General features: G+C 49.7%; 1 protein-coding gene and 1 non-coding gene across 4 annotated transcripts; both read left to right on the top strand.

Moving 5' to 3' along the window:
* The first annotated feature begins 28832 nt into the window (after positions 1–28832).
* On the top strand, positions 28833–86638 carry FAM53A (family with sequence similarity 53 member A). Of its 3 annotated transcripts, none has more exons than XM_049886589.1 (5): positions 28833–28922; positions 59108–59350; positions 66554–66608; positions 69824–70566; positions 85958–86638. In XM_049886589.1, the coding sequence occupies exons 2-5, from the start codon at positions 59273–59275 to the stop codon at positions 86276–86278; spliced, it is 1197 nt and encodes a 398-aa protein (XP_049742546.1). In that variant the 5' UTR covers positions 28833–28922; positions 59108–59272; the 3' UTR covers positions 86279–86638. The 3 variants fall into 3 exon arrangements, with proteins under 3 accessions (XP_049742546.1, XP_049742543.1, XP_049742545.1); XM_049886586.1 differs by having other exon boundaries at positions 69821–70566; positions 85958–86636; XM_049886588.1 differs by lacking the exon at positions 28833–28922 and adding an exon at positions 29101–30020 and having other exon boundaries at positions 69821–70566; positions 85958–86636.
* A 2600-nt stretch (positions 86639–89238) lies between these two features.
* On the top strand, positions 89239–89312 carry TRNAG-GCC (transfer RNA glycine (anticodon GCC)). The gene has a single exon. It is a non-coding gene; the product is annotated as a tRNA-Gly (tRNA).
* The last annotated feature ends 36176 nt before the right edge of the window (positions 89313–125488 follow it).

The raw sequence follows: 125488 nt of genomic DNA, 5'->3' as shown, positions 1-125488 counted from the left end.
AGAAGTTAGAAAATGTGCTTAATGAACTGGAAGATTTCTAAACAGGTTGAGGGTAGCTTCTGGCTTCCTGTTTATACCAAGAGTAGAGAGGGAAAAGCCAAACAAAGGACAATTAAACATGAAGGAGCTGTAACTATGGTTTTGAATAGTCTCAGCCTCTCTTGATGGCAACAGGTCCCTGGATGGTAAACATGGTTTGCACTTGACTACTAACCTAAAAGGGTGATGGTTCAGACTCACACAGCAGCTCCACAGAAGAAAGGCCTGGTGATGTGCCAGCGTAGAGATGACGGCTGAGGAGATCCTCTGGAGCCGCTCTGCTCTGAAGTGCGTGGGGTTGCCGTCAGTCAGAATTGACTCGATAGCAATGTATTGTTTTATTTATTTTTTTTCCTCTTGATGGCAGGCAATGCCAAAATCAAGGAATGGCTTCCAAGCATAGATCACATCCAGAGGATAGTCAGGAAAACATGATCTATAGATGAAGCTGAGGGGGGTGGTGTAAAATTCTTTGTAAAATTTTAAACAACAGGGCTTCTGGGAAGTTTAAGAGGGCAGCGGAAGCCCAAGATAGAGAAGGAATTATTTTGAAGAGATCTGTGGGTATGACTTTTGTCTAATAAATTGAATCCAAATAACATTTACGGGAGACTCACAAAGTTTTTAAAAGAATTATATTAGCAGAAACACTGCCAAGTTCAACAGACAGGAAAGACAATATAAAGTGAAAAGAGACCTTTAGACCCTCAAAATTCTACTGGCAGGAAACAGGATGAGAAAATTACACAGCTGCAGACGGAGGCTGCCTTAACATGGAAAAGGAAGGATAATTCAGGGAGTGGAATGCAGAGGACAGAGCAAAGAGCCACGAAGAGTCATGGGTGAGGTAGGAATGAGCCTTAGTCCAGGAACCACCAACATGCTCCTGGCTGGATTTCAGAACTGTCATGGACCAGTGACTCCTGTGTGACCACCCCTGTCTATAGCAGGACTGTCTACAACAGCTATCCTATGCCTGTCCCACTGTTGTATGTTGGGTGTGTACTGGCGTGGGTGTGGGGTGGCAGCAGAGGACTTGCCTCCATTCACAGGCCTTCAGATCAGGAGAAAGTGTATACCAGGAGCTGTACTTAGGAGTGACATGTGAGGAGCTTCTCGGCACCAGACTTGACTTAGATGACCAGATTCTGGACTTGAGCCTGATACTGTAGTGGGAGGGAACTTTGAGGCCTTGGGAGGGAATAAGTATATTTTGTATTTGGAAGAACTATAAATAATTTGTGGCCAGCAAGTGAACTGTGGTGGTATAAAAAGGGAGGAGTAGCACTAGTGTTGCCAGAACCTGTCTAACTTCAGGGGAGACAGTGTGAAACAAGATCACCCCAAGGCTGGTCCCTATGAGGTGGAGGTCCGGCATACCTCCTCTCTCCAACCTTTTTACCAATTCTGACACCAGCCACCCCTCCCACAGCACTCTACTTCTCTGCGGGGCTCGATAATCTGTTGCAGTGGCCACACAATTCACGGACCATTCTTAAGTGGGTTATTAAGGAACAGGGTACAACTTGGGATCAAGATCAACAGGCTACAACTCAGGATCAGGAAACATACACAAAGTCTCCCTTCAGTGCACAACAGCTCTCTCAGCTCCTCTTGGCCGTGCAAGCTTCCTCTTGGCTGTGCAAGCCTCCTCTTGGCCCTGCTGTCTGTCACTGCCAGCTTTATTGCTGGATCCCACACGTTTAAATTCTTGGGCCCTTCATTATCTTCAGTATTACAGCCCTTGACTATGTTACAGGTGTTTTAGAAGGTTGTCTTTTCTCTTTCCGCTTTCTCCCTTTTGCCTCCCTCTCTGCTTCTTTCTGTCTCAGTAAACTTCTCTGGGAATGGTTGCTTAAATACACAAACTGCCTGCCAACTTCAAGGCATGGCAGTCCCACCAGGGCCATGAACTGACCAATTCTGTCTTGGTGTAGGCTACAGACATTTCATTTGCACAGTAGGGTACAACTCATCTCATTTGCATGGTCTATCGACCAGTCCATGTCAGGTGCATACCAATCACAGGGCAGGCTGCAGTCCAGGATCCCACAAGAAGTATTGAAACCAAGTTGCTTACCACTTAACCCAGGAAATGTCAATCAACCTGGACAAAAGTAACAAACCTAGGGTAGAAAACGTGGGCAAAGGTAACTCCTCAGGGCATAGGGGAAAAATCTCTCAAGCTGTTTTTCCAAAGAGCCAAGGGAAAAGGCCATGTAAAGAAATTCATTTCACCACAGGTGATTTTAAAATAGGGCAAGGATGGCTACCATCACTGAACATTTTGATCAAAGATTCTATAACAGAGCCCTGATCAAAAGGGGGATAAATTCGGAACAGAATTTCACACCCTCATGGAATCTAGACTTTTTGGAGCCATGGAGGCTGGAAGAAGCCTCGAAACTGTTGCCCTGAGATAATCTTTAAGAGTTTAAACCAAAAATATCCCCTGAAACCTTTAACTAAATAGTAGTTTAGCTAGTAAAGAGTCTGAGAGTTACATGGGATAAAACTGACAACAGCAACTTGAAAGATTAGATAGGGAGCTTTGGGGGCAGTGAGTTTATGTTAATGGGACAAAAGGAGGGTGAGAATGGTTGCAAACTAAAAAATGTAATCAATGTCACTGAATTGTACATGCAGCAATTGTTGAATTGATGTATCTTCTATGTATATTCTCAACAATCACAAAAAAATGAATGATTAAAAAAAATTAAATGGGACAAAGAGGCTGGATGGCTGGAGCAGGGAGGAGTGGTAGGTGTAGTTCGGGTGGGGGTGGGCTGCTGCAGCAAGATAGGCGGGCAGGGAGGCTTTGAGCAAGGGGCACACTCTCTGCCTGAGGTTTTAGAAATATCACTCTGGCTACTAGCTTCTGCCACACATTTAAATTCTTGGAATGCCCGTAAGCATCAAGGAAACCAATCTTAAGGCTTCCATTCTTGCCTTTTAATGCTGTTAACATCATCTCGTATTTGCTGTGCAAATAAACAATAGGATTGAGTCGTCTTCATTCTTGACTCTTGTACACGGAACCAAGGCTTGTCAGAACAGAATGAAGTTTGCCGAGCATGATTAATTCCTCACGGCCCCGGCTGATTGCTATCGTGTTTCCGTTGGCGATTCACTTTCCTGTCTTCCATGTATAGACGTGGCCAGCTTATCAGGGTTGTCATCCACATCCTCCAGCTGACTTTTTCATGTATTGTGAAGTCTTCCTTGTTCTCTGCTGCTCCATCAGGATCCTGGCGTCTCGGGGCTCTTCTTCAGCAAGTCTGCCGTCAACTGGCTGGCTTCTCCGCCCCTTCGATAGGAAGACATTGATTGAGCCTCCCAGGTGCCCACTGCCACTCTCCGAACCAAGAGGCCCTGCCCTTTTGGTTTTCTGGACCCATGTGGGTGGCTTTGCTGATTAACTGATAGGTTACAGGTTCTTTTTTTCTCACGTAGGCAAATTTTAAGGGTCTGCTAGGTAACGTTATGTTACAGTGCTTGGCACACTGGACCTACCTTAGCTGTCTACTGAGAGCCTGGGTTGGCTCTGGGCGGGGGGGGTAGTTTTTTGATCACATTTTGTGTGCTGTCAATTCTAACTCATAGCGACCCTAGAGGACGGAGTAGGACTGCCCCATAGGGTTTTCTAGGCTATAATCTTTATGGGAGCAGACTGGAAGGTCTTCCGTAGAGCTGCTGGGTGGGTTCAGACCACTGGCCTTTTGATTAGAAGCCGAGCGCTTATCTCTTGTGCCACCGGGGCTTCTTTTTGATCATTAGTCTGCATGTAATTTTATTTTTAAGAATCTCGATGGTTTTTTGGTTTTGTTTTGTTGCTGTTTTGTTCTGTATGCATTTTAATGTGCAGGCTTTAAATGGACCTAAGCCACTGTATAAAAAATCACACTTCAGAGATGCATGTGGAGTTTTTAGGGAACATCTACCTTCAGCGTAGGAGTGGAGGAAGCATAGGCTCCAAATACTGGCACTTAAGACTCAGTGGCTGAGTTTCTGACAAGGTTGCGCACAGGGTGCGGTATACCCAGCACCCCTGCTGGCCTGGCGTGCAGTGGGAACTTTACTGTGGTGCAGGGTGGAACTCTGCGGTGGCCCAATCCCAGCCCTGTCTCTTGGTAGCTGTGTGACTTGGCCTTTGTGTGCCCATCTATAAGATGGGGATCATAGTGTTTCCCTCCTCGGGTGCCACTAAGGATTCACGAGAGAACGAAGGTCAGACTCTTGTACCACCCAGGAGTCATGCTTGATCATGGCAGCTGTTGTAGCCAATGATCTTATTTAATGTCCTTCCTCCAACGATGGGTCCCTCTTGATGCCATGTCCAAAGTAAGTGGTGGACAAAGAAAGACCAGACTTGCTGGCCTGACAGAAACTGGAGAAACCCCCAGAGGATGGCCCCTGGACACCCTTTCAGCTCAGCAATGAGGTCACTCCTCAGGTTCACTAAAGTATAAAAAAAAAAAGTCAACCAAAACAAAAAACAAAAAGTAAGTGAGTCAAAGTCTTGGACAACATTCTGTGGCCCATAGGGTTTTCATTGGCTGATTTTTTGGAAGTAGATTGCCAGCCCTTTCTTCCTAACCTGTTATAGCAACTTGCAAGCCTCCACTGACAGACGAGTGGTGACTGCACTTGGGGTGCATCGGCCAGGAGTTGAACCCAGGTCTTCCACATCGAAGGTGAGAATTCTACTAGTCTCCCTTTTAAATTCACAAGTTCATAATGTTAAAACAGGAAAGAATTGGTCACCTTCAAGAAGATACTGAAGAGCCAACTCATTATCTTGAGGAGTTCTGGGTGGTACAAACGCTTAAGTGCTTGACTACCAACTGAAAGGTTGACAATTGAACACACCCAGAGGTGCCTCGGAAGAAAGGCCTGGCAATCTGCTTCTGAAAGGTCATAGCCATGAAAACCCTACGGAGCAGTTCTGCTCTGCATGTATGAGGTTGCTGTGAATCAGAATTCATTCGCTGGCAACAACATGCTTAGAATGAACACAGAGATGAGTTTCAATTCATTATCTTGAAAGCTGGTCAGTCAAGGGGATGAATTCTTAATGAGTGTACGATGGGGCCACCAAACAGGGCTGTCTGCATAAGGATGCTGTCTTAGTTATCTAGTGCTGCTATAACAGAAATACCACAAATGGATGGTTTTAACAGAGAAATATATTTTCTCATAGTCTGGGAGGCTAGAAGTCCAATTTCAGGTTGCTAACTCCAGGCAAATGACAGTGTTCCACTGCTATTCATAAGGTTTTCACTGGCTAATGCTTTTCAGAAGTAGACTGCCGGGTCCTTCTTCTAGTCTGTCTTAGTCTGGAAGCTCAGCTGAAACCTGTCCTCCATGGGTGACCCTGCTGGTCTCTGAATACCAGTGGCATAGCTTCCAGCATCACAGCAACACGCAAGCCCCCACGGTATGACAAAAAGAACGGTTCAAGATCTATCCTGAAGTACAACGCTGTCGTGATAGGATAATATCCATGCACCTACAAGGAAGACCAGTTAATACGACTATTATTCAAATTTACGTACCAACCACTAGGGCCGAAGATGAAGAAATAGAAGATTTTTGTCAGCTGCTGCAGTCTGAAATTGATCGAACATGCAATCAAGATGCATTGATAATTACTGGCGATTGGAATGCGAAAATTGGAATCAAAGACGAAGGATCCGTAGTTGGAAAATAAGGCCTTGGTGATAGAAACAATGCCAGAGATTGAGTAACAGAATTTTGCAAAACCAACGAGTTCTTCATTGCAAATACCTTCTTTCATCAACATAAATGGCGATTATACACATGGACCTCGCCAGATGGAACACACAGAAATCAAATTGACTACATCTGTGGAAGGAGACGATGGAAAAAATATCATCAGTCAGAACAAGGCCAGGGGACGACTGTGGAACAGACCATCAACTGCTCATATGCAAGTTCAAGCTGAAACTGAAGAAAATCAGAGCAAGTCCACGAGAGCCAAGATATGACCTTGAGTATATCCCACCTGAATTTAGAGACAATCTCAAGAATAGATCTGATGCGTTGAACACTAGAGACCGCACACCAGACGAATTGTGGAATGACATCAAGGACATCATCTATGAAGAAAGCAAGAGGTCACTGAAAAGACAGGAAAGAAAGAAAAGACCAAGATGGGTTGCAGAGGAGACTCTGAAACTTGCTCTTGAACATCGAGCAGCTAAAGTAAAAGGAAGAATTGATGAAGTAAAAGAACTGAACAGTTTTCAAAGGGTCTCTTGAGAAGACAAAGTAAAGTATTATAATGACATGTGCAAAGAGCTGGAGATGGAAAACCAAAAGGGAAGAACATGCTCGCCATTTCTCAAGCTGAAAGAACTGAAGAAAAAATTCAAGCCTCGAATTGCAATAGTGAAGGAGTCCATGGGGAAAATATTAAATGGCGCAGGAATCATCAAAAGAAGATGGAAGGAATACACAGAGTCATTATACCAAAAAGAATTAGTTGATGTTCAACCATTTCAAGAGGTGGCATATGATCAGGAACCGATGGTACTGAAGGAAGAAGTCCAAGCTGCTCTGAAGGCATTGGCGAAGAACAAGGCTCCAGGAATTGATGGAATATCAATTGAGATGTTTCAACAAACAGATGCAGTGCTGGTGGTGCTCACTCATCTATGCCAAGAAATATGGAAGACAACTTCCTGGCCAACTGACTGGAAGAGATCCATATTTATGCCTATTCCCAAGAAAGGTGATCCAACCGAATGTGGAAATTATAGAACGATATCATTAATATCACACGTAAGCAAAATTTTGCAGAAGATCATTCAAAAACGGCTGCAGCAGTATATCGACAGGGAACTGCCAGAAATTCAGGCCGGTTTCAAAAGAGGATGTGGAACCAGGGATATCGTTGCAGATATCAGATGGATCCTGGCTGAAAGCAGAGAATACCAGAAGGATGTTTCCCTGTGTTTTATTGACTATGCAAAGGCATTTGACTGTGTGGATCATAACAAAGTATGGATAACATTGCGAAGGATGGGAATTCCAGAACACTTAATTGTGCTCATGAGGAACCTTTACATAGATCAGGAGGCAGTTGTTCAGACAGAACAAGGGGATACTGATTGGTTTAAAATCAGGAAAGGTGTGCGTCAGGGTTGTATTCTTTCACCATACCTATTTAATCTGTATGCCAAACAAATAATCCGAGAAGCTGGACTATATAAAGAATGGGGCATCAGGATTGGAGGAAGACTCATTAACAATCTGCGTTACGCAGATGACACAACCTTGCTTGCTGAAAGTGAAGAGGACTTGAAGCACTTACTAATGAAGATCAGAGACCACAGCCTTCAGTATGGATTGCACCTCAACATAAAACAAAAATCCTCACGACTGGACCAGTGAGCAACATCAGGATAAACGGAGAAAAGACTGAGGTTGTCAAGGATTTCATTTTACTTGGATCCACAATCAACAGCCATGGAAGCAGCAGTCAAGAAATCAAAAGACGCATTGCATTGGGTAAATCTGCTGCAAAGGACCTCTTCTAAGTGTTGAAGAGCAAAGAGATCACCTTGAAGACTAAGGTGTGCCTGACCTAAGCCGTGGTATTTTCAATCGCATCATATCCATGTGAAAGCTGGGCAATGAATAAGGAAGACTGAAGAAGAGTTGACACCTTTGAATTGTGGTGTTGGCGAAGAATGTTGAATATACCATGGACTGTCAAAAGAACGAACAAATCTGTCTTGGAAGAAGTGTGGCCAGAATTTTCCTTAGAGGCAAGGATGGCGAGACTGTGTCTTACACACTTTGGACATGTTGTCATGAGGGATGAGTCCCTGGAGAAGGACATCATGCTTGGCAGAGTACAGGGTCAGCGGAAAAGAGGAAGACCCTCAGTGAGGTGGATTGACACAGTGGTCAAGCATAGCAACGATTGTAAGGATGGCTCAAGACAGGGCAATGCTTCGTTCTGTTATGCATTGGGTTGCTATGAGTTGGAACTGACTCTAAGGCACCTAACAACAACAACAACAACTCCAGGGAAGGCTTTCTGTCTCGCTTGGCTCTGGGGGAAGGTCCTTGTCATCAGTCTTCCCTGGTCGAGGAGCTTATCGGTGCAGGGACCCCGGGTCCAAAGGACGCACTGTTCTCCTGGCTGTTGTTTTTTGGTGGTATGAGGTCCCCATGTCTCTCTGCTCGCTTCTCTCTTTTGTACATAAAAGGTAACATCTTACAGATACTCTCGCAATTTTTTTTCAGCTTCCCCATGTTGCCTGGTATCACTCGCCATCATGCCATGGAGATTAATTAAATCTAGGGTGATGAAAAAGTTTTAGAACCACAGGGAGGCAACAAGTGCACAGCGCTGTTACTGTGTACTAGATGCCACTGAGTTGTACATTTTAAATGGTTAATTTTATGTTAGGTGAATTTCATCTCAACAAACAAAGAAACGTACAAGGGTCTGGAAGCCATCATAGCATAGGCCTGACAAAATGGGATGGGCACACGGGCTTTCGGTACATTATTTTCTATACTTTTCTGTACACGCCATATATTCCCAATAAAAAAATTGAAGGGAGAAATTCAGGAAAACTAGCAGGGACTACGGTAAGCTGGGCTAACCTAGGGTTCACCAGGCCCATTCCATATCTCATCTAGTCCTTGGCCAACTCTGTGAGCTGGGTGTCATTATTGCCCCCATGTACAGATGTGGAAACTGAGGTACGCAGAGATGCCTTGCGATCCTGCCCAGCCTGTTCCTCCACCATCAGCTCTGCTGGCGAGATATCTAGGTGGGCAGGTGGGAGGAGAGAAGAAAAATAAAGCAAAAATGAGTCAATGCAGCAAAGTCCAGAAAAAAAGACACAAAAAAGCTTTTAAAACAGGAAGCCTGGTAAGATAGCAGGACTGATCGCGGTGAACTCAGCCCACACAAAGCGCTTTACTTCTCGCATCAAAAGACAGATATTTTTGGAATATCACTCAGCTGTAAAGAGACATGAGGTTCTGACACGTCACACATGGATGAACCTTGAGAACAGGCTGAGCAAAGTCACTCACTCGCAAAAGGACACATACCATACAATGTCACTCAGGTGAAAAAGCAAAGAGAAACCAAAGCTTCTTAGCGGTTACCGGGGGTGGGAGGGGAGCCTTTGCTGGGGGTGTTGAGTTCGTGTTCACCATGGTGGAATTTTGGGATGAGAACAGTTACAACGGCGGCACAGCATGAAAAATGTAAGCAAAGGCCCTGAGCTGTAAATGGAGAAGTTGTGTTGGCTGATGTTTTGAAGTGGTTGTTTTCACCACTTTAAAAAGAGAGAGGAATAAATAGATGATCTGAGGGGGAAGCTCCGAGTGCAGCCACCTGCTGCAGGCAAGAGCCACACCCGTACAGGCCGCTGGGGAGCATGCTGCTGAGGGTGTCCCCCCAGCTGTGGCTGTGTCCCCCCTCCTCTGTGCTCGCTTCTCTCTTTTATACCTCAGAACGGGCTGACTGAAGACGCAGCCTCCTCTTGTAGTTGGAGTCCTGCCTCATCAACGAAACTGCTGCTAACCCTGTACTGTGGCAAGCGGAGGAGGGATACATGGCGTGTGCAGGGAACCAGGAAGCCACGTGCAGGAAACTGTAGGAAATAATGCCCGCATGCCCATCCCCAGTTTTGTCAGGCCTTTGCTGTGATGGCTTCCAGACCCTTGTATGTTTGTTTGTTGAGGTGAAACTCACGTAACATAAAATTAACCATTTTAAAGTGTACGACTTGGTGGCGTCTGGTACAGTCACAATGCTGTGTACCTGTCGCCTCCCTGTGGTTCTAAAACTTTTTCATCACTCCAGGAATACCCACCCCATGACCTTTAAATAATCACTTCCCACTGCCAATTCCCACCCCTGGTGTCTTAGTCTCCCAGCGCCGCTGTAACAGAAATACCGCAAGTGGGTGGCTTCAAAGGACAGAAATTTATTTTCTCACAGTTCGGAGTCTAGAAGTTTGAATTGAGGGACGCTGGCTGTATGGGAAGGCTTTCTCTCCGTCGGATCTGAGGGAAGGTCCTTGTCTGTTTTCAGCATCTGTTCCTTGGTTCTCTGGCCCATTCCGTGTGGCCTGTGTGTATCTTTCCCTAGGTTTGTGCTTGCTTCCCTCTGCCTCATCTGCTCTTTTTGTATCTCAGAGGTGATTGGCTTAAGACAGGCCCTATACTGATATGGTCCATTAACAAAGCAAAGCAAACCCTGTTCCCAAATGAGATTACATCCCCAGGTATAGGGGTTTAGGATTTATAATATGCCTCTTGGGGGACACAATCCCTAACACCTGGCAACCACCGATCTGCTTTCTGTCTCAATGGATTTTCCTATTCTGAGTATTTTGTATAAAAGGGGTCACATGATACGTGGTCTTTTGTGTTTGGTTTCTTTCACTCAGCGTAATATTTCCTAGGTTCACCCACATCGTAGCACGTATCAGCACTTCATTTCTTTTTATGGATGGAGGATTTTTTTTTTATGCTCTACCACATTTTGTTTTCCACTCATCCTTTGATGGGCATTCGGGTTGTTTCCACCTGGTGGTTATTGTGAATAAGGCTGCTATGAACATTGGCATATAAGCATTTGTTTGAGTCCCTGCTTTTAATTCTTTGGGGTATATACCTAGGAGTGTCATTGCTGGGTCACATGGTAACTCCATGTTCAACTTTTTTAGGAACCGCCAAACTTTTTCTCTTTTTTTTAAAAAATGAGAAGTAGAAACCATTCTGATATAGTTGAGGCCGCCAGGCTGCCCCACGGTCTATGCACCTACTTTCCCCTCCACAGACGGCATGTCTGTGCCCTCTTTCCCTGTTAGCGTGTCTAGTGTTGTTTTGTGCATTTTGCAGGTTTTACAGCCGTAAGGCCTGTCCCTGTCCTTCAGTAGTGAGGTGCCCCCTAGACTGGCCCATCCGTCACAGCTCTCCCGAGCGAGGATGAGCTTACCTGAGTCCATCCGTTGTCATGAGCAGGGACAGTCAGGGCGTGGCCACTGTTCGCCGTGACACCTGGGGCTCTGAAGACATTGTTGCACCTCAGCCCACATTTCCATGGCCAGGTTTCTCCAGGGAACTCACCTGGAGTGGCCTTGCTATGACCGTTTGGCTTCACTAGCCAGTACCAAGGGTTAGTTCCACGTAGATGGACAGCCTCCCTCAGGTGGATGGTGTCCTCATCGCACCCTGTCACACCCCTGACAGTCCCTGATCTGCGGGTGTGGTGTCAAATGGCCTCGTTTTCTTTGGCGTTTCCCGATCCCCATGGCTTGGTGTCCAATCATAGTTCCATCTCTCTGAACTGCCGTCCAGGCCCTTCGCCAGCTTCCCCGTGTGTCATAGCCTTTTCTTGGCAAGTAGGCACACGGGGTGTGGTTGTCAGCTGCTGCCATAGAGTCAACTCCAACTCACGGTGACCTCACGGACACAGTACGTGACGTTGCCTGGTCCTGTGACATCCTCATAATGGTAAGCTTGTTTGAGTCCGATTGGGTCTATTGTGCCGTCCATCTCAGCGCGGGTCCCTCGCCCTCGCTGGCTGTCTACCGTCCATCTCAGCGCGGGTCCCTCGCCCTCGCTGGCTGTCTACCGTCCATCTCAGCGCGGGTCCCTCGCCCTCGCTGGCTGTCTACCGTCCATCTCAGCGCGGGTCCCTCGCCCTCGCTGGCTGTCTACCGTCCATCTCAGCGCGGGTCCCTCGCCCTCGCTGGCTGTCTACCGTCCATCTCAGCGCGGGTCCCTCGCCCTCGCTGGCTGTCTACCGTCCATCTTACCGCGGGTCCCTCGCCCTCGCTGGCTGTCTACCGTCCATCTCAGCGCGGGTCCCTCGCCCTCGCTGGCTGTCTACCGTCCATCTTACCGCGGGTCCCTCGCCCTCGCTGGCTGTCTACCGTCCATCTTACCGCGGGTCCCTCGCCCTCGCTGGCTGTCTACCGTCCATCTCAGCGCGGGTCCCTCGCCCTCGCTGGCTGTCTACCGTCCATCTTACCGCGGGTCCCTCGCCCTCGCTGGCTGTCTACCGTCCATCTTACCGCGGGTCCCTCGCCCTCGCTGGCTGTCTACCGTCCATCCTACCACGGGTGCCTCACCCTCGCTGGCTGTCTACCGTCCATCTCAGCGCGGGTCCCTCGCCCTCGCTGGCTGTCTACCGTCCATCTCAGCGCGGGTCCCTTGCCCTCGCTGGCTGTCTACCGTCCATCTTACCGCGGGTCCCTCGCCCTCGCTGGCTGTCTACCGTCCATCTTACCGCGGGTCCCTCGCCCTCGCTGGCTGTCTACCGTCCATCTCAGCGCGGGTCCCTCGCCCTCGCTGGCTGTCTACCGTCCATCTTACCGCGGGTCCCTCGCCCTCGCTGGCTGTCTACCGTCCATCTTACCGCGGGTCCCTCGCCCTCGCTGGCTGTCTACCGTCCATCTCAGCGCGGGTCCCTCGCCCTCGCTGGCTGTCTACCGTCCATCTCAGCGCGGGTCCCTCGCCCTCGCTGGCTGTCTACCGTCCATCTCAGCGCGGGTCCCTCGCCCTCGCTGGCTGTCTACCGTCCATCTCAGCGCGGGTCCCTCGCCCTCGCTGGCTGTCTACCGTCCATCTCAGCGCGGGTCCCTCGCCCTCGCTGGCTGTCTACTGTCCATCTTACCGCGGGTCCCTCGCCCTCGCTGGCTGTCTACCGTCCATCTCAGCGCGGGTCCCTCGCCCTCGCTGGCTGTCTACCGTCCATCTCAGCGCGGGTCCCTCGCCCTCGCTGGCTGTCTACCGTCCATCTCAGCGCGGGTCCCTCGCCCTCGCTGGCTGTCTACCGTCCATCTCAGCGCGGGTCCCTCGCCCTCGCTGGCTGTCTACCGTCCATCTCAGCGCGGGTCCCTCGCCCTCGCTGGCTGTCTACCGTCCATCTCAGCGCGGGTCCCTCGCCCTCGCTGGCTGTCTACCGTCCATCTCAGCGCGGGTCCCTCGCCCTTGCTGGCTGTCTACCGTCCATCTTACCATGGGTCCCTCACCCTCGCTGGCTGTCTGTTCCACCAAACCTGATACCCTTCTCCAGCAATTGATCCCTCCTGATGAGTCGGAAAATGTTCTCTTGTGGTCCGTAAGATTTTCACTGGCTGGGTTTTGGAAGTAGGTTACCGGGTCTTTCTTCCTAATCTGCCTTAGTCTGAGAGCTCTGCTGAAAGCTCTCCACCCCGGGTGGCCCTGCTGCTGGTATTTGAAATACTGGTGGCATAGCTTCCAGCATCACAGCAACATGCCAGCCACCACAGTGCAGCCCAGTGACAGATGGGAGGTTAAGTGTTTTGGCTGCTAACCGAAAGGTTAGCATTTCTGACCCACCAGCCATTCTGTGGAGAAAGATGTGGCATTCTGCTTCCGTAAAGATGACAGCCGTGGAAATCCCAGGGGCAGTTCTGCTGTGTCCTGTGGTTTTGCTGTGAGCCTGAATTGACTCGACGGCTACAGATTTTATTCCTGTGTTATTAATAAGTAGCACAGCTTCTTTCCCAGCCCTTCTGCCATCAGTCATAGTATAGAAGTATTTGCTTTCTTCATTAAAATTAGTGTAATTATAAATAGGCAAGAGAAGGAAAAGCTGTAATTACCCACATCCTACCCTATAGATAATATATTAGTTTTACCCACATCCCTCCAGACATTTTCTTAGCAAACGTGGGTGTGTGCACACGCTTACACACACGTGCCTGCGCAGAAAATGGGACTGTGCTTTATAAGACCATCGTGGACCTGGTTCGTACATTAGCAGTCTACCCTCTTTCATGAATCCTGAGAGGCACCAGTTCCCTCATCTTAAAAACCAGGTGCCGTCAAATCGATTCCCACTCATGGCGACCCCCCGTGTGTCAGAGGAGAACTGTGTTCCATAGGGTTTTCAGTGGTTGATTTTTTGGGAAGTAGATTGCCAGGCCTTTCTTCCGAGGTACCTCTAGGTGGACTTGGATTTCCAACCTTGTGGTTAGTAGCCCCGCACATTATCCATTTGCACCACCAGGGACTCCTTCCCTCATTTGAATGTCTGTGAAATTGGAACGCATCTTACAGTCAGTGTCCACCAGGGGGCAGCCGTGCCCTGGTCATCTTAGAGTAAGCAAGAGCATCAGAGGTCTCAGTTCCGTGGGCCAAGGGGTATGTCCCTCATCCTGACATCTCCCCAGATGCCTGTGGCATTGTCCCCAGTTTTTGGCTAGTTTCAGAAGCATTTAGATTTACTGCAGACAAACTTATCAGATTTTTTTCCTTTATGATTCACACTTCTTTGTGTCATATTTTAAAATCTTTCTCACCCCCAAGGTGACAAAGATACTGTCCTATATATTTTTTGTGACGTTTTAAAGGTTTGCTTTGATTGGTTTGGAATTTATGTTTATGTTTGGCGTGAGGCGGTTATTGTTGTTATGTGCCATCAAGTGGATTCTGACCCGTGGACACCCTGTAGGACAGAGTAGAACTGCCCTGTAGGGTTTCCAAGGCTGTAATCCCTACCGGAACCGACTGCCACCTTCTGCGCAGCAGCTGGTGGGTTTGAGCTGCTGACCTTTCAGTTAGCAGCTGAGCAGTTAACCACTCTGCCACCAGGCTCCTTATCCCCACCGTTAAGTCCCATCAAATAACTCCCTTTTAGAATATGCTGCCAGGTATGTTCCCTTCCCTCACTGGATACACCGTGGATACAATTTGTGAGACAGCAGTCCAGGGAGAAGCATCACGTTTTGGTTTTTTGCCCTGACCACAAGGAGGCTCACAGGAAAATTTAGTGTCAGACATGGTCAATGTATAAAGCCCAGGTTTGTGGTGTATTTCTTCACCTTCCTTCTACTTTTTAGAAGAATAGTTTCTGTTTTCATGGCGTGAGGTAGGGATCTAATATTATCCATATGGATGGGCACTGGCAGTATTTACTGGCTAGTCAGTCCTTGCCCATGACTGGTGAGTCCCTTTCTGTGTGTGTCACGTTGCCACATAAAATTGACTTGTTTCTGAACTCTCCTGCTCAGCCCCATTGTTTGGACTGTCCCTTCAGCAGGACTGCTACACTGTCTTCTTTACTATAGCTTTGTAATAAGCCTCAATATCTGGTAGGCAAACCCTGCCCACCACCCCATTGTTAATTTTCAGAATTGAATTATTTTTGGCCCTGTGTTCTCCCTAGTGAATGCTGCCATCAGATGGACAAATTCTTCCAAAAGCTTTGAGTTTATAGCTGATTTGGGGGAGAACTGCAGTCTTTGTGGTATTGAGTCTTCCTCTGTGGCATTTAGCCTTGGTTCTTCGGAAAAACAGCTTGAGACACTTTTCCCCTAAACCCTGAGAAGTTCCCTTTGCCCTAGTTTTCTACCCCAGAGAGTTTGTTACCTTTGTCCAGGTTGATTGACAGTTCCTGGGTAAGCTGTGAACAACATGGTTTGATTCTTTTTGTCTGGTCCTGGCCTGCAGCCCACCCTGTGATTGGTATGCACTTCGTAGGAATTGGTCAATGGACTATGCAAATGAAGTGTCTGTGGCCTATGGAGGAGGACATTTGTCAGTTTGTGGCCCACTACGGGGTGGGGCCATGCCTTGAAATTGACAATAAGCTTGTGTATATATGCAGTCAGCCCCACAGAGGTTTTTCAGGTAGAAAGCAGACAGAAGCAGAAGGAAGAGAAAAGAAGCAGAGAGAGAAAGACAGGAGGCAAGGAACCTCCTTAAAGAGCTGTAACAGGGGGCTAGGGCTATACTACTGAAGGCTGTGAAAGGCCTGGAAGGGGCCCTGCGGCACAGCCAGCAGTGACAGGACCAGAAGGGGCTGGCCCTGCAGCAGAGCCAGTGGTGACAGACAGCAGGGCCAAGAGGAGCCTGTCCTGAGGGGCTTTGATTTCTACCCTCCCAGGCTACAGCAGCTTCCCCTGGTGGCATCTTTTAGAAGATCTAAAGGACAGATCCCTCCCCTCTCCCTTTTTTGAAGCCAGACATTTAAGGAAATCTTTGTCAGGTTCACCACAAAAACAAAGGAACAGAAACGTCAGTGACCACATACAACAAGGAATACATACTTTGCAAACAACAAGGAATAAGTACTTCACAAAAATAGTTTGGAAAAACCACAAAGGATGGTTTCGGCCCTCAACAAGTGATAATCAGCAATTCCTGAGGAGGGGATAGTCTGGTCTCCAGAGTTAGCAAATTACAATACTCAGAATGTCCAGTTCTCAACAAAAATCACAAAGTATACAAAGAAACGAAGTATGGCCCGTTCACAAGGAAAAAAAAAATTTGATAGAAACCATTGTGAGAAACCCCATATATTGGAGTTGCTGTTCAGAGACATTAAATCAACTGTCTTAAGTATTCTCAGTGAGCTCGAGGAGACTGTCTTACTGATCCAGTGCTGCTATAACAGAAATTTATTTTCTCAGTAGTTTAGGAGGCTAGAAGTCCTAATTCAGAGTGCTAGCCCCAGGGAAAGGCTTTATCTCTCTGTCCGCTCTGGAGGAAGGTCCTTGTCTCTTCAACTTCTGCTTCCCATGTGTCTTGGCATCTGTCCTACCCCATCTCTGCTTCTTAGTTTGCTTGTTTAATCTATTTTATGTGTCAAAGGTCAAAAGATATTGACTCAAAATATACCCTGTACTAATCCTGCCTCATTAACATAACAAAGACACCCCCCCTCAATTGGGATATGTTTTTGGGGGACACAATTTGATCCATAACAGAAACTATGGACATAGAACTAAAGGAAATCAGGAAAATGATCCATGAAAAAAATGATATCAATAAAGAGATGGAAATTATAAAAAACTAAACAGAAATTCTGGAGTGTTACAAAATTAACACAAAAATCAACTATATTTCTGTACACTAGTGGTGAACAACTTAAAAACAAAATTAAGAGAACAATTCCGTTTGTAATAACATCAAAAAGAATAAGAAACTTAGGAATAAATTTAACTATGAGCCAAAAGACTTGTACATTGCTGAAAGAAATTAAACAAGATGTAAATAAGTAGAAAGACACCCTGTGTTCATGGATTGTTGAGTTGGTTCTGACTCATACCTACTCTGTGTACAACAGAACAAAACACTGCCCAGTTGTGCATTATCCTCATGATCGTTGCTATGCTTGAGCCCATTGTTGCAGTCACTGTGTTAATCCATCTCCCTGAGGGTCTTCCTCTTTTTTGCTGACCCTCTACTTTACTAAGCATGATGTCCTTCTCCAGGGACTGGTCCCTCCTGATAACAGGTCCAAGGTACATGAGATGACGTCTCGTTATCCTTGCTTCTAAGGAGCATTCTGGCTGTATTTCTTCCAAGACAGATTTGTATGTTCTTCTGGCAGGCCATGGTATATTCAATATTCTTCACCAATGCCATAATTAAAAGGCGTCAGTTCTTCTTCAGTCTTACTTATTCATTGTCCAGCTTTCTCATGCATATGAAGCAACTGAAAATACCATGGCTTGAGTAAGGTGTACTTTAGTCCTCAAAGTGACATCTTTTTAACACTTTAAAGAGGTCTTTTGTTGCAGATGTGCCCGATGCAATGCCTCGTTTGATTTCTGGACTGGTGCTTCCATGGGTGTTGATTGTGGATCCAAGTAGAATGAAATCCTTGACAACTTCACTGTTTTCTCCATTTATCATGATGTTGCTCATTGATCCAGTTGTGAGAATTTTTCCTTTATGTTGAGGTGTAATCCATACTGAAGGCTATAGTCTTTGATTTTCATCAGTAAGTGCTTCCAGTCTTCAATTTTCAGCAAGCAAGATTATGCCATCGTCTCTTTCCACAGATGCAGTCCGTTTAATTTCTGTGTATTCCATCTGGCCAAGTCCATGTGTATAGTTGCCGTTCATATTGTCGAAAAAAGGTATTTTTAGTGAAGAAGTCATTGGTCTAGCAAAATTGTATCATGTAATCTCTGGCATCTTTCTATCACCAAGGCCATATTTTCCAACTACCAATCCTTCTTTGTTTCCAACTTTTGCATTCCAGTTTCCAGTAATTATCAATGCATCCTGATTGCATGTTTGATCAATTTCAGACTGTAAAAGTTGATAAATCTTCAATTTTTTCATCTTTGGCCTTAGTGGTTGGTACATAAATTTGAATAAGTCACATTAACTGGTCTTCCTTGTAGGCATGTAGATATTATCCTATCACTGACAGCATTTTACTTCAGGATAGATCTTGAAATGTTCTTTTTGATGATGAATGCAACACCATTCCTCTTTAATTTGTCATTCCTGGCATAGTAGACTATATGACTGTCTGATTCAGAAGGCCAATACCAGTCCACTTTAGCTCTCTAATGCCTAGGATAGCAATGTTTATATGTTCCATTTCATTTTTAACATTTCCAATTTTCCTAGATTCGTACTTTGTATGTTCCATGTTCTGATTGTTAATGGATGTTTATAGCTGTTTCTTCTCATTTTGAGTTGTGCCACATCATGGATTAGAAAACTTAATGTTGTTAAGATGAAAATACAACCCAAAGTGATCTACATACAGATTCAACACAATTCCCATCAAAATCCCAAAGTGTTTGTTTTTTGCAGAAGTAGAAAAACTCATCCTAAATTTCATATGTTATGGTAAGCTGAAAAATGGCCTCCCCAAAGATGCTCGTCTCAAATCCCTGGAGGCTTTGAACCTGGCTTTGGAATGTTGAAAAAGGGTCTTTGCAGATGTGACTGAATGCAGGACCTTGAGATGAAAAGATAATCCTGGGTTATCTGGGTGGGTTGTAAATCCAATGACAAATGTCCTCTGAGATTTAATACAGACAGAAGAGAAGGCGGCCATGTGAAGACAGATAGAGGCTGAAGTGATGCACCCACAAGCCAAGGAATGCTGGCTGCCATCAGAAACTCAAAGAGGCAAAGACCAGATTCTCCCTTAGAGCCCAGAGGCAGTGCAACCCTGCCAACACCTTGATTTCAGACTCCTGGCCTCCAGAACTGTGAGAGAATAAATTTATGTTGTTTTTAACCATTCGGTTTATGGTAATTTTTACGGTAGCCTCAGGAAACTCATACATGTGCTATGAAAGGTTTTTTGTCCAACTTTAAGAAATTTTTTGTTATTCCTGCTGCAGACAGCTAAAACGCTGGAGGGAAAACAGGTATCAAAAATCTGGAAAGTATCAGATTGCATTCATTAAGGTGCAGCATCCCCAGGTGGAGAGCTGGGAGAGGCTGAGAATACTTTCATCTGGCTGGTTGCTGATTCAGAAGAGGTGTGAGGGGCCAAGCTACCCTTTGGCAACTTGAGGGGCTGCAGGAGTGAGACTCTGATAAATTGCAGCCTGCTTGGGACTGAGACCCCAAAGGAGGCTTCAGGAGCAAGGGTGCCCTGAAGTAAACCAGCTCTCGCAAGCATGTAGCCTGTAGTCCTCCCAAAAAATCCTCCAGTGGCCTCCAAACCTCCTGATGATCCTGGGAAATGCAGCTGAAGAATCTCAGAAGGAAGATGAGATCATCCTTGGCCTCCAGTTATTTCTACATTTGATTTTTTTCCCAAATAAAAGGTCCAGGCCACAGTCAGAAATAATTGGGCTCGGATTAAGAACTCAGTGGCCGGATTTGACATAGATTAGATACAGGTGAAGAAGGAATCAAGCAGGAATTAGTGACTTGGAAGATGGGCCTGCAGTAGTCTGAGCCTTCTGTTTCTGTTAGGGTGGCTAGAATTAACCCCACCTTCAAGGTGATGTGAATGCTCATTGAATCACCCTCTCACGTAGAGCATCCTCTTTGGACAGAGGTCCTGCATGAGGTCTCCTTGGACCCCAAGGGCCACCTGCTGTGGCTCAGGTGTGGGGTCACGTGAGCTGAAGCAGGGGCTGAGAGCCAGTATGTGGAAGGTGGGTACTGGCCAGCAGGTTTGACCTACTGATGCCCGGATTTCTGGGTTGGAGGGACTGGTGCTGGGGCAGGTGCTGGGTAAGGCAGTGCTGTGCTGTAAACCCCGAATCAGGGGATGTCTGCCCTCTGCGTTTATAGAAAGCTGGCTTTTGGGCAAGTCTTCCTTCCTAGGAACATAGTTGTGAGGGCAGGACTTAACTTTCTTTACAGAAGACATCTGGTCTGGCCCTGCGGGAAGGCCCAGGTTGAGTCCCACCTGGAAGGGTCTTGTGGTCCATCCAATCTGACCAGCTTGCCCCGGGGGTCCTGTGTGAGCAGTAGTGTTGTCCCTGTCTGGTAGTGTTCTGCCTTCTCTCCAGCCACCTCTCCCATTATAAGTGTAGAAGGTGTCCAGAGGCTCCGGTGACACACCCAGGCCAAGCTCTGGAACTCAGGTGGGTGCTGAGCCTGGAGCTGGGCCTAGTATAGCCAGGGAGATGCACTTGGCAATCAGGCAGTAGGAGCCACGGGGCACAGGCCTTCATCTACTTCCAGACTTGCAGCAGGGCGGAGACACTCCTTCGTGATGCCTGGTGAAGCAGGGAGAGGCGAGGTCCGCTGTTCCATGGGGCACCCAGGGCAAGAGCTGTGGGTGTTGAAGTCGTTCACACAGTCCTTGACTCTACTGGCCCAGGACACAAGACTTTGCCAATGGGCACAGCTCAGCCAAGAATGCAGGAGGTGCCGGATGTTTAATGGACCAGCCGGCAGGTCACGGTTGATGCATGTGGCGTGTGTGGTGGAGAGGAGCCTGCCCTTTGCCTGGCTCTCCGAATGCCAGGCCCTGCTCACCGTTGGGCAGGAGGGGGCAGGGCAGGGTGGGAGGAGGTGAGCTGGGAGGTCTCTGGTCTTTGTACTCTCTGCATGGCTCCGGACAAATGACCACCCTGTCCCCAGCCCTCTTGGGCGTCGGGTTCCTCACCTGCAAAACCCGAAGTGCACCGTTCACTCTGCAGGGCTTCTCCCTGCCAGCCCATGGCCATCCTCAGACCCCCAGGCCATCCTCAGACCACCAGGCCCCAGACCAGTGTCTCCCGCCGTGGGAACCTCCGAGACGTGTCCGACCCCATGGCCATCCCCAGACCCCCAGGCCATCCTCAGTCCCCCAGGCCCCAGAAGAGTGTCTCCTGCCCTGGGAACCTCTGAGATGTGTCCAGCCCTCGTGTCATCCTCAAGCCTCACTTACTCCCAAGTCCTGATGACCAGCTTCTGGACAGCCCTGGGCTCCGGCCCTCTTCCCACAGCCTCTGCTGCCCCACTACCCTTGCTGCCCCCTACCGCCCTCCCTGTCCCCTCTTGCCCTGCCCCCTCTGCCCCCTGTCCTTGCTGTGGCACCTTGTCTCACAGTGGCTCCTCTCTGGCTCCAGCCCTGCCTTCTTGCCGCTAGCCACCAAGCCCTGGTCTGACCCTGTCCCCCCCATGGCTCCTGGTCTCCTTGCCTAGTGTTTCTGCCCAGGGTGCTGGCCCCACCTTCTGCCTGGTTCTTGCCCTGCCTGTCAGTACCCTGGGACTGGCCCCTGTGCTCCTGATTCCTGCTAGGATTTGGCCCGTGGACCCCATCCCTGTCCTCCTGGCCCAGAGGTTCAGCCCATCCAAGCCTGGCGATGTCCAGGCAACACAGGGCTGGTGCAGAGTGAGCGTGCTACGGAGAGCCTGGGCGGGCAGTAAACCTGGGACCCCAGCTCCCTGCTGTACCGTGCCCTTGGGCTGTGTGTCAGTCTCCCCATCTGTAGAATGGGCCTGCTGATATTTGCCATGAGGATAAAGTGAGGATGCGGCACTCTCAGCCCATTCCAGAGCATTGCAGGGGTATACCAAGTGGGTGCTCCCCACCCAGGCTGCTCGGGAAACGCCTTCCCCACCTATAGCAAGAAGGGAGTGTGGCCTCCAGCCTCTTGGAGCAGCCCCATCCTGGCTCAGGGCTTCACACACCAGGGGGTAGCACCAGGTTGGAGCAGCCTGTCCTGAACCTGGGGCAGGGGTGGAGGTCTGGGACATAGTGCAAGTTCTAGATACCCCTGCTCCAAAGTCCCATGTGGGTGGGGTCTGGGCAGGGCCCACCCTTCCCCTCTTCCCCACCCTTCCCCTCCCTTTCCCACCTTTCCTTCCCCTCCCTTCCCTACCCTTCCCCACCCCTCCCTTCCTCTCCTGTTTGTTTGCTCTTGGCCTAGCAACCTGGCCCTGCCCTTCCGCACCCTGTCCCTCCCTGTCCTGAGTCCAGCTGCTATCCTCCAACGAATGGAACGTCATACCTTGTTTCCAGAAGCATGCACCCCCTCCCCCCTCCCCCCCCCCGCCCCAGCCTGGCAGGGCAGGTGGGGACAGAACCCTGGTGGGCCTAGCTGAAGGACACCAACTCCCTTTCCCTGGCTGCAGGGACCCACCCGGCTGCAAACTACATCTTGGAGCCCCTCAAGGCCCCCCCACCCGGCTTCCTCTCTCAGCTGTTGAAGTGGAGGTGGGGGGAAGGGCACTGAGGAGAGGCCTATAACCACTCTCAGAGCCAAACATCCCAGGCCTGGCCTGGGCCCAGCTGCCAAACAGGGATGGGTGGGGCGGCTGGGCAGGGTGGGGCCCCCACGTTAGGAACTGCAGCCCCAAGCCCCAGACAGGCCCACCTCCAGGTGTGTGTGCGGCACCAGTGGCACTGTCCAGAGCAGGGGTGGGAGTGGAAGGGCTGCGTGCCTGCCACAGGCCGTAACTCTAGGGAGCCACCAGCCTTGCATCTGGCACTGTGGGCTGCTAACGTGGGCGCTGGGGACATCAGAGTGGGACGGACGGAGGACTGCAAACAGGCCAGATGGGGAGTTCTGTTCATGCTTGTGCCCTGAAAACCAGCAAGGTCATTCAAGGCCACAATGACGTTTCTAAAAGGCTTCCCCCAAAGGCTAGTCCCCAGAGCGGCTCTGTGCTCTGAAAACTTCCAAGGCCCTTCAAGGCCACAGTGACATTTCTAAAAGGCTTCCCCAAAGGCTAGTCCCCAGAAAGTGCTACATTCCACATTTCCTTAGGAACTTCCCATGACATCAGCCCATCAAAGGCTCTGAGAGCTCCTGCGACAAAGAAACTCATATAATATTAAATCATGCGTTTCCCACACTCATTTAATGAAAGAACCTTTTTAGGGAACACTTACACATGGCACACAGAATGAGTGGGCAGAGATACCATGTCACGGTTCCTTCTGGGGTGAGATGGGGGTAGGTCATCTCAAAGGCCACAGTGCCTGAAGTCCCCCACTTAGAGTGCACTCTTTTCCTTCTGGTCTGCCTGAGACCCATTCAGAGAAGAGGAGCTGAAGCCAACAACTAATAGGTTCTTGCCCAGCAGACTAGCGAATGGAAGTCAGCCAGACACGGGGTTGGAAGAACAGAAAGGTTTGCAAACTGTGAATATTAGCTGTTGGCTTCATAGCCCCAGAACTTATATAACACCGACTTGGTGCTTATTGGTGAGTCACGGCTTGGCAGTTTTGGAAGATGGCAGACTTAGGTGGTTATGGCATTCGGCAGGTCAGGGCATTTCTGGCTTTGCCTGACAAGGCTTCTGTTGGAGAGCTGCCTGCCGGGTCTCTGGGAGAGAGCTGGTCCCAGGACTTGGCAGCCAATGGGCTGAGAGGAGGGCAGGCCTGGACCAGGGGCTTGGACAGCTGGAGAGATGGCAGGAGTCGCCCAGTGGGAAGTGTGGGGGACAACTAGGAATAGGGGGCTGGAGCTGCCCCTCATGGGGGGTGGGTGGTAGGGGATGGAGGCTGAGCTGTAATAGCCGTTCTTCTGGCTCCACTTCTGTTGGGCTGCACTATTCCTGGGCTTCTTCCTCCATTAAAAAATATGAAAAATTATATTTTACAATTGTGTTGGTATAAAGACAGACATTGACATTATATATTAAAACATTTTCATTTTTTTCTTCTGATTTTAAAAGAAATTGCACCATTTTCATGGCTCCTGGGTGTCTGATGGCCCCAGGCACTGTGTCTCCAGTGGTAATGGAGCTGTGGGTCCCGCATCCCGGCCCCTAGGCCTGGAGTGGAAGCCACAGGGCTGCCCCCAGACCCGGAGGGTCCATGCCTGAGTAGACTTTGTATCCAGTGACTCCCCCTCCCATGCCCAGGGAAGTGGTTAAGGGTATGGCTGTGGTGTCTCTGGTCCTTCTAGCCTCCACCATTGGGCCACCGATGGCTGGGACTGGGTGTGGCAGCAGGCCACCAGGTGGGCACCACCTGTACACCATGGTCACGCCCAGGTGGGCACGGGGGTGTTATGGATTGAATTGTGTAAAAACGGCATGGGAGGGGCGCTGACCTCCTCTAACGTCACAAGAGGGAAGGAAAATCCAGGTCAACAGTCCAACACTGATTCCTGTGAGACGGAGGTTAGACGTGCCTCCTCTCTGTGCCACCTTCACGGATTCTGACAGCAGCCATCCCCTCCCACGGCACCCTCTACTTCTTTGCTGAGTTCGGAGAGTTCATTGCAGTGGCCACAGAGAACTCAGGACAGCGCTTCTGATGATGGGGTTTATTAGGGAAGTAACAGATTACAGCTGAAGTTCAGGAATGTTCAAGATAACAGTTTTTGCATCAGAACAGCCTCTTCCCAGCCGTGCCTGCAGGCACGCTTCTCTCTGGCTCCAGGCCTCTCCCCTGCTCAGGCAAATGTTACACAACTCTTTTAGCTCCCCCGATAAGTGCCCTGAGGCACCCCACTCCGCCAGTAAGCCTTGGCCCAAAGGTGCTCATCTCTAGCTCCACAAAGTGGTCAAAGGCACCCTCCTACTCCAGCAAGCCTCCTGCCCAAAGGCACTTAGCTTTCTTGCTCTGTGGGCCAGGAAGCCCAATGTGCGGTCTCTTGCTGGTCTCTTCTGCTGCCATTTCTCTGCCACTGCCGTCTTCCGTGTTACAGCTCTCTCTCTTTCGGTCTCCTCAGCACAGGGATCCTGGGTCCAAATGTTGCGCTCTGCTCTTGGGTCTTCTTCCTTGGTGGTGGTGAGATCCTCTCCTCTCACCTCTGGGATGGCTTATTTAAAGCCTAGTGGGGCGGCAAAACTCTGATCAAACCCCTCATTAGGGTTGTATATGCTTCCCTAGTATGGTCCCACCTGATCATTTGGTGGGAGTTACAAAGAATATGGCTAGAAGGGCCATGTTAAGTAGTTCATTGCACCACAAGTTGTGCCCCCCCCCCAAAAGGTATGTTGAAGTCCTAACACAGCTATGAATGTGACCTTGTTTGGAAATAGGGTCTCTGAAGATGTTAGGAGTTAACACGAGGTCACACCAGAGTAGGAAAAGAACCCATTGCTGCTGAGTCGATTCAGACTCATAAGGACCCTACAGGACAGAGTAGAACTGCCTCATAGGGTTTCCAAAACTGTAATCTTTACCAAAGCAGACTGCCACATCTGTCTTCCACAGAGCAGCTGGTGGGTTCGAACAGCTGACCTTTCAGTTAGCAGCCTGGTGGGAGAGCACTGCATCACCAAGACTCGCCCTCCCAGAGTGCTGACTTTATAAAAGAGAACAGAAACAGGGAGACGCCGTGGGAAGATGCACGTACAAGCCAAGGGATGCCTGGGGCTACCAGAAGCTAGAGGAGACTGGAAGGATCTTCCCCTAGAGCGGTCAGAGAAAGCATGGCATGGCCCTGGCTCACACCCTTATTTCGGATTCCAGCCTCCAGAACTGTGAGACGACAAATTTCTGTTTTTATCAGCCACCCAGTTTGTGGCATTTTGTAATGATGGGAAGGGCCTGGCCCTGCTGCTTTCTCCCACAGGCCCCCAGGTGTTCTAAGGCACACCTGAACCCTGGCTCTCCCAGTGAAAGCCCTACCAGCCCTTGCAGTCTCTTTCAGCCCGCCAGCAGAGGCGCTGCCCCTGTCGTGTGCGTCTTCTGCTTGGTTCCTGGCCCCTTTGCCTGCCCAGGGTTATGGGGGTGCTTGGGAGCAGGGGTCCTGGGAGCAGGGACGTATCTTCATAGGACCAGCTCACGGAGGACAGAGCACAGCACAGTGCCAAAGAGTGTGAATGCCACCAGCCACTCCTTATGTCACCTGGGTGGGACAAGTCCCTTCACTCTGAACCTCAGTTTCCACATCTGTGAAATGGGGACAATTCTAATACCTTCACACTGGCTAATCCACAGTTGTTAGGTGCCATCCTCACAACTTTTGCTATGTTTGAGCCCATTGTTGCAGCCACTGTGTCAGTCCTCTCGTTGAGAGTCTTCTTTCTCAACGACCCTCTACCAAGCATGATTTCCTTCTCCAGGGACTGGTCTCTTCTGATAACATGTCCAAAGTACACGAGACAAAGTCTTGCCATCCTTGCTTCTAAGGAGCATTTTGGCTGTACTGCTCAGTCCACAGTAAGGGCTCCATAAACAGCACTTTGATTGAGCCACCTGGCCACATGGGCTGAACTGCCATGTGACATGACACCCACAGTGTTTGCAACACAACCTCTGTGCAGCATGAGAAGTGACCCTGCTCTCACCTGCCCAGACATGAGCTTGTAGACTCACCCAGCCACTTCCAGTCTGCAACTCCGTCCCTACAATCTGATGGCCAGGGTGGGGTTTGGAAACACTTTTTGGTTTTATGTGAGATAATCAAACCAAATAAGAGACATTATTTTAAAGGACACAGGCTCTACTGAAAGCCTTCAATAATTATGCAAATAAAGTTGAGAAGGACAGGTGGATATAATTTAAATACCCATAAGGCTTTTGACAAACAGGAAGGTAATCTTGTTAACTGAAGGTAGAAGGGGCTGGTCATGGATCTAGATGCGTGAGGACAGCAAACCCAGCTGGGGGGGGGGTGGGGGCATCATGGGCAAAGCCCCTCCCTGGCTCAGGTGCCTCCCAGGAGTTGGGTCCTGGTCTGGCCTCTGCCTGCTCTGGTTCAGGCGGGGTGAGGCCTGGGTCCCAAAGCCGCTTGTCCTCAGATCACCTGGCCAGCCTCCCCTCACTGTGATGTGGGGATTAAAGGACAGCCAGGGCAGGTCCTCTGTGGCTTTTCAGGTCCCAACATGGAAACCATCCAGGCACCTGCATCCCAGCCACCTGGGAAGCCTGCCCCCAGCCCCCACTGCTGCTGGCCCTGCTTCCCCCACCAGCCACACTGGGGATTGTTGCATGTCTGGAATGGACGGAAGGTGACTCCTACTGGTTCTGGAGACCCCAACCCTGGACCCCAACCTTTACCCAGGGCCTTGACCTAGAGCCAAGAACCTGAACAGAGGTCCCAGCCTGACATCTGGAGCCCCATCCCCAGTGCCTCCACCACCCTTGTCCCCTTGGATGCCCTTGTGGCTCAAGCCCCACCCCCCTTTGGGACTCTCATGGAATGCCACTCTGAGTGACTCCGTTTCTATCTAAAATAGCCTCCCCCCTCCCCACAATGCTTATGCTGCCCAGCACCACCAGGCTAGCACCTGGCGCTCACCACGGGGTTGGTGTGTGACCCCTTCCCACCACCCGACCCAGAGCTCAGGGCTGGGGGACTGAATTGTGGGAACCCTGGACCACGCAGACTTTAAGCCTCTCAGCTCCAACTGCTTCTCTCCAGGGGCAGGGGGCATCTTCCTGCCTGTACCCTTTGAATAAACCAGCCACTCTGAAACTCCACGTCACTGATACACCAAACCCATGGATGAGCCCTCCTGGCCTGTGTGCTCCCCCTTTGCGGGGGGGTGGTAGTGAGTGTCTGCTGTGGAGGACAGGTGGAAGCTGGGGCTGGAGGGTGTCCGGCTGGGTCAGTCCGCCAGTCCTAGAAGGTGAGAGTCCAGGCCCCTCATCTCAACAGAGGGACACCCCCACCCCCAAGGATGGAAGGGTTGGGAGCGGGGGCAGGGACCCCTTCCTGGGAGTTTGTTAGAGACAGCCAAGGGGAACGCCTTTGCCTGGGAGTGTGGTCGGTAGCGTGGGCTGCCCACCCACGGACCTCGACCACGGCCATCACTGGAAGCCCAGTGAGAAGTCGGTCACGCTGCTCAGCTGTGCTCAGATGGAAAGTCCCGGCCCTGCCTTTGGCCACAGGGGCCTGTGTCGCTGTCCGCTCTGGGCCCCGCACGCCGTGCGCTTCTGGCACACCCCGCCTGCTGGTCTGCGTGAGACCCGACGGGGCAAGGGGCTGGCCAAGCTCACGCCGCGGGTCGGAGGCAGGGCTGGAGCCCTGGAGCCCGGCGGGCCAGGAGTCGGGAAGGGGAGGCGACGGCGGCGAGCCCCAGGGGCTCCGGGACCCGCGCCCCGCGCTCCCCAGCCTGGGCGCCCGCTCTGGCCCGAGAGCCGCGCTCCGGCCGCCACTGCCTAAGGCGGCAAGGACCTTCCGGGGACCTGGGGGCCGAGGTGTCCAAGGCAGTGGGGACCCTAAACGGCCCCGGGCGACAGCGGACAGACCCTGAGCGCCAGCCCGGAGAACACTAACCCTCTACACGCCGCCCCCGCCCCGCCCCCGCCCCCGTCCCCGCCCACGGCCGCCCACCCTCGCGGCCCCGCCTCCTTGGCGGGGGCGGGGCCACGTCCAGGGCACGCAAAGCGCGGTGGAGCGGCGGGGGCGGGGCCTGTCCGGGGGCGGGGCCCGACCTGGGGGCGGGGCCAGCTTCAGCGCACGCGCCGTTCGCCGTCTCCTGCCGCGGCCGCGCGCCGGGCTGGGCGGCAGAAGGCGGGGCGCGCGGTGGCCCCGCCCCCGGTCGGCGCGCGGGGCGGCTGAGGGGCAGCGGCAGGAGGTGGCTGCGGCCGCGCGGGGGCCGGCTGACGGGCGCGCGGCGGCGGCGGGGGCGTGGCGGCCAATGAGGGCGGCCGGAGGGGGCGGGGCGTCGCGCGGTTTTGTTCCGCCGGCCGAGGCGCCGCGCCTGTGCGGGAGGAGCGCGGCCTGCAGCGGCCGGGCCTCCTCGCTCCGCCGCGGTCGCGCCGCCATCGGCCGCCGCGCCGAGCTCAGGTACCGACCGCTGGCGGCCCCGCAAGGCGCGGGCTGCGCGCGTCCGTCTGTCCGTCTGTCCGCGCTCCCGGGAGGACGTGCGCGCGGCCGTGGGGTCCCGGGTGCACTTGGGCCGGACCCTGCCCTCCGCCGGCCCCGGACGCCCCCCCGGCGGTGCGGCGGCCTCGCCTGTCAGCGGCCCGGTTTGAGGCCGTCGGAGCGCACGGGGCCGCCCGGTGCTTCAGGCCGTGGGCGACCCGGAGAGCCTGGCGGCCGCGGGGCAACAAGGGTGCGGGCTCCTGGGTCGCGACTCGGGGTTGGGACCCAGCGCCGCGCGGACGACCCCACTGGACCGGCCCCGGCCCCACGCACCCCGGGTCCCCAGTGCCCCCGAAGTTCCCGCGACCCTCGCGCACTTAGTGGGGTCCGCGTATCCCGAGCCCTCCACGCCCCCCGGGTCCCCCGACGCCCTGGCGCACCTCGGGTCTCCTGCGCACTCCAGCAGCCCGAACCCCCCGACGTCCCCGAGTTCCCCGCGCACCTCGAGCTTCCTGCGTCCCGCGGGCACCGGCACCCTGGCCCCCCCCTCCCCGTGCTCTCTGCGCGTCCGACGCACCCTGACACTCCTAGGCCCCCGTGCACCCCGGGCCCCTGCGCATCCGGAGCCCCCTGATTCACCTGGGCCCCGCGCACCCCGGGCTCCCTGAGCACCCCGAGCCGCCTGCGCACCGCGAGCCCTCGGGCACCCGGCTGCGAAGGGCTGGCCGGCCGCGCCTAGGGCGCGCTGCCACTTGTTGAATCAACTCTCCGCGTCGGCCTTGGCGAGCCGCTGTCGCTGCAGCCGGCCGTGCGCGCCGCGGTGCCGAGCAGGACGGGCTGGAGCCGCCGCCGCCGCGGGTTCACGTGCTTGTCATTTCGTAGAGCTAGGAGGACGTTTGACGCGATCAAACGGCGCGCGGAGCCCAGGCGGGGACCGGGCGGCGTGCGGAGGGGCCCCGGCAGCCTGCGGCGGCCGCTGGGAGTGGACTCCGAAGCCGCCTTCCGTCCCCGCGTTAGCCTGGAGGCATAAGTCCGAACGACTTCCCGACTTCGCCCGGAACGGAGAAGGGAACGTGGGGTGTAGGTACCTCGTCTACTTTCCTTGATTTCTAGTTTGTTATTGCCTTACTTCGCAAACCCAAAGCCACTGCCTTGGAGTCAATTCTGACCCATAGCAGCCGGGTAGGACAGAGTAGGAATGCCCATAGGGTTTCCAAGGCTGTAATCTTTATGGAAGCCGACTGGCCACATCTTTCTCCGGCAGAGCGGCTGGTGGGTTGGAACGGCCCGCCTCTCGGTTAGCAGCCACGCGCTCAACCGCTAAGCCTTTTTAGTCAGCAGGTAGGAAGTAATTTTTATCTTAATGTAAGTGCAGCCATGGCTCTTAAGTTTATCCTTCAGTGTGTGAAGCCGGACTCTGGAGGCATCGTATTTCACCCCTGAGTACCTTTACTTTGACTCTAAGCTTTCATAACTTTAAAATGCTTCCTTTTTTTTTTTTTAATAACTCAAACTTGATTCATTGCTTAGTTGAGTTTCTGATGACCTCTCCTCACTGAGAACTTTCTAGAATAAGTCAGTTTGACTTCACAAATGTGCTCCAGTTTTAGAATATTGGAGTTAAGAAGTTTAACTTGGGCATGTTAATTCTGCTTCTTTAAAAAGCTCAGCTGTCCCCTCACTGTTGAGGGAGCGTGTCCACCATCCAAGTGGGTCGGCGGGCAGGGAAGCCTGGCCTCTCTGAGGATGGTGGAAGGGAGGGACGCTCTCTGAATGGCTTGATTTTGAAGCTTTTGACTCTGATCCCAAAATGGCCACTGGAATTATTTAGAAACAGTAGTGTTTCTTTTAACTGAGTTAGTAATCAATTCAGACACTTGTGCTTCAGGTCTTCATTTTATCCTCCCCGCCCCCAGCCCCGCAGGAGTTTCCCAGGTGACAATACCCCTGCCCCCTGCCCCCCTGCCCCCCTGCCCCCCAGATCCTTTGTGCTGTAGGCGGTGGGTGGTGGTGGCAGTTCTGGTCCCCTCCTGTGACTTGATAGACCATTCCCCTCACTGTCCTGTGAACTTAGAACTTGGTTCTGGAGCTTTTGTCCCTCTGGTGAGCTTCGCAATGCCACTCAGAGGGCTTATGTGACCGGGATGGCAGCATGCAGCATGTGGTGTGAACCTGAGATCCCTTTGAGCTGTGTGTATCAGTCAGTTCCACGGAGAGATGGTAACGGGCCTGCCTCCTAGGATGGACCCTTATATTTTCTTATGTTGGATTGAAGGAGCTCTAGTGGCTCAGTGGTTAAACGCTTAGCTGCTAATGGAAAGGTTGATGGTTCGAACCCAGCAGCTGCTCCTCAGGAGAATGATGTCGCAGTTTGCTTCCGTAAAGATTACAGCCTTGGATACTCTATGGGACAGTTCTATTCTGTCTTATAAGATTGGCTGTGAGCTGGAATTGACTCGACGGCAACAGGCTTTTCTTTTTTTTGATGTTGAATTGGGGGCCACAGGAAGAAGGGGAACAGTTCTCGTTGCTACTGGAAGTCTTTTAAAACAGAGAAAATGCCACAGTATCCTTTTTTTCAGTGGCTGCACTGGGGTATTTCCTGGGCGTAGAGGCATTTGCTCACAGGCACGTCTGTGCACAGGGAATAGCCGGATGAGGTGGTGCTCATGATGGGGGAGGGGGGCTTATTGGGAGGTAAAAGAACGAAGAGAACACCTGAGTACCTCTTCCTGACATTTCAGGCATTTAAGAACCATGACTTTTCTAGAAAGCAAATTAAAACCCTTATAGCTTGTTGTGTAGTAATAACTTCTTAAATGAAAATTGACTTTCATATTTCAAGTATTTGTTATAAATGGGCATACTTTAAAAATCTGTGTCAGGGACTGGACCTGGGCACTGTCCTACATCTTATTTAATTTGATACCTCACGGTCTGGTGAAGTGGGTGGTTCTTTCCCAGTTTCCATCAAGGAAACCCAGGCCCAGAGAGGTGAAGTCACTTGCCCAGGAATACACAGCTAGTACATGGGCAAGCTGGAGTTTGATCCTCCATCTTGTGTCCAAAGCTCGGCTTACATCCCTTATCTCATAACAAAATGATTTGATGAAATTTATCCCCTTAAATGTGGAGCACGCTATACTTATGAGTATAGAGGTAATGGTGGTTGTCTCCGTTTTAAAGACATAAAGCTCTTTCTCCATTTTAAGGCACACAGTTTGTTGGTTTGGAAAGATAACATTTCCAAAATAGTTTCTGTGCCCTTTTAAACTAAAGACTCTGCTGTTCAAACCCACTGGTTGTGGGTGTTAATATTAGATGCTTGTTATTTAGGAAAGGTGATTTTTCTTTTCTTTTTTTTTTACTTTTGTCCTATTTTTGCAAAGGTATTTCTTAGAGACTCTAGAAGTCTTGGAGCCCTGGTGGCACAGTGGTTTAAGAGCTCGGCTGCTGACCAAAAGGTCAGCAGTTGGGATCCACCAGCCGCTCCTTGGAAACCATATGGGGCAGTTCTGCTCTGTCCTATAGGGTCAGTATGAGCCGGAATGGACTTGACAACAGTGGGTCTGGGTTTTTTGGTTTTCTAAAAGTCTTGCACGTGTTTTATCAATACCACCAGCTTGTGGCACAGATAGAGGGCTTTGTTTTACACTTACCCAGGAATCGCTGATTCTAGCACCTCTATATCCCCTAGAGAAGGAGACGCTGGACCCCTGAAGTGGAGTTGTACCCTAGAGCTATTGATTTGTGGCTTCAGTGAAGGTGATCCAGCGCTGTCGGTGGTCTGAGTCAACTTCACTCATGTGGCTTGTCTTGCATATGGAGACTTCCTCCACGCCCCTTTTCTTCCTCGGCCTCCGTGTGGTGGAAGAGTCCTAGTTATGACTGGGCTACAGCAACGTCAGGCCATTTGGCTCCATTCTCTTTCTTAAGTGTGACTGTTGTGGTTACTATGGCAGCATAACAAATTACCTCTGAAATTGGTGGCTTGAAACAACAATAATCAATTATCATCTCATGGTTTCTGGGTTCCTGCAGTGTCTCAGCTGGGCAGGACTTGCTTGCTTGAGGTCTCGCGCAGGTTGTTTGGTTGGTGTCCGTGGCAGGAATGTCTCCTTGCAGACGTTCTCATACCTGTGCCTGGTGCCTGGGCTGGGAAGACGTGAACAGCAGGGATTCCTTGGGCCTCTGGTCTCTGTACATGTCTCTGCAGCATGGTGGCTTTGGGGCATGTCCCATAGGAGAGCCAGGCTGCAGTTGTGGAACCTGATTTCATCTTAGAAGTCCTCCAGAGTCCTGGACGTTCCTCTGGTGAGGAGCTAGTCACTAAGATCTGCCCACGTTGAAGGGAGGAAACGAGACACCACCTTTTCAGGGGAGGGAATGCTGCTGGCGCAGTGGCTAAGAGATTGGCTGCTGACCACAAGCTTGATAGTTTGAATCCACCAGCTGCTCCTTGGAAACCCAGCAGGACAGTTCTACTCTGTCCTGTAGGGTCACTATGAGTCAGAATTGACTCAACGGCAATGGATTTTTCAGGGGAACGATACCAAAGAATCCGCAGGCTTGTTTTAGAATCTCTCTCTACCTCATGAGTGCGTGTTAATAACTGATGTTCAGCCAGGCTGTCTTTGGGTTAAGCAGCATTGTTCAAGTGCCCTTTGAGAGAAAACTAAAAAGAATCTCGGAACCTGGAGTTTGGTGCCATTGTGTTAGCCATGTGGTTATAAATCAGTAGGCATCTCCTTGAATTTGGAGTGTTTACAGTTGAACAGCATTGGTGGACTTGATCGTTTTTGTCTTCTATCAAAACCCATTCCAGGATCCCGATGCCTTTGTGTGGGAAAAGGGAACCACTTTGGTCTTCTGACTGCTGTTTCTAGGACACATTTGTTGACAGCGTGCTCTGTGTGAGGCACCGGGCTGGCTGCCTCGCGCAGATCCTGATTTCATCCGCACAGCCACTTCTTCAGCAGGTACCGTTGTTACCTCCGGTTTCTGGCTTCAGGACCCAGAATCGATGGGGTTAGGGAATTGACCAGAGCCCAGATTTGAACTCAGGTGTCTGAGTCATAGTGAAGAGGGTCTGAGTTGAGTGCCTGGGCCAGTGTCTGCTGGGTACTCGGGAGTCAGAGGGAGCTGCTACTCAGAGGTGACTTTTCCCCTCCTCCCAGGCTGTGGTGCCCCAGAGGCTGGGCATCCATGTGAATTTATTTGTTCTACAAATACTCACTGACTTCCTCCCTGTGTTGGGTAGGCAGCCTGCTGGTGGAGATGCGGGGATGGGGGGATGAGTTCTGTGACTACCAAAGGAGCTGTCTGGGATGGGAGGCACGCTCTGTGTGACCAGTAGGTCACACTGCAACAAGGCCTGCACCAGGAGGCTCTAGGTGGTCTGGCTTGGGGTGATAGGACAGGCTGCGAGAGCTGGGTTTGAAAGGAAGCTTGCCAGGGTCCCAAGCAGGAGGAGGGTTTTCTGGTCATAGGCAGGGTCTGAGGTTGGCAGGCCAGTGAGATGGGGCTCTGGGCCAGGCCGGCTGGGTGTGGCCCTTTGGACTGAGGAGCCAGGTGAGGCTTTCAAACAGTGCGAAGTGGTCAGAGTCCCATCAAAAAACATTTCTATAGAAAGATTCAGCACACTCTTGTTCTGCTTATTGCCACCGAAATGGTCTTAAAAGGAATAAAAAAGAATAAACCCTCAAGGGCAAGAGACAGGAAAGGACAGCAAACCTGAAGGATGGAAAGCAAATACATAAGTGTGACTGTCTTAGAACGGAAACCAGTTGACATGGAGCTGACCCCGACTCCTGGCGCCCCCACGTATTAGAGTAGAACTGTGCTCCGTAGCGTTTTCAATGGCTGATTTATTGGAATTAGATTGGCAGGCCTTTCTTAGGAGGTGCCTCTGGGTGGACTCGAACTGCCAATCTTTTGGTTAGCAGCCGTGTGTGTTAACTGTTCGCACCACCCAGGGAGTAGAAAAGGCAGAAATGTAAGCACCAGTAGGAGAGAAGCAGCAAGAAGCCTCCCCCATCCTGGGATAGAGTCCCAAGTGGAGGTAGCAGGCACCTCGGAAAGTGAGGGCGGTAGCTGAAGGCAGAAGGATCGGCTGCTCCCTGATGGAGGTGCTCATCACTATCATCATCTTCATTATTGCCGTTCCCTGTTCCCCAGTGGAACTGGGAGGAGACCCCAGTCTGGGGGTCAGCAGGCAGAGACAGGGGCAGGGCAGGTGCCAGCAGGAAAACGGATCAGGAGGCTTCCCATGCGTCAAGCCCCCAGCAGGAGCGTGGTGGCCTCACCCGTGAAAGGCTGAGCTGCTGTGGGAAGCTGGTGTACGTCCACTGACACTGGGTGGCACCTCCCGCTGGGTCTGCCCAGCCATTCTGAGTGAGACCTGCCAGTCCACAAACCCTACCCCTGCCCACAGAGCTGCTCTGTGTCTCAGGTGTTGGAAATTTTATGATTTGACACACAAAGGTGTGTGTAAGTTAGGAAGCATGTTGAAAGAACATGAGTTCCCAGCCTCAGAACAGAAGCCCACAGTACTGTGACCAGTGTGGCCCTCCTTGACCCATTCCTCATCAGTCTTGTGTCCAACCAGTATGCTTGATTTTGTGGATTTCTGTCCCTTAAAAAAGAACAAAAATGCACAGGAACTTGAAATGCTTATAGACTCGTAAGATCCCTGGGTGGTGCAAACGATTTGTGCTCGACTACTAACCTAAAGGTTGGCGGTTCGAACCCACCCAGTGGTGCTGTGCAAGAAAGACCTGGTGATTTGCACCCATAAAGATTACAGCCAAGAAAATCCTGTGGAGCACAGTTCTACTCTGTAACATATGGGGTTGCCACCAGTTAGAATTGACAACAACAGTTTCTTTTTTTTTTGATAGATTCACAGGAAGTTGCAAAGAATAGTAGAGAGTCCCAGGTACCTTTCACCCAGCTTCCCACAATGGTGGTATTTTGCGTAGCTGTAGTACAGTCTCAAAAGTCAGGAAGTTGACTTTGGTATATTACTGTTAACTAGACACCAGACCTTACTCAGTTTCACTGTTTTTTTTACATGCATTCATTCCTCTCCGTGTGTGTGTATTTCCATGGAGATTTATCCCATGTTCAGATTCGTTTAACCACCTCCATAATCAGGACACAGAACTGTTCTATCACCTCAAAGAAACTCCCTCTTGCTACCTGTCTTAGTCATCTACTGCTGCTGTAGCAGAAATACCACAAATGGATGGCTTTAATAAAGAGTTTATTTCTTCACAGTAGAGTAGGCTAAAAGTCCAAATTCAGGGCGTCAGCTCCAGGGGAAGACTTTCTCTCTATACCGTCTCGTCAGTCTTCTCCGGACTAGGAGCTTCTCTGCACAGGGACCCTGGGTCCAAAGGATGCACTCTGCTTTCTTGGTGGTACGAGGTCCCCCCTCTCTGCTCCCTTCCCTTTTCCTTTTATCTCTTGAGAGATAAAAGGTGGTGCAGGGCACACCCTAGGAAAACTCCCTTTACATTGGATCAGGGATGTGACCTGGGTAAGGGTGTTACAATCCCACCCTAATTCTCTTTAACATAAAATTACAAGCACAGAATGGAGGATGACCACACAATACTGGGAATCATGGCCTAACCGAGTTGACACATATTTTGGGGGGACACAATTCAATCCATGCCACTACCCCTTTATATTCTCCCCTCTCTTCCTTGGCAGCCACTAATCCGTTCTCCATCTCTGTAGGTTTGTCATTTTGAGAATGGTATATCAGTGGAATCATACGGCATGTGACCTTTGGAGGCTGACTTTTTTTTCTGTCAGCACCATGCCCTTGGGAGCCACACAAGTCATCACGTACCTCAGTCGTTTGTCCCTTTTCACTGCTAGGTAGGATTCTGTGTCTCCTGTGCCTTAAAAGAACTCCTTCTCAGCCCCCAATCATAAAAGTCTTAGAGTGTCTCCTAAAAGCCTTCCAGCCTAGCCCTCCATGCCTGAGTATTCTGTACATCCTGAGTGGATGTTTCTGTCTAGGATGGGGCCGGGGCCCCGTTTCCTCCTTCCGCATAGACAGTCATGTCCTGTTCATCTCCTGGCCCTGCTTTGCATGGGGACCCACGGTGCCGCCTGCGTCACTTTGCATTTGCAGACAGGTGCGATTGTTCTGAGTCCGTGTCAGTTCATCTCATCATTTCGTCTCGGCCTGGGCGTTGGTGTCAGTGTGTGTTAATTACCGTAGCTTCATCGCTCTTGCTCCCCCCTCACTCTGGGTATGAATGGAGACCCAACATGACGGACAGCTGAGACAGCCTTTAGCCTGAAAGCAGAGACCAGAATACCTAGGGAAGACCAAGGGGACTGAGACAATACAGGCACCAGAGAAATCATATTAAAAAACAAACGAAAAGCCCTGTGATAGCCTCCCACCTGACCCTCGGGGGGTGGAGGAGGCCTGTTACTGTGATGCTGAACAGGTTTCAGGGGAGCTTCCAGCCTAAGATGGACTGGGAAGAACACCTGGGGATTTATTTCTGACAATCAGCCAGTGAAAACCCTGTGGATCACAGTGGTCTGGCCTGCAGCCAATCTTGGGCGTGGCACGGGATCAGGCAGCGTTCTGTTCTGTTGGGCGTAGGGTCTCTATGAGTTGGGGACCCACACGATGGCAGCTAACCACAACGGCAGCTAACCACGACAATAGTAACAGCCTTAGAGACGAGAGCAAGAAGAAAAGAACTGAAGTTATAAAATGAGCAGCCAGAGACGAGAAGGGAGCCCTCAGAGGTTACACACGTAAGAGTGGAAATAAACATGTTATTGGAAGGATTGGAAAGTGAAGTCAAGGACATAGCCTAGAAAGTAGAACAACAGCTAAAAGAGTTGAAAAATAGGAGGGAAAAGATAGCCAGTTCAGAGAGGGCCAGTCCCAGGGAGCAGGGCATGACATTAGAGGCTGGGGAAGAAGGAGGATGGAAGATAATCAGAAGTAATGCCGGCAGATCTCTGAGAACCGAAGGACTCAGTTTCCAAATCACGTGCCCACTGAGTGAAAGCACAGACGACAAAGCCCCTTCCCAGGGCTCATGTGAATTCTCGGCACTGGCAGAGAAGACCCCAAAAGCATGGCAGGCGTCAGACGTTGGCTTCTTACAGCAACTGGGAAGAAGACAAGAGTGGTTCCCCCACATCTGCACACCCCTTTCTGGGAAGCTACTGAGAGTGTGTATCTACAAGAGAGACCGTGGCGAGGGGTCCTGAAAATGGGATCCCACTCTGGAGCAGGGGGAAGGGCATTATCAAGGCAAGGGAAGGGCGAGGCTCCAGGTGTGACCAGGGAGATGCACTGCAGAGCCCAGCAAGAGGCTGGACGCTGTCCTGGTGTCGTTGACGAAATGAAGCTGCTTCGCAGGAGTTTTGTAGGTGGTTAAGAGTATGGATACTAACCAAAAGGTCAGCAGATTGAATCCACCAGCCACTCCTTCGAAACCCTCTGGGACAGTTCTACTGTGTCCTATAGTGTCTCTATGAGTCGGCATTGACTTGACGGCGATGAGTTTGGGTTTTTTTTTTTTTTTTTTGCGTTGGGGAGTTTAAAAACAAGTCTATTCCAACTCATGGCGATGCCGTGTGTTACAGTGTAGACCTGCTCTGTAGCGTTTTCTTGGCTGTGATCTTTGCAGAAGCAGATTGCAGGCTTTTCCTCTGTGGTGCTCCTCGGTGGGTCTGTACCACTAACCTTTGGGTTAGTAGTGGAACACAAACCCTTTGCACCACCCAGGGACCTGTTGGGGAGTTTGGGGGAAAGAATTTGTATCAGGCAGAAATTTTGCGTATTTAAAAAGAAGGGAATTATTCACTTCTGGAGGACAGACTACTGTGTGGCCTAGCCGGGAACACTGTGCTGACGCCATAATGTCAACGATGATCCAGTGGGAATGTGTGTATGGCATTATGGGAGGTTTGGGGTGGGGGAGTTGGTGTGGAGATGTGCTAGAAAGATCTAGAACCTAACCATCCTAAAGGGGGTAGATACTGTGTGAAATGGAGCAATCAAGGAACTGCTGTGTACACATGCTGTTTAGGTGTTGATGTAAGAAAGTACCTGAGTGCAGGGCTGATGGGGCAGAAAGTGCCCCCTTCCTCTCCACAAAACACATAAACACATTTAAAACTGTTGCCAGTACAGGATAAAACATACCTTTACAAATGCTAAATCTGTATGTTAGTAAACTTAAGTTAAAAAACACACAGAAATCCAGACCACTTTGGTGCCTTTAGGAAGGTGGATTCCCAGAGAATGAGACTGACCAGAAAAACCAGCTTAAAGGGATTTTTATTACAGTCCAAGGGGGTAGTAAGTGCCTGGATTTAGGCAGTGCAGAGTGCTCGGTCTTCTATTATTGTTTGTGCATGACCCTCCTGGGGACTCAGAGACACCTTTGTGACTGGAATGTGGTGAGTGCGGGACATGGCATGAGGGAGAAAACAGGTGAAGGGCCAGATCCCCAGAGGCTGGAGCCCAGCATGAGGATTTTGACCTTTGTTCTGCAAGCCATTGAAGGGTGTTTCTGAGGGTCGAAGTGATAGGATCCACATTTTGTTTTAAAGATGCCACCCTCGGGGGCACTGGCTTGAGAGGGGTGCAGAAATGGACAGGAGGGACCACTCAGGCCATTTTGTTGTACAGGCGAGCCGTGGCTGGGGCTTGAGCTGAGGGGCAATGGTGGAGGTAGACAGAGAAGGTGGCAAAGAAGAAACTATTTTTGAAGTCGTCAACTAAATTGCTGGTTTGGTTGTAAAGAAGTATCAGAGCCTTTGTAGGCCAGGACAGTGAGTTTGAGTGTGGCTCCTCTCCGGCTGCTTCCTGCTTGTCTTCCTGCCTGGCTTCCGTGTGAGTCCCCTTATCAGGGCTCCTCCAGCAGGCTGCCCTCCGTTACCCCTGGTTTTCTGCTCGCCTCCTCCTTTGAATCTCCACCATCTGTCATCGTTTTTGTTTACCTCTTGCCTTTCCCAGCTGGAGTGTGCCCCCTCAGGGCAGAGAGGCTGTCTGTCTCAGCTGCTGACCCAGCTTGGGCTTGGCAAGCAGACCGGCTCTGGTGGCCGTCGAGGAGGGGGCGTGAGCACGTTATACCTTGTGATCAGGGGTACCATCCTGATTGTTTAGTTCTTCAAGGGGGAAACTGGCTGGGGATAGGTTTTATATATAAAAAAAGCATTAGTAACTACCTGAGTCACATGCATTCCTTCCCCTTGACGGAAATGAAAAGGTATACACCTAGGGTCTGATTCTCCTGAGTAGTGCTTCCAATCCCAGTCTGCTTTCTGGTTTCTGAAAGGTAACTGCTGTTGGATCTTGGCACGTTCCCTTCCCCACCATTTCGTGCTTTTCTGTACCATGGAGTGCTTCCTTTGCCTACGTACGCTGCGTTCCTGTAGGTAGCAGGCTGCTTCTGCATATATGGTGTGCTGCTTCCTTGTACATGGTGTGCCTCCCCTCTGTATGTAGCGTGCTGCTTCCTTGCACGTGGTGTGTCCCTTCTCTGTACATGGTTTGCTGCTTGCTCGTATGTGGTGTGTCTCGTCTGTGTATGCAGTTTGCTGCTTCCTCGCACGTGGTGTGCCTCTTCTCTGTACATAACGTGCTGCTTCCTTGTACATGGTGTGTCTCTTCTCTGTATGCGGTGTGCTGCTTCCTCGTACTTGGTGTTACCTCTTCTCTGTACGTAATGTGCTGCTTCCTCGTACGTGGTGTGTCTCTTCTCTGTATTTGGTGTGCTGCTTCCTCGTACGTGATGTGCCTCTTCTTCGTACTTCGTGTGGTCCTCGTTTCTCCCTACGTAGTGTGCTTGTTTTCTGTACATAGTATGTGTCTTCTCCGCTTCTTTTGAAAGGCAGATGGTTTGCTCTGTGCATCCTACTGTGGGTGCTCCCCCCGCCACTCAACAAGGTCTCCTCTGTACACTCTTCGTCAGTCACATATAGACAAAGCACACTTTTTTTTTTTAAACTTCTGTAAGCACAGTATACTAGTCCACATTTTTTATAGCCATTTCCCTGTTTAGGGACATACAGATTTTAAAAAGCAAAGATGTCACTTCCAGGTCTAAGGTATGCCTGAACCAAGCTGCGGTGTTTTCAGTTGTTTCGTATGTAAGCTGGACAGTGAAATAAGGAAGACAGAAGAAGAATCGATGCCTTTGAATTATGGTGTTGGTGAAGAGTACTGAATATACCATGGACTGCCAGAGGAACGAACATAGCTGTCTTGGAAGAAGTACAACTAGAATGCTTCTTAGAAGCAAAGGTGGAGAGACTTTGTCTCATATACTTTGGACATGTTATCGAGAGGGACCAGTCCCTGGAGAAGGACATCATGCTTGGTGAAGTAGAGGGTCAGGAAAAAAGGAAAACCCTCAATGAGATGTATTGATGCAGTGGCTGCAAAAATGGGCTCAAACATACCAACAACTGTAAAGATGGCACAGGACCGGGCAGTGTTCCGTTCTGTTGTACACAGGGTCACTATGAGTCAGATTCGACTCAATGGCACCTAACAACAACAACAAAGATTTCCCAAATGTTAACACCTTATATAACCACAGTACAGTGAGCAAAATCTGGAAAATAACATTCATACGATACAGTTATTGTTTTGTTAGCTACGGTTGAGTGGGCTCCGAGTCATAGCTACCTTCTGTACAAAAGAATGAAATGTTGCCCAGTCCTTCATCATCCTCACAACTGCCAGTGTGTTCGACTCCATCACTGCCATCCTTGTGCCAGTCCATCTCAGCAGGGATCTCCCTTGCCCTTACAGGCCCCTACCTCAGCAAACATGATGTCCTCCTCCAGCAACTGATCTTTGGTCTTTCCCAATGTCCAGAATGAGAGAGTTGGACCGTGTGCTGTTGTGATCCATAACGTTTTCACTGGCTAATTTTCAAAAGTAGGCCGCCAAGCCTTTCTTCCTAGTCTATCTTAGTTTGGAAGCTCTGCTGAAACCTGTCCACCAGGGGTGACCCCACTGCTATTTGAAATACTGGTGGCATAGCTTCCAGTATCACAGCAACATGCAAGCCACCACAGCATGACAGACTGACAGATGGGGGGTGGTATGATGTAGTACTATTATCTAACTTATGGTGCTTACTCAGATTTTGGTAGCTCTCCAATGTCCTCTTACTGGTCTAGGGTCACATGTTACGTTTGGTTGTCCCATGTCTTTAGTCTCCCTCCAATCTGGGATAGTTCCTTAGTCTTCATCTTTTTTGACCTAGACATTCTTGAAGAATTTAAAACTCCTTCCCGTTGAGTTGATTCCGACTCAGAGTGACCCTGTAGACCGAGTAGAACTGCCCCATAGAGTTTCCAAGGCTGTAATCCTTATGGAAGCAGGCTGCCACATCTTTCTCCCGTGGGGCAGCTGGTAGGTTTGAAGGATTCAAACTGCCAACCTTTTGGTTAGAGGCTGAGTGCTTCAACCACGCCACCAGGTACTGGCCAGTTATGTTGTAGAATGTCTCGTAATTTGGGTTTGATGTTCTCTAGCGATTAGATTGAGTTTATGCGTTTTGGCCGGGACCCCCAGGAAGAACGTCTTTTCAGCACATCACATCAGAGGCACACAATGTCGGTTCGTCCGGGCACTCGCCTTGTGAACTTGACCTTTTGCTTGAAGTGGTGTCAGCCAGGTTTCTCCACTATCAGGCTACAATTCCCCCATTGTAAGGAAAAAGTATCTTATAGGGAATGCTTTGAGACTGTGTAAACATCGTGTTTCTCGTCATACTTTCACTCAATAATTTTAGCATTCATTTCTTTGATGTTTCTTGCCTGAGACAAGTATTATGGGGTGCTTGCCAAATGGTGATTTCTTTTTTTCATTTCCATTGTTCCTTCTCAATTTATTAGTTGGCATTTTGCTGTAAGGAAGAGCTCTCCCTTCTCTCCCATTTATTTATTTTTTCAATTATTTATTTATGTCAGGATGGACTTGGGGATTCTTATTTTATTCTAATGGATTATAACCCATCACTGTCATTACTTACCTTGCTGCTGTTGGGAGCCCTTTTATCGTTCTTTGAGCACTTCCCTACTTTTTGGCAACCTGAGATGTCCGGGCTCATCTTGCCCTTTCTCTCCCCCAGGCCTGGGAGCAGCCATTTCTCTAAGAACTATGTGGCCTTCTTTTCATTTTACTCCTTTTTTAAAAATTGTTATTGAAAATATACACAGCAAAACATACACCAATTCAGTAGTTTCTACGTGTACAATTCAGCGACATTGATTACCTTCTTCCAGTTGTGCAGCCATTCTCACCCTCCTTTTCCAAATTGTTCCTCCCCCATTAACATAAACTCACCACTCTCTAAGCTTCCTGTCTAACTTTTCGAGTTAGTGTTCTCACTTTGGTCCCATATAGATAGTTATTAAAGGAGCGCAGTGCTGAAGGCAGACATTCTTTACTAACTTAGCTAAACTGCTGTTTGGTTTAAGAAGACTTCAGATCATATTTTCAGCTTAAGGTTTGAAGATTATCTCAGGGCAGTAGTTTCAGGGGCTTATCCAGCCTCGGTGGCTCCAAAAAGGCTGGAGTCCATAAGAATTTGAAATTCTGTTTCATATTTCCTCCCCTTTTGATCAGGATTCTTCTATAGAATCTTTGAGCACAATGTTCAGTAACAGTAGCTGGGCACCATCCAGTTCTTCTGGTCTCATGGCAAAGGAGACAGTTGTTGACGGAGGCAATTAGCCACGCAGTCCATTTCCTCCTATTCCTGACTCTAGGAGCCTTGGTGGCTCAGTGATTAAGTGCTTGGCTGCTCACCAAAAGGTTGGTGGTTCGAACCCACCACCTGTTCTACAGGAGAAAGATGTGGCAGTGTGCTTCCGTAAAGATGACAGCCTTGGAAACCCAGTGGGGCAGTTCTACTCTGTCCTATAGGGTTGCTGTGAGTTGGAAATGACTCGACGGCAGTGGATTTTTTGATATTCCTGACTCTCCTTCTTTGATGGTCCAGGTGAGTATGTGACCTGCTTTTTAAAATACTGTCGTTATTGTTCTTAGGTGCCATTGAACCTGACTCATAGTGACCCTCCGTACAACAGAATGAAATACTGCCCAGTCTTGCGCCATCCTCACAGTTGTGCTATGTTTGAACCCATTGTTGCAGCCACTGTGTCAGTCCATTTCATCGAGGGTCTTCCTCTTTTTCGCTGACCCTCTACTTTAACACGCATGATGTCCTTCTCCAGGGACTGATCCCTCCTGATAACACGTCCAAAGTATGTGAGATGAAGTCTTGCCATCCTTCTAATGAGCATCCTGGCTGTACTTCTTCCAAGACAGATTTTTTTGTTCTTCTGGCAATCCATGGTATATCCAGTATTCTTCGCCATCACCATAATTCAAGGTATCAGTTCTTCTCGGGTCATCCGTGTTCACTGTCCAGCGTTCACATGCATATGAGGCCATTGAAAACACCATGGTTTGGGTCAGGAGCACCTTAGTCCTTAAACTGACATCTTTACTTTTTAACACTTTAAAGATCTTTTGCAGCAGATTGGCCCAATCCAATGCGTCATTTCATTTCTTGACTGCTGCTTCAATGGGTGTTGATTGTGGATCCAAGTAAAATGAAATCCTTGACAATTTCAGTCTTTTCTCCATTTATCGTGATGTTGCTCATTGGTATGGTTGTGAGGATTTTTGTTTTATGTTGAAGTGTAATCCATACTGAAGGCTGTGGTCTTTGCTCTTCATCAATAAATGCTTCAAGTCTTCTTTACTTTCCGCAGTTAAGGTTGTTTCATCTGCATATTGCAGGTTGTTGAGTCTTCCACCAATCCTGATGCCCTGTTCTTCTTCATAAAGTCCAGGCTTTTAAATTATTTGCTCAGAATACAGATTGAATAAGTGTGATGAAAAGATACAACCCTGACGCACACCTTTCCTGACTTTAAACCACGCAGTATCCCATTGTGTATGTACGACTGCTTCTTGGTCTAAGTACAGATTCTTCATGAGCACAATTAAGTGTTCCGGAATTCCCATTCTTTGTAATATTATCCATAATTTGTTATGATCCACACAGCTGAATGCCTTTGCATAGTTAATAAAACACACTAAAAACTTCTCTGGTATTCTCTGCTTTTAGCCAAGATTCATCTGACGTCAGCAATGATATCCCCGGTTTCAGAGTCTCTTCTGACATTTGTTTTGGTCTTTTCTTTCTTTCCTGTGTTTTTAATGACCTCTTAATTTCTTCACGTATGATATCCTTGCGTGTGATATTAATGATATTGCTCGATAATTTCCGCGTTCTGTTGGATCACCTTTCTTTGGAATGGTTACAAATATGAATCTCTTCCAGTTGATTGGCCAACTAGCTGTATCCCAAATTTCTTGGCATAGACAAGTGAGCACTTCCAGCGCTGCATCTGTTTGTTGAAACATCTCAATGGATAGCCTGTCAATTCCTGGAGCCTTCTTTTTCGCCAGTGCCTTTAGTGCAGCTTGGACCTCCTCCTTCGGTACCGTTGGTTCTTGATCATATGCTACCCCCTGAAATGGTTGAATGTCCACCATTTCTCTTTGGTATCCTGATTCTGTGTATTCCTCACATCTTCTTTTGATACTTCTGGATCGTTTAATATTTTCCCCATAGAATTCTTTAGTATTGCAACTCCAGGCTTGAATTTTTTCTTCAGTACTTTCAGTTTGAGAAACGCTGAGCACGTTCTTCCCTTTTTGTTTCTTAACTCCAGGTCTTCGCACATGTCATTATGATCCTTTGTCTTCTTGAGCCACCCTTTTAAATCTTCTGTTCAGGTCTTGCACTTCATCGTTTCTTCCTTGGGCTTTAACTACTGTGCTTGAAGAGCAAGTTTCAGAGTCTCTTCTGACATTCATTTTGGTCTTTTCTTTGTTTCCTGTCTTTTTAATGACCTCTTAATTTCTTCAAGGAGCCCTGGTGGCGAAATAGTTAAGAGCTATCCATGGCTGCTGACCAAAAGGCTGGCAGTTCAAATCCACCAGCTGCTCCTTGGAAATCCTATGGGGCAGTTCTGTTCTGTCCTATAGAGTCATTATGACTCAGAATCCACTCGATAGCAGTGGGTTTGTTTTGGAAACCCTGGTGGCATTTCCAAACTTTGGCTGCTAATCAAAACGTCAGTGGTTGGAATCCACCAGCCGCTCCTTGGAAACTCTGTGGGGCAGTTCTGCTCTGTCCTATAGCGTCGCTATGAGTCAGAATTGACTCGATGGCAACGGTTTTTTTTTTTTAATTTCTTCATGTGTGATATCCTTGATGGCACTTTACAACTTGTCTGGTCTTCAGTCATTAGTGTTCAACACGTCCAGTCTGTTCTTGTGGTGGTGTCTAAATTCAGACGGGATACACACAAGGTCGTACTTTGGCTCTTGTGGACTTGTTCTAATTTTCTTCAGCTTCACCTTGAACTTACATGTGAGCAATTGATGGTCTATTCCAGAATTGGCCCCTGGCCTTGTTCTGACTTTTGATATTGAGCGTTTCCATTGTCTCTTTCCACAGATGTAGTCGATTGGATTCCTGTGTATTCCATCTGGTGAGGTCCACGTGTGTAGTCCCTTTTATGCTGTTGAAAAACGGTGTTTGTGATGAAGTCATTGGTCTAGCAAAATTCCATCATGCGAGCTCTAGCATCGTTTTTATCACCAGGGCCATATTTTCCAACTACCAATCCTTCTTTGTTTCTAGCACTCGTATTCCAATTGCCAGCAATTATCAGTGCATCTTGATCACATGTTTGGTCAATTTCAGACTGCAGAAGTTGGTAAAAACTTCAATTTCTTCATCTTTGGCCTTAGTGGTTGGTGCGTAAATATGAATAATAGTCGTATTAACTGGTCTTCCTTGTAGGCGTATGGATATTATCCTATCACTGACAGTGTTGTACTTCAGGATAGATCTTGAAACGTTCTTTTTGATGAGGAATGTGATGCCCATTTCTCTTCAAGCTGTCCTTCCCAGCATACTAGACCATATGATTGTCTGATTCAAGATGGCCAGTACCAGTCTGTTTCAGCTCGCCAATGCCTAGGGTATCAATGTTTATGCGTCCCATTTCATTTTTGATGACTTCCAATTTTCCTAGATTCATACTTTGTACATTATACTTTCTGATTATTAATGGATGTTTGTAGCTGTTCTCATTTTGAGTCATGCCACATCAGCAAATGAAGGCCCTGAAAGCTTGACTCCATCCATGTCATTAAGGTTGACTCTTCTTTGAGGAGGCAGCTCTTCCCTAGTTGTCTTTTGAGTGCCTTCCAACCTGGGGGGGCTCATCTTCCAGTACTATATCATTTAAAAAATTTTTTATTGTGCTTTAAGTGAAAGTTTACAAATCAAGTCAGTCTCTCGTACAGAAATTTTATATATACCTTGCTATATACTTGTAGTTGCTCTCCCCTTAATGAGACAGCACACTCCTTCCCTCCACTCTCTATTTTCATGTCCATTTGGCCAGCTTCTGACCGCCTCTGCCCTCTTATCTCCCAGCCAGACAGGAGATGCTAACATAGTCTCATGTGTCTCTACTTGATCCAAGAAGCTCATTCTTCACCAGTATCTTTTTCTATCCCATAGTCCAGTCCAATCCCTGTCTGAAGAGTTGGCTTTGGGAATGATTCCTGTCCTGGACTAACAGAAGGTCTGGGGACCATGACCTCCGGGGTCCTTCTAGTCTCAGTCAGACCATTAAGCCTGGTCTTTTCACGAGAATTTGAGGTCTGCATCCCACTGCTCTCCTGCTCCCTCAGGGGTTCTCTGTTGTGTTCCCTGTCAGGGCAGTCATCGGTTGTAGCCAGGCACCATCTAGTTCTTCTGGTCTCAGGCTGATGTAGTCTCTGGTTTATGTGGTCCTTTCTGTCTCTTGGGCTCACAATTACCTTGTTTCTTTGGTGTTCTTCATTTTCCTTTGCTCTAGGTAGGTTGAGACCAGTTGATGCATCTTAGATGGCCACTTGCTAGCGTTTAAGACCCCAGACACCACTCTCCAAAGTGGGATGCAGAATGTTATCTTAATAGATTTTATTATGCCAATTGACTTAGATGTCCCCTGAAATCATGGTCCCCAAACCCCTGTCCCTGCTACGCTGGCCTTCAAAGCATTCAGTTTATTCAGGAAACTTCTTTGCTTTTGGTTTAGTCCAATTGTGCTGACCTCTTCTGTATCGTGTGTTGTCTTTCCCTTCACCTAAAATAGTTCTTGTCTACTATCTAATTAGTGAAAACCCCTCTCCCTCCCTCCCTCCCCACTCTCGTAACCATCAAAGGATATTTTCTTCTTTGTTTAAACTGTTTTTCGAGTTCTTATAATAGTGATCTCATACAATATTTGTTCTTTTGCAACTGACTAATTTCACTCAGAAAAATGCCTTCCAGATTCCTGCATGTTATGAAATGTTTCACAGATTCATCATTGTTCTTTATTGATGCATAGTATTCCATTGTGTGAATATACCATAATTTATCCATTCATCTGTTGATGCGCCCCTCGGTTGCTTCCATCTTTTTGCTGTTGTAAACAGTGCTGCAGTGAACATGGGTGTGCATATATCTGTTGGTGTAAAGGCTTTTACTTCTCTAGGATATATTCCAAGGAGTCAGGTTGCTGGATCATAACGGTAGCTCTATCTCTAGTTTTTTAAGGAAGCACTAAATCGATTTCCATAGTGGTTGTACCATTTTACATTCCCACCAGGTGTGTATAAGTGTTCCAATCTCTCCACAACCTCTCTAACCTTTATTATTTTGTGTTTTTTGGATTAATGCCAGCCTTGTTGGAGTGAGATGGAATCTCATTGTAGTTTTGATTTGCATTTCTCTAATGGCTAATGATCGTGAGCATTTCCTCATACATCTGCTAGCTACCTGAATGTCTACTTTAGTGAAGTGTCTATTCATATTTTTTGGCCATTTTTTAATTGGGTTATTTGTCTTTTTGTAGTTGAGTTTTTGCAGTATCACGTAGATTTTAGAGATCAGACACTGATCGGAAGTGTCATAGCTAAAAACTTTTTCCCAGTCTGTAGGTTATCTTTGTACTCTTTTGGTGAAGTCTTTGGATGAGCATAGGTGTTTGATTTTTGGGAGCTCCCAGTTATCTAGTTTCTCTTCTGCATTGTCAGTAACGTTTTGTATAATGTTTATGCCATGTATTAGGGCTCCTAGCGTTGTCCCTAATTTTTCTTCCATGATCTTTATCGTTTTAGATTTTACATTTAGGTCTTTAATCCATTTTGAGTTTGTTTTTGTGCATGGTGTGAGGTATGGGTCATGTTTCATTTTTTTGCAGATGGATATCCAGTTATACCAGCACCGTTTGTTAAAAAGACTGTCTTTTCCCCATTTAACTGACTTTGGGCCTTTGTCAAATATCAGCTGCTCATTTGTGGACGGATTTATGTCTGGATTCTCAATTCTGTTCCATTGGTCCATGTATCTGTTGTTGTACCAGTACCAGGCTGTTTTTACTACTGCAGCGGTATAACAGGTTCTAAAATCAGGTGCAGTGAGGCCTCCCACTTTGTTCTTTTTCAGTAATGCTTTACTTATCCGGGGCCTCTTTCCCGTCCATGTGAGGTTGGTGATTTGTTTCTCCAACTCTTTAAAAAATGTCGCTGGAATTTGGATCGGAATTGCATTGTATCTATAGATGGCTTTTGGTAGAATAGACATTTTTACAATGTTAAGTCTTTCTGTCCATGAGGAAGGTATGTTTTTCCACTTATGTAGGTCTCTTTTGGTTTCTTGCAGTAGTGTCTTGTAGTTTTCTTTGTATAGGTCTTTTACTTCTCTGGTTAGATTTATTCCTAAGTATTTTATTGTCTTGGGGGCTACTGTAAATGGTATTGATTTGGTGATTTCTTCTCCAATGTTCTTTTTGTTGGTGTAGAGGAATCCCACTGATTTTTGTGTGTTTATCTTGTACCCTGATACTCTGCTGAACTCTTCTATTAGTTTCAGTAGTTTTTTGAGGATTCCTTAGGGTTTTCTGTGTATCAGATCATGTTGTCTGCAAATACAGATACTTTTACTTCTCCCTTATCAATCTGGATGCCCTTTATTTCTTTATCTAGCCTAATTGCTCTGGCTAGGACCTCCAGCGCTATGTTGAATAAGAGTGGTGATAAAGGGCATCCTTGTCTGATTCCCAATCTCAAGGGGAATTTAAATAATTTTTAATAAAATAAAGTTTACTGTGGCTGGTGTAGCCTTTCTTGGGAACGTGTGTGTGCATGCTGTGTGCTCCCAGGTTTTTGACAGCCAAGGTGTGAGGGGGATGGTACATAGTGATGGAGCAGAGCCCCCGAGTGGTCCGGAGGAGCAAGAAACCTGCCCTTTGCCCTCTGTTAGGAACTAGCTGCTGTGATGCAGTGGACCCACGGCCGGATGTCAAAAGTTGGTGGGATTAGTGGAAAACAGGCTGGGGCTGAATGAGGGCTGCACTGGCCTGTTGGGGTGCAGTTCTAAGTTGGGGCTGTGGGGAATTTGAGTGTAGTGACCACAAGAACTGTACCTTGTTGAGGACAACATTCTGTGCCAGCTGGTCCACCCAGCTGATGCCCGACCGGTGGGGGCCTGATGTGATGTGGTTGGCTGTGAGTAGGGCTCTTTGGTTTGAAAACGTATTGAAGCATCCACTCCCAGCAGGCAGATGTCTCTTCTGGGAGATATGGCTTCCTGTCCAGGCTCTTGGGCCTCTGGAGGGTGGAGCAGCCGAAGTATCCATGCCATGTATATGCTGTACAGATGCAGTGTCTCATTTAGTTGGCTTTGGGTGAGTTCCATGCACGTATGGTGTGTATCTACTCCTCTGTACCATCAACCACTGTTGTCATTTCGTCAGTAGCCTCAGAGTAGACAAGAGCCAGCTGCCCAGTCATCTTGACACAGATGGATGGGTGCCATCAACATGTGGGATGGCCTGATCCTGATTCTCCTCATGTTGCCGCACATGGTGAAGGCTTTGTAGTGGCTGTCAGCACAGCCCTGGCTCAGTGTCGGTGGCATGGTCACCACAGCCTGGCTCAGCATTGGCGGCATGGTCACCACAGCCTGGCTCAGCATCGGTGGCATGTTCACCACAGCCCAGGCTCAGTATGAGCGGCATGGTCACCGCACCCCAGGCTCAGTGTCGGCAATGTGGTCACTGTAGATGGGCTCAGCATTGGCAGAGTGGTCACCACAGCCTGGGCTCAGTGCCATTGGTGTGGTCACCACAGCCCAGGTTCTGCGTTGGTGGCGTGGTGGGTTCAGTGGCAGTGACATGGTCTCCATGGCTCGGGCTCAACGTTGGCCACGTGGCCACCACAGCCTGGGCTTTGCGTCGGCGGCGTGGTCTCCACAGCCTGGGCTCACCATTGGTGGCGTGGTCACCACGGCTTGGGCTCAGTGTTGGCGGCATGGTCACCACGGCTTGGGCTCAGTGTTGGGAGCCTGGTGGCATCCCTGCGAGACTGTGCTCTGGCTGATGCACCATACTTTATGCCCTCCGGTGTGGCCAGGGGACTTTTTCACAGGGTCACTGTGGGGAGAGGACAGACTTGGCCAACAGCTGTCTGCATGTTCACGGTGGCATCATCGTGGGTGAGAACGTGTGAGATGACCTCTCTGAAGGTTGAGATTTGAGTGATGGTGAGGGATGATATCCCTTAGTCCCCAGAGGTGCTGGTTATAGCCCAGGGCCTTACACTGACCCTGCCCCAGTCAAACCTGTCCCTCGCTGAGTTCTTTCTCTTTTCTGATTGCTTCGGCTAAATAGTCCAGTGCAGGATTTGATGGTAGTGCTGTGCCGATAGAGGGTATCTTTGTTCTGTTCCCCTCTGTTTGCTAGAATGCCTCCAGTATTTCCCCATTTGGTAAGATGTGCTGGCTTTTGGGCTGCATGGTTTAAAACTACATGTTGTGGAAGTTTCTATTGATTCCTATTGAGAGCACGTGTATACACACACGCACACACACATACACACATACACTCACACCTCTGTATATATCTGCACAGTCAGATGGTGTCTTAGGCTGGGTTCTCTAGAGAAGCAAAGCCAGTAAAGTGTATAAATATATATAGAGAGAGATTTATATCAAGGAAACAGCTCACGCAGTTGTAGAGGCTGGAACATCCCAAACCCGTGGATCAGGATAGAGGCTTCTCCCAATTCACACGGCCACAGAAGCTGATGGACCGAAGATCGGCAGGTCGGAGAACAGAGCTCCAGCTTACAGGCTGTGAAGGTCAACAGATCCCAAGATTGGCAGGCAAGACTGCAGGGTTTCTCTGGAGTCACGTAGCTGCAGGGACTGGTGAACCCAAGATTGGCAGATCGGGGAGCAGGACTCTTGCTCACGGGCTGTGAAGATAGACAAATCCCAAGATCAACAGTAAGCTGCTAGCTCAGGTCCTAAGAGCTGGAGGTCAGACGAGACGGATGCTGGATCCAGAATAAGCCAAAAGCCTTGGCAAGGCAAGCAGAAAGGAAGTAGGCGGAGGAGGGCAGAGAGATGAAGGCTGAGGGGGGTGGTGAGCTGCCACAGGCCCTGCCCCCACTGATACCACTCAGCAGATTCCATCATGGGAGTGATCACGTATCAGATTTCAACAGGAAGTGATCACAAGATTATACAGCTGCCAAAACTCTGAGAATCATGGCCAAACCAAGTTGACACACAGTCTTAACCATCACAGATAGTATATATAAATTTTTTATTAATTGGCTTTATTTTTTAGAGCAGTTTTAGGTGTATAGAAAAATTGAACAGAAAGTACTGAGAGTTCTATATACCCACCTCTCCCCCTCCCATAGTTTCCTCTTTTGTTAACATCTTGAATTCCTGTGGTGCATTTGTTACAATGGATGAGCCAATATTGATACATTTTTATTAACTAAAGTCCATAGTTTACACTGGGGTTCTGTCTTAGCTATTGCTGCTTTAACAGAAATACCACAAATGGATGGCTTTAACAAACAAGTTTATTCTCTCACAGTCTAGGAAGCTAGAAGTCTAAATTCAGGACACCAGCTCCCAGGGAATGTTTTCTTTCTCTGTCAGTTCTGGGGGAAGGTCCTTGTCATCAATCTTTCCCTTGGTCCAGGAGTTTCTCAATGCAGGGACCCCAGGTCCAAAGGACACACTCTTCTCCTGGCACTATTTTCTTGGTGGTATGAAGTTCTCCCGTCTCTCTGCTTGCTTCTCTCTTTTATATCTCAAAAGAGATTGACTCAAGATACAGCCTAATCCTGTAGATTGAGTCCTGCCTCATTAACATAACTACATCTAATCCTGCCTCGTTAATATCATAGAGGTTAGGATTTATAATACATAGGATAATTCCATTAGATCACAAAATGGTGGATAACCACACAATACTGGAAATCATGGCCTAGCCAAGTTGACACATTTTTGGGGGACACAGTTCAATCCATGACATTCTACCCTTTGGCCCCCCAAAATTCATGTCTGTGCCACATGTGAAACACATTCACCCCATCATATCATCCCAAAAGTTCATTCAACTCCGAGTCCAAAATGTCCTGGGGCAAAATTCCTCTTTTCATCTGTGAAATCTAGAATCCAAGTTGTCTGCTTCCAGAGTACAGTGATGGGACAGCCACAAGCTAGACATTTGCATTACAAATGGGAGAAATTGGAGGGAAAGAAGGGATAACAGGCACCAAACAAGTCGGCAGGCACATTACATTAGCTCCCAAGGCTTGAAAATAATCCTCTGTTTTGAGACCATTTAGGCAATGGCCATGCCCTCCAGGCTCTAGGCGTTGGCCACACTCTCCAGATTCTGGGTGGAGGCCCCTTGGCCTTAGGCTTCACCCCCATCCTCCAGGTCCACTGGAACAGCAACTCTCTTCCCTCACATTTGGGCGACCCCCATTCTAGTCCAACCAGTGGCCACCCTGCCCCCTCATCCCTTGCAGGCCCCATTCTTCTGCCCCTTGGGCATGGCAGGCCTTCCCCTTCAGCTTTGGACAGCGGATCTGGCCCTATCCCGTGAAAGTCAGCCCCACACTCCAGAACCGAGGTGGTGAAGGTCTGACTCTTTAAAACCTAGGAGCCTGTGGCCCCACCCCTTGAAACCTCAGAAGCCATGACTCCACTCTGAGACCCCAGAAGTCCTGGCCCAACCCTTTGAGGCCGAGGCAGCTCTGTTTCCTATGTTCCCTGTCTCTTCAGCTTCTGCTTCCTGATTCCTTGTCCTCTTGGCCCCTCAGGCCCCTAGGCTGATCCAGCATCTGCCCTGCTTGGCAAGTGTTCCAAAGCTCTTTAGCTCTATCGAAAAGTGCCTGGAGGCATCTCACTCCATCAGTAAACCTTGTCCAGTGAGCACTCAGCTCACTCGCGCTGAGGGTCGGCAAGCCCAGCTCCACTGATGAATACTCGGAGGCACCCCACTCCTCCAGGAAGCCTCTTGCGCAAGGACACTCAGCTCTCCTGCTCCATGGGTTGGCTCCTGCACTGCCTCAGGCCGGTCTCCTGGGTCTGCTGCTGCTGTTCCTTTGCTGCTGCTTCTTGCCTCTGAACCAACTCTGTTGTTACAGCTCTCCTCACTTCCTTTTGAGCCCTTACCAGAATTGTCTTTGACATCCATGATTCCACCAAGAATCTCTTCAAGGCAATCTAGGATTTTACTGTTAGGCAGTTTAAAACTCTTACAGTCTCTATACTTATTCACAGTTTCAAAACCAGTTTTACATTTTAGGTACCTCTTAGAGCAGAACCCCACTCTCGGTACCAAATTTGTCTTAGCTGTCTAATACTGCTGTAACAGAAATACCAAAAATGGATGGCTTTTTTTTTTTTTTTAATAGAAATTTATTCTCTCTTAGTCCAGTAAGCTAGAAGTCCTAATTCAGGGCACCAGCTCCAGGGGCAGGCCTTCTGTCTCTGTTGGTGCTTGGGGAAGGTCCTTGTCATCAATCTTCCCCTCGTTTAGGAGCTTCTCAGCTCAAGGACCCCAGGTTCAAAAGATGCACTCTGCCCCCGGCACTTCTTTCTTGGTGGCATGAGGTCCCTCTCCTCTCTACTTAGATCTCTCTTTTATATCTCAAAAGGGATTGACTCAAGATACAACCTAATCCTGTAGATTGAGTCCTGCCTCATTAACAATTGCCTCTAATCCTGCCTCATTAACATCATAGAGGTTAGGATTTACAACACAGAGGATAATCCCATCAGATCACAAAAGGTTGGACAACCACATAACACTAGGAATCACGGCCTAGCCAAGTTAATATGCATTTTGGGGGGGACGCAATTCAGTCCCTAACAGGCTCACTGTTAGTGTTGGGTTTTGACAGACGATAATGTCCTGTGTCCAACATTACAGTACCACGGAGAATAGTTTCACTGCCCTAAAAATGCCCTGCGCTCCACCTGTTCGTTTCTCTCTCCCTCTTTCTGAACCCCTGGCAACCACTGATCTTTTTACTGTCTCTGTAGTTTTGCCTTTTCTGGAATGTCATATTGTTGGAATTGTATAGTACATAGCCTCTTCAGACTGGCTTCATCCACTTAGCAACAAGTGTTTAAGGTTTCTCCACATCTTTTCCTAGCTTAGTAGCTCATTTCTTTTTCTCACTGAATAATACTCGGTTGTGTGGATGGACCACAGTTAAGTTTATCCATTCATCTACTGAAGGACATTTCAGTTGCTTCCAGTTTGAGGCATTTATGAATAAACCTGCTATAAATGTTCATGTGCAGGGTTTGTGTGGACATGCGTTGTCGACTCAGTTGGGTAAATAGCTAGGAGCGTGGTTGTTGGATGGGATGGTAAGCCTGTGTTTACCTTGGTGAGAAAGTGGTGGACTGTCTTCCAGAGTGGCTGTGTTCCCAGCGGCAATGAATGAGTGTTTGTTCCTGCAGCTCCATATCCTTGCCAGCATTTGGCATTGTCAGTGTTTTGGATTTTAGCCACTCGTGTACGTGTGCAGTGGTATCTCATTGTTGGTTTAATTTGTAATTCCCTAATGACATGTGGGGGCCCTCGTGGCACAATGGTTAAACATTTGGCTGCTAACCAAAAGGTCAGCAGTTTGAATCCACCGGCTGCTTCTTGGAAACCCTATGGGGCAGTTCTACCCTGTCCTATAGGGTTGATATGAGTCGGAATCGACTTGATGGCAATGGGTTTGGTTTGGTTAATGACGTACGAAAGGAGCCCTGGAGATGAAATAGTTAAGTGCTTGGCTGCTAACTGAAAGGTTGGCAGTTGGAACCCAGTGGCTCCGTGGAACCCAGAAAAACCTGGAGATCTGCTCCTGTAAAGATTACAGCCAAGAAAACCCTATGGGGCAGCCCTGTTCAATCACATGTGGTGGCCGTGAGTTAGAATCGACGTTGAAGGCACTCGGTGATAACAGCAGCGATGACATGTGCTGCTGGACACCTTTTCATGTGCTTATTTGCCTTCTGTAATCTTCTGTCTATGGGCTCAAACACAGAAACGATTGTGAGGATGGTGCAGGGCCGGGCAGCGTTTTGTTCTGTTGTACGTAGGGTGGCTATGAGTTGGAACCAACTTGACGGCACCTGTCTTAGTCATCTAGCCCTTCTATAACAGAAATACCACAGGTGGATGGCTGTAATAAAAGAGAAACTTATTCTTTCACAGTCTGGGAGACTAAAAGTCTGAATTCAGGGTGCCAGCTCCAGGGGAAGACTTTGTCTTTCTGTCAGCTCTGCTGGAAGGCCTTGCCATCAATCTTCCCCTGGTCGAGGAGCTTCTCGGTGCAGGCACCCTGGGTCCAAAGGACGTGCTATTCTCCTGGACCTTTTGGTGGTGTGAGGTCCTTCTGTCTCTGTACTCACTTCTCTTTTTTATATCTCAGAAGAGATTGGCTTAAAACACAACCTAGTCTTGTAGGTTGAGTCCTGCTTTATTAACATAACTGCTGCTAATCCTGTCTCATTAACATCGTAGAGATAAGATTTACATCACAAGGGAAAATCACATCAGGTGACAAAAATGGTGGACAGTCACACAATACTGGGAATCACGGCCTCGCCAAGTTGACTGATATTTTTGGGAGACACAGTTCAATCCATGACAGCCCCTAACAACAGCAGCCTGTCTTCTTTGGTGAGGTGTCTGTTCAGATCTTTTGTTCATTTTGTATTTGGGTTGCTTGTTTCCTTATTGCTGAGTTTTAAGAGTTTTATGTATTTTGGATAGTATACTTTTAAAGATGAGAAATGAGTATTAGAATTTTTTCAGAAACCATTTCAGCATCTACGGCAATGATCATATGGTTTTTCTCCTTAGATCTATTAGCACATTGTACTAGTAGATTTCATAAAATGGAATGACCCTTGCTTTCCTAGCACAGCCCCACTTGGCTGGCACGGACATTCCTCTGATGCCGTAAGGGTGATACTGCTGACAAACACTAAGGTTTTGGGGGCAGATGTCCATAAGCAGTGCTGTCCCAGAGACGGATTTAATGGCTCGTGGAGAGGCCTGGGCACTGAGTGCTTTGGGCTCCCGCCGGTGGGGACCCTCTGTTCAGTGATGCTTATTCTGCCCGACGAGTCTCCTCGAAGGAGACTGGAGGTCTGTGTTTGAGGACACGCATTCAGGATCTTCTGTGCAGTTTTTCATCCCTGCTGTTATGGTTTTAGACGTCCTGTGGAAGTGACTCGACGGCACTGGGTTTGGGTGACACAAGTGGCTAAGCACTCTGCTGCTAATTGAAAGGTGGAAGTTCAGGTCTACCCAGAGGTGCCTCAGAAGAAAGGCCTGGCAATCTCCTTTGAAAAATCAGCCACTGACAACTGTAGAGCCCAGTTCTACTCTGACACACGTGGGGTTGCCATGCGTTGGAATCGACTTGATGGCAAATGGTTTTTATTATGTTTTTAATGTCCAAGAGCTTCTTTTTTTTTCCTTTTTGAGTGTTGTTAAGGATATTGTGGTCATTGGTATAGTATCTTATCACTTTGAGGTAAGATTGATACTAATGTTGAAAGATCCCTCTCGCACACTGTATTTTCTTCAGGTTGCTTTTTTCCCCTGATGGTTCTGGCCTCTTTTATTGCATTCCTAAGGAGCCCTGATTGTGCAGTGGTTAAGCGCTCAGCTGCTAACCAAAAGGTCAGTGGTTTGAACCCACCAGCCGCTTTGCAAAAGAAGGATTAGGCAGTCTGCTTCTATAAAGATGACATCCTTGGAAATCCTGTGGGACAGTTCTGCTCTGTCCTACGGGGTCACTATGTGTTGAAATTGACTCGACGGCAGTAGGTATTGCTTTCCTAAACTGATGACCCTGGGCGCCTGCTGGTGTTCAAGAATGGGACACTGAAAAGCAGACTGAAGCCTGTGTGTGGTGGGCTTGCTGGGCTGGTTGTGGGCCCTTGCCTTGTCAGGACCTCTCTCCTCTTCTGCCCGGGGGAGGCAGACCCCCCAGTGCGGCAGCTGAGTCTTTGCCTGCGGGTGGGTTCTTAGCTGTCCACTTCTGGGGCTTGGACAGGGATGGCTGGAGGGTTAATGCTGTCTGGAGTCCCCTGCGCCTGTTGACCGGTTTCACCTAGCTCTTCCCCTTCAGCTGGGCCCAGCCAGCAGACCTCTGTGCACCCCAGGAAACTGCGCTTCAGTTGGGGTGGGGGTGGGGCTCTTGCCCAGCAGGGTGGAGTGGGGGAGGGGACCGGTGTGTAACTGCTTTAAACAGACTTTCTACCAGGGAGGTGGGAGGTTCAGTAGTTTGCAGTCAGGTTGTTCCCTGGGGCTTCTCCACAGTGGGCTTAAGGTTTGATTTCTTAGCTGCTTTCCAGCTTCCCAAATCCAGTTCCTGTGTCTCCTCGCCTGTCTTCTTTGCCTTGTGGGCTAAGGGCCTTGTTGGAGAGGGTGGGACTGGCCTTCCCTGGCACCTCTGTGGGGGCATTGGAAGGGGTTGGCCCTAACGTGTGGATTTGACCCTCCATCTTTTAGCCGGAAGACGGCTCTCATTAAGTTTTCCAGGAGAGAGCTTGTGTGGTTGTTTTTAAAGGGCTTGTCAGGCAGAGGGGTCAGAAATATTTTATGTGCGTAGTACTCAGCATGTGATAGAAAAACGAATGGAACGGTGTGTATGTCGTTACATTTGACAGTTTCTCTTTACCGACAAACAGACACGAGGCTCTGAAGACCCCCTGGAAATGGATCGTTCATCTGCCAAATGGGAGCATAATCTCCAGGTTTAGCTCAGACCCAGCAATGGCCTGGGCCTCCTGAAGCCCAATGCCCCAGAACCTCAATGCTCGACTGTGCGGACAGAGGACACGGGACCCCCGACCATGGTCACGCTTATCACCGAGAAGCTGCAGAACCAGAGCCTGGACGACCTCGCCCGCAAGACCTATGATGCCAGCCCGGTAAGCTAGCCTTGGGCGGCAGGAGGCAGTGCTCTGCTTTCTCTCCAGCCTTCTCGAGAGTGGCCGACTGGCAGGCGGGGGTCTGGGGCAGTGGGGGAGGAGGGGGTGTGGGGAAGGAGGAGGGGATGTTGGGGGCAGGGGTGCCCAGCAGAAGCCCAGTGCAGGTGTAGCTCCTGGAGGCCAGCCGTCTCTGTGGATCGCTTTTCTTTTAAAGTAAACCTTTAACTAACGTACAACCTACACACAGAAAAGTGGGCAAATCACAGTGTGTGAATTTGTACACCTGTTAGCCTCACCAGATGAAGAAACTACACAGGACTGCTGCCCAGAGGCCCCCTTCGGGCCTCCCAGCACCACCTGCTCCCAGGGAAACCTGTGTCTTGAATTTTATCATCCTAGGTTAGTTTTGGAGCCCTGGTGGTGCAGTGGTTAAGAGCTCAACTGCTAACCAAAAGGTCGGCAGTTCGAACCTACCAGCCGCTCCTTGGAAACCCTGTGGGGCAGTTCTACTCTGCCCTATAAGGTTGCTATGCGTCGGAATTGACTTGATGGCAACGAGTTTGGTTTAGATTAGTTTTGCCTAGTTTTAGACTTTGTGCAAGTGGGGTTAATTTTTCTAGCATCGGCCTAAAGGGGACTTTTAGTACACCTCCTTCAATATACCAGCCATGCCCTGGTCAGATGGGGATTCAGAGGGTGTGCTCAGTCATGTGCAGCCCCCACATCCACACACAGAATCGCGGTGCTGCTGAGCTTTGCCTGCGTGGCACCCTGCGGCTGGGCCTGGGCACTCTCACTGCAAGACCCAGCTGGCTCGGAGCCATTATCCTTTTGCCCTGGACTGTGCTGCAGGCACACGTGAGCGAGGCTTATCTGTAGCCTGCATGTTCAGGTGACACATGGGAGGCATGGGCGCGGGTTCTAGGCCTCCTAAGCCGGGCACATGCAATCCACGTTCAGAGCTGTCAGCTTGGGTTTTCTGTGGGTCAGCATGGAAAGTGCTCTCTGCAGCAGAAAGATGATTGTTGTTGCTCCTACTGAGTGGGGAGGGTGGGGGACCAGGTCGTGGGGAGCAGGGGTACCAGCAAGAGGGGCCGCAGTGCCTGCCTGGTAGAGTGGTCGGGATGTGTGGGAGATGGCCTTGGCACAGCACATGTGCTGGTGCACACACGAGCCTGCAGGGTCTACACGGGCATGGCACATGCCTGAGCCCTGTGGGCTTGATTTCTCCACTTGCCCTAACAGCCCATGCGGTGGGTGGCCGGTCCCCCTTTCATTCAGGGAGACTGAATTAGCGCCCTAGCATTCTCCGGAGTTTACCAATGAGGTACATTTTCTTTCTTTCTTTTTTTAAAGTATCGTGGTGAACTAGTGGCTTTTAACAGTTGATGTTTCAGTTCATTTCAGTTCTTACTCTGATGCCCATGTTGTCCCACCTGGGGTCAGTGGGAGTTTCTTCAAGTTAGCTCATAGCTATTTTTACTCTAAGATCAAAAACCAGTTGCGTTGTATTGATTCTGACCCATAGCGACCCCATGTGTGTCTGAGTAGAACTGTGTTCCATAGAGTTTTCAGTGACTGATTTTTTGGAAATAGATCACCTGGCCTTTTTTCCTAGTTGCCTCTAAGGTAGACGTGAATTTTTGGTTCAAGTACTGTGCCTGGTTAAGAGAACGAACAAATGTGTCTTGAAACAAGAATGCTCCTGAGCAGCAAGGGTGGCAAGACTTTGTCTCACATACTTTGGACATGTTATCAGGAGGGATCAGTCCCTGGAGAAGGACATCATGCTTGGTAAAGTAGAGGGAGAAAAAAAAGAGGAAGACCCTCCATGAGATGGATTGACACAGTGGCTGGGACAGTGGGCTCAAGCATAACAACAATTGTGAGGATGGTGCAGGACCAGGCAGTGTTTCATTCTGTTGTACCTGGGGTTGCTATGAGCAGGAACTGCTCGACGGCACCTGGCAACAACTGCACTTGGTTAGTAGCCAGGTGCAGTAATTGTTTGCACTCTCAGGGAGTCGCATTTTAACCATAGATGCTGTCTTAGTCATCTAGTGCTGCTATAACAGAAACACCACAAGTGGATGGCTTCAACAAAAAGAAGGTTACTCTCTCACAGTCTAGTAGGCTAGAAGCCCAAATTCATGGCACCAGCTCCAGGGGAAGGCTCTCTCTCTCTGTCGGCTTTGGAGGAAGGTCCTTGTCATCACTCTTCCCTTGGTCTGGGAGCTTCTCAGTACAGGAATCTCTAGTCCAAAGGATGTGCTCTGCTCCTGGTGCTGCTTTCTTGGTGGTATGAGGTCCCCCAACCCTCTGCTCACTTTCCTTTCCTTTTATCTCTTGGAAGATAAAAGGTGGTACAGGCCACACCCCAGGGAAGCTCCATTTGCATGGATCAGGAATGTGACCTTAGTAAGGGTGTTACAATCCCACCCTAATCGTCTTTAACATATCTAATCTTGCCTCATTAGCCACAGGCAGAGATTAGGATTTACAACACGTAGGAAATTACAATCATGAAATGGAGGACAACCATAAAATACTGGTAGTCATAGCTTAACCAAGTTAACACATGTTTTTGGGGGACATAATTCAATCCATGACATTCTACCCTTTGGTCCCCAAAATGTCCTTGCCACATGTAAAACACATTAACTCCATCATACCATAGTGTGAGATAGCAAGTCTTAATTCAACTCCATGTCCAAAATCCAAAAAATACCTCTTCATCTGTGAAATCTAGAATACAAGTTACCTGCTTCCAAAGGTACAGTGGTGTAACAGGCAGGCAGAAGCTAGACATTTCCACTACAAACGGGAGAAATTGGAGGGAAAGAAGGATACAGGCACCAAGCTAGTCAGCAGAACACATTACATTAGCCCTCAAGGCCTCGTAACCCTCACTTATCTGAGACCATTTACACAATGGCCCTGCCCTCCAGACCCTAAGGTACTGGTCTCATTTTGGAGGCCCCTAGGCCCTGGGCTTCAGCTCTGCCATCCAGGCCCACTGGGGTGGCATCTCTGCTCCCTCAGCTTTAGGCACACCATTCTCCTAGTCCATCTGAGTGGCGACTCCACCCTTTAAAACCCCAGAGGTCCTGGCCGTACCTTTTGAGACTGAGGCAGCTCAGCTTCCTGTGTTCCTTGTCTCTTCTGCTTCTGATTCCTAGTTCCTTAGTCTCTTGGCCCCTCAGCCTCATGCCTGCATCTGCCCTGCTGGGGCAAGTGTTCCAAATATCTGTAGCTACACTGATAAGTGTCTGGAGGCACTGTACTCCGCCAGTAAACTTCAGCCAGAAGGCACTCAGCTCCCTTGCTCTGTGGCTCAGCAAATTTAGCTCTACTGATCAGTGCCTGGAGGCACCCAACTCTGCCAGGAAACCTCCTGCACAAAGGCCCTCAGCCCCCTTGTTTCATGGGTCAGCTTCAGTGCTGTCCAGTGATGGTTTCCAGGTTCTGCTGCTGTGGGTCTTCTGAGTTGCTGGTCTTCTGCTCTTGGTGGTCCTCTGCTGCTGCTGCTCCTCTATTCATTCACAGTTTCAAAACCACTTCCACATTTTACATATCTGTTAGAGCAGCACCTCACTCCTGGTACCAAATGTCGTAAGCTGGGTTATCTAGAGAAGCAAAACTAGTAAAGTGTATAAATATACATAGAGAGAGATTTATATCAAGGAAACGGCTCACGTGATTGTAGAGGCAGGAATGTCCCAAGTCTGTGGATCAGAATAGAGGGTTCTCCAGATTCACGTAGCTGCAGGGGTTGACAAACCCAAGATCGGCAGGTCGGAGAGCAGGGCTCTTGCTCACAGGCTGTGAAGATCGACAAATCCCAAGGTCAGCAGATAAGCTGATAGCTCATGTCCCAAGAACCGGAGGTCAGATGAACAGAAGGCAGCTGCAGGATCTAGAGAGGCAAAAGCCGGAATGCCCGCTTGTATTTGGATGCAGGCCACAGCAGATCCCTTTATGGGGTGTTCGCGTATAAGCGCTGAGAGTCAAGGCCCAGCCAAGCTGGCACACGATCTCAGCCATCGCAGGTGCTTTATGTGGCGTGCTTGAGCATCTTGTAGGGAAAGTGTACCTTTGTTGTTTTTTTCCAAATTTTCTTTGCTGCTTTTGCATACTTATTTTTCTAAATGAACTTTAAAAACCAACTTGCCACATTTGTAATCTCTGAGTTAATGGCTAGAATTGCATAAAATTTAGTTTCTGTTTTAGAAGTTTAACGCATTTGTGATATTAAGTCTTTGTTCATAAACATATATGTTACTCTATTTATTCAAGTTTTTTACATCCTTGCGTAAAGTTCTATAATTTTTTATAGACTTTTTTTTTCCTTGATCATTTCTGGCTATTTATTTGCTTTTGTTGCTAATCGGAATGAAATTGTCTTTTTTTTTTTTTTAACCAGTGATTGCTGGTGAAAGAAGAATAATCGATTTGTATATGTTTATCATGTATCTACCCACTTTCGGGACCCTCGGTTTTAGTAGAAAATTCAATCATTTTATCCGCACTACTGACAGCTTCGTCAGTTTTCACACCTGTGTCCACCTTTCCCTTTTTGCGTCTCCTTATTGTTGGAACCTCAGAGACATTGCTGAAGAGCAAGATGATAGCCGAGGCTTAGTTCTGACGTGCCGTTATTATCCGCCGTATGGAATTCCTGATATATTTCTCATGTCAGAAATTTCATCATAATATTTCACTGGTGTGCTTAGGAAGTTTATTATTTTATTTCAGGAAATGAGTGCTGAGTGTCATTAAATGCTTTGAGGGCATAGGTTGCTATGAGTTTTCTCTTTTAGTTTGTTAACATAGTGAGTTAAATTTCATCACGTTGAACTAATTGATGTGTACCTAGACGATACTCTACGTGTTCATGGTATATCCTTTTCCTATTTTAGTTTTGGGTGCCTTTTTCAGATGAAGTATACACCACCCTCTAGGAAGTACCAAGAAGACACCAAGAAACGAGAGAAAGCGTGATCAACCGCAGGATTTGAACTGCTCATAATTTTAATATTTTTGTATCTGTATTCAGAAGCGAGGTGGTTGTTAGGTGCTGTCGAGTTGGTTCTGACTCATAGTGACCTTATATAGAGCAGAAGATTGGCCTATAGAAATTTCACTGAGGATTTGTAAATAGATTGTAATTTTCAGTGATATTTTCTCAAATGCGAGAGTTGCTGAAAAGTGCTTAGGTTTCTTTTTAATGTTGATTTCCTCTTTAATTGCATTAAAGAGAATATAGTCTGTGTGTATGATATCCAGTCCTAGAAATATCTCAAAACTGATTTTGAGGCTTAATTACTTGATCAAATTTTGTACATTTCCATGTTCTTGAGTAAATCTTGGATGCAAAGTTGAGTATCTACTAGCTGTAATTTGTTACTTTCCATATCCTCACTATTTTTTGTCCGTTAATTTAGTAGCACCTGCTAGTTGCTACTGTTGTACACAGGGTTGCTATGAGTTGGAGCTGACTCGAGTCATGGATTGTTGTTAGAGTTGGTTCTGACTCATAGCGACCCTGTGTACGACAGAACGAAACACTGCCAGATCCTGTGCCATCCTTACAATCATTGTTATGTTTAAGGCCAGTGTTGCAGCCACCGTGTCAGTCCATCTCGTTGAGGGCCTTCCTCTTTTTCACTGACCCTCTACCTCACCAAGCACGATGCTGTTCTTCAGGGACTGGTCCCTTCTGATAACATGTCCAGAGTCTCACTATCATTGCTTCCAAGAGCACTCTGGCTGTACTTCTTCCAAGACAGACTTGTTCGTTCTTCTGGCAGCCCGTGGTATATTCAGTATTCTTCACCAGCCCCGTAATTCAGAGGCATCAATTCTTCTTGAGTCTTCCTTATTCATTGTCCAGCTTTCATATGCATGCAAAGCGATTGGTAATACCATGGCTTTGGTCCACCATGGGTGACCCTGTTGGTATTTGAAATACCGGTGGCATAGTTTCCAGTATCAAAGCAACATGCAAGCCACCACAGTATGACAAACTGACAGACGTGTGGTGGATGTCATCTTTAGGGACTGGCTTTTTCACTCAGCACAGTTCTCCGGGGGTCCATCCAGGTTGCAGCTTCTCTCAGTAGCTCGTGCCTTTGAATTGCCGAGTAGTGTTCCTTGGTAGGATGTCTTACTGCGTATTTAACCATTCACTTGTTGAAGGATCATTGCAATTCCAATAAAGACCCTCAAACCATGTTTTGTGGAACACATGACGGAGAAGGAGGGTTGTGTGGCCTGGGCTGCTGGGGTCCAGTGAGCTGAGGGCTGGCCCTGGATTATACATGTGGAGGTCATTGGTGAGCCCGAGGAGAGTCAGAGTGTGAACTGGAAAGTGGCCCCAGGAGACTGGGAGATCAGCTTTCGTGGCAGTGGTGAGAGCTGGACCAGGGAGATGGGGCCACAGGTGTTTATTAAAGAGTGGCAAATAAGCAGCATGGTCACGTGATGGGACAGCACAGGTGGAGGGGATTGCTTCAGATGGGGGACCTGTGTGGGCGAGGAGTGGGGAGCCGCCTGGGTGCGTGGGGATGCAGGGGACGCAGGCGGCTCAGGGCGCTGGGCCTGAGTGGACATGCTGTTGTCAGTCAGCATGCTGGGTGGCTGTGACCCACTGCGCGAAGCAGGCTTGAGTGGTGGAGAGTGGGTATTTTCAAACCTTTCGTTCGAGTGTATTCTTTTGTGGAGGTGGAATTCACGGGCAGTGAAGTGCGTGGCCGGGGAGGGTTCAGTTCCATGCGTTTGCCTGGTGTGCACAGCCTGGCACCTACCACCCCGAACAGGCTCCAGGCCATCCTTGACCCAGGGCATCCCTGAGCCCTGGGCTGGGGGCCTGGGCCCCATGGCTGGAGCTGCCATGGGGGAGCAGGCCCCAGTGGTGAGGTTTGTGAAGACGTGGCCCAAACCAGCCAAGAAGTAGGAGGCCTGGCGTTCAGGAGTCAGGTGTTTATTTCCACTTCGTAAATGAATTGTCAGGTCTTTAAAAATCTCCTTTAAGAAAAAATACTGTATTCCAGAGGCCAGTGCCTTTTTTTTAATCAGCAAAAAGAAAATGATGGAGAAACAGGCTTTGTTGTAGTGATGGAAACATGGACTGGGGTAACCCTATTTCTCGATTTTCCTGTGCAAGTCCGTGGTGTTGAAACATCTCTTTCTCATCACTTTCAGTATTCAGCTGAGAAACTGAACAAAAGCGGCAGTTTGTTCCCCTTTGACCTCAACGGTAAGTGTTGAAAAGCTCTGGCGGTCTTCCTGGGGCTGGTGTGGGCCTGCAGGAAGCAGAGTCAGGGCCTGGGCCCCTGGCCTGGGGGCGGAGGTGGAGGCTGTGTAGTGGGATTCGCACCTAAGGTTGACGGTCTTAGTCATCCAGTGCTGCTGTAACAGAAACACCACAAGTGGATGGCTTTAACAAAGGAAAATTTATGTCCTCATAATAAAGTAGGCTAAAAGTCCAAATTCAGGGCATCAGTGCCAGGGGAGGGCTTTCTGTCTCTGTCTGCCTTCTCATCAGTCCTTCCTCAAACTAGAAGCTTTTCCGTGCAGGGACCCTGGGTCCAAAGAATGCTCTGCTCCCTGCACTACTTTCTTGGTGATACGACGTCCCCAACTCTCTGCTTGCTTTCCATTTATCTCTTGTAAGATAAAGGTGGTGCAGGCCACACCCCGGGGAAACTCCTTTACATTGGATCAGGGATGTGACCTGAGTAAGGATGTTACAATCCCACCCTAATCTTCTTTAACATAAAACTACAGCCACAAAGTGGAGGACAACCACACAGTACTGAGAATCATGGCCTAACTAAGTTTACACATGTTTTGGGGGGACACAATTCAATCCACGACATTGACCTTCATAGCCACGCCCAGACAGTGTTTCAGTCTTGTCCCTCGGGTGCCTAGAGTTCTTCAGTAGCTATCCTTTCCCTTTGCTGGACCAGTGGTTGGAGGGTGATCCATGAGTCCAGGTGGGTGGTGCCTGTGGCTAAGGGCCAGTTAGGGTACTTGGGAGATAGCCCCTTGCCCTTCTGCCTGGAGTCACTTTAAACAGTGACAGTGTCCAGGATGGAGCCTGGGAAATTGCTGTGTCCTTTCTGGAAAGGCACCTGGAGGTGCCAGAGTGAAACATCCACTCCATGGGGTCCTGCGGCCCCCTGTTGGCAGCACAACCTAGACAAACCAGAGGGCAGCAGGCCAAGCGGTATCCACAGTGTTGGCTGGAGCTCTAACATGTCTGGCCCTGGAGCCAGCTGTGGGTTGTTGGGGTGATGGCAGAGTGGGAGGGGGTGTCCGTGCTGTGGGGTGCTTGGCCCCCAGCCCATGTCCTTGGCGGCTGGCCACGCTGAGCATGTCGGGGAGCCAAGCCTAGTGGTGGTCACGCTCTCAGTGCGCCTGTGCACTGTTTTGCTGGCTGCAGTCAGATGTGCTCGTTGGTGGTGTTTATAAAGGAGGAGCTGAATGGAGAGAAAAGGCAGGGTGGTTTACAGTCAGACAGACCTGAGTCTGAGCCTCAGTTCCCACCCCAGTTGAGACCTGGGGGCGGCCGTCTCTGTTGGCCAGGATCACGGGGCTGTGGAAGGCGCCTGGATCTGGCCAGGGTGGTCTGAGTGGTGATGTGTCTGCGTGCCAGACAACTGAAGTGAAGAGTCTCTACCAGATCTTTAATGGGTAATGGAAATAAAAGTCCCCACCGCGGTCCCAACGTCATCACCTGCCCCAGCCTTTGGCGCTTCTCCCCAGCTCACCTTCCTGCTTCGGTCTTGGCCTCCTGGAGTCCGTCCTGCCCTCAGGCCAGGCCAGACCACCACTGTCCCAGCTCAGAACTCCCTAAAGGCTTCCCACCGCAGAGTCAGCCCCACTACTCTTGTGGCCCCTAGGCCTCCTCTCTGACTGCACCTTCCACCCCCTCGTACCCCTTTCTAGCCTCCTTGCTGCTCTAGGGTCACCAGGCCCCGCCCCACCCCAGGGCCTGTGCTGGGGCTTTCTCCCTCATGCCTCTCAGCTGGACAGTCACTGCAGAAGCAGCTGGTGAGGCCGCCAGGGGCTGCTGGATGCCTTCTGCCTGGACTGGGTTTTGGACTACCCTCTGGGCCTTACGGCCAGGTGTTGGCTCCATGTGAGGAAGCCTGTGTACCTGACTGTGTGTTTTCTTTTCTGAAGGGTGGTGATGGAGGCAGTTAGGAAAGCGCCCCCAGGGGGCAAGGGTGAATCTGATAACGCACGCCCGGAGTCTGGGCGCCCAGGTTGGGTGGCATGAGGCAGAGGGGCTGGTGGGAAGGGGAGCGGGGCCCCTTGTGTGGGGAGCTTCTGCAGGGCAGTGGTCATTCAGGGAAAGCTGGGGAGTATAAGTATTAGATGGAGAGCAGAGGCCTTGGTGGGCATGCTCTTGAGTTGCTGGAGCTAAGACTTGACTGTCTCTTGAGAAGCACCGGTCCAGGGGAGTGTGAACTTTGGTTCTGTTCTCAAGTCTTTACCTGGGGTGTCAAAGGCAGAGAAGGCCAGTGCAGGCCCCCCTTGGTCCGTTCATATTCTTCAGATGGCACATTTCACTGCCTGCCAGCTGAGAGGCAGGCACTAACTCAAACGGAGAGGGCCGCTTCTGGTGGCAGGGCTGGCTCTGGACGCTCACAGCAGACGCCTGGTTCATGGGGCCTGGGGTGGGGAGGCTCTGTCCCCAGATGCGGTCCCCACCCGCTGTGTGTGATGCAGGGAATGGGTGGCAGGGAAGCCCAGGAGCTGAGGCCGCCGGAGTTCCTGCCGGACAAGGTAGCCGGGCCTTGGTGCTGGGCCTCTGTCCGCCTCAGGCCACTTGTGAGGGAGGGCTTCACTACGACTTCTCACAGCTGTCAAGAGGGAAAGAACACTAGTGGCGTCCCCTCTCCGAGACTACTGAAGGAGTGTGAGTAGTTTTGAGGAAGCAGCTTGGTGGGGTCCTCACCAGTAAGTCACACACTCGCACATGACCATTGAACCCCAGGATAGGAAAAGCCTTTTGATGATGTAAACAAGTATTTTGGTGAAACTGAGTCAAGCGCAGAGGAATCTGGTTCTTTTCCTGGAACTGACTGGTGGGGAGATGCTAGGCTTGCTAAGACCAGGCACCCTCCTGAAGGAAATGGGCAGCTCCACAGCTAACCTGTGCAGGAGACACAGGGCCATGGAGAGGCCATTGGCAAGTGCAGGTGGCCAGCCATGCTGGGGCCTGTGCAGCCTCCGTCGGCCCTGAGGTGCCATTCGCCTCCCTGCAGATGTCTTGAGTAGACAAACCTGGAAGTCCAGTCCAGGCTTGGTGAGGCATTCCTGGGTGTTCTAGGCTGTGGCTGGGCTTCCCACCCCACCAGCCAGGGCAGAAGCTGGTCCCTGTGCTGGCCCCGCATGCTGAGATATATCCCTGTGCCTCCGCTCACTGTCTCTCCCCCACCCCCTGTGTTTCCTCAGTAGACAACAAGAGCCCCTGGCAAGTTCTAAGTGGAGGACGGCCGGTCTGCAGCGAGGTGGCCCAGGGCCCTGCCTTCCCCTTCCCTCCTGGCCCCTTCGGCTCGGCTCACACCATGGGGCTCCAGTGGCGACCAGAGTCACCCAGCCCATCCGTGGGGCCTGGCAGCATCAGTGACGTGAGCCTCAGTGAACACTCAGGGCAGCCCCTGGCCCCGCCGACCAAGCGGCACTGCCGGTCCCTGTCAGAACCCGACGAGCTGGCGCGCTGCCGGTCCCCTTGGAGGCCCGGTGGCTCTAAGGTCTGGACTCCTGTCTCCAAAAGGCGGTGCAACAGTGGTGGCAGTGCCACACTGCAGCGCTGCAGCGGCCCCGGGAGCACCAGCCTGCCACGGGCTGTTGCACCACCGAGCCACACCCAGCCTGTAGCTAGCTCACCCCCGCCTGCGGCGCCCAGGCCGGCTTCGGCCAGCAGCAGCTTTGTGGACTATGGCGCTGCAGGGCCCTGGGAGCTGTCCTCGAGGCGCCGCCTCTCGCTGTCGCAGGAGCACATTGCAGATGCGGCCAGTGGCCTGCCCTCCGCCAGCAGCACCCCGACCACCACACCCGAGCTGAGCCGGCGCCAGGGCCTGCTGCGGAGCCGCTCGCAGCCGTGTGTGCTGGACGAGAGGAAGAGCCGGCGCAAGCGGAGGCGCGAGGAGGATGCCAGGTGGACGCGACCAGCCTTGGACTTTTTAAAAATGACACGGGTGAGGCTCTTGTTGTAGTTTTGAGTAGGGGTGGAGGGAAGGCTCAGCTTCCTGGACTTGGTATTTCTTGGGCTGAGGGTGGTGTTGGCAGATGGTGAATGTTTGCTTTGCAGAGTTAATTTGATCACACCTTGAACTAACATGTGCCTGAGAAGAAAGCTGAGCTCATGGCTTTGCACCTGGAGGCTGTCCCTGTGCCTTCAGAATATCCTGCCCTGCCTCACCCCCTCCCTCCAAAGAAGCAGAAAAAGCCTGGAAGAGCCTGCTCGCCGTGCCCCGGGGTCTGCGGGAGGAGTGGAGGCCTGAGCTGTAGGTGTCCACGGTAGTGCAGCTTGCCGCCCCACGTGGGCGCAGCCTTTGTTTGTTGGGGAGAGTCTGGGAAGTGAGGTGTGGAGCTTGGTCCAGGGTGGAGCTGCAGCCCACCCTGCAGCCCAGGCTTCCTTTCTCGGGAGATTCAGCTGGAACCAGGCCCTCTTGCCTTCATGCTCTTCACTCAGGACTCACTGAAGGAGCCCTGGTCTGTCGAAGGCCTGCACATGCCTCTTGTTTAGGAACTTAGAGATTTGAAGTGATGCTTTCGAGTTGTGGTCTAGAAGGAAATGCTAATCTCGTGAGGAGCATCATTACCATCACCTCCTCCCTGTGTCTGCTTACCGCACGGTCTCCTCGGCAGAGTTACTAGACTATGTAAAAAGGCCCTGGGCCCTTAGTGTTTTATTGGAAGGGGTCACATTCACTGCAGTGTATTTGGAGACTTACTAATGGGCTTCTCGAAGAGCTCAGCTGGAAGTGGCATCATTGGGGGTGCAAATGTGTCATGTGCCTGCTTGGTTTCATTCACATCTGCTTGACCGTTCTGAATGCAAAAGGAGCTGAGGCAGCTGACGCAGTAAGACTGGGACTTGCCGATACTATTAAGCCTGTGAAATGAAGGAGAGGACAGACCTTTGAGCAGCTGAGGCTGAGGTGGTAGGAAAGCAGGCCACCTGCTGGGCCCCGTCAGCCTGATACTTCCTTCCCGCGCCGGTTCTGGGGCAGGTCCCTGGATTGGTGCACAGGCCTTCCCACACGGCGACCTGTGGCCTTGGAAAGTTACCTGACTTTCCTGACTCCCCCCCTCCCCCGACCCCAACATTATCTGTGATCTGATGCCCCGCTTTTATGGGACGTTGGGTCTGAATGCTCGTCGCATTCAAAAGCAAGTACTCTGTGTGTCAGAGGGCATCTGCTGTGTGTGTCTTGCGTCATGTGGGCAGTGCCTGGGCTGCCCTTTTGGGAGATCAGTGGCTCGAGACTCTGGAGTCAGTTTAATTTTAAATCAGTCAAGATCAAATAAACTTAGAAACTCAGTTCCCCAGTTGCACTGGCTCAAGGGCTCCATGGCCATGTGTGGCTGGTGGCCACCATATTGGATGGTGCAGACTTGGAGAGAGCTGTCTTGGGTTGTGCTGCTCTAGACCCACATGCTAGGTCTTCCTGACTGGTAGGTTCTCTGGAATACTCCCCACAGTGGCTGTGAGCGGGTACAAATCCAGATGGCTGACTTTTCTTATTGGTTGTAATACTTCTCTTCAGAGCTCTGGGGCTTAGACAATGAATGTTCTGAAGAGAAGGTGGCCATCCTGGTGAATCACACTCTGTGTTGGAAAACCACCCCTCTTCCTCTTTGCTTCCCCACAGAAGCAAACCAGGAGACCTGAAGGCTGCTTGTCTCCTTTCCTTTCTTCTTTGTTTCTTTTTCTTTCTTTTCTCCCTGTCACTGGCACATTACCGTACCCCCTTCCCCCAAAGACACCTAGAGGCCCTTTTGCTTCCCACTCTCCTCTTACCCAATCACTCAGTTCCCTGGTTCTGGTGGGGCTGTCTCCTGGGCATTTCTCTAACCAACCCCTGCTCCATCCCTATCACAGCTGTCCTGCCTCAGGCTTCCTGATAACACCTCAACTACTGAGACATCATCTTTGTTAGTTTCTTTGCCTCTAATCTTGCCATCCTCCATTTAATCTATTAGAGTGAACTCTCTAAAATGAAAATGCAAGATTGTTATATTAGCCCATATTTAGCAGTTTAAAGTAACAAATGTCTGTTGTCTCACAGTTTATGTGGGTCAGGAATTGAGGGGGACGAGGGGATGGGGATGGGGGAGGAGGTGATGGGAGACAAAGAGACGGGGATGGGGGATGGGGACAATGGGATAGGGGACGAGGGCATGGGGGATTGGGGGAGGGGTGCGAGGGGGTGGGAGGTGGGGATGAGGGGAGGGGGGTTGGGGGACAGGAGTGTGAGGGGATGGGGGTGGGGACGAGGGGAGGGGGGATGGGGATGAGGGGACAGGGATGAGCGTGTGCCCTTGCCCTTCTTCCATGGTTCAGCCCAGTCACAACACCCAGTGCTGTCTCCTGCGTGTGTCCACAAGCCTTTCCTGGGCAGACAGTACAGTGGGTACATCTCCATCTTCCTGGGCGTCGCCAAGGTGTCCTGAATGGATTGCCTGCCTCCCCCACAACTTCCCCTGCCTTCCTCCCCGACGTCCTCCCCTTGCCCAACTGCTGACAAGGTAGACAGTTGCATGTGTTTTTGGCTTTCCACCCTTTCCCTTCTGGGAAACACCGACTTGTGTCTTAGGCTGTTCTTGCTCCTTGGTGGTTCTTTGTCTTTCTGATGTTTGATCTGTTGGAACTTTCTGTATGGTAGGACCCTGATGTCCTGCTTACTACGCCTTCCCGTCAAGGCTCGTGTTCTGTTGTCTTCTTCCATGGTATGTTGATGAGTAGACGTTCTGCTCAGGACTGACAGCCTGCTCCGTGAATCTGCCAGTGGCTCAGCTCCCTGCACTGGGGTCTCCATCCTCAGCCCGAGGACATCTCGCAGTGAGGTTGCTTCTCTGGTTCCCCCCAACTTTGGAGGAAGGCGCCCAGACCAGCCTTCCGGGTGCTGTGGAAATGAGCCTGCAAGCAAGGTGGGCGGGTGGGAGAGTTGTGGTGTGTGCTTGAACTCAGGAGGGGCCCCCCCGTGCACAAGTACGTAGCATGCCTGTCTGCCTTCCCAGAAGCGCCGGGAGCAGAGGGCCAGCATGGAGGCCTTCTGTCTTGAGTTCTCAGTGTCACATGTGAAGAATTTGAATCCTGTGTGTATTTGTCAGAAATTTAAAAATAAGAGAGTGGGAGAACCACAGCGGAAGTAAAACACTTAAAAAAGAAAAGCACACAGCTAGGCCAGTTCTGCTGTGGGGCCCCTCCTAATTGGTGGCAGGTTGGAGGCTGGCGGCCGCAGAGGGAACCACACAGCTGTGCCCTGCCTCCCCGTGTACCGCTGACCCCTCACTGTTCACAGTGAGTGAGTTATGCCTGCGAGAAGCTTCAGCTCAGAAGGTTTTTCTTTTCTGTGAAAACATGCGCTCCATTCTGAGACTCAGAATCCTACATCTGGTGGTTTAGTCCTTCCAGGAGGCCCCCAGCAGGGAATGTGGCTCTGGGCTGCTCTTGCTGCCATCACAGGGATTTGTCTACTGAGGCTGCTGATTATTCTGGGAAGGGGCTCCCGGTCGGCACCCTGGGCATCCTGCAAGTGGTAACCAGACCTGCTCCCAAGGAGGTGGGATCAGCTGCACTGTGGATGAGGCCTTCGAATACGTGAGGGTTTTCACAACCAAATAATGCTCCCAAAACAAAACATTTAACATTTTCTGTTTTGATTGGCACAGCTCTGTTTCAAAGTTGAAATGAAAATATCCCTGAGAACATGCATGTTGGAACAGGCTCCTGCAAAGTAGGTAGCAGGTGCGAGGTTGTGGAAAAGTACCAGGTCGCGGAAAAGCACCAAGTCATGGAAAAGCGTGAGGTCGCAGAAAAGCGTGAGGTCGTGAAAAAGTGCTTGCATTTATAGGAAACCCTCAGCCCCTTGAGCGTGATCAGAAGTTACTCTCATGTCCTGTAAAGAAGGAGACGCAGCTCTGCCCTCGGGCTCAGCAGAGCCTCTGTGCAGAGACCCTCAGTGCTGGAGGTGGTCCCTGGCCTGGTGTTCCCTGGGACTTGCCGGTTTTTACCACGTGTCCTGCTGATGCCTGCGTCCACGTTGCCCGGGGAGGAAACTGACGTCTAGAGAGATGACCCAGACTTCTCGCCCGGACTCCGTGGCCGCTCTGAGATGTGACATTCTTGCTGATATTTTGATAGTTCCAAGCACCTTGTCCCTCTGGCTCTGGTGTGACCCAGGAGGTGCCCGGAGCTGGCCATCCATGTAGGGCAGTGTCAGGGGGGTGGGGACTGGTGGCAGGTTGGTTGACTGGATTTCTGTTTGTCATGTTTTCTCTGGTCCTTGTCATTATTTTTTGCCACGCGCTGTCTTAGTTACCTAGTCCTGCTATAACTGAAATACAACAAGTGGGTGGCTTAAACAAACAGAAGTTTATTTTCTCTTGGTTCAGGTGCCTAGAAGCCCGAATTCAGGGTGTGCCTCTCTGGGAAGGCTTTCTCTCTCTTTTGGCTCTGGATTAAGGTCCTTGTTTCTTTGAGCTTCTGCTCCTGGGAGATCTTCATGTGGCTAGGCATCTCTCTTCCCTCATCTCTGCTCCTCACTTGCTTGTTTAATCTTTTTTATATCTCAAAAGAGATTGATCTAAGGCACACCCTACACTAATCCTGTCTCATTAACGTAACAGAGAAGATCCATTTCCAAGTGGGGTTGTAACCACCAGTATAGGGGTTAGGATTTACAGCAGATACATTTTGGGGAGATGATTCAATCCATAGATCACACATAGCAATCAGACGTTTTAGCAGGGGCACTACCTGTCCTTGTCTGAGGGGCCCTTCTGGTAGGGAGATCACTTCCACGAGGCAGGGGGTGCCCACTCACCCCTCCACTGGCCGTGGTGGGTGACTTATGGCATCTCGTCCCAACACTTGCCTATGCTGCTGAATGAGACAGTTTTGTGAAAGAGCGTGCTGGTCTGTCGCGTGGCGGAACTTCGTCTGGACTGTTAGGAGGCTATTGGCAGCCTTTGTTGTTGAGAGTATACACAGCAGAGTATACACCAATTCAACAATTTCCATGCGTACAGTTCAGTGACCCTGATTACATTCTTTCAGTTTACAACCACTCTTACCCTCCTTTTCTGAGTCGTTCCTCCACCATTGGCATAAACTCACTGCCCCCCGTGTTTCCTATGTGATCATTTGAGTTGCTCTTGTCAATTTGATCCCATATAGTTATTAAAAGAACACATGCTCAAGGCAGACGTTCTTTACTAATTAAGCTGAACTGCTGTTTGGTTTTTTCTGGGGATATTTTTGGTCTAAAGTTAAAGATTATCTCAGGGCAATAGTTTTGGGGGTTCATCCAGCCTCAGTGGCTCCAACTGTGGTGTTGGAGAAGAATATTGAATACAACATGGACTGCCAAAAGAACAGACAGTCTGTCTTGGATGAAGTACAGCCAGAATACACCTTGGAAGCAAGGGTGTAAGACTTCATCTTACATATTTTGGACATGTTGCCAGGAGGATCAGTCCCTGGAGAAGGACATCATGCTTGCTCACCGATAAAACTAAAGAATAAAAACAAAAACAAGACAGCTTGTAGCTGTTCAAGCAAAGGACCATTGTGAACATAAAATGTTCAAATAGCGCAGGTTGAAAGCTCGGTCTTTTGCAGCTAGAGTGAAACCTGTGAGAGCCGGAACTCCACAGGACTGCCTTGTTTTTCTGGGTCCCCCAAGTTCTCTGCCTTTGACTTTTCTATCACTTGTTTTAGTGGAAAATATTTCAGTTCTTCTCTGACAGGTTTCTGCCTTACACAGCTTCCGGCTTTTGCAGGTTGTGCTGTCCTATGGTTTCCCCCTGCTCGTTTTCTCGAATCTTCCCCAGGAGATGTAACGCCAGCGAGTGTCATGCGTGGAGATGAGGAGAAGTTACAATGTGGAGATGGCTGACTAGAGAATCATGTAACTGGACAGAAAGCTGTGCCACCCCTGCGATCACACCCTGCTGGAGTACGTTGGGTGTCACAGCGCCAGCTTTCTGCACCTCATTGACGTGGGCTGAGGAGGCCAAGCCTCCCTGACCAGCACTGCATGGGGTGGCGGTCCCCGGGGCGAGGCCAGAGCCCACCCCTCACGGAGGACTGGGAGGACCTTGGGAGGGTCTCTGATCTGCAGTTCCCTGTCTACCTGAGGTGTAAGCTCAGGCCTGTATTCAGAGTTCACAGTCTGGCAAGTTGTACCTGCTTTAATTTTTTTCTTACTCTTTCCACTTACGTTTAGGTTGTACCACAGTTGAATAAACAATTTTAAATATCTACTCTAACCTTTTTTTCTCAATTATTTTAACTTTTCAACTTATATTTAGATAAATGTGAAAGGTGACACATATGAAAACTGGGCAGTGAGGGTGTTCCTGCCTCTGTTGCGGGGTAGTATCGCCGCTGTCAGTGAAGGCTCTGGGGAAGAGAGGCTAAGCAGCATCTTGAGACCACTGTGTGGCCCCCACTTTTGAGAAAGTCAGTGCCGCGGTCACAGGCTGGCACCCAGGGTGCAGGCAGGTGCCGGGGGTGCAGGCTGGCACTGGAGTCACAGGCAGGTGCTGGAGTTACAGGCTGGTGCTGGGGCCACAGGCGAGTGCTGGGGTCACACTTATGTTATGGGGTCACAGACGGGTACCGGGGTCACACATGGGGGTGTCGAACTCAGCCAAGGCATCTGGGAGAGTGGGCTGGCTCCTGGGCATGTGGCAGGAGGAAGGTTGGGCATGTGAGCTGCTCCTCAAGCCTAGCCTTGCCTTATTGAGTGGGGTCAACCAGAACTCAGGTGTGGGTGATAGGAGTGTCCTCAGATGGCCCAGGCAACCGGGCAGGAGCAGAGACCAGGAACACTGCCTGTGTGTGGTTGAGGTGCACGATCAGGCACATGGTCCTGTCACATCTTGAGTTATCGGTTCTCAGGTCGCAGGGCGCACTGTGGCTGCAGTATTTTGGTGGTCGCCTTTGACTCACCAGTCTCGAGCCATGTGGCTCCAGCTGGGACTGGTTGCCCCCACACTGTCCTGTCTCCCTTCACTGGCCCCTTGTGGGGTCCTACTGTCCATGTGCCTCGGTTGCAGGCTGTCTTTTTCTTAGTTTACTGTCTCGTTTTGATAGAGTGTAGTTGTTAGGTGCCATCAGTCCCATCTCATAGCGACCCTGTGCACAACATAACAAAACACTGCCCTCTCTTGCGCCATCCTCACAATCGTTGTGGTGCTTGAGCTCATTGTTGCAGCCACTGTGTCAGCCCATCTCTTTGAGGCTGTCTTTTTCGCTGACCCTCTACTTTACCAAACATGATGTCCTTCTCCAGGGACTGATCCCTCCTGATAACATGTCAAAAGTACGTGAGACAAAGTCTGGCCATCTTTGCTTCCAAGGAGCATTCTCGCTGTCCTTCTTGCCAGACAGATTTGTTTGTTCTTTTGGCAGTCCATCGTATATTCAATATTCTTTGCCAACACCACAATTCAAAGGCATCAATTCTGCTTTGGTCTAGCTTTCACATGCATACGAAGTGAATGAAAACAGCATGGCTTGAGTCAGGCGCCTTTTAGTCCTTAAAGCGACATCTTTGTTCTTTCACACTTTAAGGAGGCGTTTTGCAGCAGATTTGCCCAATGCTGTACATCATTTGACTTCCTGACTGCTGCTGCCATGGACCTTTGGTGGAGTATCTTGTTGAGAAAGGCTGCGTGGAAGGCAAACGTTTTGAGATTGTCCACAGCTGAAAACTTTCTTAGTCCACTCTTATATTCCTCTGAGAGTTGGGAATAGAATCCTGGGCTGGAAACTTACTGCCTTCAGGGTCTTGAAGACGTTGCCTGTTGCCTTCCGGATTCCAGCGTTGCTGATGAGAAGCACAAAGCCCTCTGATTCCGGATTCTTTGTTTCTTGACTTTCCTCCCTGGAGGCTTGTTGTCTCCACTTTACTCTCCATGTTCTGGAATTCATGATCGAAGACCTTGGCGATTGTCCATTTTCGCTGATTGTGCTGAAGACTTGGGGACCCTCTGATTTTGCAGACTCGTGCCCTCCAGTCTGGGGAATTTTCTTGAAGTATTTTGTAGGTGATTTCTTAATGCATGTGCACATCTCCCTGTGCCCGCCCGCTGTGCTTCCCTGTTTTCTTTGTTCAGGCTTTCTGTAACTCCAGTTATTCAGATATTGGACCTCCTCGACCGGCTCTCTCCATCTTCTTTTTCTCTCTAATTTTCTCTCAATTCCAGGAATGAATATCTTACCTCTGAGGATAGTAATACCAAGTTTTGTTTGGGGAAAGGGGATGTTTTCTTTTCCCTGCATAGCCTGTTTCCCTCAAGTTGCCTGTTTCTTCTGATTTATTCTAGTCTCTGACTTTCAGGTTAGATGCGTTCCTCAGATGTTTGGTTGTCTTCTTGTGTTTTAGAGTGGGGGCTCTGTGCGTGTGGGTGTGGCCCCTCGACTGTGAGCTTTTTTAGGCTGATGTGGGTCAGCTGTGTGTTGGGAACCTTCAAAGTCTGTATCTCTAGGACTTTCCTTTGGGGCTGGTCAGATTTCCCAAAGAAGATTCTTCAGCCTCGGAGGTGGAGGGTACTTGGAGCCACACGGCTAGGGGCCAGGGCTCTGTGTTTAGGGTGTGTATGTTCACTTGGCTCTGCTTCCGTATGGTGTTGTCCCCTACTCTGTGCCTGGCACCCCCAATTCAGAGACCTCCAGCTTATTGTCTTTAGAGAATAAATCTCTACTGTCCTGCAAGGTTGGGGAGGGGTGCTGGCCTAAAGGCTGGGGTGGGGGTCTAGGGGTCTGATTACTTCTCATACTGGCTTCCTTATTACAGCTCCCCTCGTATTTAACACACCCAGACACACTCGCCATGCACACACACACACACTCACGCACATGCAACCATACCCTCGCCCGTGTGTGGTATGGACACGCCTGAGCCCTCTGGGCCTCCATAGCTTGGCGTAGGCTGGTCTCTGCCCTTCCTCTTGGTCAGCTGAGCAAGACACTCTGTTGTGTTGGCCAAGTTGGCCCCAGGAAGTTCTTTTTTTATATAACTATTTTATTGCATTTTTGGTGAAAGTATACATAGCAAAGCAGGTTCCTATTCAACAATTTCTATACTTATTGTTCAGTGACATTGGTTACACTCTTCACATTTTGTCAACATTCTCATTATTTCTGTTCTAGTTGTTCTGTTCCCATTAACTTAGCCTCACTGTCCCTCAACCTTCTCATCTGTGCTTTAGAATAATTGTTGACCATTTGGTCTCATACAGATGATTTTTTAAAACAGTGCAGTACTTCAGGATGATAGTCTTTCCTTTATGAGCTGACCTGCTATTTAGGTAAAAGGTGACTTCAGGGGATAGTTTCGGTTTAAGGTTTAAAGAGTATCTCGGGGTAATATTCTTGGGAATTCCTCTAGTGTCAATGGGTCCGGTAAGTCTGGATTCTCTGAGAACTTGAAGTTCTATTCCACATTTTTCTCCCATTCTATCAGGATGCAGTTATTGTGGCCCTGATATGAACGTTCAGTGGTGGTAGCTGGGCACCATCTAGTTCTTCTGGTCTCAAGGTAGAGGAGACCATGGTTCCTGGAGACAATTAGTCTTGTAGACCATTTCCTCTCTGAATCTTGGATTTCTTTTTTCTCTTTTGCTCCAGACTAGTGGAGACAAATAGTTTATCTTAGATGGCTGCTCAAAAGCTTTTAATACCCCAGATGCTACTCACCAAACTAGAATGTAGAAAATAACCTTTATGAACTAATTATGTCAATTGACTCAGTGTCCCATGAGACTATGACCCTAAGTCTTCAAACCAAAAAAGCTAATCCCATGAGGTGACTGGTTATGTCTAAGAAGTATCAGTATCTGTGGCCCCTATTTGTTTTGTTTTATACACACACACACAAATTTTTTTTGGTTAGAAATTATACATAACATAACATTTACAAAAACATTATTTTTCTTCTGTACAACTTAGTGGCATGTGTTACCTTGGTCAAGCTATGCATACTTCACCCACATTTGGTGCTGCCTTTCCCATCACCATAAATAAAAAGTGACTACTATCTAGAGAATTACTGCCCCCTCCCCAACCCCTGGTAACCATCAGTAAACACTGGTCTTTGTATATATACCTATTCTTGTCATTTTATAAAAGTGAAATCGTATAGTATTTGTCCTTTTGTGATTGACTTACTTCTGTCAGCATTACATTCTCCAGGTTCATCCATGTTACAAGGTGTCTCTTTATGACTGAGTAGGATTTCCTTGCATGTATGTGCCAAGTTTTGTTTATCTGTTCATCTACTGATGGGCACTTCGGTTGTTTCCATCTTTTGGCTGTTGTGAATAGAGCTGCAGTAAACGTAGGTGTGCATATGTGTCTGTTCCCGTGTCTTCTATTAGATCTCTAGGGGATATGTTGTTGTTAGGTGCCACTGAGTTGGTTCCAACTCATAGCGACCCCTATGTACAACGGAAGAAAAGACTGCGTGGCCCAGCACCATCCTCACAGTTGCTGCTATGTTTGAACCCCTTGTTGCAGCCGCTGTGTCAGTCCATCTCACTGAGGGTCTTCTACTTTACCAAGCATGATGTCCTTCTCCAGGGGCTGGTCCCTCCTGATAACATGCCCAAGGTACGTGAGACGAAGCCTCGCCATCCTTGCTTCTAAGGAGCATTCCACCTGTACTTATTCCAGCACAGATTTATTCATTACTTCTGGCAGTCCATGGTGCCTACACCATAATTCAAAGGCATCAGTTCTTCTTCCGTCTTCCTTATTCATTGTCCAGCTTTCACATGTCTTCAAAGTGACATCTTTGCGTTTTAACACTTTAAAGAAATGTTTTGCAGCAGGTTTGCCCAATGTGATACATTGCTTGACTTCTCGACTGCTGCTTCCATGGGCGTTGATGGTGGATCCAAGTAAAATGAACTCCTTGACAGCTTCAGTCTTTTCTGTGTGTCATGATGTTGCTTATTGGTCCAGTTGTGAGGATTTACATACCAAAGGTATATACACTAGGTATAGATCTAAGTGGAATTATTGGACTGTAAGGTTCTATTTCTAACTTTCTGAGGAATTGCCATACTGTTTTCCATAGTGATTATACCATTTTACGTTTCTGTCTGCACTGGCTAAGTTTTCCAGTCTCCCCACATCCTTACCAACATTTATTGTTTTCTGTTTTTTTTTTTTAATCAGTTCCATTTTAGCAGGGTAAGATGGTATCTCATTGTAGTTTTGTTCTGAATCTCTCTAATGGCTAATGGGAGCCCTTGTGGTACAATGGTTAAGCACTCAGCTGCTAATCGAAAGGTCAGTGATTCGAACCCACCAGCTGCTCTGTGGGAAAAACATGTGGCAGTCTGCTTCCGCAAAGATTTACAGCCTTGGAAAACCTTTGGGGCAGTTCTGCTCTGTCCTACAGGGTTGCTATGAGTTGGAATGGACTTGACAGCAGTGGGTTTGGGTTTTTTTTTTAATGGCTAATGACAGCATCTTTGCATGTGTTTGTTGGCCGCTTGAATGTCCTCTTTCTGGGAGGTTATTGTTGCCAGTGTCTGTCCTTGTTTCTTTGTAGCACCTGGAGCCCTGGTTTGACCCACGCACATGTGCAGTGGGCTCCCAGTACTCACAGGCAGCCAGAAGCCCTGGGCTCCCTGCCCTGACCCGGCCTTCGGTTATGGCTGTTGTGCCTGAGGGCCAGCTCACCCTGGTGAAAGCAGGCACGCAGCGTGGGTCTGTCTCACGTGGTCGTGGAGGACGTGCTGTCCCACAGAGAACCCATGGGCTTCAGTCTGGTGGGAGCCTTGGCACGTGCGACCAGGTGTGGATGCTTGTTGAAGTGACTTCAGGGTACGTGGGGGGAGGTTCTGCTTCCCCTTGCGACTTGCCAACTTCATTGTAGCTGGAGGAGCTTGCCTGTCTATGAGTGGGGCCTGTCTTGCTGTCCCTGCAACCTGGCCTGTCCCCACACACTGACCGTCCTGCACAAAATTTCAAAGACCTGCTGAAATTTAGGCCAAGAACCCCTGATTTTGGACTCAGAGACTTGACCTTTGTGTTTTGAGGAAATATTCTGTGTTCACCTGCTTCGATGCAGGTGACTTCAAACCACAGTGATGGTAGCCGGAGCCCTGCAGTGTCTGTGACGGGGTCACACATGGTGGATTAGGCCCCTGCCCGGGTCCCTCATCCTCTGAGCCTCAGTGTCCTCAGCTGTGGCCTGTGGCTCTGAGCAGCATCAGGTGCCCCGTGAGGTGGCCTGAGGCGTGATGCCCCCTTTTCGCCCTGTCGAGGGTTTGCTCTTCACACGTCTTCCTGTTTAACCACGGTTGTGGGGCTTCTTTCGCAAACCACACAAGCTAGATGTTACTAAGCAGCCTGCTGCCCTCACACTTCAGCTACACCGTTGCTTATGCAGCCTGTGAATGTGGCTCACGTGACGATGACGGCAAGGACCTCTCAGCAGTAGCTCTCTCGCCATCTGCCAGGCTTAGTCGGGCTCGGAGGCTTGACTTCTGTGGTGCAAACCAAAAGGGAAATAGCTTGAGATTTTAAGAAATTTGGCCACTAAAGACTTGTAAAGGAGACGTGGTGGCGCAATAGTTAAGCACTCAGCTGCTACATGAAAGGTCAGTGGTTTGAACCCACCCAGTGGCTCCATGGGAGAGAGACCTGATGATCTGCTCTCGAGAAGATTACAGCCTAGGAAACCCTACGGGGCAGTCCTACTCTGTTACGTGGGGTCCCTATGAGTCGGAGTCGACCTGACGATTCTGACACATACCAACAACAAAGACTTGTAAGATTTCTTTTAGGTCCCTAGGTGGCACAGATGGTTTGGCTCGACTGCTAACCTAAAGGTTGGAGGTTCAAACCCACCCAGTGGCACTCCAGAAGAAAGGCCTGGTGATCTGTGCCCCTAAAGATCACAGGAAAGAAAACTGTGGGACAGTTCTACTCTGTAACACCCGGGGTCGCCAGGAGTCAGCATCTACTCTATGGCAGTGTGTGTGTATAGTGCCGGGTGTCCCCCCGCTGTGCCCAGGCCGGGCAGTCTGGAGCCAGCGTAACAAGGAAGCGAGGCCAGACGCAGCCAGACACGAGGCCGTCTGGGCTGGGAGCCGGCGCGAGGGGCTGTGCTCTGCCCGCTGTCCCTGACGCGCCGAGGGCCCACAGATCAGCTGGCAGGTTTGCCTCTAGAAATGTTATTTATTTTATTTTGTCGTTGAGCACGTCCATGGCAAAACACACACCAATTCAGCCGTTTCTACGTGTACAATTCAGTGACATTGATTGTGCTCTTCCAGTTGTGCGACTGTTCTCACCCTCCCCTTGGAGTTGTTTCTCCCCCGTTAACAAAAATTTACTGCCCCCTAAGGCTCCCCTCTAGACTTTTTAGTGGCTGTTGCCACTTTGGTCCCATCTACATAGTTCCTACAGGAGAACAATGGTCAGGGCAGGCCTTTGTACATGGAAGTGGTTTGATAGGTGGACTCGCCTTGACTTGAACAAAGCGCGGATTCCTTTAGACCCACCTCCCGGATCTCTTGAGGCCAAACCCATAGCCGTTGGCTCTTTAAAGATTTGGTTCTTGTTCTGATAAATAGAATTTTACTTCTCAAACAGTGACTTTTTTTTTTTTTAAATATTTTGTTGTGTTTTCTGTGAAAGCTTACACAGCACATTCATTTCCTGTTTAACACTATCTGCACAGGTTATTCAGTGACAGGTTACGTTTTTCACGGTGTGTCGACAATGGTTCACGTTTTAGTGGAACAGTGCACGTGTGGCCTAAAAACACAAATTCAAAGGGGAGCTCTGCCCTCCCAGGGGAGAGGCGTTTGTTTACTCCACTGTGGAGTTGTTTCTAGGGAATTTGCCAAAAGATAGATTTTTCCATCGTGTGCCTAGAAGAATGGCGGTTTCGGGGAGAAGATTCTTTGGTTGTGTCAAGTTGATTGACTTGTACCCTAGGTTCATAGTTTTAGACAGATTGGCTGATATCCAAATTAAAAAAAAAAAAAAAAACAGGAAACCCCATTTGCCTTCTGGGCGTGTCTGTGTGGTTTGGGCTTTGCCCTCCCATCACCTCACATGTCCAGGCCCGGGCCAGGGGCTGAGGGGATGGAGAGGACAGAAGCCCCCTACCCTTGAGAAACCACGAATAACATGGTGATGTGTTTCCAGGTGCAGCCTGGGTGTGGGCCTCAGAAAGGAGCCCACCTGGTCCTGGCAGTGGCAGGTGACACCTGGGCAGGTGGAGGAGGCGAACAGGCTGTTCCCAGCGGAGGCTGGACACGCCGTGGACAGGGTGTGGGCACTGCAGGAAGCACAGGACTCGGAATTTCAGGCGAGACCAGGAGACAGTGGGCTGAGGGGGGGGGGTACCCCCATGGAGTGGGTGTGGAGGCAACTCCACAGGAGATGCCATGGGGGCAGTCCCACACGGTGGCCTGCTGGGCCTCAGAACCCGTGGGGCAGTCAGGAGAGGTGTCAACAGGACCGGCTCAGGACTGTCTGCAGTTCCAGAGAGAGCTTCCTGGGTTCCGACTCTGGGTGGGGAGTACGTGAGAGGGCAGGCTGCTGAGGAGAGCGAGCTCTGGCTGGAAGGGCCGAGGGCGAAGAGAACTGCAGCGGTGGTCTGGACAGGGGCTGATCTCCTGAGAGCGGTTCCAAGAGTCCCTGAATGTGGCCCCATGGGGCCCTTCCAGGCAGGGCCGTTCCAGTGTGGGGGGTGCTGAAGGTGGGTGGACAGCTGGTGGGAGGGGCCCTGTGATGGGGGCGCGGTGCACAGAGCAGGCCCTGGTTCTGTGTGCGCGCACGAGTGTGTGCACTTTTGCATACGCATGTGTGCATGTGTGTACGTGTGTGCTCCTTAGATGCTGAAGGATCAGAAAGATTGAAGCATGTTTACATTTGAAAGAGAAAAGGCTGAAGACAAAGAAAAAGGTGCTGGGCGGATGCAGGCCCCTAAGGAAGTGGGAAGAGGAGAGACTCAGGGACTCACGAGGGGTCTGATGGGGCCCAGGTATAGGGGTGGCAAGAGAGGTGGGAGCTCTCCCCTGAGACCATGTTGGCCTGGAGGGGTCTGTGAGCGAGGCTGGGGAGGCGCTGTGGTGGGAAATGCAGGGGAGACCGCCCCTTCCTGACCAGCCCCTCTGGGCGTCTTGAGTTCTTGCTCAGGGAGCGGGCCTGCTGTGGTGGGCTCAGGTGGAGCCCGTGGGGGGCTGGCAGGGCCCTGGCGGCACTTCCGGTTGTGGCCAGGGACATGGCCGAGGATGCCTCCGCCTTGTGTGAACTGCAGGACCAGCGACACCAAGCGCACCAGCCCCGGCAGCCTGCCGACCTCTCTTTTCTTCTTGCAGACGCTAAAGAATTCCAAGAGCCTCTGTTCCCTCGACTACGAAGATGACGAGGAAGATGACGCCCAAGTGAAGACGGTGGTGTCCTCCCCGTGTGACTCACACGACCTCATGAGCATGGTCACGCCTGGCTCCAGCCCGGTGAGGGAGTGCCCGGGGCCCTGCCCCGCCGGCCTGCGCCCATGGACCCCAAGGGAGTGCGTGGCGGCCACGGGTGAGGGTGAGAGTGCCGGGGCCCCCGGTGACGGGGACAGTGCTGAGGAGGAGGGTGTCTTCCCTCTGGACTGCGGGGACCTTGACCTGGAGCAGATCGAGAACAACTGATGGCCAGCGTGTCCGTTGGTGGCGCCCCGATGGAAAAGGGGTTCCGCGTCATTTCGAACATCAAGGTATCATTTTGATTACAGTTTTCCTAAAGAAGTATTTTGCATTTTTTTGGCTTTTACAGTTTCAGAGAAAGCTCCTCTATTTTGGAATGAATTTTCAGAAGAACATTGTATTAAACGTGCATCTTCAAACCGACCCGTGTGGGTGTGTCTCCTTGCGCCAAGAGCCCCGTGGAAGCGCGGTGCCCGGTTTACCTGGTCAGAAACCCCGGCGCTGCTGGGCTGGCCCCCAGTAGGTGGGACGGGCATCTCTTCTCCCCAGAGGGTGTGTTACGGGTGTTCAGGGCCCACACAGGCACAGGTGGCGCTTGGTGCCCTTCGCCTGTGACCTGGGTTTGGTAGCCTGGCCGTCATGACTGCCCTGGTGTCCTGTGTGATGGCTTCCAGCTGGAAGTGGTGCTGCTGGGGCAGAGTCTGGCTGAGACGGTGCAAGCAGTTTGCAATTGGCTGCTAACCTTAAGGTTGGTGGTTCAAACCCACCCTGTGTACCACAGAAGAAAGGCCTGGGGATCTGCTTCGGTTAAGATGACAGCCAGGAGACTCCAATGGAACAGTTTTCCTCTAACACAGCTTGCCCCGAGCTGGAATCAACTCAACAAGATGAGGTTTCTGGCTGAGGACTCCCTATCAGGTGTGGCTGTGCCTTCCTTAGCCAAGGAGGGTGCGCGGGGGCCCTTGAGCTCCCAGATGGGGTTTGCAGACGACCGTTCCTGGGAGGTGACCCTGTCAGCACTCCTAGTTGAAAGTGGCCGGTGGCGTCGGTCAAGGGCGTTGTGCTTTGCATGTGTGACTGCCCCCGTCCTGCCTGGTCTTGCTTTAGCACAGCGACAGAGCCTGGGAGCCCCCGTTCTTTATCTCTGTAACACAGTAAGATCACAGGAATTTCTAACAGACATTTATCTAAGGACTTTGGTTAACAGAAAGTTTATGATAGTGAAAGAGAGCATTAATAACCTTGAGACATTTTCTCGATTTTTTAAAATTAGAAGTTTTTTCTTTTTTTACCCCTAAGAAAATTTGTGAAAGGTCGATAATCCATGTCTTTTTCCTAACTTGTGTGGACTGTCCCCTGAAGGTGGGCAAAGGTGGGAAATGATTTTATTTTATTTGGATTGGCCCAGCCCCGACATGGGGGAAGCCTGGGTACCCTGCTTTCTGGTGCCACCCTTCGACCCTTTCCTATGAGATGGAGGGGGCAGGGCAGTTGAGGATCCTTTTGCCTTCCACCTCAGGACAATGGGTGTGTCCCCTCCTCCATCCGGGCCACCTGGACTGTGCTAATGTGGCTGCCCTGCAGACAGCGGGCCCACAGCAGGGTGGGCACCCGTGTGTGGCAAAGGCCACACTCTTCGTCCACATCTGTAACTGTCCAACACACCCTGGTCTACACAGAGCATTTTGTACATAGGTACATACACACATGCATGCACACAGGCATAGCTGTGCATGTGTATGTATGTACACGCAGGTGTGCACGCAGGCACACATGCACATGGGCACTCAGGTGTGCATGTAGGCACACATACATATGCACACGGGCACACAGGTGTGCACTCAGGCAGACATGCACGCGGGCACACAGGTGTGCACGCAGGCAGACATGCACGCGGGCACACAGGAGTGCACGCAGGCACATGTGCACATGGGCACACATGCACAGGCATACACATGTATACACATGTGGATACAATGCACATGCATGCACACGAGTATGCAAACACGTACACGCATACACAGGTACACATGTAGGTACGCGCACACACGCATGGAGGCACGTGCACCTTGATACATTCCAAATGGTAAAACATTGATAGGCTTTATTATTTAAACCCATGCAATAAACCTCAGAATTAATAAAAGGGTAAAAAAGAAAAAAAAAAACAAACTACTTGGAAATTCAAAGATACTCTCCTAAATAACTCCTAGGTCGGAGAGTAAATAACAGGGACCGTGACAGGCGGTTTTACAATTATACAGAGAGAGAAACCACACGTCCAGGAAGCAGCTTTAGGAGGAGCTGGTGGAAAATTCACAACCTTAAATGCTTTTATTACCAAGCAAGAGAGACGGAAAATAAATGAACTAAACATTTGACACAAGGAAGGAAAAACAGAACAATAAAGTAAATCCAAGGGAGGCAGGAGGGGGCGGAATAAAGATAAAGGCGGAATTAATGAATTGGAAACAAGAAAAACGGTAGAGCCCATCAGTAAATCCAAGAGCCAGTTCTGTGAAATAAATAAATAAAATAAACAACCCCCTGACCAGTCTAATCAACAGAGAGAGAGAGGGGAGGGGAGCAGAGGGAGAGCTGGGGCCCTCCAGGAGCAAGAAGGAGGCATCAGAGCGGCACAGGAGATGAAAAGGGACAAGTTAATACATTCGAAATTCTTGGTAAGATTGATAATTTTCTAAGACAACATAAATTACCAGAATTACCTGAAAGAGGTTTAAGAAGAAACCATATACATAACTGCCGGAGAACGGGCAAAGGTATGTGCTCGGGGCTCCGTGGTGACGACTCATCGTCTGTCCGGCACAGACAGGGGAAGGGAAATCTATTCGGATGGCGGGCCTGAGGCAGAGGGGGCTCCAGGGGCTGGGGGAACCCCAAGGAGGGCCGCCCTGGCCGAGCTCTGGAGGTCAGGAACAGCAGGCCCTAAACACAGGGAGGGGTCTGGGAGGGGCAGAGGAAGAGTGAGGAGGTTCAGCTGCCTACAGGCTGGCGCCCAGCTTTGGGGGCACTGAGGTCTTCTCCCTGGCTGTCCAGAGGGCTGCACAGTCTGCCCACCTGTGCCCCTGACCTTGGGTGTGGTAGGAGCAGCCTGAGCTGCTTAGTGCAAACAGGACCAGGTCAGGAACAGACAACCCCGAAGGCTTGCGAAGGGGATGTCAGAAGCGTGGGTGGTTCAGTGGTAGAATTCTCGCCTGCCGTGCAGGAGAAAACCTGGGTTCAATTCCCAGCCCGGGCATGTCATGTGCAACCACCCTTGTCTGTCGGTGGAGGCTTGCATGTTGCTGTGACGCCGGCCAGGCTTCAGCGGAGCTCCAGACTGAGATGGACTAGGAAGAAAGACCTGGTGATCTGCTTCTGAAATCAGCCACTGAAAACCCTGTGGGTCACAACAGTCTGATCTGTGGTGGATCTCGGGGATGGCGCAGGACCAGGCAGTGTTTCCGTTGCGCAGGAGGTTGCCATGAGTCGGGGTCAATTCGACAGCAGCTAACAACCACTTGGGGATGGTGAGGTGGCAGGGTGGGCAGGTGGGAAGGGCTGGCTGCAGAGACCCCATAGTTACAGTGAGGAGGACTGTGCCCCCTGCCCCACCTGGGTCAGCTGAGGCTCCTGGTTATCCTTTGAGCCCCATCCCTGCTCCAGTCTCCTCCACCCTGGCCAGATACGCTGCGGGGAATGGGGAAAGAAGGAGACGAGGCAGCCTCAACCCCTTGGTCTGATTCGACTCCACGGAGCCCAAACACTGCGGGGGCTTCCACACCACTGCCTGAGCCTCAGTGGTCAGCTGATGGTCATCAGTGACCTCCGCTGTGCTTGTCTGGTTTCCACATCATGGTTATACTCACCTCATGTGAAAATCAGGGAGCATCCCCTCTTTTCTATTCTGCAAAAGCAAAAGAATGGAATTCTCCTTTCCATGTTTTGTAGAGGAAACCCTGGTGGCATAGTGGTTAAGTGCCACGGCTGCTAACCAAAGGGTCAGCAGTTCAAACTCGCCAGGCGCTCCTTGGAAGCTCTATGGGGCAGGTCTCCTCTGTCCTATAGGGTCGCTACGAGTCAGAATCAACTTGACGGCACTGGGTTTGGTTTGTTTTTTTTGTTTTGTTTTGTAGAATTGGTCTATAAAGTCCTCGGGGACTGGTGTTTCTTTTCCTCACATTTGTGGATCTCCGCCAGAGTGTCCCTAGGGTGTCGCAGGTGTGTTCCCCTGGGTGTGTCAACACATAAGAACCTCAGTGGGGGAGGTGCACATGACCTTGACTACCCCCACCCAGCCATCAGGAGCTCAGAGGCCACCCAACCACTCCTAGCCTGACCTCAGGGTGAGGCCCACTGTGGGGAGGAGGCTGGCCTTGGGACAGGTACAGAGATGGGGCTCAGGGGGCTGAGGGGAAGCACCCACTACTCCCAGGGGCAGGGAGGGAGATGCCAATGCAGGAGACGCCAGTGTGCAGGGGACACAGCGCGGGGTGCCCTAGACCACACCCAACCTCTGGAGCTGCACCCAGGAATGCTCAGGGACACACCCGGGGGAATAGACACACACAGACACACTCGGGGAGACGCATATACACACACACAGACACAATCAAGGAGACACACATGACCACACACGCAGACGTGAGGAGTCACATGTACACACATGGGGACACACTTGAAGACACATACGCATATACCAGGGGCACACGGGGATGTGTGGTGAGCTGGCACCCCCCACTTTACTGTGGATACATGTGCAGGTGCCAAGCTTTGCAGCTGGGGGCACCCACAAATTTCAGCCTCAGTTCCCCCATCTGTACAAAAAGGCCACAGGCTCGTCTGCCCTCAAGGTGAAGCCACTGGGCTTTGAAGGCAGGTGCCAGCCCACTGAGGGGCCTTGACCCGGCCAATCCCTCAGAAGGAGCTGCCCGCGCACCCAGTGCTCCTGGCCCCGCCGACCTGCCAGCTGGAAGGTTCTGGGGCCCAGCTGAGCTGAAGTTTGGGGAGGGAGGAGGAGATGAAGGAAGGGGGTAGAACAGTGCTCGAGGGAGGGGCTGGCTATGAGCAGGCCGGGTGCTGGGGCAGAACTTCTTCAAGGAGGTCACCGCAGGTGGGCCCTGTCCCCAGGCTGTTCACAGCATCTCTTCTCTGTCAGTCTCAGGTGGGCTCTGAGCTGGCGAGGGGGCCTGGGCTACGTGGGTGCTGGGGACTTCCCAAGTTGGGCTTAGTGTCTGGGAGCAGGAAATGCTGGGCAAATCCCAAGTTCTACCTCTGGTGGAGGGCAGCAGGACCTCTAGCGTGGGTCTCGGAGGGTGGGGTGGCTCCAGGCAGGGCCGAGCCCCTCTGGGCCCAGGAGGCAGCTGGCCCTGGGAGGGGTGTCCTCCGCGTTCTCAGGACTCTCTGCTACTGTCCTTGTTCTGCGGTGTCCCCGCTCCAGCTGCCCCACAGCCACAGGCACCACACCCAGCCTGCCAGCTGTTTCAGTTGGCACAACCCCCATCCCGCACCCGGCGCTCTGGGCTCCCCCACAGGTACAGGCCTCAGTATCACAGCCACACTGCCCAGGGCAGACAGCCATAGCTTTTACAGGGTGCTGGTTGCAGAGAGGGGCTTAGGCCCTGGATTTGGGGGGTCAGGCCTGAGGGAAGGGAAAGAAGAGAACCTGCCCACCATGAGGGCAACCAGTTACTGGGGGGCAGGGAAGGAAGGGCAGCTGGGAGGCTCGCCTAGCGCTGTACAGACAAGGAGCAACAGGACGGCTTCCTGGGGTGGATGCACAGGCTTGCTGCTCACACCTGGGGAGTCCCGGAGTGCAGTGCTGCTGGGAGAACCCAGTGGTGAGAGCCACTGGTGCCCCTGTGGACGCGCAGCCTGGAGGAGGCAGCTGGCTCAAGCACCCAGGGGACACCTGGGTTTGAGGGAGGCTGGGGTGGTCTACAGGGCCAGGAGGAGAGACCAATGTGGCTGGAAACGCCTAGGGCCTTTGTCACTACTGCTGACTAGACCCTGCGCCCGCAGGCCAGTTTGGGCCTCAGCTGCCATGGAGACCAGGTGAGGTCATGGGGGAGCTTGAAATCACGAAGGGGTGGGGCAGGCCCCTGCCATATTCTGTCCACTGGAAGCGAGCCTCTGGGTCCAGCCCACACTCAGCGTGACCCCAGGAGACAGGATCAGTGGGGTCCCAAAGGCTGCCTAAGGCTGCACCCCCATGCACAGTACCTTCATCTCAAAGATACTTCTCGTGGGCCTCCTCTGTGCCAGGTGCTGGGGCAGAGTGGGTGGGCCCGGGTTAGCCCTCCCTCTTGGGTCCTGGGAACATGCCCAGGGAGACAAGAAGTCACACGCCAAGTGGGAAATGGAACACCGGGGCTGGCCCCAGACTCTGAGAGTAGAAGTACATCACACCTGCCTGGGCTGGATGCCGGCCCTACCATTTTCCAGTGTGGGATCCGGGGGAGCTCCGTCCTTACCTGGTACGGGGGGCGCACGGGGCAGGCACTGGCATCAAAGCCATCCTCTCTCCTTTCTTTTTTTCAGTTTTAAATCATTTATTGGAAACATCTTTTCAAAAATTTGTTGATGTGTTTATTTTGGATTTTAATTTTATACCTTACTACATGTAAAAAAGGAAAAGTTGCCACTGAGTGGACCCCGACTCATGGTGACCCCACGTGTGCAGAGTAGGACTGTGCTCCATAGGATTTTCAAGGCTGTGACCTTTCGGAAGCAGATCGCCAGGCCGTTCTTCAGAGGTGCCTCTGGGTGGATCTGAACCTCCAACCTTTTGGCTACTGGCTGAGTGCTTAACCTTTTGTGCCCCCCAGGGACTCCTTACAATATACACGTTAGAACTAATTACCCTTTTTTATTGAGGAGAGCCATCATGTGTCTGTCAGTTCGTCGTACAGGGATATCATTGCTGATGTCCGATGGAGCCTGACTGAAAGGAGGGGATACCGGAAAGATGTTTACCTGTGTTTTATTGATATGCTAAGGCATTTGCTTGTGTGGATCATAACAAATTATGGATAACATTTCAAAGAACGGGAATTCCAGAACACTTAATTGTGCTCATGAAGAGCCTGTACTTAGACCAAGAGGCAGTAGTTTGAACAGAACAAAGGTATACTGCATGGTTTAAAGTCATGTCATGGATCGAACCGTGCCCCCCCAAAATATTTGTCAACTTGGTTAGGCCATGATTTCCAGTATTGTGTGATTGTCCTCCATTTTGTGATTGTAATTTTATGTTAAAGAGGATTAGGGTGGGATTGTAACACCCTTACCCAGGTCACATCCCTGATCCAATGTAAAGGGAGTTCCCATGGAGTGTGGCCTGCACCACCTTTTATCTCTCAAGACATAAAAGGAAAGGGAAGCAAGCAGAGTGGGGACCTCATACCACCAAGAAAGCAGTGCTGGGAGCAGAGCACATCCTTTGGACCCAGGGTTCCTACGTGGAGAAGCTCCTAGTCCAGGGGAAGATTGACTAGAAGGACCTTCCTCGAGAGCTGACAGAGAAAGACTTCCCCTGCAGCTGATGCCCTGAATTTGGACTTGTAGCCTACTAGACTGAGAATAAACTTCTCTTTGTTAAAGCCATCCACTTGTGGTATTTCTGTTATAGCAGCACTAGATCAGGACAAGTCAGAAAAGGTGTGCGTCAGAGTTGTATCCTTTCACCAAACTTGCTCACTCTGTATGCTGAGCAAATTATCTGAGAAGCTGAACTGTATGAAAAAGAATGGGGCATCAGGATTGGAGGAAGACTCATTAACAACCTGCGTTATGCAGATGACACAACCTTGCTTGCTGAAAGTGAAGAGGACTTGAAGCACTTACTAATGAAGATCAAAGACCACAGCCTTCAGTATGGATTACACCTCAACATAAAGAAAAGAAAGAGCCTCACAACTGGACCAATAAGCAACATCAAGATAAACAGAGAAAAGATTGAAGTTGTCAAGGATTTCATTTTACTTGGATCCACAGTCAATGCCCAGGGAAGCAGCAGTCGAGAAATCAAACAACACAATGCATTGGGCAAATCTGCAGCAAAAGTCCTCTTCAAAGTGTTAAAAAGCATAGAGGCCACTTTAAGGACTAAGGTGTGCTTGACCCAGCTATGGTATTTTCAATCACCTCACATGCGTGTGGAAGCTGAACAATGAATAAGCAGACTGAAGAGGAATTGATGCCTTTGAATTGTAGTGTCGGGAAAGAATGTTGAATATACCATGGACTGGCAGAAGAAGGTCAAGTCTGTCCTGGAAGAAGTACAGCCAGAATGCTCTTTGGAACCTGCCTCTGCTTGGAGCCCCTTCTGGCCTCTGCCCACCTGGCCAGCTCCTCCCACCCTTCGCTGGATCCAGTTCAGGCACTGCCTCCCCCAGGAAGCCCCCTGGCCCTCTGGCTCCCCAGGTGTCCTCATCACAGCCCATGGATGTGGACACGTGAATGCTCACACACCACACACACATACCCGGTTGCACGTGTGCAGACACACAGGTGTGGTCACCCGTGGTCACACACGTGCACATATACATAGTCCCACACATATGTGCACATGCAGACAAGGTCACACACGTGGACGCACGCGCCCGTGTGCTTGGCTCGCCTGGCTTCTCTGGCTCCAGCTGGCAGCACAGCGGGGGTGGCCTGTGTCATCCACGAGGCAGATGGTGAAGCTGGGCCAGCCACGTGGGAGGGTGCAGCCACTGCAGGCCTTGGCCGGAGGACCTGCTGGGGTGTGAGTGCTGCACCACCCCCTACTTCCAGCCCAGCCTCCCAGGCACCCACCCGGCCTTCCTGGGGTGGGAGGGGAGCGAGGAGGAGGCAGACAGACAGATGTGTGTGCATACACACAGGTTCACAGGCTGGCCCCATGCCTACCCCACATGAATTCCCCACCCAGCCCAACCCCCTTTCCCCTTCCTCCTACTGGTTCTAGGCACTCAGAGGTGGTCCTGCCTCACCCTGTGCTCAAGGGGCTGCCTGGCTGGCCTGGGGCCCAGGGGACCAGGTGACTCTAACCCTGCTGAGAAGGGAGAGTGGAGCTGGCGTTCCCACCCCAGCCTCTCTGCCCCTCACGTTGCCTGGGCTCATCCAGCCTTTTGTAGGGCAAGCCTTTTGGCCAGTACCCCCTCTGCCCAGGTGTCTTGGTGCTCACCCTTGCTGACCTGTCCTGGTCCTGCTCCTACCACTACCTCAAGAGAGCCCCTCGGCTTGGCCCCTGCACTTTCCAGCCTTCCTGTGACCTTTGCCCTGGGAACCCCTCTGGATGACTTCAGGCAGGCCCTCCAGCCTCAGCTTTCTACCCTCAGGTGCTGGGCGTGAGGCAAGATGCTGTGGGAGGGTGCCCCCAGTGGGCAATGGCTGAACTGCCGGGGGCTGCCAGAGGCTTCCAGTGGAGTGAGGCTGCAGCTGGGTCCTAACAGGTGTCCCAGGCAGAGGATGGTGCTGGTGGTGGTGGGGAAGGTGGGCGGCTGGTCCACAGGCCTTGAAAGCCAGACCAAGACTTGGGTGACAGGGAGCCCCAGGGTGTCCGCGCCCCGGAGTCCCCGGAACACGGAATCCTGAGGTGCAGAGTCCTCAGAACGTGGAGTCCGGGGGCGCGGAATCCTGGGGTTCGAAGTCCTGGGGTACGGAGTCCTTGGAACGCCGAGTCCTTGGAATGCAGAGTCCTGGGGCGCAGAGTCCTCAGGGAGCTGAGTCCTGGAATGTGAGGGCAGACCCAGGAGAGGGCCCAGGGTGCTCTCCTGGAAGAATGGTCTTGGCGGGGGACACTGAGCACAGACCGTAGAGGCTGCTGACCCCAGAATTTGTCCCAGGAGATCATGGAGCCTCCAGGGGGGCAGGCCAGGCCGTCCCCACACCTGGTAGTAGAGGTCCCTTGGCTCTATACCGGCCCTTCTCAGACAAGAAACGGGTCTGGGGGCCTCCAAGGACCCTTCCCCTCAGGCAGGGGCAGCACTGGCACCTCGGCCCCCTGAGTTCTCCGTCCTTGCTCTTCTATGTTGCTGCAGCTCGTAGTTCCCGGGGACCCAGGGGAGGTTGCTCACCCACTGTCAGTACCCCCTGCCACGTGGGCTGTGAATTTGGCTCATGAATTGGGCCCCAAGCTATGGTGTTCCACACCCCGGGCCCCTCGCCCAGCGCTGCCTCCTCCAATGGGCCTCTGGGCCATGGCCCGGGCGACCCTCACCATGACTGACATGACTGCTGGCCAGTGGACACCACGTCTCTCAGCTGGGTCCCCGTGACAGCTATGCAGGTAGGCGCACGGGGAGGGGCTGTGTGGGGTGCCTACCTGCCGCCATCCTCCTGCTGGGACCTGGGGACATGGGGGTGGATTCAGGCCCAAGGGGTGCAGCACCCAGGTGGGGGGACCCCAGTGTGCAGAAGGCCAGGCCCCTGGGAGTGTGCACCAAACGCAGGTGCTCATGGGAAGCAGCCCCTCACTCGCAGTCTGAAGACACCAGGTACCCCATTTTAGCTGATGTGAAGGTGGAAGTGCCTCCTGGTCTGCACCTCTTAAGTGTGACACAGGGTCCGGAGTCAGGGTCCCCAGGGCCTTGGTCCTGGGCTTGCAGGGTGCCAGCCACCCTCGGAACGGACATGCTGACATTTGGCCGGTCCCCTGGCCTCCAACTGCTCTGGCCGGACTTCTGGGGTGCATGGTCCAGGGACACTCCAGAGCAGGTCTCAAGGCACCTGCCCACCCAGTCACTAGGGTCCAACTGTAACCTGACCTCTGCTGGGCCTGGCCACCTGCGGCGGCTGCCCGGGCAGGGGCGGAGTGACCGGCTGCTCTGCACTGTGCTTTCCCCTGTAGCCACTGGGTGGCAGCAAAGATCGCCTCTGGAGGGAGCCTCCTCCCTGCCTGGAACTACCTGAGGGGGGCCCCTGGAGCCAGGTGGGTGGGTAGAGCCCTGCAGACTCTATGGGGCCACTCTATGGGGTGGGCAGGCAGTTCTCAGGGAGGTGCATGAGGGGTACCCACCAATCCCAACGTCCCCAGGCCTCTGGCAGCTGGTGGGACCTGCTCCTTCCCCTTCCTGTGCGAAGCAGCAGCCCCAGAAGGAACCCAGGGAACCCTCCTTGAAGCCCGGGGTTCAGGGGGTGCCTCAGTCACTCAGCAAGCTCTGGCCATGGTGCTCACTGGGACCCAGTAGCAGAGAACCACGTGGCAAGTGACCCCTGGGTGCTTATGATGAGTGGGGTTTGAGCCTTCAGTCAGCTGGGCCCAGGCCTCAAACAGTGTCATTGGAACCCAGGCTCTGCTGCCCTGGGTGGGGCCCCCGAGGGGATCAAAAGCTGTCCCCAGAAGAGTGGATGCTGGGCAGCCCGGGGGATGTGACAGGGAAGTGACCCCCACCTCCCAGACCTGACCCCAGCCTGCACGCCCCCACCCCCTGTAGAGCACCTGCCCCCGAGCAGGCTGTACTGGGTGGGGGTTCCCAAAGCCAGTTGCTCCGACTGTGCACCTTCCCTTGGGCACAGGGTGGCGTGCCCCTGGATCCCCTGACCCCACCAGTGCAGTGTCCTGGTAGCTGGCAGACAGAGCTCTGGGCATGGGTCTTTGTGCACGGCTGGTCCCACCCGTCTTTGGCTGGGGCAGAAGGGTGCTTTCGTGTGGCCAGAGCCCAGCCGTACCCCGGAGGCCAGGTTTGGGTCATCCTGAACATCAACCCCCTGACACTGCACTTTGCAGACCGGCTCTGAGCACAGAGAGGTGAGGTGAGTTGCCTGAGGCCACACAGCTGACAAAACCCCAGGGGTTTCTTCCAGTGGCGGGGGTGGTGCATGGGGGCCTGGGGGTTTGGGTTCAAGCCCCAGACCCCCACTGACTTGCTGTATGACCTCAATAAGTCCTCCCTGCTGAGTGGAGACCTCTTCCCACCCAGAGGCCCAGGAGGAGCGAGGGGACATGGGGGTGGGGGTGTGGAGGGAGGAGGCCAGATGAGATGCCCTGGCTTCCCCTTACTTCCCACCAGGCTGGCCTTGGCTGTAGCATCCAGGCAGCTTCGAGATGGTGGGGGACCAGTGGGGTCAGGATGCCCTGATAGGAGGCCCAGCCTCCCCACTGCCCCAGCTGCTCCCCATGAGGCCTGGGGAAGGGAGGGCTGCCAGTTGTGGGGTGAGCAGGGAGTGCTCTAACCACGGCTTCTTCCATCTGCGCCCCAGCCCAGTGGGTCCACTGTTATTGGAGAAGAAGCCTGGGGACCGTGTGGCACATAAGCCTCCCGGGAAATGTGTCCATCAATAGGCCATTCCAGCTGACCCTGACTGCCCTGAGGGACACACTGGTGCGGGGACAGTGACCCCAGCTGAGCACTGCCATGGCCTTGGCAGGACAGGGACACACAGCCTGCTGCCTGCCCCGTCCCGCCTGGCCAGACCCAGACATGGTGCTTGGGGGTCAAAGGGGCAAGGCCATGTCCACAGTTCCCATGGGCCAGGAGGGGCCCTGAGTCCCATTGCTTGGCCCTGGGGCACTGGGGGTGTGTGTGGGGGACACAGGCCAGGTCCAGGGCAGGCTTCCCAGAAGGCAGACCTGGCAGTGTCCAGAGGCCAGGGGTGGGGGGATCCAGGAGAGCTTGGAGCCCAACAGTCCCCGGGGAGATTTGCCCCCCACCTTTCTACCCAGAGCTGTGGCCTCAGGTGTGCCCTTTGCTGCCCTTCCTCTGGCTCCCCGGGCAGGGGTCTCCACCTCCTCTTGGGACCCCCTAGTGCTAACCCTAAACTCTTCCAGAGCCCTCATGCCAGCCACAGATCCCAAATCACAGTCCAGCCCAAAGGACCCATAAGATAATTCCCACCCACAAGTTAAAGGTGGGCAGGCCCACCTGACCCCACCTCACTCCACCCTCACAGTACTCCCCAGGACCTGGCACTGGCTACCTGCTCATCTGCTGGGGGTCAGGACCCGGGACCCCCACGCCTGCTATGGAGCCGTAGATCTGGTTCAGTTAGGTTTGGGGGCTCCAATTAGCCTGATAATGACTGGGGCTGCCCACGTACTCATTACAGCCGCAGAGGGACTTTGAGACAGAGCATGGCTGAGTCAGGCCAGGGCTGCATCTGAGGAAACGGGCTGGGCGGAGCCGTTCGGGGCTGGCGGTGTCTGCACAGAGTGGCCTGCACCCCTCCTCTAGGCCTGCGGCACCTTGTTCCCCAATACCACACTGGGGCCAAAGCTTGACGTCGCTCTGCCCTCTGGTGGCCACTCCAAGCAATGCCAGCCCCGCAGCCTGCAGACCTGCCCTGGCTTGGCTTCCCTTCCAGGTCCCCCCACCTTCTCCACCTGGTGGCCTGGGGGGGCTGACCCCTTCCCATTTACAGGTGCACAGACACCCTCCCCTGGGGACCCTGGGTGGACCTTTGACGGCTGGGCTGGGGTCAACCTCCCTGGGGCTGGTGGAGGGTGCTGTACTGTGGCCTGGCCAGGGTGGCAGATGTGGCCATCCCCTGGGCCCTACTGGAGTTATGGGAGGCATTTATTTAACCTGCACCCCAGCTGTTTGTTCTCCATGGGGATTTTCCCTCTGCTGATCCAGCCCTCGGGGCTGGGGGTCCTGCGATCATATTACCCCCATGCTGTGGCTGAACTGGAAACCCTGATGGAGTAGTGGTTAAGAGCTATGGCTGCTAACCAAAAGGTCAGCAGTTCGAATCCACTAGGTGCTCCTTGGAAACCCTATGGAGGCAGTTCTACTCTGTCCTGTAGGGTTGCTGTGAGTGGAAATCAACTCAATGGCAATGGTTGGCTGGCTGAACCAGCCCACAGGCTCCTGGCTTTGGCGATCTGCTTCACTGGGCCTTATTGGAGTTGGGTCCCCTTCCATCCCCGAACTCTGGTGCCAGCACATGGTGGGGCGCTGAGTGACCCCGGGGCCGTGGTCAGGCTGGTGGCCAAGGGGCACGGGAGGCTGAACTTGCTGAGAGCACATGTGGGGGGCTCTGGAAGCTGCTGTGTGTGTTGGGGGGCTCTAGAGGCTGGGTGTTGTGGGGGGGCCCTGTAGGCTGGTGTCGGGGGGGCAGCCCCCACCCCCTAGCAACCTACCCCTCCACTGGGGGGAGCTCTGTGTCCCGGGAAAACCTGCCTGGACTTTGCCTCTGCCTCCCACCCTCCCCAGCCTGTGGATTTCCTGTCTTGTTTCTGATTTTAAACACCTGGGTTGATGTTGACAAAGATACTTTTTCTTTTGAATTCAAAACCCCAAAAACATTTCCCACAATATGGGATGGCAGCTCGGGGGCGGGGTCGTTGGGAGGGGGTGCTTGGGGAGGCGGGGCACGTGGGGAGGCAGGTGCGTGGGGAGGCGCGAGCTGCGGGCACGTTCCTGCCACCTCTGACCCATGGGGGCAGCCGCTGTCCCAGAGTGTGTATCTGAACAGACCGGCATGGGGGCTCCCAGGTCAGCCCTGTTGAAGGAGGAAAGGCTGTTCTGGGATCCATTTCCTGCCCAACTTGGATACAGGGCCTTAGGCCGAGAAGTGGGAGAGGAGGCCGAGGGGTGCCTGTCCCTATTCCTGGGGGCTCCTGAGGACAATGGACCCTCCAGTAAGTTGGAGGTTAGGGCCTGCACCCCTCAGATGTCCCTGACCCCTCAGCCAGCCACACATGGGGCTGAGACTGAGAGGTGGTGTGACCCTTCTGTGTCCCCTGCCTCAAAGAGGGTACAGGGCGAAGTTGTGGGAAGGCTTGGGTGGGGTGAGGGGCTGCAGCCACAGGGCGGCATGGAAATCATGAGCCCCTCTTGGAGGACATGGTGCAAACGCGTGGGTAGGGGGTGCCCTGGGTGGGCCAAGGACCCGAAATTGATGGCTAAACCCCGGCAGTAGTAAGGACAACAGCTGTCACCATCAGGAGGTCAGGGAGGCAGGAGGTCATCCTTTTTCTGCCCCAAGTGCTTACCTACGTCAGCTCACCCAACCCCAGAATGGGGGCGCAGCCACCACCCCCTTGGTTACAGCTGAGTTGTTGTTGCGAGTTGCCCTCGAGTTGATTCTGACTCCCGGTGACCCCATGTGTGTCAGAGTAGAACTGCTCCACAGGGCTTTCAAGACTGCCCTTTCAGAAGCAGATTGCCAGGCCTATCTTCCGAGGCGTCTCTGGGCAGGTTTGAACTGCCAATCTTTCGGCTGGTATTCGAGTGTTTAACTGTTTGTGGTACCCAGGGACTCCTATGGAATGAGCGCACCCCCCAAAAAGACAAGTCGAAGTCCTGACTCCTGTCTGCGAATGTGACCCTGTTTGGAAATGGGGTCTTTGAAGATGTTATCAGTTAGACTAGCAGGGGGTCACACTAGAAACCCCATTGCTGTGGCGTCGACCCCGACTCATGGCATCCCGTGTGTGTCAGAGTAAAACTGTGCTCCAGAGGGTTTTCAACAATTCGTTTTTTGGAAGGAGCTCACCAGGTCTTTCTTCCAAGGCGCACCTCTGGGTGGACTCAAACTTCTAACCTTTCAGTTAGCAGCGGAGCACTTAACCGTTTGCACCACCCACGGACTCCATACTGGAGTAGGGTGGGTCCTAATCCCATCTGAGTGGTGTCCTATAAAAGAGGAGAGGAGACACAGAAAGACAGACGGGGTGGGGAAGACACCATGTGATGCAGCACCCACCAGCTCTCCCTGCACTGTCCGGGGTGGTGGACGCAGCCACCAGCTACCCAGATGAGGGGAGGGATGGAGGCTCAAGGGTGGGTGGCAGCCCTGGAGGGGACCTGACCAGGGGCAGTTGACCCAACTCTCCTGCTGGTCCCTTGGGCAAACCGGCTTTTCCAGAGGAGCTGACCCTGTGTCTGTAGGTGGCCAGGCCTTGGCCCTCACAGGCTGCCACCACCTGGGCCTCGGCTGCCACTCCAGGCAGCCTGAGCTCCAGCCCTCCCTGCAGGCAACCGACCTGGGGCCCTTGGACCTGCCTTGGGAGTCCCTGGGGAGGTGACACCCATCTCCCAGTCTGGGGGCTGCGCCCAACTGGGCACCCAGCTCCTCGCCGCCCGCTAGAGCGGGAGCTTGTCGGCACCACCCTCCTTAAGTTTTTTTCTCCTCCCCAATTAATTAATTTAAATTGACCATTAAGTCAGCTGAGTTTTTGATTGATATTTTCATTAGCGGCCCTGTCCGACACCCCAGGAATGTATGGTAATGTCCAATCTGCGGGCGGCCCGCTCCTCCTCGCAGCTGAGTTATGGCTGCGCCGTTGCTGCGGCTCCCAGGGTAATTTGAATTCAGATGAGCTGCCGCAGTGTTCCGGAGCCTGGCGGCCGGCCGCTGACGGATGGCACCCGGGTTATCACAAGGTCACTGGCGCAGCCGCTGCCCGCCGTGGGAGGGGTGGCCAGGCTGCTGGGGCTTGGGGACAGGGGCCCGCCCCATAGCAGGCAGCCGAGTGGAGTCCCAAAAACCCTCTGGCTGGTGCCGCTGGGATTAAGCTGTCCCTGGATTAAAACACCAACGGGCCCCTTGGCCCGTCTGGCTGGAGGCCGCTGGAGGTCGCTGGCCCTTGAGGGGACTTGGAAACCCGACCTCCGTCTATACCCCAGGCGGACTCATATGTAGAGGGGCCATCCTCTGGAGAGAGCTTACCAGCATCCCTGTCTTGGGGAGCCAGCCCGGTGGGCGCCGCTGGAGGGTTGGGACAAGTGGGTAGTGGATAGAGACCTCCGCAGCTGGACACAGCCTCTCCTGCAGCCCCCTGTCCTGAGGGGGAGCCCCAGGGCCTGGCCATGGCTGGTTCCGAGTACTGGACCTGCCTTGTGGGTATTTTTCGGTGTGGGGACAGAATGGCAGGCTGCTGGCCGTGATGGGAGGCCTATAGCCCAGAGTCCTCACTCTATAGCTGCCTGATCCTGGGCAGGTCACTGCAGTGGCCTATGCCTCAGTTTACTCACCAGTAGGGCAGAGATGACATGGTGCCTCCCATTTGGGTTTGGAGTGAGGCAGTGTGAAGCCTGTGGTGGGCCCTTAGGCACCTTCGAATGTGACCTCCCCTTCTGCCTCAGCAAGGGCTGGGGTCTGGTGCCACCCCAGGTGCAGCTAAGGTGGGGGGGCCTGCCATGCCTACTACATGCTGCCTGCTGAGGGGTGAGAGGACCTGCTCCTGGGTCCTTGAGGGGCTAGGGTGCTTCCTGCTGACCTCAGGCCTGGCAAAGGGGCCTCAGGGGCTTCTGGGTGTTGGAAATAGAGTCTCGGTGTGGAGACCCTGAGGGCCAGCACGTGACCTTGGTCAGAGAGGCAACGTGACTGTGGGCGGGATCAGATCAGGGCCTGGGCGAGAAGGAGGTGGTGGGTGTCGGTATACCTCCACAGGAGGCTGTGGGAGCATGGCCCAGCTGGGAACCCAAGGATCAAGAAGGTGTCGCTGAGAGCCGGCCCAGCAGGCGAGGCCCCTGACAAAGGCGTCCAATGAAGCCAGACCCTTCCCTGGCCCAGGAGGTCTAGGAAAGGCACCCTGCCCATCCTTGTCTGTGTCTGTGTCCCCACAAGGGCCTCCATGGCAGCAGACCAGGCTGGGCACACCCAGGTGGCCAGGAGCTTTGACCGTCCCATGAGGAGGACGACGCAGCTTGAGGCTGGGCTTGTGTCCTGAAGTGACGGCGGCGTGTAGGCTCCCTGAGAGGCCGGAAATCCTGATCCCTGGACGGTGACAGCAACTGTGCAAGACCAGGTCTTTGGCCCCAACCCATCTGTTCTGCTGACCTCTGCAGACCCGTACCAGGACCTTGGGGCAGCCTGGGACAGGGCAGTGTCCTGGGTCGGGATCCCTCATCCTCTGTCTCTTCTGTGGAGGCTAGTGGTGGGGGCCAGCCAAGCTGGACACCCTCTCCAAACCCCATTTCTCAATCTCCCTTGTAGGTAGGAGTGGCCATTTGACTAAATTTTGGCCAATGAGATGTGAGTAAAAGCGTTGGGCAGAGCTTTCAAAAGTCTCCTTAAAAGGAGCCGGCTCAATTTGGAAAAGCACCCTTTCACCTTTTTATTCTTCCCTGCTTTTTGAACTAAAAGCGTGATGGCTGGAGCTCTGACAGCCACTTGGACCATGAAATAACCTGGAGACAGAAATCCATGTGCAAGGAGGTGGAGAGAAAGACAGATGGTGCCTGGATCCCTGGTGAGTATAGACACCAAATGCCAGCCCTGCTTTGCCCCTCTCTGACTCCCATCACGTGAGAGAGAAATGGACTTCCAACTTACTTATGCCACTGTTTTGTTTGTTTGCTTGTTGTTGTTTTATATGCAGCCAACACAATTTCTAACTGAGGTGGGCAACCAGGGAGGATCCACCCTACATGGAAACACTCCCTAGAGAGGTCTCCCTTGTTCTAGGACCAAGTAAGAAGCAAGACAGCTCAGTGCAGATCCTGTGGAATGTTCTGGAAAAGGAGGGGTCATTTCAACAGCAGTGGCAAAATGCACTTGGGAAAGATTTATTATTGGAAAATAAAATGACATTTTACGAAGCGTCTACTTGGGTTTTTAATAAAATTTAAGGAAATGGGAGGCTGTGAAACAAGAGACGGGAGATAAGATGATTGTCTGATAGAATGATGTGAAAATGAGAATAATCCGGAAGCCAGCTTTCATGAAAAGGACCTGGATGAGGTTAGCAAGGACTGAGGGTGGTCAGGCCTCGTCCCTCTGCACCTGGGTCTACTCTGCACCTTCTCACCCACCCAGCTGGGATTGTGCATGTGGGACTACCAGGTGATTCCCCAGGCTTCCTTCTCATGGAGTCGCCAGGGCCGGGTGTGTGTCCCAGCGGAAGGGCCCAGCTCTGGCAGACATCCCTCTCAAGCCCTGCCTCCCTCGAACCTTTGTCAGGATGGTGCAGATGGTGAACCTGCTTGGCTGCTAATCAAAAAGTTCAAGTTCGAGTCTACTTAGAGACACCTTGGAGGAAAGGCCTGGTGACCTACTTCAGAAAAGTCAGCCACTGAAAACCCTGTGGGGTTACGTTCTTTTAAGATCTGCCTATATGGGTTCAAATTAACGACGGCAACTTGAAAGATTAGATTGGAAACTTAGGGGGCAGTGAATTTAAGTTAATGGGGGAGCAACAACTCAGAAAAGGAGAGTGAGAGTGGCTGCACAACTTGGAGAATGTAATCAGTGTCACTTAATTGTACGTGTAGAAACGGTTGAATTGGTCTATGTTTTGCTGTGTATATTCTCAACAACAACAACAACAACAACAACCCTGTGGAGCCCAGTTGTACTCTGACACACATGGGTTACCCTGAGTCTGAGTTGGCTCGGCGGCAACTGGTAGTTGGGGGTTTGGATTTTCCTGCCCACAGGCTTCTGGTCCTGTCGGGAATCGGTTCACACAATGGCAGCTAGAATGAACGAACAAAGCTTGAACCGCAGTGTGGTGTAAAATGACCAAGAGCCGGGCAGTGCTGCTTGAGCCTGAACCCAAGACGCAGAGGCCGTGGTGGGCTGTCACCCCATGCAGCATAGGACACCGAGTGGTGAAGGCGGGGAGGGAACTGGCCTGCAGGGCGTGGGTGGGGGATGGTTCCGAAAGGCCATCAGAACAGAGCAGAAGCCAGGAGCAGTGATGTTAGAGGAGACGTGCTCAGGCGGAGCAGCCCCGTGTTCCCAGGCTAAGGGGCACATGAGGACCAAGAAAGCTCAGGGGAGGGAGGGTCAGGTCTACCCGCTGCACCCTTTCACCCTCCCACTGGTCACAGGGTCTCCTGCCTCGGCCCCACCCTGGTGAGAAAGGCTGGGAGGTCCTGCGAGGAGCCAGGTCAGTGGTCCCAGCTCACTGCCGCCCGCCCAGCATTCACTGTTCTCTCCGGTGCTGGCTGTCCTGGATGCCTGTGCCCGACCGTGCCTCCCCTTCCTCTGGGGTCAGTCGTGTTTGTTCAGATCTATGGCTAGAAGTCCAAATTCAGGGTGCCAGCTCAGGGGGAAGGCTCTCTCTCTGTCGGCTCTGGGGGAAGGTCCTTGTGATCAGTCTTCCCCTGGTCTAGGAGCTTCTCAGTGCAGGGACCCTGGGTCCAAAGGACAAGTTCCACTCCTGGCTCTTCTTTCTTGGTGGCATGAGGTCCCTCTCCTCTCCGATCCCTTCTCTCTTTTATATCTCGAAAGAGATTGACTTGAGATACAGCCTAATCCTATAGATTGTGTCCTGTCTCATTCACATAACTGCCGGTAATCCTGCCTCATTAACATCACAGAGGTTAGGATTTACAACACATAGGATAATCACATCAGACTACAAAATGATGGGCAACCACGCAATACTGGGAATCGCGGCGTAGCCAAGCTGACACACATTTTTGGGGGACACGATTCAACCCATAACATCCCTGTAACTGTGGACATGACCTTGTTCTCGGAAATAGGGTCTTTCTTTGCAGATGCTATCAGTTAGGTTAAGATGTCATGCTGGAGTAGGGTAGGTCCTAATCTCTCCTGAGCGGTGTCTTATTTGAAGGGGGTCGCACACACCAGGGGAGACGCCGTGTGATCAACGAGCATCTACAAGCAGCAAAGGACTGCCAGGGATCGCTGGTAGCACCAGAAACTCACACAGAGGCATGGACTGTTCTCTCAGAGCCTCAGGAGGGACTGACAAGGCCGACGCCCTGAATTGGGCCTTCTAGCCTCCAGAACTGAGGCAATACACTGCTGTTCTTTGAAGCCAGCCACCAGGTGGAATTTTGTTAGGGCAGCACTATCAAACTAAGACACGGGTCTCAGAGCATGGGGAGGCTGGGTGAGCGGCCGTGGGGCCCTTATCGATGGTGTCCAACCCCCCAGGCATGACCAGCCACCCAGGGCACCATCCTGTCCTGGACCTTGCAGGACGCTGGGCTTCCTTCTGCTTGGCCTAAGGGAGGAAGAGAGGACAGGCTCCCCTGTCCAGCTACCTGGGACCAGGTGAGAGTCCTCACGGCCTCCTCCCACAGCTCTCACTCTGGGCTCCCGCTGCCCTACAGCATGACCGTTGTCTTTCCGTCCAGCCATCTTCCTATTTTGAGCTCAAGCCTGGCCGTTTCACTGTACGAATGCAGCTAACTACCCTGCCTGCTCATTGTATTAACTAAGGTGATGCTCAAAGCTGCCACAGGTAAACCCTGAGTGTTCAGGGTTCACACAGTCAGGGGTGGTTCCTTACCCTTGCTGGTCAGCAGGCGGTTCCCCTCTGAGCAGGGATGAGGGACCTGGGGATCCAGGGGCCTGGTCCCTTCCATATTGTGGGTCTCCTTTACCAACATAAAGAAAACAAAAATCCTCACAACTGGACCAATACGCAACATCATGATAAACAGAGAAAAGGTTGAAGCTGTCAAGGATTTCATTTTACTTGGATCCACAATCAATACCCATGGAAGCAGCAGTCAAGAAATCAAACAACGTGTTGCACTGGGCAAATCTGAAGCAAAAGACCTCTTTAAAGTGTTAAAAAGCAAAGATGTCACTTTGAGGACTAAGGTGTGCCTGACCCAAGCCATGGTGTTTTCAATAGCCTCATATGCATGCAAGAGCTGGACAATGGATAAGGACGATGGAAGAAGAATTGATACCTTTGAATTTACGGTGTTGGCGAAGAATATCGAATATACCACGCACAGCCAGAAGAATGAACAAATCTGTCTTGGACGACGTACAGCCAGAATGTTCCTTAGAAGCAAGGATGATGAGGCTTTGTCATGTTATCAGGAGGGACCAGCCCCTGAAGAAGGACATCATGCTTGGTGAAATAGAGAGTCAGCGAAAAAGAGGAAGGCCGTCAATGAGAGAGACTTACATAGTGGCTGCAACAATGGGCTCAGGGATAACAATGGTTTGAGGATGGGATGTGGCCCAGGACCGGGCAATGTTTAGTCCTGTTGTACATAGGGGTCGCTACTCCAGTGGCCAGAAGGGAATACTACAATGGTGGACTGCGTGTGGGGTGTTTTCATGGCCAGGTCCAAGGCTGGAGCTCAGCACTCCGGCTCATTCTACCGCACACATTTCACTGCAAGGGAATCAGGGAAGGCAGTCACTCCACACCCAGGAGGGAGGGGAGGGATTTGGTGACCACACATAGTCTGCCACAGTCTACACTGTAGGCCACTGAATAGTCTTTTCACCATCTTCCTATACAAAGAGCCCCCTGTTCCCTCCCTAAGGAGCCCAAAGGGTCAGAGTTCCATCCTGTCTGTGTGTGCAGCTCCCAGCCTGGGTCTCCCTCTGTGCTGGGAAGGAAGGCTCTGACCCTGCTCCCCCTCATTCATGTGTCCAGGACCCCAGTGGAAGTGGGCGCTGGGCATTGCCCTTCTTGGGGAACGGGCAGCGTTCCCAGCCCACTTTCTGCCCGTGGACATTTGGGGTGCAGAGCTGTTGTAAGACCCAAACAGTCAAAGGTTTTTAACGTGGGCTTGCAGGTGACACAAAATATTTGGTGACCCAGTTCCCACAGGATTCTGGCAGGCTCCTCTCATATCAGCTTCCAATCAGCCCACCCCCAGGAGCTGTGCCCGCAGCTCTTTCCTAGACTCAGGTCTTGGCCAGATGTGAGAATATGCTTCCTCGCTGCTGCCACTCCCCTTTCTCTATTCAATGGTGGCCACCTGAGGCTTTTGGCTCAGGTGGGAGGACCTCTCCCTTAACTTGATCCTTATTGGAGAGCTGACTCATAATGGCCTTTGTTGCTAAAGTCTTAGCCATCGAAATTCCTCCTGTTTGAGGCCAACAGGCTGTTCTAAGCCTTCGAAGGCCCAATTCCTGGCCTCCCTCAGTTCCCTTTCACCTAAGCCTACAACAGCCAATGATGGCCCTTGTTCTAGCCTTTCTGTTCCCACTTATTTCCCTAGAGGCACGGCTTGCTTGCCCTTGTTCACTTTTCAGGTTACCTAACTGGACTGTTGTACTAAGTATTTTGCTACTGCATAGTGTCGGTCTCTATCTTCCCAGCCTCCAGTATCCATTCCTCATTGGCCCTGCTCAGTGCCAAGCTGATGCTACATATTTATTTTTTGTTATGGCAACACCTTCTTTCTTGGCAATTTCTTTATTGGTTAAGGTGACACTGGCTATTTAATAGACAGCTATTTATTTATTACTCATATAAAGCCCACCTGGCTGTTCCTGACATGCAGGCATTCTTCTTCAAGGGGCGGACCCAACTGCCTTCATTTCCACGGCTCTACCATTTTTTTTTTTTTTTTACCATTAGTCAAGTACTGACAGGAAAGAATGGTCAACACAGAATTCTATACCCAGTGAAAATATGCTTCAGGAAAGAAGGGGCTGTCAGATGAAGGAAAACTAAGAAAAATTGTCACCAGCTGAACTACCCTAAAAGAATGTCTTAAAGAATTTCTTTAAACATAAAGGAAACAATAAGAGAACGAATCTTGGAACATCAGGAAGGAAAAAAGAACATGATAAGAACAAAAAATGTGGATAAATAAAATAGACTATCTTTCCTCTTGTGTCTTCTAAGTTACTTCCGTTAGTGGAAGCAAAAATTATGATATTGTCTGATGTGGTTCTTGGTGAATGTAAAGGAAATACTTAAGGCAATTATAAATAGGGGAGGACAAAAGAACATAAGATAAAGTTTCTACACTTCGTTCACTTAGACTTGCAAAATACTGACACTAATTGACTGTGATGAGCTATGTGTGAAAAAGGGGTTGGTGTTAAGTGCCTTAGAGTCAGACAGTTTGGTGACGAGGTCATCGAGTGACCCTATGTACCACAGAAAGAAACACTGCCTGGTCCTGTGCCATCCTCACAATCGTTGCTAAACTTGAGTCCATTGTTACAGCTCAATCCATCTTGTTGAGGGTCTTCCTCTTTTTCACTGACCCTCCACTTTACCAGGCATGATGCCCTTCTCCAGGGACTGATCCCTCCTGATAACATGTCCAAAGTATGTGAGATGAAGCCTTGTGATCTTTGCTTCTAAGGAGCATTCTGGCTGTATTTCTTCCAAGACAGATTTGTTCGTTCTTTTGGCAGTCCATGGTGTAGTCAATATTCTTCACCAACACTATAATTCAAATGTGCCAATTTTCCTTCAATCTTCCGTATTCATTGTCCAGTTTTCACATGCATATGAGGTGACTGAAAATACCATGGCATGGGTCAGGCCCACCTTAGTCCTCAAAGTGACACCTTTGCTTTTTAACACTTTAAAGAGGTCTTTTGCAAAAGATTCGCCCAATGCAATGGGTTGTTTGATTTCTTGACTGCTGCTTCCATGGGCGTAGATCGTGAATCCAAGTAAAATGAAATCCTTGACAACTTCAATCTTTTCTCCGCTTATCATGACGTTGCTTACTGCTCCAGTTGTGAGGATTTTTGTTTTCTTTATGTTGAGGTGTAATCCACACTGAAGGCTGTGGCCTTTGACTTCCTTAGTAAGTGCTTCAAGTTCTCTTCACTCTTAGCAAGCAAGATTGTGTTATCTGCATACCGCGGGTTGGGTTGTTAATGAATCTTCCTCCTATCCTAACATCGCATTCTTCTTCATATGGCCCAGTTTCTTGGATTAGTTGCTCAGCATACAGATGGAGTAAGAGTGGTGAAAGGATACAACGTGACACACACCTTTCCTGATTTTAAACCACCCAGTATCCCCTTGTTCCGTTAGGACAACTCCCTTTTTGTCATGTACAGGTCTGCTTGAGCACAATGAAGTGTTCTGGAATTCCCATTCTTTGCAATGTTATCCATAATTTATTATGATCCACACAGTCGAATGCCTTTGCATAGTCAATAAAACACAGGTAAACATCCTTCTGGTATTCTCTGCTTTCAGCCAGGATCCGTCTGACATCAGCAATGATATTCTTGCATCCACATCCTTTTCAGAATCCAGCCAATTTCTGGCAGCTCCCTGTTGATGTACTGCTGCAACCGTTCTGAATGATCTTCAGCAAAATTTTACTTGGATTTGATATTAATGATATTGTTCCATAATTTCCATATTCTGTTGGATCACCTTTCTTTGGAATGAGTGCAAATATGGATCCCCTCCAGTTGGTTGGAGCCCCAGTGGTGCAGTGGCTAAGAGTTCAGCTGGTAACCAAGAGGTCAGCAGTTCGAATCCACCAGCCATTCCTTGGGAACACTTGGGGGCAGTTGTGTTCTGTCCTATAGGGTTGCTATGAGTCGGAACGGACTTGATGGAAGTGGGTCTTTTTTTTTTTTTTTCCAGCTGGTTGGCCAGGTAGCTGTCTTCCAAATTTCTTGGCATAGATGAGTGAACACTTCCAGCATCGCATCTGTGTGTTGAAACATCTCAATTGATATTTCATCAGTTCCTGGAGCCTTATTTTTCACCAATGCCTTCAGTGCAGCTTGGTCTACTTTCTTTAGTATCATTGATTCTTGATCATATGCTAGCTACCTCCTGAAATGGTTGAATGTCCACCAATTCTTTTTGTTACAGTGACTCTGTGTATTCTTTTCATCTTCTTTTGATTCTTCCTGCATCGTTCAATATTTTGCCCATAGAATCCTTCACTATTGCAACTCAAGCCTTGAATTTTTCTGCAGTTCTTTCAGCTTGAGAAATGTCGAGTGTGTTCTTCCCTTTTGGTTCTTTAACTCCAGGTCTTTGCACATTTCATTATAATACTTTACTTTGTCTTTCCAAGCTGCCCTTTGAAATTTTCTGCTTAGCTCTTTTACTTTGTCATTTCTTCAGTTTGCTTTAGCTACTCTGCATTCAAGAGCAAGTTTCAGAGTCTCTTCTGACATCCTTTTTGGTCTTTTCTTTCTTTCCTGTAAATAACCTTTTGCTAAGAGCTCAGCTGCTAACCAAAAGGTCTGCAGCTGGAATCCACCAGCTGCTCCTTGGAAACCCTACGGGGCAGTTCTACTCTGTCCTATAGGGTCGCTATGAGTCAGAATCGACTGGATGGCAATAGGTTTGGTTTTTTGGTCTTTGCCATCTTCATGTATGATGCCCTTTATGTCATCCCACAACTCACCTGGTCTTTGATCATTAGTGTTCAATGCATCAAGTCTATTGTTGAGGTGGTCTTTAAATTCTGGTGGGATATACTGAAGGTCGTACTTTGGCTCTTGTGGACTTGTTTTAATCTTTTTCAGCTTTAACTTGAGTTTGCATAGGAGCAATTGATGGTATGTTCCACAGTCAGCCACGGCCTTGTTTTGACTGATGATATTGAGCTTTTCCATCATCTCTTTCCACAGATGTAATTGATTTGATTCCTGTGTATTCTATCTGGTGAGGTCTCCGTGTATAGTCCCGGTTTATGTTGTTGAAAAAAGTATTTGCAATGAAGAAGTCATTGGTTTTGCAAAAGTGCTATGGCTGCTAATCAGAAGTTCTGCAGTTTGAATCTGCCAGAGGCTCCTTGGAAACCCTGTGGGGCAGTTCTACTCTGTCCTGTAGGGTCGCTATGAGTCAGAATTGACTCGACGGCAATGGGTTAATGGGTATCATGCGATCTCTGGCATTGTTTCTATCACCAAGGCCATATTTCCCAACCACCAAATTCTTCTTTTTTTCCAACTTTTGAATTCCAGTTACCAGTATTTATCAATGCATCTCAATTGCATGTTCGATCAATTTCAGACTGCAGAAGCTGGTAAAAATCTTCCATTTCCTCATCTTTGGCTTTAGTGGTTGGTGTGTAAATTTGCTATATAGTTTTATTAACTGATCCTCTTTGTAGGTGTATGGATATTATCCAATCACTGACAGCGTTGTATTTCACGGTGGATCTTTTTTTTTTTTTAATTGTGTTTTAAGTGAAAGTTTACAGATCAAGTTAGTTTCTCATACAAAAATTTATACACACATTGTTACATGACCCTATTTGCTCTCTCTATAACGTGACAGCACACTCTTCATTTCCACCTTGGATTTTCTGTGTCCATTCAACCAGCTCCTGTCTCTTTTTCTGCCTTCTCATCTCACCTCCGGACAGGAGCTGCCCATTTAGTCTCATGTATACACTTGGACTAAGAAACACACTCTTCACAAGTATCATTTTGTGTCTTATACTCCAGTCTAATTTTTGTCTGAATAGTTCGCTTCAGGGATGGTTGTAGCTCTGGCTTAACAGAATGTCTGGGGACCATGTCTTCTGGGGTTCCTCCAGTCTCAGTCAGACTCTTAAGTCTGGTCTTTTTACTAGAATTTTAGTTCTGCACCCCACTTTTCTCCTGCTCCATCAGGGACTTTCTGCTGTGTTCCCTGTCAGGGTGGTCATTGGTGGTAGCTGGGCACTATCTAGTTCTTCCGGTTTCAGGCTGATGGAGTCTCTGGTTTCTGTGGCCCTTTCTGCCTCCTGCGCTAATATTTTCCTTGACTCTTTGTTGTTCTTTATTCTCCCTTGCTCCAGGTGGGTTGGGATGAATTGACTCATCTTAGGGCTGCTTGCTAGCTTTTAAGACCCCAGTTGCCACTCACCAAAGTGGGATGCAGAACATATTCTTTTTTTTTTTTATTATTAACTTTTATTGAGCTTCAAGTGAACGTTTACAAATCAAGTCAGTCTGTCACATATAAGTTAATATACATCTTACTCCTTACTCCCACTTGCTCTCCCCCAATGAGTCAGCCCTTCCAGTCTCTCCTTTCGTGAAAACTTTGCCAGCCTCCAACTCTCTCTATCCTCCCATCCCCCCTCCAGACAGGAGATGCCAACACAGTCTCAAGTGTCCACCTGATATAATTAGCTCACTCTTCATCAGCATCTCTCTCCCACCCACTGTCCAGTCCCTTTCATGTCTGATGAATTGTCTTCGGGGATGGTTCCCGTCCTGTGCCAACAGAAGGTTTGGGGACCATGACCACCGGGATTCCTCTAGTCTCAGTCAGACCATTAAGTATGGTCTTTTTATGAGAATTTGGGGTCTGCATCCCACTGATCTCCTGCTCCCTCAGGGGTTCTCTATTGTGCTCCCTGTGAGGGCAGTCATCGATTGTGGCCGGGCACCAACGAGTTCTTCTGGTCTCAGGATAATGTAGCTCTCTGGTTCATGTGGCCCTTTCTGTCTCTTGGGCTCTTAGTTGTCGTGTGACCTTGGTGTTCTTCATTCTCCTTTGCTCCAGGTGGGTTGAGACCAATTGATGCATCTTAGATGGCAGCTTGTTAGCATTTAAGACCCCAGAGGCCACATTTCAAAATGGGATGCAGAATGTTTTCATAATAGAATTTATTTTGCCAATTGACTTAGAAGTCCCCTTAAACCATGGTTCCCAAACCCCCGCCCTTGCTCTGCTGACCTTTGAAGTATTCAGTTTATCCCGGAAACTTCTTTGCTTTTGGTCCAGTCCAGTCCAGTCCAGTTGAGCTGACCTTCCATGTATTGAGTGTTGTCCTTCCTTTCACCTAAAGCAGTTCTTATCTGCTAATTAATCAGTAAAAAACCCTCTCCCTCCCTCCCTCCCTCCCTCCCCCCCTCGTAACCACAAAAGTATGTGTTCTTCTCAGTTTATACTATTTCTCAAGATCTTATAATAGTGGTCTTATACAATATTTGTCCTTTTGCCTCTGACTGATTTCGCTCAGCATAATGCCTTCCAGGTTCCTCCATGTTATGAAATGTTTCACAGATTCGTCACTGTTCTTTATCGATGCGTAGTATTCCATTGTGTGAATATACCACAATTTATTTACCCATTCATCCGTTGATGGACACCTTGATTGCTTCCAGCTTTTTGCAATTGTAAACAGAGCTGCAATAAACATGGGTGTGCATATATCTGTTTGTGTGAAGGCTCTTGTTTCTCTAGGGTATATTCCGAGGAGTGGGATTTCTGGGTTGTATGGTAGTTCTATTTCTAACTGTTTAAGATAATGCCAGATAGATTTCCAAAGTGGTTGTACCATTTTACGTTCCCACCAGCAGTGTATAAGAGTTCCAATCTCTCCGCAGCCTCTCCAACATTTATTATTTTGTGTTTTTTGGATTAATGCCAGCCTTGTTGGAGTGAGATGGAATCTCATCGTAGTTTTAATCTGCATTTCTCTAATGGCTAGTGATGAGATCATTTTCTCATGCATCTGTTAGCTGCCTGAATATCTTCTTTAGTGAAGTGTGTGTTCATATCCTTTGCCCACTTCTTGATTGGGTTGTTTGTCTTTTTTGTGGTTGAGTTTTGACAGAATCATGTAGATTTTAGAGATCAGGCGCTGGTCAGAGATGTCATAGCTGAAAATTCTTTCCCAGTCTGTAGGTGGTCTTTTTACTCTTTTGGTGAAGTCTTTAGGTGAGCATAGGTGTTTGATTTTTAGGAGCTCCCAGTTATCTGGTTTCTCTTCATCATTTTTGGTAATGTTTTGTGTTCTGTTTATGCCTTGTATTAGTGCTCCTAGGGTTGTCCCTATTTTTTCTTCCATGATCTTTATCGTTTTAGTCTTTGATCCACTTGGAGTTAGTTTTTGTGCATGGTGTGAGGTATGGGTCCTGTTTCATTTTTTTGCAAATGGATATCCAGTTATGCCAGCACCATTTGTTAAAAAGACTATCTTTTCCCCAATTAACTGACACCGGGCCTTTGTCAAATATCAGCTGCTCATACGTGGATGGATTTATATCTGGGTTCTCAATTCTGTTCCATTGGTCTATGTGTCTGTTGTTGTACCAGTACCAGGCTGTTTTGACTACTGTGGCTGTATAATAGGTTCTGAAATCAGGTAGAGTGAGGCCTCCCACTTTCTTCTTCTTTTTCAGTAATGCTTTGCTTATCCGAGGCTTCTTTCCCTTCCATGTGAAGTTGGTGATTTGTTTCTCTATCACCTTAAAAAATGACATTGGAATTTGGATCGGAAGTGCATTGTATGTATAGATGGCTTTTGGTAGAACAGACATTTTTACTATGTTAAGTCTTCCTATCCATGAGCAAGGTATGTTTTTCCATTTAAGTATGTCCTTTTTAATTTCTTGCAGTAGAGCTTTGTAGTTTTCTTTGTATAGGTCTTTTACATCCTTGGTAAGATTTATTCCTAAGTATTTTATCTTCTTGGGGGCTACTGTGAATGGTATTGATTTGGTTATTTCCTCTTCGATGTTCTTTTTGTTGATGTAGAGGAATCCAAGTGATTTTTGTATGTTTATCTTATAACCTGAGACTCTGCCAAACTCTTCTATTAGTTTCAGTAGTTTTCTGGAGGATTCCTTAGGGTTTTCTGTGTATAAGATCATGTCATCTGCAAATAGAGATAATTTTACTTTCTCCTTGCCGATCGATCTGGATGCCCTTTATTTCTTTGTCTAGCCTAATTGCCCTGGCTAGGACTTCTAGCACGATGTTGAATAACAGGACATATTCTGAATAAGTTTTGTTATGCCAATTGACCTAGATGTCCTATGGAAACATGGTCCCCAGACCACTCCCCTCCTACTCTGTCCCTGGAAGTCTTTGGATGTATTCAGGGAACTTCTTAGCTTTTGGTTTAGTCCAGTTGTGCTGACATCCCCTGTATTGTGTGTTGTCCTTCCCTTCACCTAAGATAATTCTAGTTTGCTAACCAAAAGTTTGGCAGTTCGAATCCACCAGGTGCTCCTTGGAAACCCTATGGGGCAGTTCTACTCTATCTGTAGGATCTCTCTAAGTTGGAATAGCCTTGATGGCAGTGAGTTTTTATCTAGTTAGTGAATACCCCTTTTCCTCCCTCCCCACCCTCGTGACCATCAAAGAATGTTTTCTTCTGTGTTTAAACCTTTTCTTGAGTTCTTATAATAGTGGTCTCATACAATATTTGTCCTTCTGCGACTGACTAATTTCACTCGGCATAACGCCTTCCAGATTTATCCATGTGTGAGATGCTTCATGGATTCATCGTTGTTCTTTATTGTTGTGTAGTATTCCATTGTGTGAATATGCTATAATTTGTTTATCCATTCATCCACTGAGGGGCACCTATGTTGTTTCCATCTTTTTGCTGTTGTGAACAGTGCTGCAATGAACATGGGTATGCATATATCTATTCGTGTGATGGCTCTTATTTCTCTAGAATACATTCCAAGGAGTGGGATTGCTGAATTGTATGGTACTTCTATTTCTAGCTTTTAAAGGAAGCACCAGATAAATTTCCAGAGTGGCTGTACTGTTTTACATTCCCACCAGCAGTGTATAAGTGCTTCAGTCTATCCACAACTTCTCCAGCATTTATTATTTTGTGTTTTTTGGATTAGTGCTAGACTTGCTGAGGTGAGATGGTACCTCATTGTAGTTTTGATTTGCATTTCTCTAATGGCTAATGATCGTGAGCATTTTCTCATGTATCTATTAGCTGCCTGAACATCTTCCTTGGGGAAGTGCCTGTTCTTATTCAGGATAGATCCTGAAATGTTCTTTTTGACTATAAATACAGCATGGTTCCTCTTCAATTTGTCATTCTTGACATAGTGGATCACATGATTGTCTGACTCAAAATGGCCAATACCAGTTCATTTCAGTTCACTAATGCCTAGGATAATGATCTTCAAGCATTTCATTTAATTTTTGACAACTTGCAATTTCTGACAATGTAATAGTATATATAGGTTGAAAGTAAAAGGATGGAAATATATATACCATTCAAACATTAAACAAAAGAAGGCAGAAATGATTATGTTAGTATCAGAGAAACTAGACCTCAGAGCAAAGAAAATTAACAGGGATGAAAAAGAACATTATATAACGAAAAAAAGGTCAATCCACCAAGAAGGCAGCAATCTTAAATATGTATGCATCAAATAACAGAGCTGGAAAATATGTGTATTACTGATATTACTGAAAGGAGAAATCGTATCTACAATTGTAACTGGAGATTTCAACACACTCCTCTTAGCAACTGACACAACAACTAAACAGAAAATCAGTAAGGATATAAAACTCAGCAGCACCATCAACCAACAGGACCTAATTGACGTTTATAGAACACTCCACCCAACAACAGCAGAAGGTATATTCTTTGCAAGCAACCATGGAACATACACCAAGATAGACCTTATGCTGGGCCATTAAACAAGCCTCTACACAGTTAAAAGCTTTGGAATCATACAGAGTATATTAGAAATCGATAACAGGAAAATCTCCAAAAGCTTAGAAACTAAACAACATAATTCAAAATAATCTATGGGTCAAAGAGGAAGTCTCAAGGGAAGTAAAATAGCACACTGAACTGAATGAAAATGAAAATACAACTTATTGAAATTTATGGAGTTCAGTGAAAGCAGTGCTGAGAAGAAAATTTATAGCATTAAATGATTACATTACTTCATTACTGTAGCTTTGTAGTAAGTCTTAAAATAAGATGGTGTAAGTTCTTCAACTTTGTTCTCCTCTTTCAAAAATTTTAGACCACTTTAGATTTTCTACATTGCAATATAGGTTTTAGAATCAACTTGGTTAGTTTTACAAAAAAAAGCTGTTAGTGTTTTGATTGAGACTGTGTTAAATCTACGTACCAATTCAGTGGAGAGGTGACATTTTAACACTATCGTATGAACATGATCTAATTCACCAGTTATTTGTCTTCTTTAGTTTCTTTCTGTTATTGGTGTAGAGGTTTTGTACATTTTATTAAATTTATTCCCACTTATTTTATTTTTATGCTATTTTAGCAGATTAAAAATTCTTTTCTAAGTTTTTGCTACTAGTTCATAGAAATTAGATTGATTTTTGTATGTTGATTTTATACCCTGTGATCTTGCTAAACGCATTTATTAGTTCTAGTAGTTTTTTGTGAATTTCTTAGTATTTTAGCTACATATTGCTGCATGATAAATTAGTCCAAAACTTACATGCCTAAAACAACAGATATTTATTATCTCTTAGTTTCTGAGGGACAGTAATCCCTGTGTGGCTTAACTGGCTCAATGTTCAATGTTCAAGTCAAGCTGTTGGCTGGGGCTGTAGTCTCATCTGAAGCCTAGACTGGGGTAGGGATCTGCTTCCAAACTCTCTCCCATGTCTGTTGGCCTCAGAAGATCCACTTCTAAGCTCACTCATCTGTGCCTCTCCATAGGACTGCCTATTGACACGATGAGAAGGAAAGAGACCCAAGATTGAAGGACTCTAATATCGGAAGTGACATCCCATTACTTCTGCTCATTTCTGTCCATTAGACGTGAGTCACTAAACGAAGCCCGCACTGAAGGAAGATTACTCAAGGGCATGAACACCAGGAGGCAGGGATCATGAGAGGCCACCTTAAATGCTTCCTACCAAGTTAGGGTTTTCTATGTAAACCATCATTTCATCTATGAATAAACCATAAGACTTTTAAACAAAAATTATGATTCAATAATTCTATATAGAGCTAAGTTTTCCATAAAGTGTAAAGATATAGAAATACATTTTTAAGTATGAAAGGACTCTGAGAGAATCTCACCACATACCCTTCCTTTAAATGTTTTTTAAAGATATTCCCCTGGAATATGACACTGAATAAGTATAGTTGAGAAACAAATTAATTTAGTTCAAGTTGACTTTTTTAATGCGAATATAACCGATATATAAATTTTAAAAAGCAGAAGGCATGTCCACTTGTAAAATCAGTAAACAACAAACAAGAAAAAAAAGCAAAGAACACATAACTCTTAAGCCAATGACAGAAGCAAAGAGATCAGGAAACAAGTATTAGAAAACACCACGCATAAAAGAATATTGTAGAAACGAGAGCAAATATTTGCTATGACAATAAATGTAAATGGGTTAAACACCTTTAGAAAGTGTAATGGCTATGTTTGTCCTGTGTCCTGAATTGCAACTACTGTTTTACAGGATACAGAGTGTGCCGGATATTCCTTCTCTACTCTTCCAATCCACTCTTCTTTTTCCACCCTGCGTTGTGGTAACAGCTCCCTTTTCTTGCCCCCTGGGGTGCTTTGCCAACACTTGCTCGTTCCCTTAGCCTGCCCACACCTTTTAAATGACCCTTTGTTACGGCCTTCTCATTAGTGCTTGAGTTGTGCCTGTTTCCTATTGAAAATCTGATGGAAACACCTAAAACAGAATTACACCGAAAGAGTACAAGTATAAGATGATAAAAGTGATAGGCAAGTGTTGAACCATAAAGGGAGCTATGGTATAAATAATGCTATCAAATTCTATTAGTTATCATTTGCTACATAATATATTGCCCCAAAACTAGCAGCTTAAAAACTTTGTTATCTCACAGTTTCTAAGGGTCAGGGACTTAAGAGTGGCTTAGCCGGGTGGTTCTGATTCAGAGTCCCTCTGAAGGTCACAGTTAAGCTGTTGGCTGGGACTGCGTCACCTGAAGCCTTGACTGGGGCTGGGGATGATCCCCTTCTAAGATGCCTCAGCTTCTCACCACGTGGGACACTCCTGCCTGAGTGTCCTCACAACATGGCAGCCCCAGAGCAAGTGACCTGAGAGGGGAGAGCACAAGCAGGAAGCTCAGTGCCTTTATGACCTCTGAAGTCACACTCTATCACTTTCACTTTATTCCATTAGTTAGAAATGAGTCAATAAGTCCAGCCCACGCTGAAGGGGAGGGCGTGAGTAGGCCCCATCTCCTGAATGGAAAAGTATCAGACAATTTGTGGACATTTTAAAATGTCCACAAACCAAGTGTCTTAGCTACTTAGTGCTACTGTAACAGAAATACAAGAAGCTGGTGGCTTTAAAGAACAGAATTTTATTTTCTCATTGTTTAGGAGGCTGGAATTCCAAATTCACAGGGCTGGCTCTAGGGGCAGGCTCCCTCTCTGCCGGTTCTGTGGGAAGATCCTTGTCTTTTCCAGCTTCTGCAGCTCCAGGCTTCCTTGGTTCCTTGGCCATCTTCACTCAGGGAGATCTGCTATAAGAGTACTCACCAGGGTTTTCAAGGCTGTGATCTTTCAGAAGCAGATCACCAGGCATTACTTCCAAGGCACCGCTAGGTGGGTTTGAACCACCAACGTTTCGGGAAGCAGTCCAGGGCTTAACCGTTTATGCCGCTCAGGTACCTTGTCTCTGGGTTTAGGTTTCTCCTTATAACTCAGAAGTGATTAGGTTTAGGGCACACCCTGCACTGATACGGCCTCATTAACATAACAAACAGAACTCTATTTCCAAACAGGGTTACATCCACATGTAGAGGGGTTTGGATTCCAGCACATAGTTTTGGGGGACATGGTTCAATCCATAACATCAAGTATAATTAAAGGTAAAAAGTATTAAAATGGAGAAAGAGAAGCTTTATATTGGTAAGAGGTAAAATCCCAAAGAAAAGAGTAGAAGCTTCAAGTCACTTTAAAGAAAAACTTTTATAAAAGCAAAGCAAGCATTGGTAGAAACACGAACACAAGGGTTTGCCTGGATCAGGTGTATAAATATAAACATGTATATTTAGAACTTGAATAAAGTGATTCAGAGATCATTTAACATATAATGTATATGTTCATATGTGTATAATGTATACATGTGTGTGTGTCAAACTCCATACCCTTCATTCAGAAGACTCTACTTTTTTGTAAGTATTTAAGGAACATTTATTAGAAAGAATTACCTAATGGTCTATGAGGAAAATCTCAATAAATTCCTCAAACAGGAGTGACACCATTTATTTTCTTTGACTACCTTATAATAACTTCAGGAATCAATCACAAAAGTCAAAACAACAACAACAACAAAAAACCTCACAACATTTTAAAATTTAATTTTTTTCTCTCTCCCCTAAATAACCTCTGGCTCAAAGAGGAAACGAAAGCCTAATCGTTAGGGGCTATTTAGAAAATAGTCATAATGAGGATATTATATGTGCAAGACGTACGTGCTATGGTGCTGATGGTGATATGGTCTTGGTGATAGAAACAACACCAGAGACCACATGATAGCACTTTGTAAGGCCAACAGCTTCTTCATTGCAAAAACCTTTTTTCAAAACATAAATGGTGACTATACCTGATGTAGGTAGACCTCGCAGGATGAAATACACAGGAATCAAACTGACTACATCTATGGAAAGAGACAATGGAGAAGCTCAATAGAATCAGTCAGAACAAGGCCAGGGGCTGACTGCAGAACAGATCATCAATGGCTCACATACAAGTTCAAGCTGAAGCTGAAAAAAATTAAAGCAAGTCCACAAAGCCAAAGTACGACCTTGAGTGTATGCCATCTGAATTCAGAGGCCGTCTCAAGAATAGATGTGTGCATTGAACACTAATGACAGACCAGAAAAGTCGTGGGATGACATCACGGACATCATACATGAAGAAAGGAAAAGGTCATTAAAAAGACAGGAAAATAAGAAAAGAGCAAAATAGATGTCAGGAGAGACTCTGAAACTTGCTCTTGAACTTAGAGTGGCTAAAGCAAATGGAAGAAACGATGAAGCAAAAGAGCTGAACAAAAGATTTCAAAGGGGTGCTCACGAAGGCAAAGTATTATAATGAAATGTACAAAGACTTGGAGTTGGAAAACCAAAAAGGAAAAATATGCTCAACATTTTTCAAGCTGAAAAAACTAAAGAAAAAATTCAAACCTGGAGTTGCAATATTGAAGGGTTCTATGGGCAAGATACTGAATGACTCGGGAAGCATCAAAAGAAGATGAAAGGAGTATACAAGTCACTGTACCAAAAGAATTGGTCGACATTCAACCATTTCAGGAGGTAGCATATGATCAAGAACCGATGGTGTTGAAGGAAGAAGTCCAACCTGCACTGAAGGCATTGATGAAAAATGAGCCTTCAGGAATTGACGGAATACCAAGCGAGATGCTCCAGCAAACAGATGCAGCGCTGGAAGTGCTCACTTGTCTATGCCAAGAAATTCGGAAGACAGCTACCTGGCCAAGCAGCTGGAAGAGATCCGTGTATGTGCTCATTCCAAAGAAAAGTGATCCAACAGAACGTGGAACCTGTATATAGATCAAGGGGATGCTTCCTGCTTTAAAATCAGGAGAGGCGTGCAGCAGGGTTGTGTCCTTTCAGCACGCTTACTCAATCTGTATGCTCAGCAAATAATCTGAGAAGCCTGGCTGTATGAAGAAGAATGGCATCAGGATTGGAGGAAGCCTCATTAACAACCTGAGATATGCAGAAGACACAACCTTGCTTGCTGAGAGCAAAGAGAAGTTGAAGCACTTACTGATGAAGATCAGTATGGACTGCACCTCAACATAAAGAAAACAAAAATCCTCACAACTGGACCAATAAGCAACATCAGGACAAACTGAGAAAATATTGAAGCTCTCAAGGATTTCGTTTTACTTGGATCCATAATCAATGCACATGGTAGCAGCAGTCAAGAAATCAAATGATGTATTACATTGAGCAAATCTGCTGCAAAAGACTTATTTGAAGTGTTAAAAAGCAAAGATGTCATTTTGAGGACTAAGGTGCACGTGACTTAAGCTGTGGCATATTCAGTTGCCTCGTATGGGTGGGAAAGCTGGACAATGAACAAAGAAGATTGAAGAAGAATCGATGCCTTTGAACTATGGTGTTTGCAAAGAATATTGAATATGCCATGGACAGCCAGAAGAACAAACAAACCTGTCTTGGAAGACATGCAGCCAGAATGCTCCATAGAAGCGAGAATGGTGAGACTTCATCTCACGTACTTTGGACATGTTATCAGGAGGGACCAGTCCCTGGAGAAGGACATTGTGCTTGGTAAAGTAGAGGGTCAGTGAAAAAGAGGAAGACCCTCAACGAGATAGATTAATGCAGTGGCTATACTAATGGGCTCAAACATAGCAACAATTGTGAGGATGGCACAGGACCAGGCAATGTTTCGTTCTGTTGTACATAGGGTCGCTATGAGTTGAAACCTACTCAAGGGCACCTAACGAGAATAGTAAAATTCAGGAAAGGGGATTAGGGGGAGAATGCCCCTCTCTATGTTTAACCCCAGGTACAGAGAGCTGAGTCATTCATACTCATGAACTTTATCGTCATCAGTGGGTGCAAGGCACGTTCCTTGTTTTCTATTTTATGTTTTTGTTTCGTCTTACTTTATTTGTATTTTGGAGCCCTGGTGGCACAGTGGTTAAGTGGTTGGCTGAAAAGTCTTTGGTTCAAACCCACCAACCTTCTATAGATGAAAGATGTGGCAGGCTGCTTTTGTAAAGATTATAGCCTTGGGAACCCTATGAGGCAGTTCTACTCTATCCTATATGGTCAATATGAGTTGGAATCAACTCCATGGCAATGAGTGTTATTTGTATTTTGCATTTTATTTTGTTTCGTGTTACTTTATCCCATTTTATCGCATAGTTTATCTTATTTTATCTCATCTCTTCTCATCTCCCTCCCTTTAATTCCCTGTGGCACTAATCGCTAATTGTCCCCAAATACCCATTCTCCCTTCTGTTTTGTCTGGGCATGTGGCTGACCAGACTAACAGCTGTATGTCACCACTATGTGGCCGAGTTTTGTCCTTGGATCTGAGGTGTGTATCTTGGAAACCGCTGTGTCTTCTTTCTACCTTCCTTGGGGTCAAATCAAGGATGGGGTGGGTGACCAGCCTCCTCAGAAAGAGCACCCCAGGGAGGGCCAGCAACAAGGCAGAGGAACCTGGGCCCTGTCTTGGTAGCCTAGTGCTGCCATGACAAAATATCATAAGACAGGTGGCTTTAAAGAACAGAAGTTTACTGTCTCACAATTGTGGAGGCTAGAAGTCTGAATGCAGGGCGTGGCAGGGCCATGCTCTCTCTGTCTGCTCTGGGGGAAGATCCTTCCTTAGTTCTTCTGGTAGCCTCGGGAGTCTCTTGGCTTAAAGATGCATCTATCATGTGGCCATCTTCCCCCTGTGTGACTCCATCTCTGTGTCTGGTCTCCCTTTTTATAAGACGTCACCGGAGAGGGGATTAGCACTCACCCTTCTCTGGTTTGACCTCATTATCTTAACTGAGAGTGTCTTCAAAGAAAGACCCTATTTGCAAACAAAGTCACACTCACAGGTGCAGGGGTTAGGACTTCAGTGTATCTTTTTTGGGGACACAATTCAATCCATCACAGAATCCAATGGCCAGTGGAGCCAACAGCCTATGCCTTGAGCCACAGTCATTTGGTTTCTGTCAAAGTGGCTAAACCAATGTCCCCAAAATGTCGCTCTTTGCACCCCCATCTCCTCTTCCCCATCCTTCCCAGGTCCTTGTGCTAATGTTTTTGGTCTGAGCCTTTGCTATATTTGAGGTTTTGGAAGTGCACTGTATTGTTTCCGTGAGAACATGTTTTAAGCTGCACTACATGTGGTGTTGGGCTGTGCTTTCCCACATTTGCTGTGGTTGTGTCCTTGGCAGGGTTTCTGCTAAGCTTGGCTGTATGGGCTCTGGAGTGGGGCCATGGAACCCGAAGGTTTGCACACACCCCATTTCCCCAAGCCCTGTTGTCTTGTCTCTAGAATTTTCTGCATGGGGCTACCCATTGTTAGCATGGATTGAAGGTTCCAATTCCCTCCATTCTTGCAAACACTGGCTATTATCTACTTTCTAATGTCTGCTATTCTGAAGGACACAAAGTGTGGTCTAATTTTTCATTT

This window comes from Elephas maximus, chromosome 5, assembly GCF_024166365.1.
Source record: "Elephas maximus indicus isolate mEleMax1 chromosome 5, mEleMax1 primary haplotype, whole genome shotgun sequence".
Lineage (NCBI taxonomy): Eukaryota > Metazoa > Chordata > Mammalia > Proboscidea > Elephantidae > Elephas > Elephas maximus.
Note: the sequence above shows the minus strand (reverse complement) of the source record. Positions and strands in the feature narration are given on the sequence as shown.

Excerpts from the sequence above, each read along its gene's own strand:
- FAM53A (XM_049886586.1), top strand. The coding sequence starts at position 59,273 with ATGGTCACGCTTATCACCGAGAAGCTGCAGAACCAGAGCCTGGACGAC. Across the intron at positions 66,609-69,820 it reads GTTCCCCTTTGACCTCAACG|TAGACAACAAGAGCCCCTGG; the intron begins GTAAGTGTTGAA and ends GTGTTTCCTCAG. Across the intron at positions 70,567-85,957 it reads ACTTTTTAAAAATGACACGG|ACGCTAAAGAATTCCAAGAG; the intron begins GTGAGGCTCTTG and ends TTCTTCTTGCAG.